Source organism: Sarcophilus harrisii, chromosome 4 (assembly GCF_902635505.1).
Source record: "Sarcophilus harrisii chromosome 4, mSarHar1.11, whole genome shotgun sequence".
Classification (NCBI taxonomy): Eukaryota; Metazoa; Chordata; class Mammalia; order Dasyuromorphia; family Dasyuridae; genus Sarcophilus; species Sarcophilus harrisii.
Window position 1 is genome coordinate 327,918,818 of NC_045429.1, and position 144,179 is coordinate 328,062,996.

The following is a 144,179-nucleotide window of genomic DNA, read 5'->3' on the forward strand; positions in this document are numbered from 1 at the left end:
TTCTTAACATAATTGGAGCTTTATAAACATCAACTTGATGGCTGTCTGGAGGTTGGATTAGAAAGGAGAGGCTCAGTTGCTTTTATTAGGAAGCTATTGAAATAATCTAGGGCCAAGATGATGACGGTATGAGCATAGCGAATGAGAAATACTGTACACCACTTATCAAATGATGTCATGTGAGATGGAAAGGATGATAAGAATGAATCCTTAATTGGGAACTTGGGAAATGGAATGATTTTATTCTCAAAGGTAAATGTAAGGAGGGTTTGCTGATAGAACAAGAACCCCACCTGAATTTCAGGGATGTAACTTACTAGGGAAGAATACAGTCCTGTAGTCATCAAAGGAGCCTATGGCCTGAGAGATTCAATATGGCCATTGAAGCTGGAAGCCCAACTATGGGGCAAAAGCCTTTAGAGCTGGGGCTCTTACCTCACGAGTCCATAAGCTTGTTTTTCTAAATATTTTGAGAAATGTGTTTCAATATTATCAATCTCCTTTAGAATGCTATATACTTTGATGCACTTAAGACATTATTATGAGAAGGGGGTCCATAAGTATCAGACTGTCCAGGGCAACAAAAAATGTTCAGAAGCCTTGCTTTAGAGGCAGTATATGGATGTCTCCAAAAAATGTCATCATCAAGAAATTGAGCACTGAGGGTCAAGGTCTTTTATGTTTTAAGGAAAAACAGAGGAAAAGGTCTAGCTTCTTAGATTTAAGTCCTACTACCTGGCTCCATGACCTTAAAATAAGGCCCTTTCAAATTTACAACTCAGCTCACAGGGGATGAATCATGGCATCTGTTGTCACACACATATCGCACTCTGCCAAGGAAAGTACAAGTGCTTGCACCTTCCTTCTCTCATTTGGAGTTCACTATTCCAAAGGGGAGGAAAAAGTTATTTGACTTGCATCAGCAGTCACAGAGCTAGACTAGTTGCTAAGCTCCACTTCTCTTGACTCGGTTTCCCCCACTGTACCACACTGCCTAACTTCCCTGGAAAGGCCAATGGAGAGACTCTGCCTCCACAGGAGGTGGTGAACTTGGCCACAGTGAGTGATGTGCAAATTAAGGGGCTACAAGAGGAAAGCAGTAACAATTGTGCTGTTCCTTTAACCCTGCTGATCAAGCATCTTACAGTGTCTGGGCATCCCTGAGGCTTGGGTTTACCAAGGGCAACTCTATCTGGACAGCCAGGCACTACTCCTCCTGCAAAAAACAAACCCCAGCCTCTTCCAGATTCTAGGACCTGTTAAAACCAAACTGTGAAAGCTGATCATGTGCCTACTCCCCAGCCTGGCCAGGTTTAGGCTTCAGTTCCTTCCAGAGGAGAGAGCCCCTTTAGGTAGTCAAGGAAGTAGGAGATCAGGCAAGGGAACTCATTCTTGCTGGCAGACATTCCCAGGAGTGAGCTTATTCTGGGGCCTCTTTGTTCTTCTTCTCACACTGAATGACCCTCGGAGACAGCAGCGGCTCCACCATGGCTGGAGAGCCAGGAAAGAATGAGGAAAAAGCCAAATCTGCTTTGAAGGGAAAAGGAGAAGCCAAAGCAAGTTTCCCAAACCGGCCTGTCCTTGTGGTCACGGGAGTAAAGCCGGAGCTCTGCTGGCCCTTCAGTGTCGCCATGGAGAAGTATCCTGCCTGCCCCCCATCAGTGGAGGGTACCCAGCCCTGCCCAACCTCACCTCCTGTTCCAATGCCACCTGATGTCGACAGGAATGCCAGTGAAGCAGAAGGGTTTCAGCTGCTTTATTAGAATTAAGGAAATTGCAATCACTCATGACCAGCCACACACAACTTCTTTTCTTTATCCCCTGCTCCTCTGAAATGGAAGCCACTTCATCAAACCTCCCCTTCCAAATGTCCCAGGAAGGCAGCCTCCCCCATTATCCAGGGCCCACCTGCTTAATCATCATCCAGTGTTCTCAGTGGCAACCTCACCTTCCCCCACCTTTGGGAGGAAAGGACACCCAAAGTCACATTTTTCAGCTCTGCCGAGTCATACAGTAGAAAGTTACAAACTCTTTTGTCTCCCTTAACACGGTTCTCAAAAGAGGACCAGACTCCCATCCATCTCCCACCCCAGCTGAGCTAAGCAAGGAGTTCTGGGAGGAGACAACTCTGTCTTCTCCCTATTCGGGGCATCACCTTTGTCAGCCCAAGTCTGGATAGCAACACCCCAGAAGGTTCATCATCCACTTGCTTTGGGACCATCATTATTTAGTCTACTGTGGGTAACCTGAAGCCTTCCTGACCCAGCTCCCCTCAAAGACCACTGAAGTTTACCATACATCTTAGTTTTTAAGGGTTTTTCTTTTGGGAGGTGTGGTCAGGATACTTCAACACCCATGAGGAAACTTCCATCTTAACTCCAGAGAGGCCTAAGCCAGGAAAAAATGGAAGGAAAAGGAAGCTGATGGTAGTTCAGAAAAAGCAAGACTTAATTTCCCTCTTACAGACTTGAAGGGCAACCAACAATGCTTCAGTGTGTCCCACTAAACTGAAGTGGATTGGATTGGCATTTTTTTTAATCTTGACCTTGGAGCAAAGCAACAGTTGCTTCTTCAGAATAGGATTTATGCAACAAAGGGTGACTGGGGGTGAAGGAGGAGCTCTTCTCACATGAGGCCTTCTCTCAGGCAAGAGAGGGCTTTAATTGCAAGAGGCAGTGGGAGCCTATCAAACTGTACCACAGATCAGCAGTTGCATGGTAAGAGCAATCTCAAAGAAGTCTTTGGAAAAGAATGTGTTTAAAGCCAACCTGGGTAGCAAGGTATGAGGCCAGTGGGACAGGGCATCACAAAAAAGGAGCAAAAATTCACAGGAAATCACAGGATGTTACCTGGGTCCATCAGACCGCTTTGGTTAGCACCCCTAGGGATGTAATGGCACCATTATCCCTCAGCCTCTCCAGTTACTCTAAGAGCTGGAAGGAGAACATCGAATCACAAAGTGGTTCTTCCTTCTTGGCTTATGTTCTTTGTCCACTACTGAGGATGTTTTCCTCCCTTTTAGAACAAAAACAGTGAAACTATACCCAATCCCAAGGGTGGGGTAGAGGATAGGATCAAATTCCAGGAGCTAAATGAAATGGCACAGCAAGCAGAAAAGGATCATGGAAATTCAAAGTCTTGGCATTTTGATCAAATGAATGATGATTCCATTAGGGAGCAGACCAAAGAACAGGATCCAGCACCTGGTCACATGGTACCAATTATATAAAGGCCTTACCCTCCACAATCCTGGAAAAAAAAGTCTTTCCTAAGGGAGTTAAAACATCCGAGTTTCAATTTCATGATCCAGGCTAATCAAGATGAGCAAACTCATCTTCTCCTCCCCTGAGAAAGCTTGAGACAACTAAAAGAACATCTTCAATCCCACAGATGCTCTCCCATCATAGCCTTGTCTGAGGTGGTTCAAAGTACGTCTAGGACAGGAAAGTATAGAACTTTCCTTTTTCATCCCACTGTCTAAGGCAGGAAAGAACTAGGTAATTGGGCCTGTTAATTTTTGGTGGACTTGAATTTCTATGATAAAGGTCAAGTCTGGGATCTTGGCTTCCCTCCCATTTAATTTTCTATGAGAATCCTAGTGTTCAATAGGCAGCTGCTTTGGTCTTGGTAGCCTTGCTTCAAGGGGCTTAAAGATCTACTATTATCCACTGGGTCCTAAAGCAATAAGTATTGTTTTAAAAATAAATCACATGGGGAAAAAATGGAGCGATAGAGCTTTGAAAAAAACAACTCCAGTGGTGTAGACACTCTGACCCATTCCTATCAGTCTACAGAGGGCAAGCAGGATTTCCATCAGTTCCAACAAGACCCAATTAGTCTAATCTCCAAACACACTGTGGCCAAATTCATACAAAAATACCCCCATCTTCAGAATCATCCCTCTGAAGATGTCAACCAAACCCATACCTTGGAACAAACCCTTGACTCCAACAAAGGTGGCTTCAGTCAATGGGACCACAGATGGCCTGGTTTGGCTCTCTAATTGAGGTTTTACTTTCACCTGAAAAAGCCCAAAAGGTAAAAGCAACAAGAAAACCCTTGTACATCATGTTCTTTGTCCACCACTGAGGTTGTTTTTCTCCCTTCTAGAACAAAAACAGTGAGACTATACTTAGATGAAAACAAAATTTGCCAAACAACACTCCCTGACCTACTCTATTCAGCACCTCTGAAAAACAATTATATTGCTCTCTCTTTTTTGGGGAGGGGGAGAAGTCAAGGGCAATTAAAAGCATAAAATACAACCCAGCATTGATATATGGGCCAAGACAAGAGCATGAAAACCCCCTTTCTTTCTTATAGCTGAGTTGCTTAATCTGTCCAAAACCAACAACATCCCTCTCCCTAGCCCCAGCTGTTCCCTGGGCCACCCCTTTGGGGAAGGAACACCGAGGATACCTAGAATGGGCAGAAGGGAATGGTTAATATGATGAGAACAGCTGGAAGGCACGGGCTCATGACTGGTGGCAGAAAGGCATTTGGGTGAGCAGCCCCATGGGCATCATCATATCCTGAAAGTTGTCACTCATGCACACACGTACCCTAGGCAGCAGCTATGTGCTTCTGCTAACAGGATTGGACCCCGCTAACAGCAATGGCACTGCTGTGCACTCAGTACTGTCCCAGAAGCTACAAGGAGGTCTGAGGTCCCCTTCAAGCTGATAGTCATACTAAGCAGATCTAACATCCCACAGGAAATTTCTCCCTACAAAGGATGACAACCACCATCCAGATAGCCCTTTAAAATAGAATCAACAAATTAGTTTCCTAAAGAGTAGAGACTGTAATGATGGTAATGGAAGGAACAAGGAATAAGTTAATTTTCTTAATGGAACTGCCCAGGAGAGCTGTGTCCATATAACTTTTTCTCTCACCCATTTCCAACAGACTCCATGCTGCTCTTTGGGCCCAGGTGGAAGCACTGGCAGCCTGAGCTTGGCTGTCACTCTACAGTCCTACACATGGGACTCAGTATGGGCCAGTAGGCCATCTGCCATGTTACCAACCCTGAGCATATCCACAGAATTCAGCAATGATCTGAAATTCTCTTACTTTACTTTGTTTCTACTTACATACTTCCCCCCCTTTCATTGGTTCTATTCCCAAAGCAGATGGGAACCAAGGGAGAGGTTGCTCACATTTGTTTCATCCTCGTCAACCCACCCCCCACAAATGTCAATGCCGATCTTCAAAGGGCAATGACTAGTGGCACTAATATGCTGACTTCTGGTTCTTATTTTAAGGATTTTTGTTGAACACAGCTTTTCATTAGGGACTGAACATCCTTGTAAATCTGGAACATGAAAGATATTTAAAATATTATATATATATAATATATATATTTTTATTATTCACCCGTTAACTCCATAATATGCCAATCATGAGCTAGTTTCAGCAGTTACATTCCCTTGATCATGGCTGCATGAGGATGTAATTAATTGGAAAACAGAGACCAGAGAAGCCACCAGAAGTGACAGCCTATGCCGTTGTGATACAATTGTCAAAGTCAGTGGCTGTTTGGTGTAGCTGGTTCGGTTCTGTTCCCTCAGCTGGGGATTCTCGCTTCCATGAAAATCAGACCAACAGCGGCGGGTTCCATGTCCTGCTCTGAATTCTCAGTGGCTTTGTCCAATTTTCATTGGCAGCTGATTACTGCAACACCAGTCCAACCTAGGACATCCATTAGGAAGAGGCAAGATTAAGATGGATGTTTCAAGACTTGAGCTGTTCCCACTGCTATCCTGAAGATCCAAAAGAAGTTCAATTGGCACAAAACTAGCCTGACTTTATGGGAGGGAAGAAACCTTCTGGGGGAACTCGCCTGAGTTCTTTTTTTGAGAGAAAGGACTAACACAGATGTTATGGAACTTTTGCATTAAATCTCTTTGACAAGAAGAGAATTTTTACTCCTTAAGAGATTTTTGTACTCTATTAAAATGTCAGAGAAAAGTGTTAATTCTGGGTCCTATAGCAACACTGGTCAGGAGATAAAATTCTGCAGCTGCTTTTTTAAAATGTTAACCAAATCACTCCCCCAGCAGCAGGGAGGGGCTCCTGAGGATGAGGCTTGGGGGACACCAATAACAAGGCAGAGAAAACACCCCTTCCCTCCCCACCAAAGCAGTACCCACACAAGACCATATGAGGAGGTCAGTGCTCCGGGCAAAGTCAGGAAACATGCCTGGGTGTAAGCAAAATAAATGGCTATTCAAGATTGATGTGTTAAGGGAGCTGCATACCAGGCAGATCTGTTCTCCTTAGCACACAGACAGTTGTGATAAGTCTAGGCATGGTAACATTGGAGCTGCCTGTGAAGGGTAAGCCTACAAAGGCTTTGCCAGAAAGAAAGAGCGAAAGCTCAGAGGAAGACGGGTGTTACTGCCAGGTGAGCCATTCCATCCTTCTTTTATTAGGGCCACCCCCTGCAGGCATACAGTACCTGGGTAGCCAATTACTCTGCTTACACTCCAGCCAGCTCTATAGGCATGGTTCTGCTCCCAAGGCAGCTCTGAAAAGCTCAGCTGGGCCAGCCATAAAGTCTTGGGTCCTCTAGGCTTCCTAAAATGGACCAGAAGGCCTACAGAAGGATGAGGTGGCTCACTTGATAGCAACACCTTCCTACTCTGAGCTTTCCCTCTTCTCCCAGAGGGATGGCCTTTATATAACATACAATCAGGGTCAGGCTGGCTTTGCTGGGCAGGACATCAGGACATCAGAAAGTCTTGATTTCCTTAGGCCTAGGAGGATATTTCATAACAAAGGCCCAAAGCTCAGAAAAACCTGTGTACCAGTTTACAGGGCTACCTACCACAAAGGAGTGAGAAGCTCAGACACTGCCAGAGATGCCTTGGCTATCTCAGGGCCTTTCCTAACCCCAGTCACTGGGAGGAGCTGGGCCTGTGGGCGCTTACCTTCTCTGCTCCCATGCTGGGGCATTTCCAATTGTAGAGATAATACTGCAGGTTGCCATCTCCGATCCCAAATTTCAGCTTCTCCAAGAATGTTTTATTTTCCATGAGATCCAGTGCGTTGAATACATCGAATCCTTTCTGTGCAGATGGCAGAGAGAGAAGGGAAGTGAAAACGAGGACAGCCAGCTAGGCCAGAATAATTATCCTACAATATTGATTTCATCATGCCACTCAGTTCATCATCCACTAGTAGTTTCCTATAGTATCACGACCCCACTTTTTAGTCTAAAATTCAAAGCCTTCAATCATCTGATGACTCCTTTTTTGTACTTTTCACTACTTCCCCAGCAGAGTTTCTCCCCTAAAACTAATCTCCTTAATGCCACAGGCACAAGGTTTGCTCATTCTGATACTTAACTTACACTGTATTCCCTTTACTGGAATGAAAATCTTTCTCCTATAAATCTACATCCAATTTCCTTTAGAAAAGGTCCCCCGTGACTCCATCTTGCCTTTACATCCTAAAAAATTTGATATTCAATTTATGATTTTGCACTTGGTGACATGTCACTTTATAATTGTTTTTAAGCCATTTTATAACATGTATTTGGTTTCCCAAATTACATGCCCCACAAGCTCAAAGACAGGGGCTGTGTTCTCTTTTTTTTCTGGCATGCACTTCCCAACAGTCCTTCACACTGGACTTGGCACACATAAATACAAATTGAACTGGGGTCTTTGTTGAGGGGACCTATTCTCAAAGAAGCCTGAGCTGCTCTGCACACACTCTCATCAGAAAAAAATGACTCACCAAAATAGAGATCAACCTGCCCTCTCCCACGATATGGAAGATGGTAGGGAGAAACTTTATTGTCAGAGTAGGCCTGGCTATTCAGGCTCCTTGGCAGCACCTCCCATGAGAACCAAACTCACTGAAATAAATCAGGAGGGATTCAGAAAGGCTTTCAGATGTCTGGAAAGTCCTTTTCTAGTTTTTGGAGGGCTGTTTAGAAAACAGCTTCGATCCTACCTAAGCAGGGCAAGAAGATCTTGGACTATCAAGTCTCCTCTTTCTTGCCAGCAGCTACCATCCCGGAGCTCTGAGTGTCTAGCCCTGACTTTTCACCCACCCTTGCTTCTGCCAGGCCAACCCCTCACCGATTTGGCGAGGACCAGGGCGTCACTCATGAGGTCTAGAAGTGGGGTCTGGGTGTGAACGTTGTAAAAGGAGTAAGCAGCTTTCAGGCTCTTGTGGGTTGGGTGGTTCATGATGGTAGAGGGCAGAGTGTAGAAGCTCAGGAAATCCGTCACCTCACCGTTTGCGTTCTGGAAGAAGAAAATGGTCACATGTAGCAAGAGTACAAGCCCTAAGCAAAATAGATTGGCTAGGGGAACTTTGGGCCAAAGTTGGGAAGAGGAGCCAGGCCTAACTTTCTGGACATGGTCTGTGGCTTTCCCTTAGCTCTCCTAAAAGAGAGCAGGTCCTGGTCCTGAGAAATAAAAGACTCAGATGATTTCAACCAGAGCCAGGAGACACACGGCTACATGTCTTATCTCTAATATCTCTCACAGATAATGGTCAAAGAGATTGAACGAAGTAAGAGGAAAATGCTGCTAAGTGTAGGAAGCAGGTCAGACCTAGACTCAGTCTTATGGATTTAAGGACAAATTGGGGCCCAGGCCTGAAAGAAAAAGAATGACCCAAATTCTCATTTAGAACAGAAGCAAAAAAAAATTTTTTTTAGTGCCAAGGACTCCTTAGACACTCTGATAAAACCTATGAGCAATTTCTCAGAAAAATGTTTTTTAAAAACAAAATACAAACGATTACAAAGGAATCAAATGTATTAAAAATTATCAAAATATTCTAATTCGATATATCAAAAGATTAAAAACTTTGAATTAGAATGAACCCAATCTCTTCAAAGCTGGATCTCTACTGATCCTAGAAGCAAGTTCTCTGCCTCACAGCTTTGTTGCATCAATTCAGACTTTTACCACTAGGTTCAAGCCAGGACCATACCAACCTTGGGCACAAAGTGAAGCTAGCATTCATCTGGCTTGCTGATTTCAACTGCTTTTCACCCAGGAGAGAAAAAAATTGGAATCGCGTGTCAGAATAGTAGAGCATACCCAGAATATGCTCAACACTAATAGGAAACACTCCCTTCCTTTAGGGAAGGCTGGACACAGGTGACCAGGAAAGGATGCTGTGCCAATGGCCCTGCTAACCTAACCTTCATTCACTAAAATTCTGACAAAGAACTAAGTGGGAAAGGGGATGAGGGGAAGATTTTCTCCTGCTCTAGAGATCTAGCTAAAGCTATCCCCTTTCTTCAAAGCACTGGTGTAGGCTGCAGAGTCTCTCACCTCCACCACAAAAGTATCAATGATGTTCTCCTGAGGGAAGAACCAGTGTTCCACTTCTTCCTGGCTCATGACGGGGGTCAGGTGGAACTGCTTCAAGTACTTGGTCAGGAGCTGGTGCACCACTGGAATGTCCTTCTTTTCCATGGGCCTTAACCCAGATGTTTTTGGAGTCTAAAGGGAGAAGACACAATCAAATGTACTCTCAGCTTCAAAGAGGACCTAACATTAGACTATCCACATCACCCAGAAATTAGATATTGTCACTTATATGTGGTGACCTCTCTTAGGGGTTTCTTGGTAAAGATACTAGAGCAGTTTCTCATTTCCTTCTCCAGCTTATCTCATATCTAGATGAGGAATGGAGGCAAACAAGGCCAACTGACTTGCCAAAGTCACACAGCTAGCAAATGCCTGAGGCCAGATTTGAACTCTTCCTGACTCTAAACCCTGGCACTCTATCTACTGTGCCACTAGCTGACCTACAAGTAGTATATAAGGCTGATGGGAAAGATGTCACATTCCCCTCAGATCTAAGTCTTTCCATAGTTGCTTTCCTTGAGGGGACAACTGGCAGAATGAAAAGGTAGAAGCAAATGTTGTACTTCAGTGTCTTGTGGGCCTTGGACTATAATCATGGTTAGGTCCATCCATATGAAAACAATTTGGTAGAGATAACTTAGTCATTCTCACCAAAGCCTGATACAACTTGTTTTCCCCAAGACAATAAATTACTTTAAAAAACATCCTAAAACACAAGGTTAGCAAAGATGAATGTCAAAAACTATCTTTGCATATATTTGGAAAAATGAAATTCTATCAAAAAACAAAACAAAACCTTATCCTCAGAGAAGAGGCAGCTGGCATTGTGGAGAAAAAGCTGACCTTGGAGTCAAAAAGACTGATCCCCAGTCTGCCCACCCCCTGGCTATATGGCCTTGGACAAGTCAAACTCTCTATACTCTGGGCAGCTCTCCAAAACTAGGCCTATTGGGAACTCCCTATTCAAATGAAACCACAGCTCCAGCCCAATTCTTTCCCCTAGGCTTGGAAATTCCCTGCTACCTTGGACCTAACTGACTTTGAAATGCCCAGATGTAAGCTGGTATTTGTACAAAGATACCTAAAATCCTGTGCAGGACAAGGATACAGGATAACAATAGTGGCATTTCAAAGAGACGAAAAAAAAGAGTGACTTTTCTGAGTAACATACTCTTCTTTATTGGCTCCCAGAACCCAGTGCCTGTTTGGCAGAATTATGGAAACCTTGCACTAAAACAGGGGGAAGGAAAAACACATCAAGAAGGCCACCAAAGTAAGTCTTCAGACAGAGGAAGTGTGCTGGGAACCTGTGTTGCAACTAGTCCTTAGGACAGGGTATCAAGAGACTTTCAAGGGGAGATGAGTCATTAGTATCTAAAGAGACTCCCCTAACTGGTACCTGATAATGTAAGCCTGTTGTTCTATGGTTCACAGTACAGTGAGCATTCAAAGATACTTATTGATTGACCACTGAGTAGAAATTTTCTGGAGCCAAGATGGGGTTCTGAAACATCACCTCTTTCTAGAATTCAATGGCACTGGTCTCATTTTGCAAAATCAAAACAAAAAAAAAAAAAAATTAAAGCAATTCTCAAACTCACATAGAAAACCTGGACTCTAGACCTGGTCTTTGCTACTAACTTAGGCAAGAAGCTTCTATAAAAATCACTATCTGTAAAATGAGAAGCCTGAATTAAATGTTTTCCAAGATGCCCTTCAGTTCTATAATTCAATAATCCTTGAAAACCGACTGGTCATCCCATCCTCCCACCCCCAGAAGAAAAAGCAGGAACAAAATCTAGGGATTTAGACATCTCTTGCAAATTCTGTTCATGAGCCTAAGAAAATGCATTTAATTCATAAGTAGTTTGCTCAATACATAGGGAGCAATGTTATATAGATAGCAAGTAATATAAAATGCAATTGGAAATGCACTACTGCACATATGAATTCTTTGACAATAGATTTACCTACCAGTTTCTCCATCTTATGTAAAAGAGAGGAGGTTGGGCTACTTGACCACAAAAGTTCTTTCTACTTCTAGCATTCTCAGGCCCTAGTTATTCTCTACTTAGGTTAATATAAAAAAAGAAGTAGTGTTCTCTAGGTACATGGCACCTGATAGCAGGGCTTCTCTGCCCCTCGGAGAAGTTGGCTTCTGATCGCAGCTAGCATGGCCACTCCCTTACTGACATGATGACTGAACGCCACCTACCTCTGGGAGGCGGTACAGCTTCATGGTGCGCTGCATGGTCATGTTCCTACTTAAATGTGAAAATTTCACTTCAATCAACTTCCGTGGATTAAGGGACCGGTGCCAGTACCTGTGGAGAAGCAGGATTAGTATCCTTAGGAGGTGCTGCCCAACTTAGAGCACAAAGGCATGTAAGTCTCTAGATGGCCAGAAGATGGCAGGACAGACCCACATTCAACTTTAATGGGGACACAAACATTTTCTAAGGACTGAAGAACAGAGCCAGGCTTCTGATCCTCAGATGGCTGTCCACAGGCTGTGAAACATACAACGCTTTCTTCTCTCCCCTCTTAAAAGAAGACTAAAGCTCAAAAGGCAATCCTCTTGTCTTTCCACAGCAAATATATGAGAAGAGAGCCAACATTCTTTCTCCTGGAACTTGGGGCCACATCAACAAGTAAAGGCAATAATTTGTTGCAATATTATTTGTACTTAATGCCACTGAATTTATCTAGAGATAATTTAGTAAGGGAATCAAACCCAAGGTTCTCTTTTCATTTTAAAGAATGGCTCCAAGTCAATCAGGAATTTAGTGACATGGAAGGCACTAGAATCTAGGTTTTATGAGTCCCAGTTTAGGGTCAGCACTGGTGGGGCTCAGGGAAAAAGAGAAAATCCTTGAGATCACAATTCAAATACTCATCAGAACTATATTCCCAGCACCAACACTGAGCAGGGTGAGATTTTACCTGCAAGTGCCGACAGGTTTGGGTAGTACGACCCCAGCAGTGTAAACAGCCTGGAAGATGCCCTCCAAGTGGACTCTTCGGGTTATCTCTCTAATCAGCACTGGTGCCACCCGCTTGGAACGCAATTTCTTGTGGACACACAGAAAGTTGATCTCTACCATTTTCTTCTCTCTGGAGTAGGAAGGAGAGATCAAGTTCTTGAGGGAAGTCAGAGGCCTTTTTGGCAGAAATATTTTCTCCCACTCTGCTTTTATTAATAGATATATTTAATATTGATTAAGAACTGCTACTATGTTTGGGTGGAGGTGAGGAGCCAGCTTGTTGGATCTGATTTTATTTCAGATTTACCTTCCTTCACTTCCAAGGATCACAAAATCCACTTCCCTGACTGGTTATACTGTTGTCTTCCACAGAGTTCCCTGGCCATGTTAATTCAAAACAATTTAGAGTGTGTGTTCTTTGAAGGGAAGGGGAATTGAAGATGAATTCTTTCCATGTGGAGAAAAAGAATAATGGGGAAGCTAAACTGTCTGATTTCCATGGTCAATAATAATGATAACAACTAGCATTTATATACCAAGTTGAGGTTTGCAAAACGCTTTATATGTCATCACCATATCTGTGACCTTGGAAGTCACCTGGGCTTGCATGGAGTCTAGTGTCCTCATCTATAAAATGAAGGTGTTAGATTAGATCACCTCTGAGAACCCTCCCAGTTCTAATGAATAACACTATGACCATCAACAGGTCACACCAGAGAGGTGAGAGAGTGCTGGGAATAAAGTCTAAGAGTTCAAACTTCAATTTTTTGATGATCCATACCTGGAATATGGTTTTGGGGTTCACTTTCTCTTTCTAAATTAGCACAAATGAGAATCTGTGGCTAGGTCAGGAACTTAAAGAAGTTGCCTATGCTCCTGGCTGGGTACCTTGCAGGATGCTTCTAGCTACAAATGACAATAACAGCAGCATCTCAGAGTATAGCAGGAGGTTCTTGTTATGGAAATATCCCTAAGTTTAGACATCACCTCTCTCTCTACCCTCAGTGTTTCTCTAAGGCAGCAGTAAAACTTACGTGTCATAGATATGGATGCTTGCAGGAATGGCACTGATGAAGCCTACCAATTTCTTGCTTGAGATGACTCGGACTCCACAGTGCCACTGGGGGAGCCATCCTGGGGGACGAAGAGCCCTAGAAGTAGAAGAGAAGACCTTATTGGTCTGTGTCATAACTCTTCCCACAATTCTATGGCTGCTTCTCTTTAAGACAAAATTCTCTCATTGCAACCAAACATGAGAGAGCCTCTTCTGCCAGGTTATCTTTCTTGGCTTTGAGATTCACCTAGAAGAAATTATCCAATTCTTTCTCACCTACTCTTCCAGTTATATCTTCTACTGACCACAACACAATAAATATTAAAATCAATAAAGAGTACCTTTGCAGAAAGGCTTCACATTTAAATGAGATGAAATAATTTAATCCTAAAAAATCCTTAAAAAGTAAATCATAGAAGCAACAGATCATTACAGCAAAATGCCAAAACTTGGGGATGCAGTCTACCATTTCAAAACAAATGAACAAAGGTTCCTTTCAGTGTTTTACTGACCAACAATTACATCTGACTAGTGGCTAGCCCTCAATTTTCTTGTTGTTTTAAATAAAAGATAATTTTTGAAAATTAAAAGTTAAATTTAAGCAAACATAAAAAGCAGAAGAAACATTTAGCAAATAAAACATTTTCAAGCAAACAAAGGCTGAAATATCAAGAGGCATCTTCCTTCATATCTTGAAACACTACAATGTTCTAGGGTCTGCTTCTTAGACCCCTTTTTAATGCTCTGATGCTTCCCTCTCACTTTCTTCAATGGTTAGTCTAGGCCCTGATCAACAAGACTCTGTTAATTAAGTAAATGCTATAAGGTCCCCATTTTCACATAAGTGAGGATGCTGCCTCAGGGGTTTAGAAATCAGGAGTAGGAGGGGAGAATTCCCTTCACTTTCTTCAAAATGGTTTTTCAACTTATTCCCTCTTTAACAGAACCAAGGGTACAGGTGAGGCACACACAGTTTACCTTCTCCTAAGATTCACTGTCCATTACGACAGCTTTAATGACTCTTACAATTTGTCAACAGTCCATTCAAGATTTAAGTTCTTCCTCTTTAACTCAGGCTTGGAGCAAGCAGGCATTAGGAATCAAAAATTATACCATATTTCTTTCTATTTAATTTGTTATTCTGAAGTGTACAGCACTTCCTGGTGTCTAAAATCTACCAACCTCCCACTCTACCTGCCATAAGAAAGCATTCAAGACTCACCACAAAAGGAATTCTGGTGAGTAATCAAATCGGAACATGTTGTCATCATCTTCCACATAATTCTCATTCAGGAGAGTGTACAGTTCTTTAAGCTGAAGAAAAACAAGAGGATCTATTAAAGAGCTATTTTTACTATAAAAGGGACAGGCTTGAGAACTGCTTGGCCTCCTTTTATTGGTCCAAGACTTAACACTCAAATACAAAGATGAAGCTCTGAACTCTTTCCCCAAGTTTGGCAGAAATTCTAGAAGTACATGCTATAATTACTAATGGAAAGCTGAGGGACAGAGGAATACAGCTGTGTTCTTAAAATATATTACTGATAGAGTAACAACACCATTAAACTCATGTTGAACCTACTATAACAAAAGAGATTTGTGAGTACTCCCATTTAATATGTGTAGATATTTTAGGGAAAACTAATTCTTGGAGAGTGATTTAAAAAAGAAATGTTCTGGATGCTGAATGAAGTTAGCAGAACCAGGAAAACACTGTACACAATAACAACGACATTATGCAATGATCAATTACGATAGATTTAGCTCTTCTCAGAAACGCAATGATCTAAGACAATTCCAAGGAACTCATGATGGAAAATATTATCCACATCCAAGAAAGAACTATAGTCTGAATGCAGATAGAAAGTTTCTTTCTCATGATTTTTCCCTTTTGTTCTGAATCTTCTTTCACAAAAATGTGGAAATAGGTTTAACATTATTGTTATTATTGTCCATGTATAACTATATCAGATTGCTTGCCATTTTGGGGAGAGGGAATAAAAAGGAGGGGGAGAGAGATTTGGAACTCAATCTTACAAAGATGAATGTTGCAAACTACCTTTACATATAATTGGAAGGTTTTTTTTTTTTTTTTTTTTAAGGTGGGTATTAAACAAATATAAAAAGAATGTTCTAAATAAAATCACAACTAATTCCCTTTATGTCCTGATTTCCAGTCTTTGGTCCACTGAAATTTTTTGGCCCAACCTGACATCTTATGAAGTCTTCACTTAGTTATCAAGAAATCTGAATTTGGCATTAAAATCCAGAAATACAAACAATCTCTACCATTATTTCCAAAGATCTAATGAGTGGTGATTCCTCAGTGGAACAGATATGCTTTGGGAAATCTAGGGTAAAATGAGAGCAGAGGGAAACCTTCATAAAATAATCAGTAAGACACAGACTAGGAGGACAAGGGGAAAAAAAGGCATTTGAATAAAGTAGCAGAGGAAGATGGCCTTCAATCTGTCAGAAAAATCAAGACAAATTCACAAGAAGTCTTAGAAAGTCTCTGTATAAAGTATAAAATCTACTTTGAATCTCAAGTTTATTTACTTCAGTTGTGAAAGGGGAGAAACCCCAAGTAAAAGCAGTTTCCAGATGGTTCTCTCAGGTGGAGTGAGATTTAGGTGTTAAATATTTGCTAAGTGACCAGCTAGAAGCCAGTTAGCTGGGTCTAGGGCTTACTTACCACACCTCGGTCCCCTAGGTCCAAGGCATCCCAGGTGAAGCCCTGGGGCAAGGTATAGGGCTCTTGACGAATGTTGTCTTTGTCAGGTTCCACGGGACCATGGGTATTCACCACTTCTCCTACAAGAAGAAAATGGAGATAAGTCTTTCTTCCTTTGTCCTAATCCATTTTGAGTCCCTTAGGCCTCCTGGGGTGGTAGAAAAAAGGTCTCAGCTCATAATAAGCTAAAGTAAATCACTTGTATTCCTGATCCAGGAGCACACAGTGTATCCCTGGAGCAGTAGTCAACTTCCACAGCTATTTCTCGTCTAGAAGTTGTCATGCCTTTACCTCAGGACAATTATTAGAAAGCAAGATGGGTGAATTTTTGAAATCCTTTAAAAATGTCCCTTTAGTAACCAAATAATAAATATTTGTCTCCAAAAACTTGGCATTTTCTCTCTTACCAATTGAGAGACTGCTCCTCTCCCTCTACCCCAGCCTACAACTCCAAGACAATTTAGAATGAATTCATTTCAATAAGGCTGTTTTTGTGTAAAGAGCCACAATGGCTTGTAGGGAGGGCACTTTCCTGGATCTAAATCATTTTTTTTAGGCGCCAGGCTCAAAGTTCTCGATGGCAGCTCTGGCTTTCAGAGATTTTAATTAGTCTGCCAATTTAGGACCCTTCATTGTTTGTAGGGTTCTCTCAAACGTGGCCTTCCTATTGAGACACTGTTACTTCTCAAAAGTGCCCTTGCTCTTCCAAGAAGTGATTTTCCTGGGCAGAGATACTACTGGCACTACATCTGAATCCTAATGCAAACATTTATTTTAAGCACAATTCAGGCATGAACTATGTTTAGGAAATACAAAAACCCAAAGCTTTAAGTTCTCTACCCAGACTTGCTCCTAGATGAACTCTAGTAAATCAATCAACTTACTATGTATTTTGGTAAACCAGATACTTTATCATCATCCTTGAAAATTGCGATTAAAAAAAAAGTTTTGACGTCTATATATTTTTTCCCAACAAAGAAGTTGCAAAAATGTTCTTCATGTCACTTCCCTGCCTAAGAACCCAGAGGAACACCTATGGTCAACTGTTTCCAAACTAAACTCCTCTTCCAGGCATTACAAAGTTGTACTCTATAAGAAGAACAACTCCTGAGTTTCCTCTCTCAGTATTTTATGGTATCTACTTTCCTCCCCCCACCCCATCTCCAACTCCTCATGTTGAACTATTATATTAGCTAATGATGATCCCTTTTTGCTTGTTTGTTCCTGAAACCTAAAAAGTTCTGCTGTTTCGTTTTACTGACTTTGGCATAAAACCTGACAATTTACAATAAGTTAGCCTTCTTGATCATGGGCTGCCCTAATCCTCAAAAACCCTACTAACCTTCTTTGTTTCCCTAGGCCTGACCCGTTGTTTAAGAACTTTTGAAGCAAGTCAGCCTCTCCAAGGGGTGTGTTGTATAGAATCTGTGGAGGAGAAAGATGAAGAGCAGAGGAGGAACTATGAATCTGTTGCTGTAGTACTTGGTAATGGAACCAACAAATTCTCCACAAATTCAAACTTAATCAAAGGACTTTACATTTTTTAAAAAGGGAGGAGTTTAGATAAGGAGATTGCATATATATATATATATATATATATATATATATATATATATATATATCTCACTTAAATTAGATAGGGAAGAGGATAAGGTAATAAGCATTTATATAGTTTTTACTATGTGCCAAGTACTGTACTAAGAGTTTTACAGATATTATTTCATTTGATATCTAAATACTATAGAGCCCAGCTTCTTAAATTATGTTTTTTTGACCCCATATGGGGCCTCATAATTGAATGTGAGAGTCATGAAATTTTTTTATTATCAGTAAAAAGTGGATTTGCATACCTATTTTATATAATCTATATGCCTAGAGTCTCACAAAAATTTCTCAAGTGAAAAGGGATCACAAATGGAAAAAGTTTTAACAGCCTTGCTATAGATTGTAGTCACAAAGGAAGAATATCAGCAGGAACACCTAAAAATTCCTAAGAGAAAAAAATCCAAGAACTCAGTAGTAAAAACCATAGCTTTCAATGTCTATATACAAATGCCCAAAGTTTAAGCAACAAACAAAAGGTACTAGAGGTCATAAGTGGTAGATATATGTGACTTGGGAAAAATTCATGACTGAACTATGTTTTTTTTTGCATGGGTATAACTTATTTAAAAACAAAAAACCCAAAATGTAGAATACAAAGAGAAGTGAATTCAATTATAAGTTAAACTGTATTCTTCACATACAGGAAGCAGTGGGGAGAAACAAGAAAATATTGTGGGGAAGGTCAAAGAAGAGAAAAATAAAACTAATTCTGTCACTGGAGCATATACTATAGATCCAACCTTCTTAAACTGAGGTTTTCAACCCCATTTGGGGTCTTGTAACTGAATGTGAGGGTTGTGATTTATTATCAGTAAATGTTTGATTTACATACCTAGGCCATGTAAAGCTTTCTCAGTTAAAAAGGGGTTTCGAGCAAAAAAAAAAAAAAAAAAAAAAATTTAAGAAGCCTTGCTATAAACTGACTACACAAAAAGAGAAAATACTTGAGTTTAGGAAATAGATCAAAATAATGGCACATAGGCATGATATAATAGTAATGAGGCAATTATCTAGACCTCTGTTGAAGCACTTGTGATCTCTCTAGCTTCCCCCACACCATAAAAAAGAAAAGGAGCTAATAACTTCTTGATCTGTCTTCATGATGATTTCATCCTTCAAAAGATATAGGAGCCAACAAGCATCCTAGATCTGATTCTGATTCTGAGGTGCAAGTTATGGAAACTCTAGAATTTATGACAGAGAAGAGCAAGTCTGGGTAAAATCTGATATGTAACTTAGATTTTAGGAAAGCAGATTTCAAATTATTCAGAAGAAAAATAGGTAACATTCCCTAGACAAAAATGTTCGATGGGAATTTATCCCAGGAGGGATCAGAGATGTTCAAGAATGAAGTTCTGAACACACAAAAGGAAAAATAGGATATGTCTGAAGAGACTGACATGGCTGCACAGAAACTTACCAAGCAATTTAGATTTGAATAATAGCAACTAAGAAATGACACAGTCTTATATATAGCCAGTATGGGAAATGAGGAATAACAAGGTTTTTGGTTTTGTTTTTTTTTAACACTATAATCGGTGAAAAAGGAAGATCATGGAGGGAAAAATGATCTTTGCTTGGGATAAATGAGACTAGAGAAGAAAAAGTTGTTCAATTCTTCGTTTTTTTTTTGTTTTTTTTTTAATTCCTGTACAGAAAAATGACCCTTACACATTGAAGGTGACAGAACAAAAATAATAGAGGGAGTTGGTAACTAAAATGAGAAAAGAGACAATAAGGAAGTACCTAGATACTCTTGATGAATTCAAATCAGTTGGCTCAGATGAATGACATCTTTGGGTTCAGAAATAACTTGCAGATGTAATTGCTATGCTACTATTGGTAATATATGAGAGATCACAAAAAATGAAAGGTACCACAAGATTGGAGAAAGGCAATGTCCAATTTTCAAAAAAGCCTACAAAATATAGTCAGTGAGCTTGACCTCAATTCCTAAGAAAATTAAAGAATGGATCATTACAGGGGAAGCAGTAGGAAAGAGCCTTTCTAGCGTCATCAAGAACTGGTCATAACATACTTGATCTTTGTATTGTCCCTGATCTCTGATGACTCTGGAGGAATCAAATTGAAGACTTTGTGCAGCTCTGCCTCACTCAAATCAAAATTCACGTGCATGTTAAAATATCATCCTCATGATATCATTGGTCCTCTTCCAGAGGAAAGATGAACAACAATAACAAAAACAATACACTATACTAACCTTAATACTTTTTATGTCAGGATTGCAAAACTAGCTGATGAGAATGCTGTGAAATACAACTTACCTAGATTTTTAGCCAGCCTCATTCTATTCTTATGAAGATGCAGAATTATGGATTAAATACAATGAGATGGATCCAAAAAACTGGTTGGATGCCCACTCTCAAATTATAATTGTCAGTGGTTCAATGTTAGCATTGCAAAATTCCCCAAAGAGTTGTGTTTGGCCCCATACCTTTGTGTGTGTGCTTATTTTATTTTAATTATCTTTTTTTTTTTTTTAAACTGAACTAAATACAAAATAAGAAAAATCAGAATAGAAAAAGACAGAAAAGGAAAATAGATAAAACACTGTCATGTGCTCAACAGAACATCAGGGATGATTCAAAATATATAACAATAAATTTCCACTTCAAGAAAGCATATATATAATAAAAGATTATATTCATCAGTGTCCATCTTCCTTTGCTTCCAGGTTATTCTTTTGTTCTCTGCTGTATACTTTTTACTTTATTCTCTTTTTCTCCCTTTATTTCTGCCTCTCTCCCCCCCCATTCGAAGCAGCTACAATTAAGCAGATATATTTATATATACACATATGTGCATATAGATATTTATATACATATTCATACCCATCCATGTACCCACATATATACATATATCTACATATGTACATATATACTCACATATACTCAGACATACACATATATTTACATATATATTTACCCATGTGTGAACATGCATCTAAAACAATATTAATAATGGACCCATGTTTTTTAATTTTTTTTTAAATAATAACTTGGATAAAGACAAAGGCTGTATACTCAGCAGATTTGTAGATAACATAAAGCTGAGAGAAGTAGTCAAAACAATGGATAACAGAGTCAAAAAAAATGACAGGACTGTGTCAAGGTAGAGCAGAGAACTGGAAAACCAGGGCAAACAAAAACGGGTTGTATTTAACCCTTTGATCATAGTTTGCCTACCTCTGAAATAGATTATTGTGTTAAATTTAATAAAATGAAATCCAAAGTTTTGTACTTGGAGAGAAAAAGTAATATCCCAAGTATAAGATAGAGAAGATGCAGTTTTTGGTAGCATTTGTTTTAAAAAAGATAGGAATTTTAGTGGATTATAAACTCAATATGGGGCAGCTAGATGGCAAAGTGGAGAGTGATGGGCCTAGAATCACAAAATCCAGCCTTAGACACTTACTGTTTGACTCTGGGTAAGTTGCTTAACTCTGTTTGCCTCAGTTTCCTCATCTGTAAATTAAGCTAGAGAAATAAATGACAAATCACTCCACTACCTTTGCCAACAAAACCCCAAACGGGCACAAAGAGTTGAACATGACTAAAACTTAATAACAGCAAAGTTTAGTGTGTCAAGCCACTTGATGTAGCAATCAAAAAAGAAAATATGAATACAGTAACACACTACATTAAGATGGAATATACAGACCTCTCGAGGATAGTAGATGAAGTTCTGTGATCATACTTAGAAGATGCAGTTTGTCAAAGATCTCTTGAAAAAACTAATCAAGAAGGATCTTGTTAAGTTGGCCACCATTGCAATTATTTACTTGAAATACTCTACTTTAAAGAAGAGATGGACAGCAACAATGACCACCCAACCTTTCTTCCTTGTACTTCTCAGTGGAGCTATTTCCACAGGAGTCATTGACAAGAACCCAGAATATTTCTCTGGAGAGGAATAAAGAGAGTTTAGTGCTCCGAGGCTTTCTGAGGCTATGTGCAATAGAGCCACTATGTATATAGGGCAGCAAGAGCCTGAGCTATTGTAGTTCATGCTTTTAGATCTACGAGGGAAATCCATCTGGTGGCCAAGTAATAAAGTGTCCAAGTGGGCAATGAAGATACCCAGGACAAGAGAGAGGAAAGTTCTATCTGTTTGAGATAGAAGTTTAAACAGTTCTATTGGGTTTGGATGAATGCCCTGGACCTTGACCTTAATACCAAGGAGAAAACTGCTGAGGAAGCTAACTAGACCTTTGAATATAACATGAAGATTTTTCAACAAAGTACAAGAATTCCAGGATGAAGAGCATGTAGTACATGATGGGAAAGATATGACCAAGTGCCCCTACTATGCTGCTAAACAAGGTGCCTATGAAGTTAATGTTTGCCCTTTCAAAACTATTAGCCATATTGTAGCAACCTAACCTTCAACTCATTCTTGATGCTGCCATGGTTCTGGCTATTGGACTTCATGTGAACCAGTTTCTAACCTTGACAGCCTCCAAGGATGACTTCAGTCAATACCCCCTAATTCTCTTCTTACCCTCCTGTGCCCTATGTAAACTATGGCTACAGATCTTTTTTTTCCTTTTTTTAATTTAAAGCTTAGTTTGAAAAAAGCAATCAATAAAAACCAGATGTGAAAATCAATACCAAACAAACTGCTCTCTGCACTATGAGTTTGTAATTCATACTAAGAGTAGGGTCATGAATTGTCCCAGCAACAGACAATCCCAGAGCTTAAACTCAGAAACTAGGAACTCTCAGAAGCAGAGCTTAGATATAAAAATGTCAGAACTAATTGAGGAGATGCTTCACTCAAAATGGGGGGTGGGGAGGAAGAAATAGAGGATGGAGGGGAGGGAAGAAAGAAATAGAGATAGAGAAAAAGGGAATCCCCCTCTCTTTCAAGGTCCTAGGGAAGGGGAAATTCTGCCCTGTGAGTCTGGGTACACTAAATAAGCTAATGGTATAGGTCAGGTTTTTGTATTAAGTGAGACAAGTTATCTAGGTCTGTATACCAAAGAGATTATAAAAAAGTGAAAAAGACCTATATGTATAAAAATATTTATAGCAGCCTCTTTTTGTGATGGCAAAGCTGCTATAACATGTTCACCATTTAAACACCAAAAGCAGAGCTATGAGTTCTGGTAGGATCACAGCTTTTGGTGCTGGGCCTGGGATGCTGAGGAATGGAATTTTAGTTTGGCTACTTCCTTTGGCAACCGGAGCTTTATTGTCCCTCCTAGGTAGGAACACTTCATATGAATATTCAAGTATCCATTTAAGTTTGTACTTTTTTTTTTTGGTTTGTTTTTTTTTTTTTTTTGAAGCAATTGGGGTTAAGTAATATGCCCAGGATCACATAGCTAGGACGTGTTAAGTGTCTGAGATCACATTTGAATTCAGGTCCTTCTAATTTCAGGGTTGGTGCTCTAACCACTGAGCCACCTAGCCATCCCGAAGCTTTTATTTTTAAAAAGCCCTAAGATGTCTTTCTTGATTTTTCCCTCTCAGCACCCACGTGCTTGTCAGACTGCTTCATACTTTCTTGAGTGATTTTATATGGATATGATACGTTTGGTCTCCTCTGCTCTGATGTCATGTCCTCAATAGGAATGAGCTGGTTTCTGTTTGTTCTATGTTCCTTCTCTCCCTACTGCCTATTTGGCACTGAACCAGCCCTCTAAGCAATGGCTCTCAGAAGTCTCGCACTACACCAAGATAACTTTTATAAAGTCCAATTGATTTGGAATCAGTGGATTCTTTGACTAAACTACGGGGCCCCATATGTCCTTCACAAGGCTATCAAGAAATTACCATAAGCTTTCTCTGATTTTCTATCACTCTTCTGACAAAGGAGAAATATCAAAGGCATGAAAAATGCAGGGCTCACTTTAGTCTGTGGCTTGAAAAATATAAAGTTAGCTGCAAGGTGCAAAGCAAGCTATCAAGAACTTTTAATGAGTTTAACCAAGTAGGAGCAATGGTAGCTTAACAGTCAGTAAGAGGGATTGGAATTCTGGGGAAGTACCTGGTTTTCTAACAATAAGACAGTCAAAAGTTTCTCTATATAAACTATTCAGCCCCTGTAGAAGGAGGTGGCAGTCTTTTAGGAGAAACCTCTGAAAGGCCAGAGGTTTGATATTTCCTCCCTCTTTCAAGGGTCCTAGGGTATGGGAAATTCTGCCCTGTGAGTCTGGGAACACTAAATAGCTAATGGTATAGGCTAGGTTTGTGTATTAAGTTAGACAAGATATCTAAGTCTGTATACCAAAGAGATTATAAAAAAGTGAAAAAGACATATATATATAAATATTTACAGCAGCTTCTTTTTGTGATGGCAAAGAATTGGAAATTGAGGAAATGTCCATTAATTGGGAATGGCTGAACAAGTAGTAGTATATGAATGTAATGGAATACTATTGTGCTACAAAAAATTGATTAGCAGGTAGATTTCAGAAAAACCTAAAAGACTTACACGAACTGATGCTGAGTGAAGTGAACAGAAATCAGGAGAACAATGTATACACAGTAATAGCAATACTGTGTGATGATCAACTATGACTGACTTAGCTCTTCTCAGTAACAATGATCCTAGATAACTCCAAAAAACTCATGATAGAAAATGCTATACACATCCAGAGAAAGAACTAAGGAGTCCAAATGCAGATGGAAGAATATTGTTTTCATTATTTGGGGGTGGGGGGAAGGTGGCTTTTCCCTTTTGTTGTTTCTTTTTTTATAACATAACTCATGTGGAAATATATTTAATACAACTGCATGTGTACAACCTATATCAGATTGCCTGCCATCTAGGGGAGGAAGGAAGGGAGAAAATTTTGGAGCTAAAAATCTTATAAATATAAATGTTGAAAACTATCTTTACATGTAATTGGAAAAAATAAAATACAATTTCCAAGAACAAAATTTAGACAAGTTTGTATACGAGAATGTAAATTGCTCCTTAGCTATCTTACTGCATATGACCCTAGAACAAAAAAAGGACTGGTGACTGATTAAAAAAAAAAATTACTACCTGTGGTATGGCTCTAATGTTTTAGGTACTACTAACTCTCACTATTTGACATGGGAAGATCTACTATGAAATGAATTTGATATCATCTCCACCATATGAACTGTACTTCTTCAAAGGACTGTTGGATTTTTTGTTGAATTTGCTTCTCCTTTAGGTTCTTCCTTTTTCCCTAGTGTTCTACCAGATAGTCCTGGGAACAGGGTTGTCCAGTAATAGCCCTAAGGTCATTTAAGTAGTAGAAGATTCCCTAGGAGACCATTAAGATAGGAGCAACATAAGGACTGAAAAAGTTCTTATGAGGTAGGTAAGACTAGTTTTTCCCTAAAAGGCAATGAACCCATCCTTAAGACTGATCCAGCATAGGGGACTAAGGTTCAACCCTCTAACACAGCTCTCCAGTTTTCTAAGGGCACAGAGAGCTGGTAGTCCTTAGACTTGACCATGCAAGCTAACACAACTCTCCTGACTAGGCATGTCTCTGTGGAGAGTTGAGGGCAGTTATGTCCAAATGAATCAACACTATTTCTGCTGAATTAATCTTTCCTTGTAATGTCAAATAAACTTCCTTCTGTAAGTTATATGTTATATGGTCTGTTGTCTGGTTTCCATATGTCTTATTTCATTCCAATTCTAAGCCTGAATCACCAGACTAGATTGAAACAGTGACTATATGCAACTCACAAACCTGTGAAGATCTCAATGTCCTTATTTTGAAAATGTGGATAATAATATTTGCCCTCACTCATCTCCTAGGGTTTCTTTTTTTTTTTTAATATTAGAAAATTTTTTATTCATCATCCAAGAGAACATATATTAAAATTTTATCCCAAACTACAATATAACAAATGTTTTTAGTAGAAATAAACATCAATTTCATAAATTCAGCAGAATAGCCCCAGACTTTATGACAAAATGAAATAATTTTTTTGGAAGAAAGAGTTTACAAACCAAAAGCCCTATATATATGTGAATCACATTTATCACCTAAAACCACTGGAGACCTGATGGCTCTGAATTAGGGGACTTTACCTGATCTTTGTGGAGATTATTTCACTCTTCACAGTAAGTGCTTCCTAAGTTCTATATTAAACAGTTAAAAGAGAACTTGCTATTCCCTAACCTTATAGAAAATTCAGGGAAGGGTAAGAATTTTAGGAAATACTAATGATGATGAGAATTTTTAACTCATTTAAAGATTCCACAAGAAAATTCCTATCTTTTCATTTTTCTCTCTCTCTCCATTTTTCTCCCCAGCCCTATCTACTTCCCTAGTCTTTAAAGTAGGAAAATGAAGCTTATAAGCTATAAAATTATGACAGTGGACCAAAGACAGTGGACAGAAATAACACTTGAAAAGACATCTAACCAATCTATAATAAAATAGAACTGTATTCATAAAGGACTATTACTGATAAAGATAACAAAAGAAGAAAAAAATAAAGACTAAGGAAAAGATAGGCACATTGATGCATTGCTGGTGTGATGAAAATTACTCCAACCATACTAGTAAACAGCGTTAGTAAATTGTGTCCACTCTTTGATTGTGTGATAAACACCACTAGACATTTCTGAGGCCAGGCAGGAGAGGTCTCACATATGCAAAAACTTTTATAATAACACTTTTTGAAGTAGCAAAGAATGGGAAAGAAAGTGGAAGCCCATCAATTATGGGATAGTTAGACAAATGGACACACAGGAATGTAATGGAATATAATTATGCTAGAAATGATTAACATTATTAGAAGAACCTGCAGGAAATCCTGTAGGGCCAAGGAAGGAGAAACAGGAGAATGATGACAATAACATATAGGAAAAGAGCACCTGCTCAGAGTTTGAGCAATGCAGTATACTAAAGGACTAAAGAATAGAATGTGTCTCCTGGCACAGATATGACAGGTTCTGGGTTTAGAACGGGTTGCATTTTACCAATCATGCCCAACGTAATAACTTATTTTGCTTGGCTATAGTTGTTTACAAGGGAAGGAAGGTAATTTAATGGGAAATGCCAATGGAGTTTTTAAAAAATCAATTAAATATTTAAAAAGAAAAAGAGGGAGAGATTCGAAAAAAAATATTTCTGAATAAGAGAAATCAAATGAAAGAAAACTTTCTAAACTTTATTCCCTTTCTTCTAGTCTGCTATTCTTCATAGTCTAGAAATGACCAAATTATAAGAAAAAATCTGAAGCAACATCAAGCAACCACCTCTTATCTTTTGAAAACAGAAAAAGGGAGACATGAAAATTTAAAGAAATAAGATATCCTCTACATAGCCACAAAAACCAATTCACATCTTTTAGGTAGGCCTCTGAGAAAAGTGGAAAAAAAACAAAAAACGAAAAACAACCAAGTTTTGACTTTTTGGTAGTAAAAACAATTACTACAGATATCCAGGAAATTTGCTGTTTTTGAATCTTCTAATGTAAATTGGAAGTACTTTAAACTTCTAAATAATTCTAACTTTGGTGAATAGGGACTAGAAAGGACAGAAGATATTACCCATGAAAAACAAAACAGAGGGGAAATCTATATGACTTTAATGCATTAGTAGTATCTGTATTAATAAATATTCAAGTACTTATTTTATATTAATGACAGAAACAATAAACTGGAAAAGAACCTGTCTAGGGAGGCAAAGGTGGGATAATTCCTCAGTTCAACAAAGTGTTTTAACCTTCTATGAAGTATATGTACAGGTTAGCTCATTTAAAAAGTGTTCCTTAATTGATGCTGAAAGATTCTTGATTACAGTTTTGATAGGCAGCTATTCTGACCACTCTTCTATAAAATTCAACATCATGTTTTGTTCACACTTCTGTTAATATTTGATCATCACAGCCACGTCCAACTCTTTACAATCCCATGTTGGGGTTTTCTTGGCAAAGATACTGGAGTGGTTTTCTACTTCCTTCTCCAGCTCATTTGACAGATGAGGAAATTGAGGCAAACAGGGTTAACTTTCCCAGAGTCACACATCTACTAAGTGACTGAGGCTAGATTTGAATTCATGAAGATGAGTCTACCTGATACTAAGCCACTAGGCCACTTCTACTCACACAGGATATCAAAAATATTTTTTTGATTATAACAGAACAGTTTTAGTAAACCTGTCTAAATGTTCAGGAGAAATACAAAATACATTATCTCAATTTATCTTTTCCTGGAGATTTCAGGGCCTTTAGATGTTATTAAATAGGTTTTCATGATAACCCTTAAAAAGAAAGCCAGTGGCTCTGCTTCCATTCAATTCTGAGAAATCACAACATACAGAAAAAAAAAAAAATTGATCTAAAACTACCTAAAGAGTCAATGGTTGAAGAGATAGGAATAAAATTCAGTTCCAGGTCAGTACTCTCTCTCCTAAACCTTACTATACCTCTCCATGTCAAAGTGAGTCAACTGACCCATTTAAAAATTCCTAAATGAACTATGAAAACAGTTTGGCTAAATTACATACATAAATTACATCATACCTCTTTCATGTATTTCAGTGAATGGAGGTACTTCTGGGATATTTTAATCTCTTATATTTTTAGGAAGTAGTTTCCTCCAAACTCATTCCATTCCCATCCTCGATGTTTTGCCCCAAGTAAAGACATCTTTGGTCATCTAAAGCCTTGCAGGAGGACAAATAGATATGGATAAGGAAGTGTGGGCAAGGAAATCTGAAAAGCAGGCTGTAACTAGCTCCGCGCTGGTGATGCCTGGCAGCACACCTTCAATTTCAGTTTTACATGGTCTCCTCAGTCAACCCATTCACAACAAAGGAATCTCCTTTGGCTCAATAGCTTTACTCTTCAGCATTGTGAGAAAGTTGCACTGACAAAGCCTAGCAATGAAGTGGCTGGTAAATTTTTTTCTTCTGGCTCCAAAATTCTTCCTGAACAGGGGGAATCTCTTCCTGGCACATAAGTTGACAAACACTGACCTGATGTGGCTTTCCAAGGGACAATTACACAAATCCATACTTAAAGCTATGTAGGTAGCTCAGACTGTACCTCCCAAAACAGAATAATAGAGGGAGGGTCAGAGGCTTAAACTTTACCTACCTGCCCCAAGTGGATTTAACATGCTGGACTACAGCTTTCCCAATTCAGTTAACCAGAGAAAAGTTCAACAAGAGGCAGGTGGGGAAAGCTGCACATACATAAATACAATCACATCTCAGTTGCTGGTATTTATTAAAAGAAGCAGATATCCAAATAGTATGCTATTTTATATTTGGTGTTGCAATATAGTATATGATTTTTCCTAACAGGAAGCAAGCTCATTTGAGAAATATATTTTTGGTCAGCACCATCTCTTGGAATGATGAGCTCCCTAAGCTGGTGTGAAGCAATAATTTCTTGTCAACTGTTCTAAATGTTCCTGATTCAAACTCTATAGGATCTCTGCTGTCTCCCTTTTGTATTTTAGGTCCTGAGGACCAAATATGAGTTAGAATGTTATTTTTTTCCATTCCCTATCAGATCCGATCTTCAAAGACTGAAACCTCAACATTTTTCACAAAGCAGTATGCCCAACTGTCCAATCATCTTAGTGATCGATCCTACGGACTAACTGCTGTCTCAATGAAATCATTCTTGAAATGTGTTAAGCAGAAGTGTACACAATAATACAGGTAGGTATGGGCCTATCACTCTTACTCGGGTTAGACTGATTTTAGAATGACCTTGTAGTCAGCTAACACACTAAGAGGAAAAAAGAATTGGTTGTTTACTTTGCTAAGTGGTATTAAGAAAGCCAGTTTAGAATTAAAATTTGCCATAGGTAATCAAATGTTAATACCCTATATCTTTGTATACAGAAATACACATATTTTTTCTATTCTGTACCAACATTTAACTGTCCTTTGCAGCTTTGTCGCCAGCCAAGAATATAGTACTTGGCAAATGAAGTTCTCAATAACCTAGACACCATTCTACTTACCTAATCTTATTTTGAATTATTCTTCAATATTCTATCAGTAAAAGATATTTTTATTTTTAAAAATAACACTATTAACAACATTAAAAACAATAATAGCAGCTAACATTTTTATAGTGTTAGGCATTATGCTAAGCACTTTACAATTATTATCTATTTGATATTCACAACAATCCTGTGAGGTAGACATTTTATAACCACCCACCACCCACCCCCACCCCCTATTTAACAGCTGAAGAAAGTGAATCATTAACAATGGTTAATCGAGTTGTCCAGGATTCCACAGCTAGTAAATATCTGAGGCTGAATTTGAACTCAGGTCTTGCTGACTCCAGGCCCAGCGCTCTATCCACTGAGCCACCCAAGGTCACCAGACTCATAGGGTTATAAGGAAATATGACCATGAAGAAAAACCACCTTTTCAGTAATGTTCCAAGTCCTCTCTGGTGCAGTTAAGACAAATTCTGTGTCTAAGACAAAGGAAAGAAACACATACCAAGCTTAGGTACAGGCTGGGTGTCCCAAAACTGGTAACTACGCTTGCTGGCTTCTTCCATCGTTTTGGCAGGTCCTTGACCTACTGAAAACAGCTCAATGGCTTTCTGTATTTCTTGGATTCTCTCCACTGGTAAAGAGTTCACCTGAGAAAGAAAAAGCTGGGCTATGAGAAAAATATACTATTGTCATATTAACTCTATTAAGAACAAGAGCTTAAAAATTATCGCAAAAGAGTTCCTAGTGGCAGATGTGGGATGATGAACTAAAGCACTGGTGGTAAGTCAGGGACTGTAGGATTTGCAGTCAGTTCCTTTATATTTAAAAAATCCTTTAAAATATCTGATTTCAAATCTTATAGTGTGTGGTATAAAGTTTCTATTTTGATCCCAGGAAGGCTTCAATTTAAATCCTAGCATTTTCCCTTGGGGGACTTGGAAAAAGAAATTGAAAGTAAGGCAGTAGCTCTCTCTAGAAAAGAAACAATGAACAATATGGCTTCATCACATTTTATAGGGGCTCTTGAGATGGATGTTATGTCATGTAGCCTAAACAGTATTTCTAGAATACTGGAGTGTTATGAATCCATTATTAAATGATATGAATATTTATCATTAATTTATAATAAATGAATCAATTAACATGCATTTATTAAGTGCCCACTGTGTGTCAAGGATACTGGACCTGAGGTGTACAAAGACAAACCAGTCAGTGTCTGTCTGCCTGTCTGTCATTCTCTGTTTCTCTTTCTGCTATATAAATACATATATACAAGGTAATTTATCAGGAGAAGCATTATGCAGAAGATGGTGCTTGAGTTGAATCTGGAACAAAATCAGGGATTCTAAAGGATAAGGAAAAAAAGTCTAGGTCTAGGGGGAAGAGATGCAATGTCATAGTTAAAAAGCAAGGCCAATTTGGCTAGACTGTGGTGTTTTTGGTCATAGAGGTAATAAAGGGGCATTGGAGTTTATTGAGTATGAGGGGCACATCATTATGACAACTATATGGAGGATATATAAGAGATGGTACAGATTTGAAGCAAGGAGAACAATTAGGGGATTATTGCAGCAGCATAAACAATAAACAATGAGGTTTGAACTTAAGAGTGCTGACAATTTGAGCAGAGATAAGGGGCAAGATCTAAGAAACACTGTGGTGTAGAAGCCACAAGAGATGGCAGAGGACCCGGGTTAAAATTTTCTTTCTGTCATTACCTGTGTGACCATGAATGTCACTTAACCACTCTGTGCCTTTGTTTCCTCATTCATAAAATGGGGAGAGGAGAACTGGATAGCCTTGAAAGTTCCTTCTTGCTCTAAATCTATAATACTATGACTAAGGTAGTGAACGTAGGATGTACCACTCTTGACAGAGTCAAAGGGAGATAGTGAGTCCAGGAGGTATGGATGGATTAGAAATGACTTTGGGATATCTAGTTTGAAATGGGGGAGCCAAGGTACATGATTAGAGCCCAGGAGAGAGGCTGGGGCTGGATGAGTCATCTTCAGTTCAGTTGTTTTTCAATGGTGTCTGACTCTTCATGATTCCTTGTGAATTTTTATGGCAAAGAAACTGGAAACCTGACATTTCCTTCTCCAGCTCATTTTACAGATGAGGAAACTGAGGCAGAAAAGGGTTAACTAACTTGTTCAGGGTCATATAGCTACTAAGTATTTTAAGCCAAATTTAAATTCAAGAAAAGGAATCTTCTTGACTCCAAACTCAGGGCTCTATTCACTGTGCCACTTGAGAATCATCTACATATAGTATATGAATCTAATGGGATTAGCTCAATGGAAGAACTGGTATAGAGCAAAAACAGGAACCATGGCACAAACCCACAATTAAGCAGTAGGTTATGGATGAAGACTCAGCAAAGGTGCAGACGTAGAAACCAAGACACATCAAGAGAAGTTGAAAAGGATGAGGATTGAAATAAGGTCAATCAGATTTGGCAATTAAGAGAACAATGACAACTTTGGAGAGAGAAATTTCAATTAAAGGATGAGTTTTTAAACTCTTTTTTTCTGGATTGTTGTCAGGGACTAAAGCATATCGCTTTGATTACCTCCAATAATGACAAAGTGTTATCCTTTGCAAGCAAAGTTAATATTAGAAATAATTTTTTAAAAATCATTCAAGGGCCAGGTTTTATAAATAAACTAGGCAATTACTGTTTGGAGTCCAAAATAAGGTATACTCTAGTAGTAGGTAGTCAGAAGATTTCCTCAATGGCTCAAAAACTGGCTCTGCTACGGATTTCAACAGAACACTAATCAAATGTCCTTAGTGTTAGTAGAACCCCTCGGATAAGCACATAGCCACCTAAGATGACTCATTTAGATGAATAATTTCTGGCCTATCCATTTACAAACATGAATCTCCCAACTTTACTGTCATAGCCAATGCTTCCATCTATCTTGCTCTGGGAAGCAAGGACCACAACTATATAGAAACTTATCAACAGCATCTAGGATAGCATGATAAGCAATCATACAATGAGTGCTTTTTTTTTTTTTCAGTGACAGTGAGTAGACCCTGGAGCCTCAGGTTTGGGGACTTACCACTGTTTAAAAACAGAAAAGTCAGTTTTCACCCAGACACCAGGTCAGACACCTCAGCACCAGGGACTCCTCCACAAGGGCTACTTCAGAGAACTCACAAGTCCTTTCACAAGATGGGTCTGGGAAATCATAGACATATAACTTTTCTATCTTGAAGAGATGTGTGGTTGAATAAAGCCCTAGACTTGGCATAAAAAAATATAAGTTCAAATCTTGTCTAGATTACCTGCTAGCTGTATGATCAGTGGGAAGTTATTTAACTGCTACCTGTATTATGTATAAAATGAGGATGATATTTGTACTACCTATGTCAAAGGGTAATTGGGAAGGAAGTACTTTTCTAACCTTAGAAATAGGATTTTTTTTTTTTTTTTAAAAGCAAGTGAGAACCAATATTTCCCTTACAGCACTCTTAGCTGAGAAAGGCTCTGGGCCTTGGGAAATAGGTCCTTTACCTTCACAGGCTGGTCCTGGGCAGAATCCAAAGTTTCATTGTTTTTCTCTTTCTTCTTTTTCTGTTTCTTTTTCTTCTTTTTGGCTCCACTGTCATTGGCTGGGCTCAAACCACTGTAAGACAAGGCAAATAGTAATATAGATTAAGAAAAAAAAAAAATAACCAGTTTGGGACCACGATGACTCATACAGAAAGCTCTGTTCTGTCAGACCTCTAGGTGCAAACTATCAAAAACTCTCTGAAGCCACTGAAAAAAACTGGGCCCACAGGGTGCATTTAGATGAGGACAATGGGGAACACATTTCTTGTTACTCCAAAGGGGGAAGTCAAATGAAGAACACCCTATTTATCTGGAGGGGGCTTTTCTATTCCTACTCCTACTTCAGATAGTGTGTTCATTTTCTTCTTTAGGTTCCTATACTAGTAAGACTAAGTTTAAAAAACAACTAATGATATGCCAAAAATTTCTGCCTCACCTGTCACTAACACCCCTTTAGATCACTCAATAAGACAGGATGACAGTCAAGTCACAGCACTCTCTTTAACCAGTAATGCTCTTCTCTGTTTATTCTGGCCTTCCCTTTCTCTTCCCCCACTGATCCATTAGGTTACGAGTTTCCCCAGCTGGACCTAATGCACAAAACAGCAATGGAAAGTAAGGGATGGGGAAGGAAGATTGAGAGAATAGCAATTCAACATTGTTGAGACTTGTAGAAAGCACAAGTCTACAGTCAGGACACAGTGAAATCATACACTCATGATGAAAATTGGGCATGCAGATAGACACTATGTGCAAAATCCTAGATGTGTCAGGGAGGAGGTGTCATGAAAAAACCTATGGATATGAGAAATTTACAGTCCAGCCGAAGAGATGAGACACTTTAAATACAAAAGAACTTAAGAGGATACAAGGGCATACTTGACACTGGTCAGAGGAACTAATAGCAGCCAAGTAGGTATAGTTAGCAAACAGTTTACCTCCTTTGTTTAACAGTCATCTTTATGGGAGAAACCTCAGGGGAGAAAGCTATCAGGCATAATAATGAGTGTCACTGACAATGCTTGTCATTTGCTATTAGTTCTACCATTATTCTGGACACTATGACTTTTCATGAGGCCCAAGATTGTATGAACTTTCTTGACTTCCCCACATATATTGGCTCATGAAGTTATAAAACTCCCACCCAAATCCCAGATCCTTGTGAAAGGAGTAGCTGACTAATCTCTGTTTTACCCAAGTATAAAACTCTACTCTATTTATCTCTATTAAACATCATCTTATTCACTTTAGCCAAATGTTCTAACCTGTCAAGACTCTTATGGATCTTACATCCATCATGCAGTGTTAAATCCACCTGTCATCACTGGTATCTTTTTCACAAGAACAGAATGAAAGAATTACTAAATCTTTGCAAAATTCCAGGTAAACAAATACTAGAGGATTCTCTTGATTTCTTAGGTAAGAAGGTGAGATCATCATGACCTTTTCTTGAAGAAACCATGATACTGGATCACCACTTCTTTTTCTAGATGCTCACTTACCATGTCTTTAGCAATTTACTCTAGAATTTTTACTAGGAATTGAACTGTGCTTATGAGCCTCTATTCCTCCCCACCATATTGCGTGGTGATTCTCAAAGTGCAGAAGGCTCTCATATGGCATCTAGGCCATTCTGTACCAATTCAGAATTCCTCAACCAAGCATATATAGTCTAGTCCCCCTTCCAGTCCTTCAAATAATAAAGGGATGCCACTGTTTGATCCTGCTCTCCACGATCTTTCAAACATTAGTGACAGTGGCTCAAGAATTACACATGCCAATTCTTCCAGGATTCTTGATGGAGATTCAATTGTCAAGGGGATTTTATATCATTTCTCATCCAACGGTAATTCTCCTTGGCAGTGAAAATAGAAGCAAAATAAAACTGATCAGCTTTACCTCCTCTTGGTGATCCCATTGCCCCACATTCCATCACCTTGGAACAGTGGTTCTATCCTTTCTTGGATGCCGTTTCCCTCCCAGAATAGCTTTGAAAACTTACTCTGATCTCCACTCTTCTTGGCAGCCTCAATTTATTCAATTTTCATTCTCTGACACTGCCTTTATTGCAACCTGGCCTTGTTCCATCTTCTATAAATGTTACTTACGTTAATAAATTCTCCTGTGTCTGCATCAATCTCTTTAAAAATTCCCTCCCTTTTTTATCCACTAGAAATATTTATCTTGATATTTTTGTAATTTCATTTTTGAGACCTTTCCGATTCAATTAAACAAACATTGCTTAATATGGGTTAGAACTTGAAGACACAAAAAAGCGAAAATGAAATCAATCAAGGAATTTCCATTCTACTGGGGAGGGGGAGTGAGGAGACAACATGTACACAGTCAATATAAAATCAATACAAAGTAACACTCAAGGAAACACTAGCAAACAGGGAAATCAAGAAAGGCCTTTTACAGGAGGCAACACTTGAGCTCATCTTTAAAGGAAGTTGAGGGTTTTCAGAATATAGGTGAGAAGAGAGAGAATTCCATGGAACAGAGAGATGAAATACCACATATAGGGAATAGCAAGTAGGCCAGTTTGGCTGGAACATAAAGAACATGGGAGGCACAGTGTAGTCAGACTGAAAACCAGATGAAAAGGGGCTTTAAATATTACACTGGAGAATTTTTGTAATATTCTGGAGCCAACAGGAAACCAATGAAATTTAATTAATCAATTTGGAAATACTTTCTGGACTAATTTTCCATGAAGAAACTTAGTCAGATTCCTATCTAGATATTCTCTAAATCCTCTGAAATCTACTTTCTCAAATCTAAGCTATCTGCTTCACAGTTGGACTAGTCACTTCCACTCAAAGTTCCAAAGTTCTTCTTCCTTGCTGGATGACATTATTATTAAGGTGATAAGAAATTAGTAGCTAATATTGAAAATGCTATCAAAACAAAAAGAACTATCTGTTTAAAATGTTCAGATTAGTACTATTTGGAAGTGCAAAAAAAAAGTGATAGCAATCTGAATGTCAAACAAATTAACTGTGTTTAGAGAAATACAATGGGATATTACAATGCAATTAAAACTCATAAGCATTAGGAAAAACCTTTAAGAAATAAGGCAAAGCAAACAAAACAAAAACAAAAACAAAAAATCCCAAAATACAAAGTATACACTAGCTACAACCATATAACAGCAAAAGTAAATAAGACTGAACAAAGAATCCTAATGTGAGCTGGGTGAGAATAATTGGTGTTGATCACTAATATATCACACAATAAATAAACTCTAAAAATTAGCTGCTCTGATCCTGGCATAAAAAATCCCCTAGCAAATGTTCTCTGATGTCTCAGCATGTGAGATTTCTTTCCTGAACTTCTACCCACTTCCTCTTTCTGTCTAGGTGGTCTGTAGTACACTGCAATGATAATCCACATACTCGATCATGCTTACCCATTCTAATTCATAACTTTCCTCATATAATAAAATCTTAACAAGCAATGCTACATCCTATCTTTTTCTTTTGAATGAAGTATAATCAGAGAGAACTATATTTTAGTCATGGTTTTCATCTCACTAAATCTTTGTCACCATTCAGAAGGTTAAATTTGTTTTCTTGCTTTAGGAACTCTGGTTCATTTTGCTTCTTACTCATACATTATGTTCGTATATAGGAATCTGAAGACTGCAGTTTTTATTACTTTCTTATGTTTTGTCTCTCATGAGCTTATAGACCTTTATTTACTGATGATTCAGAAACAACTTTCTATTATTTTATACATAGATAGAATGTGTACTAAATCCTATCATTTTCTTTCTTGCCGACAGTCGTCAACACTTTATATCAGTGTGACAGCTTATCTTCTTGGCTACTTCTTGAATATCTAATTCAACCTCAATATCTTTTTAGGAATCTTCCCAAAATATTGCTTTTTTAAACCGTATGTAATAGACACACACAGTTTCAAGTATAATTCTCCCTTCTCTGCTCTATTATGAATATGGAAATGCTCATGTTATTTGATGTTTAAATTTAGAATTAACATTCTTTTAAAAAACTACTGTTTTACATGATAAATGTGGAAATATGTATACAAGAATCGCACATATTTAACACATATTGGTTTTCTTGTTGTCTACAGGGGGGGAAGAGAGGGAGAAAAATTTGGAACACAAGGTTCTGCAAAAGTGAATGTTGAAAACTACCTTTGAATATTTTGAAAATAAAAAGCCATTATTAAAAAAAATTGCTTTACCTAGAAAGACTTATATGAACTGATGCTGAGTGAGGTTAAGATGAACTAAGGAACATTGTACAGAGTAACAACAAGATTATGTGATGATCAATTATGATGGACTTGGCTCTTCTCAACAATGTGGTGATTATTTAAAGCAGTTCCAACGGACTTGGGATGGAAAATACCATCTTCATCCAGAGAGATTGGAAGGAGACTGAATGTAGATCAAAGCATAGTATTTTCACATTTTTGTTTATTTGTACCTTTCTCATCATTATTTCCCTTTTGGTATGATTGTTCTTGCATAACATGACAAATGTGAAAATATGTTTAAGAGGACTGTACATATTTAACCTACATCAGATTGCTTACTTATTATCGTGGGGAAGGGGGAAATAAGGGAGGAAGAAAAATTTAGAATATGAAGTTTTACAAAAATGTTGGAAACTTTTTTACATGTATTTGGAATAATAAAATACTATTTAAAAATAATATTGTTTTTAATCACTTAAAATGACTTCTTATTTCTCATCAAATCCAAAGTCTTCTCACTTTCAAGACCTTAGAAACTTGGTCTTATCCAACCTTATTTTGAATCATTCCCTAATATCTAATGATTTAATATTGCTAGGCACACAATTAGCTATTAGTGCTTATTTAAACTCTACTAAAGACACATTGGTCCTCGTAATCTCTAAAAAGGCCTCTTATGCTTTTGGGCATATTATTTGTCCTACACTTTAAATACACACCAACTCTTCCTCTACTTATCCAAATCCTTCCCATCCTTCAAGGTGTTCCATAATTTTCACCTCTATAAAATTTTATTGAATTTCCCTTCCCACAAAGACTTCTAGGGGCTTGATTTTTTAATCTTATGTTTTCTTTATTTTTATGAAAAAACAAACTTTATGCTTGCCATCTGGGGGAGGGGGTGGAGGGAGGGAGAGGAAAATCACAACAGAAGTGAGTGCAAGGGATAATGCTGTAAAAAATTACCCTGTCATGGGTTCTGTCAATAAAAAGTTATTTAAAAAAAAGAAAAAACAAACTTTAATCACACCATGAGATTTTCCAGAATGGAGGATAAATAAAATACTTCTATATAATCCATAATATATTGTAAAATATATTGCTAGGCACACAGTTAACTATGTGCTTATCAAAATAGAACTGGGATGAATCTCTATTATTCTACAATTTAATTTGGGAATTGTTTCATTGATTGATATCAACTTGTCAACTAGCAGTGAAAGAAGAACCAGGACCCTAAGAGGAAACTGGGCAGGTTGGGGGGGGGAGGGAATGGCAACAGGAATGGGAGTAAAAGATTTCTTTCTTCCCATCTTTACTACTAGCGCCATGCTCCATTTTGAGCTACTTGACCTGAGAAATATCACATCTAACAAGAAGCTTTGTAAGGATTCTACTAGGAGAGTAAAAGCATCAAAGCCTGAATTTCTGTAGTTATGTGTTGCCCTAGCCACATATATTTTCACTATCACTGTTCTCCTGACCTGAAGAATTAGGAAGTGGTACCTAGTGGTAGCTCATGGGCCCTACTTTTATGGGGACACAATCCATGAGTGCCACTTTGGGGAATAGACCAGAGGAGGCACTATATTCTGCTCTAGAGAACAGAATAGATAAAGAAAGTAAAGTACTGAGTTTTTACTTTTTAGATTCTAGAGCAACAATTTTAAGTATCTCTTAAAATAAGATGAAATACAACAAAACTAACACAAGAAGTAGAATACGGTAAAAAAAAAATATTGCTGGATTTGATGTGAGAAGATTTGTATTGACTCTAACCCTGAAGATTTCTTTCCTTCTCATTAAGTGCACTTCCTGGACCACAGTCTCTCTCTAAACCTTAACCTTATCCTAGGGTATGTACTGATGTTCCCTTAAATATTCAACTTCTTAGTTCCTCCATCTGCTTAACTCCCCAACTTACTCTGCTTTACCTACACATAGTAATTGTTATACTCTTAACCTTGTTACCATGTAAAATTATTCCAATCAGTTTCCTATTGTTCTCCTTATTGAATTTCTTCTAAACCCATTTGTCCTATATGCCTTCTTCCCTTTAAAGCCATTCTTTGTTCTGATGGTGACCTAAAATCCAGCTATTTCTCAGTACTTTCCTAGGCAACCAGGTCTATCTGGCTATACTATCCTTTCTTTAGAATTTCAAGCACTTAGTAAACTGGTTCAAAGAATCAAAGAGTTGGAGAACTGGAAGGGACCTCCAATGGCCAACTTAATTCTTTATTATATTTATATATAATTCTTTATATAGCTTCTCCTCCAGTGAAATATGAGTTCCTTATGGTGAGAAACTGTGTTTTAGTCTTTGTACCTCTAGTAGTTCAGTGTCTTACAGAATGTATATTGAATGAATGATCCTTTCTATAACATAACTAAGAAGTCTTTCAGTCTCTGCTCAAAAATCTCTAAGGAAGAGGCACTCAGTACCTTTTCAGGGATTCCATCATATTTTTGAGACTTTAATTGCTAGAAAGTTTTTCCTCATACCAAGCTTCAATTTGTGTACACACACACACACACACACACACACACACAGAGTTCCTCAAATGCTGGAGGACAGCTACCATGTCTACCACAAGTCTTTTCTTCTCCAGGCTAAACATTCCCAAATTTCTTTAACTGATCTACAAACCTGTCATGGCCTTAAGACTTTTTACCATTCTGATTGCCCTTCTCTGGACAATCCAGTTTGTCAGTGCTCTTTATCTGTGGTTTCCAGAACTGAGCACAATCATGTAGATAAGAGCAGAGTGAGATTATCACCTCTCGATTCCTGAAAGACATGCCCTTCTTGATGCAAAGATTACATTTGCTTTTTTGGCTGCTACATTACATTAATAATTCACATTGAGTTTGCAATCCATTAAAAATTCCCAATCCTTCTCAGAAAAGTGTTAATCATACCTTCTGCATTTTATACTTGTGACAGTGACTCTTTTGTCATTAAATGCAACGCTTCAGAATTTTTCTTTTGAATTTTATCTTAATAAATTCAGCAATGCTTTATGAGCAAATTATGTACAGATCTGGTCTGCCCTCATTTTGGTTTAACCTGGTTTGCCCACTGGCAATGATCTGTTCTTGATAAAGCCAAGAATACTATTTTAGAGTTGCTGCTTCCTGATATATATGTGGCAGCCATCTTCTAAATGATCCAATCTAGAATTTTCCCAGAAATCACTGGTCTATAGTTTGTAGTCTCTGTTCTCTTACCCTTTTAAAAATTAGAGGGCAGCTAAGTGGTACAGTGGATAGAGCACAGCCCTGTAGTTAGAAGGACCTGAGTTCAAATTTGGGCTTAGACATTTATACTTCCTAGCTGTATGAACCTGGGCAAATCACTTAACCCCAATTGTCTCAGAAAAAATAAAATAAAATAAAAATTAGGACAATATTTGTCCTTCTTAATCTTGTGGTACCTCCCCAATTCTTATAATCTTTCAGCTCTCAGGGACAATGGTTCAGCAAACATATACTTCAATTCTCTTGGGACCTGAGAACATATATATATATATATATATATATATATATATATATATATATATAAAATCAATCTGGGTCAGGCATCTGAATTCATCAAGGTCAGCTAAGTGCTCTCTTATCTCCTTACTTACCTTATATCCAATTAGTTCACTGTTAGAAATAATTGTCCTGCCATTTCCAGTTCAATCACATACTACTCTATAGTTCTAATCTCTTGTTCCCTTGTTATTAAGGTATGTATGGTGACAGGACATCAACTATGGAGTACTCCCACCACTCATCTCCATTCCTATATACTGCAGAATGAAGTACCCAACTGGATCATTATTTAATTTCAAAGGGGGTTTCACTTTAAGGTAATCCTTCTTTTAATTTTAATTTAATTAATTAATTTAATCTTAATCTCTTAACTGGAGCAGTTTCAAACATCTCCACAAGCCTCTCTCACCTTCCCTCCCTGAATGCTCTCAACTGAGGTCCTTGACTCATAATATAATTAGAAAACAGAGCCATTTATGGTGTGCTGCCCTTGCCCTTTCTCTTCATCTCACTAACCTTTGATATCATTTCCCCCCCTCCCCCACTCTCTAGGTCAACTCCTCTACATGTCTTTGATATCATCCCCTCTCAATTCTTCCAGTGATTCACTCTCATATCTTACTAATCTTCAATTTCTATCTATTGGTTCTGTCCTTGCTGCTTACATGGCTTTAGAGATGATTTCTATATTCACCCCCATTCTCTCTCATAAGTTCCCATTTAACATCAGCACACGCTTTTTAGACATTTTCATCTGGAAGTTCGATAGGTATCTCAAATACAACATTTCTAAACAAGACTCACCATCTTTTCTTGCAAACTCATCTCTTTCCCAAATTTCCTTAGTTCTGTTAAGAGTGTCACTATCTTTTTAGTTATCCAAGTTTTCACTTTTTCTATTGTACTTTGCTCCTCACTCCCCATATTCAATCAGTTTTCAAATCTTACTATTTCTACATCATTTCTTCTACCTTACCCCTTAGCACTAATCATACAACTACTTCTATCTAGGTTTAGGCCCTCACCTGGATAACTGCAATGACTTCATAATTGGATTCTTTGTCTCAAGTCTAAGTCCTCTATGAAGCTGGAAAGACTTAGAGTATGGGACTGATGAATCAAAGACTAAGGACCAACTTGGCTATATTCAGAAAAACTCAGCACCCAAGAACTTTTTTTCCCCACAGCAACTCATGTCATCTATCAAGGGGTAAAAAACTATAATATACATTTAAGAATGAAATATTAACCCTGATTAAATAAATGATCTTCTGAAGTAATAAATATATAATTCAATTTTGTGAACACAAAGGTATATCTGCTTAGTCAGTCCACTCCTATACAATTAAGTTTTCTTAGTCAGGGGATATTAATCCTTTTTCAGCAGTCCCAAGATTCCTAGAGAAGTTACTAAGCTTAAATTCTGCAGTTATTAGGTGATGAAATAACTCCCCACCCTTAATTCCTCATTCATATTGATTTTTGGAATGTAAGACTAAGCACTATTAAATTATTTAAATGAAATCACGTTCATAAGAGATTCATAAAAATATAATGGCTATAAAGGATCAAGATTAAGATATTAAAATATTGTTATACTAGGTAAAGTGATGTAGCACAGAGTATGAATTAATGAGGAACGATAATCAAATTCAAAAATGCAAAGGGTATGTGATGACTACTTTTAATTTGGGAAGTATGAATAGTCAAAAGATAAGCTTATCTACTCCACAAATTTTCAAAATTGAGTATATAGTCATCAAAGACACAGCAAAATTCTGTCCATAATTATTTCCAATCTGCTTTGGATATCCAACAGAAATATTTTTGTGCCACTATAAATATTAGAGATCCAGTAACTATGAAAGAAGAAACAGTAATGGGACTCTTGCTCTATTTTATGTATCATCAATATGAATGCCAGATTAACTCCTAGGCCCACAAAGGCACAAAAAAACTAAGAAGCTAGTTTAATTTTCCTTGTACAGACTTGAATCAATCAACTGTGTAATTGAAGGAGAAAAATCCTGTCTCAACTTGCTTGTTAAATATACACAGTTTGAGATGAGAGAAGATAGAAACTTGGTCTTTTTACAGAACTCCAGGTTATTAAGACACTTTTTATAAGAGTACATTGTGAATGCTCAACTTTCTCTACATTTAACCACATTAAAAGGATTGCCTAAGGAGAGACTTCCAAGTAGTCCAACTTGATGAACAACAGTAGCCCTAAATTTGCTCTTAAGATAATTATAAATTTTCTATTACAAAGAAGTTAAGTCAACTGCTTGAACAGTGCAGGAAACCATAGGGACCTAGTAAAGCAACTAACTAGGCTTAGGGTGCTAAGTCCCCGGACATCTCTAAACCAAAGGAGCCAAGAAAAATCAGAATGGCCTACAATAGACTGGTTCCATTACCGAAGAAACCAGAATCCAGGTTCATCAGGGATATCATCAAAGAATACTTCTGCTCCCTAAAAACTAAGATTCAAACCATAAAAAGAATCCTACAGTTAATCTCCATGATGTCCTTCACAATGGAGTCTGGCCATAACTTTTGCACATAGTACAATCTACTTCATTCAGCAATTAATTTAATGATGGAATCAGTCTTCAAATCAGTTAGAGAAGTTTTCTGAATAGTAGCTGATATTAATAGGGAGAACCTGAAACAAATAACTTCACTGAACCTTATTTTTTTTTAAAATAAAAGTTTTTTTTTAATTTTCAAAACATGCATAGATAATTTTCAACTTTCACTCTTGCAAAACCTTGTGTTCCAAATTTTTTTCTCCCTGTCTTCACCCCCACCCTCTCCCCTAGATGGCAAGTAATCCAATACATATTAAACATGAACAATTCTTCTATACATATTTCCACAATTCCCAAATTGAACAAGAAAAATTAGATCAAAAGGGGAAAAAATGAGAAAGAAAACAAAATGTAAGCAAACAACTACAAAAGAAGTGAAATTATTATGTTGTGATCCATACTTGGTCCCACAGTTCTCTCTTTAGGTACAGATGAGCCTTACTTTCCTCATTCGTAAAATAAGAAAGTTGGACTCCATTACCTCTAGCTTCCTTTCCATTTCAAATGTAGGATCAAAGGTAAAACCACCATAGTTTTTCAGAACACTGTTGTTTCTTCCTGGAAACAAAATTCATTAGAAGAATGAACAAATGGATAAGATTTAGCAGAAGGAGACACAGAAAGATTTCTGTCTTTGAAAAAATCCCTGTTAAAAAAGATATAAGATAGTGGGTAAATGGTATAACATGGCACCTGAAAAAGCTAATGCTATCTTAGACTGCATCAAAATAGGAAAAGGTACTGACCAAGAGAGGTAATGGTTTTGCTAACTTCGGCTCTGTTCAGGTTTTGGTAAGCACACTGTGATTAGGTATAATTTTCATATTTTTTTTTAAAACCCATAAATAAGTGAGAATGTGTCTTGAACAGATTGAATGAGACAGTAAAGGGAGACACTACAAGGAAGCAAATGGAGATATTTAGATTAGAGGAGAGACAATGAAGAAAAGACAAGATAGCTGTCTTCAAGCATAGAAAAGGTACATTACATGAAAAAGGGATTAAACTTGTTTTGCATGATCACAGAAGGCAGAATTGGCAACAAGAGAAAAAGTTTCAAAAAGGCAGATTTAGGCTTAATATCTGAAAACAAAAATACAACTTTTTAGCAAGTGGAGCTATCCAAGTGTAAGATGGGATGAAATGACTTGGGAAGCAGTAGATTCCCCTTCATTCAGAGGTCTCCAAAGGAAAGCTAGATGATCACTTGTTTGGATGTGGTTGAAGATATTCGGGGACAGAAATGGGACAAGCTAGATAATTCCTGAGATTCCTTCCAATTCTTAGATCCTATAATTTTCAATTTCCTTTATCTTTACCCCTAAGCAAAGGCAGGTTTTCTATCCCTTGGCCTTTTCTAAGAGTGGATAGGTGTTGACAACTGAGGTTAAGCAGAGATAAGTGATAAGTGGGAGCTATGAAAGTTTATCTCTTTTCTTAGAAAATCCTGCTTACCTCTTAGGAGGCCCAAGGAATAAATCTCAGAAAGGGGCTTTCCTATATGGAGTTAAAGCCTCTTTCCTCTGAGCAGAAAACGAGAAGGTGTTTATCCTTCTTTTTTCTCAAATAGGCTATGAATTATTGACAGAATGTGAATTAAAAGAATGGGAAGAAAAACAATGATAAAAGGAATATATGCAATCAAGAAATGGTATTTTCAAAAGATAACTAAGTTTCAAGTCAAAATATCTAAAGACAGTGTACAGTCATATGTGCTCCTATGAAACAGAATAAAGGAAGAAACTGGGGGGAAGGTAAGGGAAGAACCACATGTTGCTAAATCAACTTAAATGCTTTTTATTAGAAATGGGTTGAAATGCATATTTGACCATTTCCAGAAGATCAAACTGACTTTCAACATACTGAAGGACTTTACAGATAACATGAATTCTATTTCATAACTCTGCTCCTTTTCCATATACAATGGAATAATAAAATCCATTTGAGAGAGGAATAGAAAATTTATCATAGTGAGGTGATGAGGACCCATCTAAACTCTAATTCAACTCAATATACTTCTTGGGTTGCCATGACCAAAGAATTCATTACGAAGTATAATCTATTAGTCAGTACTACATACTTAATCAATGTTAGCACTTGAAAGGCAGACAAAATCTATAACCAGAAGCAGTATTGAAGCATTTTCAACACAGCAGAAACTACCATAAGTAGCACTATTCTGGGAATAGGCTTTTAATAACATTGAAATTACCTGCATACTACAGTGAGGTATCAGAGTGGTACAGAGTGGCAAGGATGGGCTGTAATCTATAGTTTGGAAAAAGTACTCCTATCATGGAGATCATAGAACTAACAAAATATATACTAAGGCATTGTGTTACATGTCAAAAATAAAAAAATGAAAAATAATCCACTCCCTACTGGCAAGGGCCTCAAGGAACTAAGAATCTAATAGATGAGCTACTATACAAGCATGCATGAAACAAAGAATGTTTTGGAACAAATGAGTAATCTAATAAAGAACACTAAGAAAACATGAAGTAATTAAGAGAACTTTCAACTAGAGCGAATCAGTGAAGGTGCCATGGAGATTATACCTGAAATAAGTCAAGAATGAAGTCCAAGCACAGTTTATACAAATAATACTTGTGGAGTATGCTACAGGGGGATTCTTTTGTGTATGGGGTGGGCCACTAGGATCTCCTCCAACTTTTAAGTTCTGTGATTCTGTGAAAGGCATGAAGGCAGGAGAATGAAGAACAGTTAATAGACTACTTAGGTTTACACAAATGAACATAAAAAGGAAGTAAGATGAAAAATGGCTAGAAGACATTATGTCTTAGTAACAGCCTAAGGAGTCTGTATTTTATTTGACAATGAGTTAAGGATCCAGAAGAGTTTCATGGTCAAAATGTGTTTTAGGAAGATTATTATAGCAGCTGTGGGAAAGATTATCTAGAGTAGGGGTCAGCAAACTACTACTACTTAAGAGCTGAATCAGGCCTGTTTTTAAATCTCCAGAAAGCTTTTTAACTTTTAATTTAATTTAAATTTTAAAATAGGCTTAATGGCCTTAGTTTGTTTACTCTTGGTCTCTATAGGTGTGAAATACTGGAAGCAAGGAGACCAGTTATGGGGCTATAAAGTCCAGCAGAAAGTTGGATGGCCTAGTGAGAGTCTTGGTAGAAAGGAAGGAATGATCGCAAGAGATATTGTAAAAGCAGAATAGACAGGATTTAGAACCTAATTGGACATGAGTTTAAAGGCCTGGGAAGAATCAAAGACGACTGACATTTCAAACTTGGATGACTGGAAAGATAATGGTCCCATTAAAAGAAATAGAGAAATTGGCAGGTGAGATAGGTTTAGTGAAGAAAGATGACGAGTTAAAATGTAGCTTCACTGAGCATGAAGTGTCAGGTAAGTGTCAATATAACATCCAAGTGGAGACATCTAGAAGACAGAAATAGACCAAAGTTCTGATTATACAGATTGGAGAATCATCAACATAAAGGGGATAACTGAAGTCATGGAAGTGAACGAGATCACTAAATCAGAATGTATAGAAAGGTGAGGATAGTTTGGAAACAAAACCTTGTAACATAGGCAAAAAAAAAAGGCAATGACATAACAAGAGACTGAAAAATACTGTCTGACAAGTAAGAGAAGAAACAATAGAGAGCAGTCAGTGTCTTAAGTATCAAGGGGAGGAAAATGGGATGATCAACAGAAATAGAACTTTAGAATTGGAAAGGATTTTGGTGTAGTTCAGTCATGTCTAACCCTGCATGACTTCTTTTAGGGTTTTTTGGCAAAGAAATAGAGTGGGTTGCCATTTCCTTCTCCACAGATGGAAAAAGCAAACTGACACAAAAAGGGCTAAGTGATTTGCTCAGGGTCTCATAGTTAGGAAAAATGTTTGAGGCCAAATCTGAACTCATCAGGATTATCTTCCTGATTCTAAGCCTAATGTTCTCTCTATCCACTATGCCACCCAGCTGTCCATCTTAGAAGTCTCTAATCCAACCCTAGATTTTGCAAATTACTGGTGTAGTTTCAGTGAGGATAAAGCCAAATTTCAAGGAATTGAGTAAGTGGAGGTAGCAAGTAGAGAATACCATCAGGAAAGATTGATCAATGGAGCAAGGTCCTCAAGGCACTGAGAAGGAAATCAAGACTGTTAAATGGAAGTATAAACTTTGGCAAGGAGCTACAATCTTTTGAGTCTGAAAAAGAGGAGAAGAAAACCAGTAACAGGAAAGTAACGATTTTGAAGTACAGAAGGAGAAAAATAAATGGCCTGAATCTTCTCAGTAAAATAAGAGGCAAGATCAGCTACTAGAAACAGATTTATAGATGGAATTAGGCACTGGAGAACTGGTTTGTAAAAGCTGCTACAAGGACTGGAATAGGAAAATACCAACAAAAACAAAGATTACCATGCAAGTATTACCCAGTTCAGACTGTGAATTTGTAATTAGCAAAATCTCACAACTTCCTAGGTGCTGGGTGGCTTAGAAATGCAACAGGGAAGACAAATATAAAGCTGCTTCATGGTTAGATACTTGGAAGGATTGGAACATCAGTAAGACAAGACAAGATCTTTGAGAATAGAAGGTAAGATCTGGAGGCATGACTGGCTGGAAGGTGAAGGGAAAGAAAAGGAAGCTAGACTAAGATGACAGGAAAAGATAATGATAAATGTTGGGAAGGGATGTGGGAAAACTGGGATACTAATACATTGTTGGTGGAGTTGTGAACTGATTCAACCATTCTAGAGAACAATTTGGAACTATGTCCAAAGGGCTATCAAACTCTGCATACCCTTTGATCCAGCAGTGTCTCTACTGGGTCTGTATTTCAAAGAGATCATAAAAAAAGGGAAAAGGACCCACATGTGCAAAAATGTTGGTAGCAGCTCTTTTTGTAGTGGCAAGAAACTGATGGATGCCCATCAATTGGAGAATGGCTGAATAAATTATAGTATATGAATGCTATGGAATATTATTGTTCTGTAAGAAATGACCAGCAGGATGATTTCAGAGAGGCTTGGAGAGACCTACATGAACTGATGCTAAGTAAAGTGAGTAGAACTAAGAGAACACTGTACATGGCAACAGCAAGATTATATGACGATCAACTCTGATGGACTTGGCTCTTTTCATCAATGAAGTGATTCAGAGCAATTCCGATAGCCTTTTTCTTCTTCTTCTTTTTTTTTTTTTTGGCTGAGGCAATTGGGGTTAAATGACTTGCCCAGGGTCACACAGCTAGGAAATGTTGAGTATCTGAGGCTAGATTTGAACTTAGATCCTCCTGACTTCAGGACTGGTGCTTTATCCACTGCACCATCTAGCTGCTCACCAACAGACTTATAATGTAGAGTCAGCTACATCCAGAAAAAGGATTGTGAAGACTAAATGTGGATCACAACATAATATTTTCGTCATTTTATTGTTGTTTGCTTGCTTTTTTCTTTCATTTTCCCCCTTTTTGATGTGATTTTTCTTGTGTAGTATGATAAATGTGGAAACAGGTATAGAAGTAGTGCACATGTTTAACATATAATGGATTACTTGCTGGCTGGGGGGGGGAGGGAGAAAAACTTGGAAGACAAGGTTTTGCAAGAGTGAATGTTGAAAACCATCTTTGCATGTATTTTGAAAATAAAAAGCTATTATTAAAAAAAAGTTTTAATTAAACAAAAGAAAAGGAAGCCAGAAGAGAAGAGAGACAATACAATCCAGTGAAAAAAGTGCTGATTCTGGAACCAGCTTCTGGTTCTGGTTCTGAGGTTTATGATCTATGTGAACTCAGACAAGTCTCAACTTTTTGGGGCCTCAGTTTCATCTGTAAAATGTAGGGACTGGGTTTGCTTGAGAGCTTAACCAAATGACCTCTGGGGTTCCTCCCAGTGAGGTGGTTCTTAGTGCACCCACCACTGGACTTGGACATTTACTAGCTGTATGATCCTGATCAAGTCATTTAATTCCAACTGCTGTCCATCTCAGATTCTTCATCTGTAAAATGGGGATCATAAAAGCAATTGCCTTCCAGAGTTGTTGTTAAGATCAAATGAGATATCTATAAAGCACTTAGCACAGAGCCTGGTGTGCAGTAGGTTTTTGCTTGATAAATGCTTGTTTCTTTCCTTCCAGGGAGTTTCATATTCTACCACCATATAGACATCACAATCTGGAACTGAGAGAACAGGGGAGAGAGGGACTAGAGAATATGATAAAAAATAAAGAACTAGAAGGAAAAGCAGGACAGGGGACTGTGATCAGAAAGAAATTTCAGAGTTGTAGATTTTGGAAATGGACATATGGCAAATAATTGTAATGTCTAAAGTATGTAAATTAATAATAATCTAAGATAGTTAAGGTACTGTCTAAGGTTAAGTATGATCAGTCCAATGAATGGATGTTAAAAAGAAGGTGGAGATGGATATCACTGGAGTAGAAGAAATAGAAAAACTGGTCAGAGTACCAGGAGAGTATTCAATTCTTAATCATCAACTTCTGTCTTACCGAATAAGAAGAGACTGTTCATTTTCAGAAGAGACTGCATTTTCACAATATTGACATTTCAGAAGACACACAAAATCCCTGACTTTTCTACTAAGGGCAGCACAATTAAAAAGCACTGTGCTAAGAGAGACCTAGGTTCAAACCCTGCCTCTGCCTTTTGTGGTACCATGGATTAGTAATTTAACCTGAGTTTCAATTTCTTCATTTGAAAAATAGGGACTTTTCAGATAGATGTTTGTGTATCAAAGGAGATAATGTATACAAAGGGCTTTGTAAATCTTAATTCCCACTGCAGTATTCCCTATTCTCCTCATATTTTCAATATGAAAGTTTGCTTTATTATAATACTTAAATTGACTTGGCTTGCATAGCCACTTGCCCCATACCAATTTTCCTATTTCTGTTAATAACAATTTTCAAAATACTGGACTCATTTCTCCTTAATCTGTTCTATTGAGTCAGTCACCAAAACTCTTGATTTTTCCTCTCCATTCTCTTCACCTCATGTCTAAGTGACTACACCAACTTTTCCATTGGTCCTCCTGACTTCAATCCTTCCTCCCACTAATCCATTTAGCACACATCTGTCAGCATTTCTTTTCTTCCTTATATATCACTTTCATTATGACACTGTCTTTTTTTTTCCTCTTTTTTTTTTAATTTTTATTTAATAGCCTTTTATTTACAGGTTATATGCATGGGTAACTTTACAACATTAACAATTGCCAAACCTCTTGTTCCAATTTTTCACCTCTTACCCTCCATCCCCTCCCCCAGATGGCAGGATAACCAGTAGATGTTAAATATATTAAAATATAAATTAGATACACAATAAGTATACATGACCAAACCGTTATTTTGCTGTACAAAAAGAATCAGACTCTGAAATATTGTACAATTAGCTTGTGAAGGAAATCAAAAATGCAGGTGAGCATAAATATAGGGATTGGGAATTCAATGTAATGGTTTTTAGTATGACACTGTCTTAAAGGACATTAAAACTTATAATGGATCCCTGTTTCTTAGTGCACCCAGTCTAGACTCCTCTAATAGTTATAAAATCTAACTAATCAATTTGAAGTCTTACTCTTCTCTTGGTGCAGGCAGCTAGTAACTTCACTGTTGCATGAATGTACTCTGTTCAGTCCTCATTCAGTGCTTGACTCCTGTTGCGTCTCCTTCACCTAAAATGTCTTTCTTTCTTCTGACTAGCAAAGTCATACCTTTAAGACCTGACCAAGTTCCCACTGTCTCCATAAATCACATCACATACTCTGAAAGATTATCTTGCTCATTATCCTCCCCATTTTACATATGAGGTAACTATAATGCTCAGAAAGATAAAATTAGATTGCCCAAGTACAACCCCTCACCCCTTTTCTGATACTGATTTTGTGATACCACACAATTTCCCCCTCAAACTTTTCTGGCACACCAATTTCATCTGAAGCCTACATTTAGTATGGATGTGACATGGGCCCTTAGAGACCAAATGAAGCATGAACTGTGATAGGACCTACAGAAAGCTGAAAAAGCTTCTGGCAGGATCCCAGAGCATTGGGCAGTAAAATTGCTCATGGATCAAGCTAGTTCCCATCTGAAAGACTCAACATCAACAAGGTCAGCTTCTGGTGATGGATTTTTGGTCGGTCCTAATGACTACTAAGCCATGTAGGGGTTTTCATTTGTTTTATGTAGAAACAGTACTCACAAGGAGGTCCACTGTTATCTCATGTCACTTCATTATAAATTTAAAATTTTTTGAGAGTAAAGACTATAAAACATAGTATTCAATAACTACTTATTGACTGCTTGGTTAAATCCATAAAAGAGAAAGAAAATGTAAAAGCTCAAATACATTAATAATACTTTCCATGGAAAAGGACTTTGATGATTTTTTTGTTTTATACAAAACACCTTTTGTAAGCAAAGTAAATATCCTGTTTCAAGCTCTGGGCTGAAGTTTTTAATGCATATTTCCTATTTTCTTGACGGTCTTCCCAAGTGTCAACATGATCACCACTGTAATAAGTAGCATTGTATTTTTTTAAAAAATGGCATCAATATCTAAAATATACATCAGTTTTAGATCATAGCCTAAGACCAAGGAACAAAAATAAGCAAGTTATGCCTCTGTTTCTCTCCTAAGAAACATTAATTTATCTGTTTGACTACAAATCAGACTTTTAGGACAATTTAGTGAAAATAAACCCTAATCTTTAATATACTTTTGATTCTATTTTTAGGCATAGGGAAATCTTTCTGGCAAACCAATTTACTCAGGAGGTATGATACTTACATTTGTAATCCTATTAGAAATACAGTCCCAAGAATGGCAAATGAAATGGTATTTATAAGGGGCTGTCCAGATGGCAAATCACATGGCATATAATGGAGTATTCCAGAATCTCAGTCCACATACTGTTGAGTATGCAGGACCATTAATACAATACAGCAGGCTCCACGTGTTTGCACAAGTCAACAATATGTATAAAACGATCTCCTTTACTCTTTTGCAAAATGCAAAGATTTTTAGGATTTGCCACAGAGGTTTAATGAAAAACAAAAGCCCACTACTTTGTGGCAAAGAATTTTAAAAATTTTGCCTATGTCCTATCTGATTCTTCTAGCTTATTAGGTAAGTCTTCAGTTATCAAGAGCTTATTGAGGAAAAAATTTTTGAAGGGTGATGAAGGTGTAGTATTGCCAGAAAGGAAACAAAAACCATAAATGCTGTTCACCTATCAACATCAAAGTAAAAATGGCTGTTGCTTATAGGTCATTCTACCATGGTTAAGAACCTTATCTAAGCACTGACTGAAAATTGTCAACAAATTTGTATGATATAATGGTCTATGGGGAAGAAACTAGTGAACAGCTAAGTGGAGCAGATAGGTAGTGAAGAGAGCAAAGGGCCTAGAATTGGGAGGATCCAAGTTCAACTCTGACCTTACACAAAAATTTATTAGCTTTGTGAACCTAGGTAAATCACTTAACCTGCTTGCCTCATTTTCTTCATGTATAAAATGGAAATAATAGCACCTATCTCCCAGGATTGTTGTAAGGATCAAATGAGATAATAATTGTATGTAAATCACTTAGTGCTTAACACAGTAGGTACTATAACTGTTAGCTATTATTATTATTAAAGTCAAATTAAAAGTTATAAGCTCTATATTAACAAACTCAGGAAATAACCAAAGGTTGAAGTGGTTCAAAGGCAAGTGCTTTCTCCTCTTATTTCTTCATACTCTCTACTAGAAGAAAGCTTAACACACAGGAAAAAGCATCAAGGAAGTTCAGAATGGAACTTTTCAGACATCTCAGAAAAATCAAATAGTAGATGAGAGAAAGAGTGAGCCTCACTACAAAGATTGAGTAATGAACCATCTACATCTAGTTCAAAATGTAAACAACAGACATTTCTGATAACAATCTCTAAAATTAAAAGATTTGTTACAAATTATAGGGGCCAGGGTATGAAGGCCTTCAAAAGACAAAGAAATTTTTATTGGGCAAGAGGACAAAGATATGATCAGACCTATGTTATAGAATATCAATTTATTAGTTCTGTGTCAGAAGGATTGGAATGAGGAAAGATTTGAGGCAAGGAGATCAATGAGGAGATCACTGCAATGTCCAGGAAAGGTGATAAGGGCCTAAACCTAGATGATGGCTGTGTGAATAGTGATAAAAGGAACAGATGAAAGAGATGATATTGAGGTAAATATGTCAAGACCTGAAATATGATTTGACTATAGGGTATAAGGAGCAGAGGACAATAAAAAAGGTATGAACTTGGATATAAACACAGAAGTTTGGAAGAGAGAGACAAGTTCACAGAGAAAGATGAGTCCTGGTTCAGAGATTTTAAGTTTGAGATGTCTATATTCAGATGGAAAGGTCCAAAAGATAGCTGCTGATGCATGACTAGGATTCAAGAGAAAGAGACTGAGGCTAGATATAAATATCATCTTTAAACCCATGGAAGCTGAGGTTACCAAGTGAGAAAGTAAAGAGGGAAGAAAAATTTGCCAAAGACTGAGCCTTGAGGTACACAGAGCAGGCATGATGTAAAATTCTACAAAAAGCTGAACCAAGACACATCAATTAAAAGAAAAACCCTGACCTAGGGAAAAGAGTATTTAGAAAGAGAGGAATGGTCAACTGTATCAAATGATACAGAGAGTTCAAGAAGAATGAAGTTTAAGAAAAATCCATTAAATGTGTCAATTAAGAGAGCACTGATAATTCTGGAAAGCTCAGTTCCAGTTAGAGGAGATTTAAAGTCAAATTGCAGAGAGCAATTTGAGGGAACATAGAGAATATGGAGGCAACAAGTATAGATAGCTTTTTAAAAGGGTGTAGCTGAGAAATAAAGGGAAGTATAGTACAACAGTTAATGGGAATGGTGAATTCTAGTGAATTTTAAGCATGTCTAAAAATAACTGGGAAGAAACAAGTAGAAAAGGAGAGGTTAAAGATGGGAGGATAATTGATAATAATGGGGCAATCTGCTAGAAGACTTGGGAGGGAATGGGATGAAAAACAATAAGTAGAGATGTTGACCTTAGTGAGAAAGGTCACCTCTTCATCTGATAGTGATGAAAGGAGATGTAAGATGAAGAAAAAGGAAGATGGGGCTCAGACTGAATGGCTCAATTTTCTCCCTACATTATAAAATGAGGCCTTCTGCTAAAGGCTGAGGGAGAAGGGAAGAGTGGGACACTTGAGGAGAAAAGATGTTTACAACAGTCTCTGCAAGGGGGATAATCAATTAGGTAAGGATAAAAAGACTGACTTAAGGGTCCAATTGAGGTTAGATAACATAAATGTGAGGTGAAGCCAGTTGGCTAATCACGTGACTACTTCCATTATGGAGCATGAGAGGATGAAAGGAGATGGATAGCAGCAGTTATCCAGGGTTAAAGTGTAACAAGACAATTGGGCAAAATACAAGGTGATGAGGGATTTGAGTAGAGAGCAATGTAGAACTGAACTTGCTAACTATAGACTTGAGATTGGGAAGGGAGGAAAGTAAAGTCAGAACCCAGGTAATAGACTGAGAAAATACTAAGGGGTAGAGAAACTAGAGGTTATGAAGACAAAGAAGGAGAAGGAAGTCATAGGGAGAAATAAGTTTTGAACAGGTAGACTGAGGAACGCCAGTTTTTGATCTCTGAAACAGAACACTTAAGAAAAGTATCAAAATTGAGAGAATAGCCACCCTTTTACGTATAGATGAGAAGAAATGCAAGACTTCATGAGATCTAAGGAGACTGAGAAACTAGGTTAGGATTAGTTTGTAATTTAAAGTAACAAAATAAATCACTAACAAAGGTTGGATCTTTTAACTACATCTTAAAAATAAAAATAGAGTTGCACTAAATAAATCAGACTTCCTTACCAAAGTCAGCACTTAAACATTAAAGAGTATGCTATGTATCTGCTTGAAAAGAATGTTATGCATCTATCTGCTTGAATCTTTTAAGCCCAAGATAGCAACAGTATCTAATTTCGAAGAAATCGGCAAAATTGTAGCAAAGCAGGGAGAGCAATATAGAACAAATCATTGGATTTAAGACCAGAGACCTGAGTTCAAGCCTAGCTCTGATGATACAAGCTGTACAACTATGAGGAAGTCATTTTACCTTTCCTCCTCATCTGTAAACAGGTAAAATAATATATACTACCTATATCTTAGAACTGTTGTAAGCAAAGTGCTTGGTAAACCATTGAGTGTTTATTATCAAACAAAATTACCACTTTAATGCTAAAGGATTTATGAAAAATGTAAAACATTGTTACTAAGTCCTAAACACATGGTACATTTTGGTCCTTTAAACAATGTCTCTCAGTGAAGACATTAATTGTTAACTTAGTAAAACTAGGAAATAAAACTAGCAAGCAGGTTAGTAAAGCAATGTGAAGAATCAGCAAAACTGGTTTGCCATGAGCAGCAACCTCCCTGAAATAGATTCTCATTTACTCCTCATTTCTTCTCGGTTTAAGTTTCTCTTCTCTTTGAAGCAGTCCTTGATTAGTTTCTTTTTAAGTCTCCTCTTAATTGGGAAATAAAATTAGAAAGCTTATTTGATATCAGTAATGAGGTTTTTCTGTTTCTGCTTTGATCTGGTTTTGAAAACTGAATGCTGGGGGGGGGAAAGGAAAAACAGACTCAAAAAAAAAACTTTCCTGCTTTTCATGAGCCTGAGGCATACATAAGCCATCAGATGGTTATAGAAAGTACCACACGTGGGGCAACTAAAGAATAAAAACAAAACTGCTTAACTAAAAGCAAATTTATATGACAAACTTCTAAAAAGACATTTTTATCTTGTGCTTCTCCATAAGGATAAACCCTTCTGACTGAGAGGTAGAGAAAAATTAAAATGATCTCTCTGGTAGAATAAGTTCAAGGGCTGAGTAGCTCTTATTTTGTAATAACTTGTCATCCTGTAAGCATGTCTGAATTTTGAGTTTGTAGTGCTAAAAAAATTGGAAATTAAGAAGATGTCCATCACTTTTGGATTGGCTGAATATGGTATATGCATGTGATAAAATATTACTGTGCTCAAAGAAATGAAATGAAAACCTGTATAAATTTATGCAAAGTGAGCACAAGCAGGAGAACAATTAACTGCTCCATTGTAAAGAAAATCAACTGAAAGACTTGTTAACTCAGGTCAAAACAATGACCAAACACAATTCCCAGGTACTCTTGCAATGCATCTCCAGAAAGAGAGCTAACAGACTGAGACTGCAGATTAAAACATATTCTCTCTTCTCTCTTTCCTCTATTTTTGGACATGACTAATATGTGCATTTATTTTCATAATTATAGGTTTTACTTATAATAATGGATTTTATTTTAATTTTTACCATCTCATTGGAGGAAGAGCAAAATAATTCAGAACTGAAAATAAAATCGAATTTTTAAAAATTTTAATGAACATGCTATTGTAAAACATATATATATTAAGAGAAAATGTTCCCATTTTATGTCAGAGAAAATGTCAAAGAATACATGTCAATGGATTTTTAACCTAACAGCTTATCAACACTTCAATGGGAGTGGTAACAAATGAAATCACAAATAATTTTGTTTTGACATTGAACAGCACAGAGGTACTCTCTAGAAAGCCTAAAGTATATGTTCATTATATCAATCACTATGGAATTCAGGAAATAAATTGGATCCATCCTTCTCATATTCCAAGACATCAATTATTATTTTTTTCCTCTATTATGGTATAAAATGTTTTGTACCACTACTTTGGAAGTTCTACATTAAAAAACAAACAACAGCCCATAAAAACAATTATCACCCTAACCATAGCGTATACAGATAACCTTATCATTAATTTTAGTAAGAGATCTTGGAAATTATCTACTCTAATACCCTCATCTGTCCAGAAGTCCTTTTAAGACAATAAGAATATGAATTTTATTTATTCAAATATTTAATACCTTTCTTAAGAAATAAAACACTAGAAAACTAGAAGAAAAAAAATTTCAAAGAGGTTCATTTTTATACTTCATTTACTTAGAATATTTATGCTTTATTAAGAAAGAATGCAAAATTACTGTAAGATCAATCCTTAAATCATTATCTCACAATTTACTGGGAAAATCATGTGAGAACATCTACAAAAATACTTGATCATGCAATTTTTTTAAAATGATAATTTCAAAGACATAGTTTCCCTAAATGAATTTCAAAGTTTGTTACCATTCACTCAGTGAACAATTTATAACCCATATGTGCTATGATTAACATCAATAAAAAGACCTAAGAGAATTTCAGGAATATCTTTTCCTACTATTAATTTTCACTGAGCACTCTATAGAAGGTTTCTACTCCAAATAATTTGAAGATTATGAAATTGTCTTGGCACTTCAATAATGCAGAAAATTTGTTATCATAAGTCTCTGGAGAAAGAAAAAAAGAAAGTGGTGGAAATGAAATGTGATGCTTTTCTCACTTTGTGCAAAGGGACTGAAAAGAGTTACAACTGTTGGATAAGGGTAGAATCGAACATTTCTCTGGTTCTCTCTCAGAGAACTCTCAGATAAGAGTTGCAAGCACATTTTTAAAATCTAAGAACCAGAACTAGTGCTTCCCTTCTAAGATGCCACCTTCATTTTCGATTTATTCACATTCCTATACAAGAGTGATATTAGCTCATTTGTACCAACAGAACAAAACCAACTACTGAATTTCACTTTTTAAAAGAGCAGCCACTTTGTAAGTAACAAAAAATTTTGAGAAAAGATTTTACAAAAGGATTTTAGGAATAGAAAAAAAGATTATAGAAAACAAAACTAAAGTTATATAGACCAAAACTTCTTAAACTGTGGGTCATAACCCCATATGGGGTCTCATAACTGAATGTGGGGGTCATGAAATTATGATTTATTAATCAGTAAATGTTTGATTTGCATATCAATTTTATATATTTCTATACTGAGGTCACATAAAAATTTCTCAGGAGACAAGGGATCATAAATGGAAAAAATTTAAGAAACCTTGTGGTACAGACAGATGACAGAAAGGAATGTAAGGAAAGTTATACTATCTAAGGAGAAAAGAAAAAGATTAGTTCTGTCACTCCAGATATGACTCTCACTTTCAACAATTCTCATATCTAACCCTAATCTCTCCCTGGGACAACTGCAGTTTCCTTCCTGTTCTGCTTCTTCCTTTTAAGCATTTCCATTCATTTGCCAAAATGTAAGCTTTTATAACAATAAGAAATACAGAAACATGACTTTGAATTATAAAACCAAAATTCTGATATCTTTTTCTTACATTCTGGAGGATTCTCATTGCTGGGCCAAGTGCATTACAAGAAATTATCAGCATGGTTATTATGATCAAAACTCAGAGAGTTTTAGACGTCTTTATTATCACAGTATCACATACCAAACATTTTGCTTTTTGGCAAAGAACTTAAACTCTGAAATAGTTTGAAAATGAATGGTATGGTATAGCTTGAAAGCAACGGATTGGATGCTCTTAAGGCAAAAATCTGACTCAAGAAAGCTCAAAATCTTTCACACTCTAAATGTCCACCTCAATTTCCTTCTTTTTGAGAATAGTTACTGTATAATATAATCTTAAGGCTAAAGAAGGAAGTCTAATGATTACTATTCTCCTCAAAATGTTGAACAAAGGGTGCATTATTACACTTAGAGCCAATTTGGTTTATTAAAGCCCAACTCTATTCCATTCCCTTAGAATCTGGTGGAAAAGAGTATTTAGGACAGTTTTGTTTTTGTCTGTGATTTTATAAATTCAACTCAACAAACATTTATTAAGAGTAGATTGTGTCGGGTACATTAAACCCAAAGACAAAAACCATACTGTGCCAGCCCTCGAGATCTTCGTGGGAACTCCCAACACAGACATTCCCGAAGCAGAAACAAATCAGGAAATCAGCGGTTACTAATAAATCTTAGAGAGCTGCTAGAGCACTAAATGACTTGCTAATCCTCACAAGGCTAGTAGATTTCTGAGGTACGACTAGGGCCCAGGTTAATACCAATCTGGGAGGCCGGCCGCTCCATTCCCGTCTGGCTGCCTCTAACTTTGACAGATAACGGTACACATATGTTAGTATGCCTAATTATATGATACTCATGAATATTACGGACTCTTTGAAACAAGGGGCCTCATGTTGTAACTATCACCTAGGGTTTATAAGGCCCTTCAGGACCATAGGATCGCTTGGTGGTGAAGAGTAGCAACATAAGGATACAAAATGTTATTTTACAATGTAATTATGGTTTGTAAGGCCTTGGGCTTCTCCGCTGGTAAAGGCACCACACTAAAGAGAACTATTTGTTGCTAGTTTATTGGGAATAGGTTATTCTCTCCTCTTCCCCCCCCCCCCCCCCCCCCGGCTCCCCGGAATCTCTCTCTGTGGATTTCCGATTCTTGAAGGATGCCGTGATTGAGGTCCAAAATGTTTCTCCATAAAAAATATAAACAAAAAACACCCCTTTCTCAGTTGGGCCTGTAGCACACAGAGATACGATATCAGAGAACTTTTATATAATAGGAGTATTGAATGTCTCAGGCCCTGATTGCATAGTCCCCACCCCTGGTAATTGACAAAGAAAGTAGCCAATCACCAGTGAGAATCCCATTGCTTTAGCAAATGAGAATACGAAGGTGGGGTTAGGCAAGGCTCCGGGCTGTTCCCCCCCCGCCCCCACCCCACCACCACCACCACCTCCCGAGACCCAGGTTGTGAGGAGATGGATTAGGAAGTGGGCTCGGAGGAACTCATTACCCCCGGTTGTAGCTGTTCTCCTCCTCGTTCTCACAGTCGCTGCAGTGCTCATGGCCATTCCCGTTCCCTTCCATCAGCTGCGGCGCCGGAGGTGGCGGCGGCGGCGGCGGAGACTTCACTGCTGTCTCACTCTCATCCGCCATCTTGAGTTGGGAGAGCCGGGCTCCGCGCCCCGCTACATGAGGAACTGCTATTGGACGAGGAGGAACCGGCGATGTTTTCTGGGCTTTGTAGTCTTTAAGGGAGGGAACGAACGGGTAAAAGGGGAGGGCTCATTTTCTGAGAAGGGATCAGAACGTACTACGCTACCCAGAAATCACGAGGTCAAGGGGCGGATCGTAGCTAAGAGGAAAGTCTTCTTGGAGAAGGGCAGTCTCTGGAGGTCTTCGAGATTCGGGTGCCTTTTGAGGAAACAAGGGCCTCAAAGATGGGGGAGGGTAGGCCCCTCCTTAAGAGTACGGGCTGCCCCGTGGGATAATGGGAGTTGTAGTTTAGTGCTTACCTAGGAAACCTCATATGGACTTTTCCAAGACCCGAGGTTTGACCTCAATCTATCCTTGGCCAACTCAAGACCTTAAGCAAGCAGTTTATTTAATGCCGTTAATAACCGTTACCGTTCTGGGATAAGTGAGAGAGGCCCGAGGGTGCGGGCAGGAGGGGAATTCTCCAAGGCTGGAGTGTTTCTTGGGAGAAGAGGACTAACTTGGGGGGATAGAGAGGAATGGGGAGAGATTCTCTCTGCCCATAGATAAAGGCTCAGATGGACCTCCAAGCAGAAGGTGAGCGCTCATCTTCCCCTTCCCTTTCCACTGCACTTGGTCCCTGGGCATGATGGAGCAATTTAGAGCCCAATGCCGACTAAAACCCATCAGTGAATAATTCTGGAAGCACCAGCTGTATTTATGGAGGTTATACTGGTTTCCCGTTATTAATTGGAGAGATTATTAGATGTCATCGGTTTGGCTTCTTTGCCTCTGGAGGCTTGGGAGTTGGTTTCAGAAGTTTAGCCTGTGACTTGGTCACTGAGTCAAGTAGCATTTACTAAGAGCTCACAGTACATGCCAAGTGGGAGGATGCAGAGAAAGGTAAAAGACAGATCCTGCCCTGATGAGCTCACAGCTAATGGACAAACTGCAAACTCCTATGTACAAACAAGCTCTATACAGAATGAATATCATATAATCAACCCAGGGAAGGAGTGGAAGACTCCTTTCTGACCTAGCCTGACCGATGCCAGGATGAATGTGGAGTAGTCAGCATTTTATCAGAATTGTATCCTTTTTAATCTTAAGAAAAGTTTTTATTGCATTTGAAATCTTTTTTTTTTTTTATTGTTTACTTCAGCATAATTATGTGGAGCAGTGGATAAGAGCCCTGAGCCTGAAGTCATCATTACTGTTTTCAAATTCAGTCTCAAACACTTAATATCTGATCTATGTGACTCTAACAAGTCACTTATCCTCTGTCTACTTCAGTTTCAGCTTGGTAAAATGGGGATGACTATAGCACTTACCTCCCAAAGTTGAGATAAAGTGAGATATTTGTAAAGCACTTAGTACAATGCCAGATGCAAAGTAGGTGTTTAACAATGTTTGCCCCCTTCTCCCCTTCCTTTAAACCACCACCCTACAAATGCATAATTCCACATACAGAGTAGAACAGAAAAAGACAAGTCTATATGAAACTAGTAAATACAACTTATTTGAAAATATATATGTATAAAATTAATTTAACGCATTACTTCCCTGTTTAGTAAGAGACAACTTTATTAGGCAAAGATTAATACTAGAATCTCTCAATGATAAGAGACAATTAAATTTGTGCCAGAAAAAATCAAAGGCATTTCATTTTCACTTCTATATTATTAGGGACAAGCTTCTTATCAAAAACTACAGACTTACTGCAGAAGCCAAGATTTTTATTCAAGATCTTGCTAGACTGGTTGTCTGGAAGCAGACATATCTTAAAATCACCAAAACATGCACTTTTATTTCCTGCCCTCAAATGCAAGTCCCTTCCCATATTCCCCATTGACTGGGTACTACAGAAATTACAGACGATCGGGAGTCCCTAAATCCCCCACATGGGTATGAACTCCCATCCTGATTATACCTAATAGCAGGTTTCATATTATAATTTATGGTTTCCCTCTATAAGTTTTGTTTCCTTTGCTCTACATCAGCCTAACCTTTAGGTTTCATTTCTTTGCATTTCTCTAAGTTTTGTAACTTTGTAGAAACTAAATCCATTTCTCAAAATATCAGTAAATTAGGCATGGCAGTTATAAAAGTGGGATTCCCTTTAGTTTGACTCACATATACTAACATTCCTAATCTTCAAAATCTGAAATTGAAATCTTAGCAATTAATCAGTGAGCAAGTCATGTACTTAGGTATATTTATCTTTAAAATTCTTAAATATAAAATAAACCTCACATTTTCACTGACAGGATGCCACAGTGAGACTTCCCCAAAGTCTACTGATTTCCCCAAGTCCACTTCCCCAAAGTGTCAATGATTTGACAATGTGAGAACTGGATGAGGGTTTATGAAACTTAAATTAGAAAAATAAAACTTAATCAGAGAAATGAAACTGAAACCCAAAGATAGCAAAACTTAGAGAGGAGCATAAATTAGAATAAGAAACATACTATGAAATGAAACCAGGAGTGGGAATTTACACTCACTGGCATTCAGGATAACCTGTACCCAACTAATGGGGAATCAGAGGAGGATATGGAACGGCATGTCTTATTGATTTTAAATCTGCTTACTAGCTAGCCTCTTGCGAGAATGTAAAATAAAATTCTGTCTTGGCTTCATTGGCTAGTTTTGTAGAATTCTTGGTTGAATACTTGTCTCTCACAACCCAGAAGGTTAAAGAGAAAAAACATCTGATGAGAAATAAACATTATTGTCCTAGAAAGAGTGAGAGGTGGTAGTGGTGGTTGGAGTGCTGGACCTGAAGTTAGGAAGACTTGAGTTCAAATATGACTTCAGATACTGTATAACCCTAGCAAGTTACTTAACTCTGCCTCAAGTTCCTTGAAGAAATCTAGATTTAGGGTGGTTAGGGAACCAAATGATGAAATTAGATTTAGGGAACCAAATGATGAGATTAGAGTTCCTGGTGGTCAGGGAGTTAAATGATGAGGTTAGTGGCAGGTTTGGGGTTCAAAGAACCAAATGAAGAGGTGTGGCTCTCTTAATTCCCCTTGGGATTCTGCACATGTTGTAGGGAGTTTTGGGAACCATCTTTTCTGGCGGTGCAGAGATCCTTCGTAAAGGAATTTACAAACCCAAAAAACTAGACTGATAGAAGTTTATTATAAGCATTGGGAAGTCATCCTTTGGTATACATGAATAGACTGAATTCCTTAGTGGCAAAGTCCCAACAGAGAGATAATATAAAGTCTTGCTAGGGAAGTAGGTGAGGATAAAGAAAGGGTAACATTGAAAGAGAATATCATCCCAGCGAGCAGAGGCTTGCTATGTCAGGAAGAGAGATTCCTTAGCATGGTCCTCTGCAAGGAGAGGGTTTAAGATTGGCACTTTTATAATAGAAGCTTTTGGCTACTAGCTGAGGGCAGTTCTTGATAGGGCTGGGTACAGTTTGAGCTGAATTTGAATAGAATTGAATGAGTCTCTTTAATTCAATAGGAAGTTTAATCAGTAGGGAGTATTATTAATGGGGGTGGTGCCCCATCTCTCAGGATCTTTTACAGAGATTCAAGGAGAATCTGCCCTTCAAGGAGTTTTGGGGCTCCCTTCATCCTCATCTGTAAAATGAGCTGAAAGGAAGTGGCCAACCACCCCAATATCTCAGCCCAGGAAAACCTTTTGGGATCATGAATGTGTGTCAGGCTTTACTACCAAAACAAAAAATCCACAATGAAAACCACAAATAAGATAAAAGATTTGAATCTCTTAATAACTTAATTACAGGCACCTCCAGGGCATAGGCTACATTCAAGCCTTTGTCCCAAGCCTCTCTACTGAAGTTCTTTGAGGAGTTTGAGAGGGAAAAAGTCCTAAGGATATGTGCTGGTGCCCTAGCCCTGCCAGAGGTGCTGGGTAAAAGGTCTGCCACTCTCTAACAAGGGATGGGAGCGATGTAGAGGGTGAAGAGGAGTCTGGGTATAGGGCCCTGGAACCAAATGCATAGATACTACAGTTTTAGAAGAGCACAATAGCTGAAGAGCCTATCCCATTGGAAAATGTGATAGCCTAGCTGAATGAACAGCAGAGTTCATAATAACGTGTGACTCTGGGTAAGTCACTTAACCTCTGTCTCACTGCCAAATGGGTATAATAATAGCACCTACCTCCCAGGGTTGTCCTGAGGATCAAATGAGTGTTTAGCAAATATTGTCAGGCATCTAATAAGTTGGTTGGTTGGTTGTTGGTCATCGTTCTGGAAGAGGACCAAAATAATATCACTGTGTTTAGAATCTAGTTAACAGTGCATCCAACTGTGGCTATTCAGAGCAACATGAGCTTGGAAAGCTCTGTTGCAGGTCGGACACAAATAGTCCCTATGAACATTTGAGTTCTCTAATTTTGTACATCTTGAGTTTTGGGGGAGTTAATTCAGTTCTGCTTTGCTTAAAGAGCACAGCACCTTCCCTAATGAGGGCATGACAGGCTGGGTAGTTCTGTATCAGTATCTTCCATGTCACACAATCGATTCTAAAGTTCTTAAGAGACATCTTGAGAGTGTTCTTGTATCGCTTTTTTTGATCACCTTGTGAGTTCTTGTCCTGTGTGAGTTCTTCATAAAGTATTTTTTTTTTTTTTTGGCAAGTGAATATTTGGCATTGGAACAGTGTGGCCAACCCAAAAGAGTTGTGCTCTCTGCAGTAGAGCTGGAATGCTTGGCAGTTTAGTTCAAGAAAGGACCTCAGAGTCTAGTATTTTATCCTTTCAGATGATCTTCAGAATCTTCTTAAAACAATCATCATTAAATTTTAATAGATGCCTACTATGGATCAGGCATTGTGCTAAGCTGGGAAGGAGTAGTGTGTTATTTAAAAAAAATAAAGACAGCCCCTATCCTCAAAGAGCTTACAATTTATTTGGGGGAAACAATACCCAAAAAGAAGTTTGAAGGGGTTGGTGGTATTTTATAACTCTACTCTTCCAAATAGTGGGATCTAGGCTGGTAATGAGGTGGAGTACCAAACTAATGGGATTTTACAGGATAATGAAGTTTTCCCAATAATGGACTACTTGGAACATGTGTGGAAGTCAGAAAATTGTGAGATTTGGATGGGGACTTAGTTTCCACAGAGTTGTGAAAATTAAATTAGAAAATTGAAACTTAAGAAATGGGAGGCTGGGATCCACAAAGACATCAAAGAATGTAATCAGGGATAGAGGTTTTAGATTTGAACAGGAACCCTCTAGACTTTGCCCCTTCAGGTTATCTTCCCCCATAAGTATGTAAGCTTATTCTGGACAAGAACTGGCTATGTCATGAAGGATGGAGCTTCTCATTCTATAACTTCTGATATAACCAGTTTACAGGGAATCAGGAGAGGGACTTGTGCTTCAGGATAGGAAATAAAATATTGCCTTTGAAGTTTCAAAAGTGAGACTCATTCTGACAAGAATGTAAAATAAAGTCTTTCCTGCATTCTTCAGTTCTTGTTGTTTCTTATAGTCCCAAAAGTAGTACAGCCAGGTGAAAAATGAGGGGATATTCTGAAGTGATTTAATTTCTTGAGACCCTCTGGAGAGAGAAAAGATAGTACATCTTTGTGTTATTGTTATGAATTGCCTTGGCCACATGTGTACCCTACACATGTCCTCAAAAGTCTAACTTCATTCTTCTTCCTTGAATGTGTTCATGATAATTGGGAGAAATGCTTTTGTAACTACTAATATTGCTATGTCATTTGAATTCTTTGCTAAAAAATCGAATCTACTAACAGAGTAAAGGGAATCTTATCCGTATGAGAGTGTATTCTAGTATTTAAAAGAATAGTTACCCAAAGAGTTATCCATAATGATGGGAGTGAACTCTGAAATTAGATTCAGGGTTTCAGACTCCCAAAAGTCTGGGAAAAAGCATACTTTCCCAGACAAGCCTTTACCAAGGTAAGCAGTGTCATTCAATTGAAGATCTTGGTTAAATCACCTTCCATTGATCATTTGGGGGTGGTCTGGGTCCTCTTCAGGAAATTCCAGGTTCTGGGAAAAAGCTTTCAAAATGATTTATTCAGTTAGAAATTTGGGTCTGATATTCCTCTTGAGTGGCTTGAAACTCCAAGATAAGTACTCTCTTTTCAATTGGAAATCTAGGCCTGGGAACATTGGCAACATTGAAAGAATCTCATTCAATAGAAGCCCAAGCCCCAGACAACCAATAAAAGACAATTTTGACCAAATCTCTGCAGAAGTCCAAAATCCAAAGTAGGTTTATGCTTTGCCAAGGGACCTCTCTTCTTGGCACAGCTGCCTGCCAGGATTTTTGCCTATTGTGAAGATAACCCCTTCTCACTGATAACCTTTATTTCCCTAACAAGACCTTTTGCCACTAAGAAGTCTGTCTTTCTAGTAAAGATGGCTTCTCAGTGCCAATAAAAATCCCTTTTGCCATTCAGACTTTTCCTGTGCGCGAACTGTTTCATGTTGGACCTGTGCACTGACCAGAGGGGATTCTCACACTTCAGTTCTCTACCACTAGAACCACGTCATTAAATTCTAGGGATAGTAACAACTACTCTTCTAGGGACCCAACCTGATGGTGGTGGTATGAGTTGAGCAGTTGAGCCATGACTGGAATGTTATGCTATTAACACATATTCTGAACTCTGGAAAGTCACAAGTATGTCCTGAATGTTGAGTCTTGGGTAATGAGGAGGGGCAGCAGAGAAGGCCTGAAGTATGGATAGAATTATAATACTCCCTGAGACAAGCAGGATGAGTACTAAAGGGATCATCCCAGCCTTAAATTAGCCTCTTGTTTTCAAGTAGGTCTTTTGTTCAAATGGACTTTTAATGAGGGGTGAGGATAATCTAACAGCCCCACACCAGACTAGTGTGTAGCAGTCTCAGTCTGCTGGTGAGGTTTTTGACAAAAATGGACTTATTTCACTGAGAAACTCTTTCCCTCAGTAGGCTGCTTCTTGATTAGGAAGATAGTTTGGAGTACAGAGTCTTGTTTTTTATTTAGATTTCTATGGTTTGGGGCTAATTTCCAAATCAATAAGGATGGTGATTGTTTCCCAGACCAAAGTGATTCCCAGATCAACTGGAAGTGGGAGTTTCCTGTGGGAACCATGTAGTTTTTCCAGAGCTGGGAGATTCAGGTGGGTGGGGATCATTTTTAGGAATTTCCCCAGGCCATGGCCCACCCTTAACCACCTTACTGTATCCAATCAGAAAATCAAGTTATGATGTCAATCTCTCCTCCTCTCATATTTCCCTTATAAAACATCTTCCCATTGTATAAATCTTTGCTAAATCCCTTGTAGGATTAGTCTGCAAATCAGTGGCTTACTCCCACCTCATGATGATGTGGTGTGGGGATTGTCACCAAATGATGACAGGCACCAAAAGTTGGAGTTCAGTTATGTGAAGAATTCACAATGGCCATTCTCTTTGGCAAAAAATAGATTTACTTAGGGGAAAAGTAGACAAAATGAAGGGATACAATAGATACCAGGAATGGTAAATATGAAATAGAGTGGAAGAACATATTGTAATGCTGGAAACTGAGGCAAGATAGAGATTAGAGAGTTTTTAATAATTTATTTGAAAGGAAGAGATTGTGTTAGGGGCATGTTGCCCTCAGGACTGATGTCCAAAGCATCCAGAAGCTAATGAATGCTTCCCATGAAGTATATATTCATAATGGCTCAGCTACAGGGGTAGACTGAGGCAGGGATGGAGTCAGAGCACTGAGAGCAGGAACAGACTATCAATCCAGTTCTGACAGGGTAGGGGGAGGTATTGGGCATTCTGATAAGTTGGGATGCCAGAATAGGGAGAGGCACTGGACATTCTGATGATGTCTAAGATAGAAGGTCTTTTTCCTTATCTGGATCATCATGATTAGGCAGGAGGGGTAGTGCAGGATTGAGCAGAACAATTAGGAACTGAGACAGAACAATTCAGGGAAACTGAGTTAGGACAATAAAAGGGGACTGTGGCACAACAATATGAAAGACAAATTCCTCAATGGAACTCGTTACCCAATGGAAAGGAAGTCCTCATGAGGTTGAGGCAGGCTAAATCCTGAAAGAGACTTAGCACTCTAAAAGAGTTAGTTAGCTGTAAGGAGGAGAAGTAGGGTTGGGAAATATAATGGAGTTAGGAGAGATAGCACATGGTATGGGGTGGGGTAAAGAGAAAAACCATAATGCAGAGTTTGGAGTGGGCGCGAATTTACTTAATGTGATGTAATGATGTAATGATGTAATCACTCTAGTTGGCATATGATATGGTGATGTAATGTTCTACAGTTGGCACGTGCTCAGTTGCTGTAGTGATGTAATTAATAGGATATTTAAGTGCTAACAGAACTAGCGACAGGGTCAGTCAGAGTGAACAGACTGTGAAGGAAACACTCGAGACTCAAGAATAAAGACTTTACAGTAAACTCTATTCCTGACCATCTTCATAGTGACTATCCTGCTGAGACCAAACCTCATCTGGAGGACCTCCAGAAAGCTAGCCTGTACGCCTTGCCACTACAGAAAAAGCTGCTACAAACAGTTTTGCACACATAGGTCCTTTTCCCTCTTTTATGATCTCTTTGAGAAATAGACCCAATAGTGAGACTGCTGTATCAAAGGGTATGCACAGTTTTATTGCCTTTTAAGCAGAGAACAGCCATTTCAAGGATCATAAAGGAGATTAAAGCAGGTGCTGTCTAAGGCTCAGAGCTTGTTCCTATATTGAAGATACCAAGGTCATCTACTGCATCCTGAGTTATCACCAGTTGTCTTAATGTTTGTTCTGCCACTGGACTTGTTGACTAGGAAGAGAGTGTGAAGCTGACAACTTTGTACAACTCTGCCTCATTTAAATCCAATTCACAAACCTATCAGGACATCTCTCCATGATGTTATTGGTCATCTTTGAAAAGAAGGGATGAGCAACAACATGATTTTCCTTGATTATAAGCCCTTTGAGGTATGTTATCTTTGTTTCCCTTACTGTCCTTGTGGATAAAGCAAGTAAGAAAAAAACTTAATAATTTTTGGGTTCCAAAATGTAGTATGAAGAAAAACAGATAAATATTCTTATGGAGCTCAGAATGTGACTCTGATGTTTGTTCTAAAAAAGAAGTTTCCAAAATGTCATAAATGTTAAAATTCATGAAAATACAAACAATAATATCCTTATTCTGTTGTACCTGGGAAAGTTAATTGAAGGCTATCTCTGGCAGCAGCCTTTTTTTAGTGTCTTATATACTTGGTGGTTCTTTAAAATGATTGGCTGGTAGTGGCTGAAATTGTGAAATAGAGAAATTTTTATTTCAGTGTACTAATTGCCAGGCTCCTAACTCTTTTCAGGTGTCGGTTTTTGTTTTTATTTTTAATTTCAGCAATACGTTGCTCTCAAATAACTGTTCCAATCCCCATTAAAATGAATTCAATTTATATTCAGTAAATATTGTGAACTATGTACAAGGCACAGCATTAGACTTTGTGGAGCCTACAATGAAGTATTAAAATTCAATCTATCTTGTAGAAACACATGTGAAAAATTAAATAGCAATCCAATAGACTGGATAAGTGTCAAATGTATAGTACAGATGGACTAAGGAGTCCAATGAAGAGAGGGGTCTTTCAGGGAAGGTTTTATAGAGGAGATTGGATTTCATCTTGTCTCCAAAACTAATGGGGATATATAGTAGGATAATAGTGTTTATATAGTTCCAGGAACTATATAAATAGTTATTTGCCCTGCAAATAGTTATTTGCTGTACAAATAAATATAAATATATTTGCACATCAAGGTACACATTTTATTTAATAACATTTAAGAGACTGAGAAAGAGGAATAGCAACCCTGGCAAAGGTGAGGGAGTATTTAGAACTGGAAGGGACCTTAAGAGACCAAAATGTATCTTCATTTTGACGGATGAGGTTTGGTCTTATCACTCGAGAGGCTTGCCCAACAAAACACAGATACTAAGTTGCAGCTCCTGAATCCCAATTCTCTGGTTCTAGACGAACTTTTCCCAAGCAACAGAGTTGCTAAAATTACTCCCAAGGAGAAGGTGGAGAGCCTTCCCTTCTGGATTAGAAATTTGCCCTACATTCTAGTTTACGATTATTTCATAAGTAGTAGCCCTGCACCGACCGGTAAATGGGCATGCATCGCTCTTATTTTACCTTTATCTAAAAGGTAAACTACTGGAGAGGTTGAGACTCGGGCCTATACTGGCCTCAAGGAAAGCATTCAAGGAAAACTGGTCAGACGTAGTCTTGCATCCACTTTTTTCAATCTATCCTCTACTTTAACCCCAGCTCACATTCCAGGAGAACCAAGCAAGCAAGGTCCTGATTGGACCAACGGCGGGCTCGTCCCAGGCGGGCCAATGGTATTGCTGTCTGTTGCCGGGTGGGTGAAGCCGCAGAGGCGGTTGTTTGAAGGGAAAAGAGAGATCAGGAAAGAGTGGGGCTGGGCCCGCAGGTGGAGGTGAGTTTTAGAAGCTCCTCAGGCCGGCGCTCCCCTCCCGCTGCTGCTTTTGTCCCTTTTCAGGCGTCTGCAGTAGAGCGGGTAGCGACCGCGCGGTCACCCTTGATCATACTCGTGATCCCGAGAGGTCGCCGGTGGTGAGGGGCGTGGGTGGCGGGTGACGGTGACGTGGCACGTGACCTCGCGGTCCAGAGCCGGATCCCTCCTCCTGCCCGGTTAGACCCGAGCGGCCGCACTTCGTCCTTTCTCCGTGGGCCCCCTAGGCCAGGTAGGCGGGCATGTGGCCAGCCGTCCCCGTCCCTGGGCTTTAGGAAGGGACGGAGCCCCAAAGCGGAGCCCTCAGCCCCGCTCCACCAAGGAGGGGCGCCTCTGAGAGCTGGCTCTTGGCTGGGCCCTTTCGAGCGGGGCGCTGTAATTTTACCGGAAAAGAAAATGGTTTTCTGGGCAACGAGGGGCTGTTTTGCAGCTCGTAGATGGCGAAGGACTCCGGCCCTTTGGGAGTTGTTCCTAGTGGTGGAGGGGACGGGAATTAGGTTAAATTACACCTCAAAACAAATCACCCTTCCCCAGCAAAGGACACAGAATAGATGAGCTTGGAAACTTATATTTTCAGGAAAACCTCCAAATAAGGTGGTTGAGTATATTGAAGTACTATTCCCTCATAGGCTGTAAGTTCCTTGAGGGCAGGAAGTGTTTTATTTCTATTAATGTCCCCAGTAATTGGCAGCTAACTAGTGCTTACCCTTGTCGACTGATTGGTCAGTGTTTGAGTGGAGTCTGTCCATCTGCCTTTTTTTTCCCCCCAGTGTGGGAAAGAGGGTAAAAATACTCCAGTCCTCAAGGGAGTAGGTGTGATATAAAAAGTTGGTGCCTTAGTTGACTCAGCTGTGAACTTGGGATGATGCCACCTTGGAGACATACAGCAAAGTAAAAGAATGATGCAGAAGATTTTTAGCTATACCAAGTAGTCGATATGCAAATAGATGTCTTTTTTTTTTTTAACTGGTCTTACACTTTTTAAAAAAACAACTTTAAATTAGTCTTCCTGATAATTCCTCTCAGAGAAAGTGCCAACCAGTTTCATTAACTCTCTTCTGATTTTCCCTAATGCCACTAGTAAAATTACTTAAAACATAAACTGCCCTTGGATACTTTTACTACTGTAGACCATTTTCCTTTTTAGCTGGGAAAAATTCCATCTTGAACTGATTGGAAGTAAAAGGTAATTATTAACTCCTGCTCATATAGTGTCCCTAACTACTTAGTTTGCAAGATTTCAACTGACTGTAGTAACTCTACTCTACTCCAAAGGATCTCCCTCCCCCTCTCTCTACTAGGCAGACAATTCATTTGAAAATCTATTCAAGATCCCGTGCTACTCCTTAAGTGGACTATCAAGATTACTAAAATACAGGTCCTGCTCTCAAGGAACTTTTAGAATAGTACAAGATCTATGCAATGGCCATATAACAATGTGTCAAAAATAAGATTTGGTCCCTTTTCTTTTTAATTCCAAGTTCAGCTCTCTATCTAATGTACCATACTGATTCTCAGGATACAAAGTAGATAGTGATGAATGACACTTTTTCTTATTTATTTATTTATTTTATTATAGTAGCTTTTTATTGACAGAATCCATGCCAGGGTAATTTTTTTTTTTTTTTTACACCATTATCCCTTGCACTCACTTCTGTTCCGATTTTTCCCTCCCACCCTCCACCCCCTCCCCTAGATGGCAAGCAGTCCTATATATGTTGAATATGCCCTAGTATATCCTAGATACAATGTATGTGTGCAGATCCAAACAGTTTTCTTGTTGCACAGGGAGAATTGGATTCAGAAGGTAGAAATAACCCAGGAAGAAAAACAAAAATGCAAACAGTTTACATTCATTTCCCAGTGTTTTTTTCTTTGGGTGTAGCTGCTTCTATCCATCATTGATCAATTGAAACTGAATTAGGTCTCTTTGTCAAAGAAATCCACTTCCATCAGATTACATCTTCATACAGTATCGTTGTTGACGTATATGATGATCTCTTGGTTCTGCTCATTTCATTTATCATCAGTTCATGTAATTCTCTCCAAGCTTCTCTGTATTCATCTTGCTGGTCATTTCTTACAGAACAATAATATTCCATAACATTCATATACCACAATTTACCCAACCATTCTCCAATTGATGGGCATCCGCTCAGTTTCCAGCTTCTAGCCACTACAAACAGGGCTGCCACAAACATTTTGGCACATACTGGTCCCTTTCCCTTCTTTAGTATCTCCTTGGGGTATAAGCCCAATAGAAACACTCCTGGATCAAAGAGTATGCACAGTTTGATAACTTTTGGGGCATAATTCCAGATTGCTCTCCAGAATGGTTGGATTCGTTCACAGCTCCACCAACAATGTATCAGTGTCCCAGTTTTCCCACATCCTCTCCAACAATCATCATTATTTTTTCCTGTCATCTTAGCCAATCTGACAGGTGTGTAGTGGTATCTCAGAGTTTGTCTTAATTTGCATTTCTCTGATTAATAATGATTTGGAACACTCTTTCATATGAGTGGTAATGATTTCAATTTCATCATCTGAAAATTGTCTGTTCATATCCTTTGACCATTTATCAATTGGAGAATGGCTTGGTTTCTTATAAATTAGAGTCAGTTCTCTATATATTTTGGAAATGAGGCCTTTATCAGAACCTTTAACTGTGAAGATGTTTTCCCAGTTTGTTGCTTCCCTTCTAATCTTGTTTACATTAGTTTTGTTTGTACAGAAGCTTTTTAATTTGATGTAATCAAAATTTTCTATTCTATTTTGTGATCAATAATGGTCTCTAGTTCGTCTTTAGTCACAAATTTCTTCCTCCTCCACAAATCTGAGAGATAAACTATCCTATGTTCCTCCAATTTGTTTATAATCTCGTTCTTTATGTCTAAATCATGGATCCATTTTGATCTTATCTTGGTATACAGTGTTAAGTGTGGGTCCATGCCTAATTTCTGCCATACTAATTTCCAGTTATCCCAGCAGTTTTTGTCAAATAATGAATTCTTATCCCAAAAGTTAGGATCTTTGGGTTTGTCAAACACTATATTGCTATAGTTGACTATTCTGGAATGACACTTTTTCATTAGCTGTGTGACCCCCCCGGGCAAGTCATGTAACCCCAATTGTCTCAGCAAAAAACCAAAAACAATAATTGAGTCTTTAATTATAGTTTGTGGTCCTATGCATTTTTATTTTATTTTATTCATTTAAAAATATTCTGAAGGCAGCAAGTAGAGCACTGCTCCTGGAGTCAGAAGGACTTGAGTTCAAATGCTGCCTCAGACACTTAACACCTCTTAGCTGTGTGATCCAAGGATAATCTCAACCCCATTTGCCTCTCAAAAAAAGCAAAAAAACAAAAACAAAAACATTGTGGGAAGAGTACATAGGCTCTACAATGATACAGAAAAGTTTCAGAAACCCAGACTTAAGAGGGAGTTGCCCCAGGGATCTGTCCTTGGCCCTTTGCTATTTATTCATCATTTTTATCTGACTAGGACAAAGGCAGAGAAGACATATTTGTCAAATTTACAACATGACACTTGGAGATAGTTACTTGTATAACAGTCTAGAACCAAAAAGAATTCATCAGGCTAGAATGATTTGTGACACTAAATGAGATTTCAACAGGGTTTCAGCAGGTTAACTTCATAAGTACAGATTGGGAAAGACATGTCTAGAAAACAATTGCCATGGGAAAAATTCTGAGTATTAATTGGATGGCAAACTTTTCAGGAGTCAGGTTGACATAGAAGTCAAACAATGTAATGCTAAGTTACTTTTTTTTTTTCTTTTTAAAGAAAGGCACATTGCCACCAAAAGGAAGGTAATATAAATAATATACTCTGATCTGATCAGATCACCTTTGAGTTTAGTTCTGGGTGCCATGTTTTAGAAAACACATAGACAAGCTAATATAAAGAGGAAGATAAGAATAGGGATTATAGGGGATAGTAGAATGTGGCATGGGAAGATTTATTAAATGAAAAAACGAAAAGCTTATATTAAGTAATTATATGTAAAGCAATTGAAATATTAATACAAAATGGAAAGAATCTTTACCTTCAATTGAATTGAATTCCTTCCAATGGGAAAATAACACATCTATAGGAGTGGCGTTTTGACTTGGAAAACCACAGGAATCATAAATGGAACAAAAGAGAAGTTGATCAATATGACTGCATTGGCAATATTGTTTTGATTACAATTGCCAGAGCCCGTAGTAGGTTCTTTACTGCAGGGCACTGGATGGATAGTTGGAAGGAAATATTATCTGATGGTTGTTGGCTGGCAAAAGAGAGGTGCTCATGAGTTTGTGCTCATTAACTCATTAAGACAGCTCAATCTGACTAGGGGATAATTTCCATCCAGGGTACAGTCTTTGGAGGTTTAGTAGTAAAAATGTATAGCCAGCCATATATGGCAAAAGGATGGTGTCTTCCTTGTTGTATAATATGAATTTAAAACTATCAGCTAGTCATCATATACTTACATTTTGAATTTTGTGTTTGCATTTATTGTGTTTATATAGGCTATCACTAAGTATTGATTTAGGTGCCAACTCCAACGCAGGGTACTGTTCTAAGCATGAGGAAATAAAAACAAAAATGAAAGCCCCTCTCAAGGAGTATACATCTTATTGAGGAGGATAGCACGCAAAATCTATGTATATATATACAAAATACAAAGTCATTCTGAAGTTGAGAGGCAGTACCCCCTAGTGGAATCAGGAAAAGGTCTCATGGGGTCAAAGAAGAAAAAATACACAGAGAACAGAATGAAGTTCAAAAAGATATACAAAAGATCAAGGTGATTTTGTTATTTGTATTGAGTATGTGCTTTTAGAACTATGTAACTAGTTTGCAGTTTCATATATAATTCTTTTCTGTTATTTTCAGATGGCTGTTGCTCTGTAAGATTGCAATAGAAAACAAAATATTTTAAAAAATACTTCATGTAGGAAGTATAAGCTGAACTTTGAAGGAAACTGGCAGAGATGAGGAAGTAGTTTATTTCATGATGGTCAGCCTATGCAAAGAAAAGGAATTATGAGACAATGTCTTATGTGAATGAAGAACAACAAAAAGCTTATTTTTGTTGTACTAAATGGTGTGTGTGGGGTGTTGCATAATGTGGAAAATAGGTTTTTATATAATGCACAATGTGGAAAAATGCAGCCAGTTTGGAAAGAGTTTTAAATTCCTAAGACAGTTCCTAGAGCTACAGGATTATGACCTGACAGACATCTCTTGGATAACAGTAGGCTTCTTCACTGACCCTAAATCAGATTCTTAGGAAATAGAAAAGAGTTCCTCAGCTAAAGGGATTTACCTAAGAGCTACGACTGAGCTAGAAACATAATTCAGCTTTCTAGACTGTCTATCACTTATCCCAGTTATTGTGATCCAGGTGTGTCTCTCAGTATAGGGTTTAATTAAATTATCTTTCTTATCCTCTCTTGAAAATTCCTGACACTTAAAGGGTAGGGTAAGCAGAGATAAAAGAAAGCATGAATGTGAGTTTGCACAGAACCCAACATATTTCAGGAGGCTTCTTTTTTATTGGTTCATAAGTAGGTACCCAGTGGCATTTGGGGTGGTCTCATGAGAATATGGGACTTGGTGTTAGAACTCCTGGGTTCTTTTTCTCTATTGCCCAGTGAATGAAAATATATCTTCCTTAAAATTAACTTTTGTTTTCAACTTCCTGTCCAGGGACTAGGATTAGTTTTCCCAGTCCTCTTATTTCCCAGTAGTGAAGGTGGCAATGTCCAGAGGGTGCTTTGAATGAAAAGACTCAGCTTTATGCCTATTTCTTTACTCCCAATAGCACTGCTAGCCTTCAGATAAAACTAAGATATGGCAACCTTATGTGCTACTTAGAAGGGAGTGGCAGCACCCACTGACTTATCAACATCTCTTTACTCTGGAGGCCAGTAATTGGCAGATTGGAGAGGAGTGAATGGTGCAGGCTGCTTAATAGGCTGAGCGAGGATTGAGAGCACTCACTGGTTTAAATAGCTGCATCTCCCCCATAATGAAAGATTAGGCATGAGAAAGCTGTATATAAAAATAGTACTTAACAGTTAACTGGAAAACAATATATTTTTGCAACTGTTGGTTCCATGAGAAAATAATTGGGTCCCAAGGCAGGGAATGACTCGTTTTCCTGAATGATTATATTGATCACTGGAGCAAAATGTATACATTTCCTTTGGTAAGCAGTGGGAGGGGAAAGCTTCTGGCTGGTGTGTGTGCACCACATGAAATCCAGAGAGCCAGCTGAAAGAAGGGGGAATGGGCTACTACATTCATTAGAGATGCAGGTTAATGAAAAAGAGTGCCCCTGGCAGTGTGGGAAGAGTCTTTAGGTTTTAGACAGGATAAAATGAGAAACCAGAAGCTTATTTCTTCCGTGAGTTCTGAGCTTTTCTGGAGGGAATGAGGGATGGAACGGGGTTTCTTCTTTCAACATTTCAGTTCCATAATCTCAACAGATTCATTTATAAGATGTTTTTAAAAATTTCAGTGTGAGAGACTTGCCAGTGACATAGTATGTGGAGAGAGAACCAGGCTGGGAGGTACATAGATAGATGCCCTTGGTTCTAACCCAAGGTTTGCTCCAATTTGCTATGTAATTTTGCTTTTTAATCTTTATCTCTCTCTCCTCCCCTCCCTCCCCATCAGAAAATTACACCTACATAGAAGGAGTTAGAATCTACCATTGGATTAATTCTCTGTATGGTTAAACACTTTGACCTGTGAGTAGCTCACAGTTTGCAAAGGAATGAAGTAGCTCCATGTGCTACTTTCACCCTCATCCCTCCTCCCTCTATCACCACAAAAGGCACACTATCTTGGACTGTGATTCTCATATTTTTTTGGTTCCTTTATCACTTGGCTTTACCTGTGTGATTCTGGCTAATCACTTAATCTCTGTCTGCCTCAATTTCCTCATCTGTAAAAGAGAATAATAGCACTAACTTCCTAGGATTGTTGAAAGAATCAAATGAAATGTCATTTGTACGGTTTTTTGGCAAATCTTAAAGTCTATATAAAAAGACATAAATAAAGCAGTCCCTGTCTTCTAGGAGTTTAAATACATTTTTCTTCCAAAAGAATAGGAAAATGTCCAAAAAAAATAGAGAAATATCCTAAATATCTACTTTTTATTTTTTGCAAATATTGTAAAATCAACATTTAATATTCTGTAAATCTCCCAGTAGCCAATTCATATAAGAAACAGAGAAGAAAAGTTTATTTAGTACATAAACTTTTTTTTTAAACAATTTATTTACTATTGTAAGTTGTTAAGAGTTCTTCAGAATATTCAAATGAATTGGTTCTGTTTCCTGTCAACTGGCAATTTGAATCTTGGTGTGATTTTTGCAAAAAAGTTTCCAAATATGTTTACCTTCTAATTTCTTACTTTTGATTTGATTGGGGATTGAGCATTATAATTCAAAGAGGTAAGTTGTTTTAAGTAAAAACCTTTTGTGAGCACCATTAGAATATATACTTCTCTAAGAATACACTAAAAAAATTTTAGCACTGAATTGGTTAGAAATAAATTTTGAGATTCTGATTATATTATCATAATTATCAATTCATTCACCTTTCACTGGACCATTGTTGCTAATTTTTTTCATATTTCCAAAAATATTTCATATCCAAATGCTATTTATTTGATTTTGATCAGCAGAAATATTTTCAGCCTTCAGATTTTCAGCTCTTTCAGATGTGCTATTATGCCCACTCCTTTTTCTACCCTGCCTTGACCACTTCACCTTTGTTTTTTCTTCAATCCACAAGTTTTTTTGCTAACAATATTATTGCAGTAGTACAATATAGTATATTTCACCAATTGAATAAAGAAACTTACCAAATATAGTCTATCTCTTTGACATGTTTCTCCTACACACACTTCAAGTTGAGAGCCCTTGATCTAATGAAATATAGATAATATGATTGTATATTTAGAGACTTTCATGGGATCATAAGGTTGGAAAGGACCTTCAAAGACCATCTAGTGCAAACCCCTCACTTCAGAGGTGAGGAAGATGATTCTCTTTCTCCCCAAAATCATTACCTCTTCACAACTTTACTGTTATTGTTGAGGGCACTTGACCCAGGAAGGCAACCCACTTCAGCATTCAATTCCTCACCTGCACTCACCCCACATATCCAACTATTGTTATGTCTTGTCATTTCTGTTTTCACAACATTTCTCACATTTTGATTGGCTCCTTGCCTCAAGTCTTTCAGTTCTTAGCATATCTAATACTTCAGCTACCAAAGTGATTTTCCTGAAATAAAGGTCTCACCATGCCACTTCTATCCTCAGTAAACTCCAGTGACTCCCTGTTACTTCCAAAGCAAATAGAAAATTCAGTGGTCTTTACAGCTAGTTCTTTCCTACCTTTCAAGGCCTATACTTGATTCCCCTGGTCATCCACTATTTATTATTCTGCTATACTGGGCTACTTGCTGTTCTGTGTCCAGAAAAATGTCTTTTCGTTGGTTGTGCTTCAGATCTGGAGTGTGTTCTATTCCACTGCTAGGACCTTGCCTCTGAAATTACTTATTCTCTACCTTGTATATTTTGTACATGTATAGGTTATAACATGTTGTGCTATTAGAATATGTGCTCCTTGAAATATCTCCAGCTGCCAACCTGAAAGAACCCTACCATGAATACTATGTCTTTAATCAGAGTCATAGATTGGATCCTATGTAAATTGTACATCTTCTCCTCTGCCTGCCTTAAAGAGGTCTCCTAGTGAAGTCTGGAGTGCTGGGTCCTGTGAGCTGGCCTTAATTGTCCACAGCCATAGGAAGCATCCAATTGACACTCAAGGGCCACTCTGGGACAAGCTTTCTACCATTTTACACACTAAAAACAAAAGTGAAATGCTATATGATAAAGTAAATGATATTTTCCAAGCTTCCTGGTCCACTCAACATCTTGTTAAGTATTCTAAAACTTCATTATTAGACCTTCCCACCTGCCATAACCTCAGGAAATTTCCTTTATTTAATGGGGGGGGGGGGGGAGTAGGGGAGGAAAGAATGTATCTCCTTGAGGACAAGGATAGTTTTTGCCTTTCTTAGACCTTTGAGAATGCCTGGCATATATTAAGAGCTTAATAAATGCTTGATGAATGACTAACTTGACTGGCATGTATCTAGAAAAGTGGCAGAGGTGGTATAACCATCTCTAACTCTAGCACTCTATCCACTGTGACATGCTATCTCTTTAAGGCCACTGGTGATCTTTTTTTTCCTCAGCTACTAGAGAAAGTTTATAATCCTTTCTCCCTTTTCCCCCATGCTCGATGCTTGTCCTGAGTTCCAACTTGGATTCCTCTACTGGAAATTTGTGGTTTTCTTTATCATGGATAGAATTTGCTTATCTTCTGTGCAAATAGTCTACCTATCATTCATCAAGTATTTGTTAAGCACCTACTTTATGTATGCGGTGCTGGGAATATAAAAATAAAAAAAAAGATAAAAAGACCCTGTCCTCAGGGTCTTCTGTTGAAGGAAACACCTCACACTTATATAATTATATACCAAAAAAAAAAAATCCAAGATGATTTTTTTTTTTTGGGAGAGGAAGGCATTAACAGATAGAAGGAATTAAGAAAGGTTTCATATAGAAGTGTCTTTTCTCCTAAATTTGTAATCTAAAAACTGAAAAGAAAATTACTCCAGGAAAGAAGGTGGTGTGGGAAATAACTCTAGAAAGAGGCTGTTTTATTTGTAGGATGACCCTATAACTGTGGTTTGAAAGAAACATATTTTGAAAGAGCTTAGACTGAGAATTCCAAAAAAGAAAGAATTAAATGTAATTAGGATTGTAAACTGATTTCCCAGTGCCTTTTCTATCTTGGCTAGTGATTTTAATCATCTGGGACTAATTGCCAATTCATTTTTCAATTTGCCTATCTAATAGGATCTAAGTAATTTTGTATAGTAGGAAGAACCCTCTACTGAGATTAGCATCTGCATTGTAATCCTGGTTTCTCTACCCTATAACATTCAGGGTGTACTGGTAAATATTTAAAAATCAGTTTTCGTGTGTGTGTGTGTGTGTGTGTGTGTGTGTGTGTGTGTGTGTGAGAAATATAATCATAATGCTCTTTTAAAGTTTAATGTGCATTATTAATATTTTCTTCATAGTTTTCTCAAGTCCAGACCATCAACAAAACAAGTCCTGATTTCGTAGCTTTTGCAGATTTCAGAGATGTTGATGTTTAACAACTTACTCTCCTGAGTCAATTCAAGCTAACTCCTCTGCATATCCTTGAATTGTGACTTTGGGCAAGGAGTTCTAGCCTTTGTGCTTCTTCCATTAAGTGGAAGGACTGGACAAATGAACTTTTAAGATTCTCTTCCAGCTCAAATTCTTTGGTTCTGTGATTACTGCCCTTGGAGTTTGGCTAACTGGATGCAGTTATTTGTCCTGGGAAAAGAAACTCCTAAAAATTCACCATTCATTCAGTAAGCATTTTTTGAGTACCTACTTTGTGGGGATAGAGGAAAAGAAATATAGACTTGATTCTTGTCCATAAGGAGTATTTATGGTTTTCCAAAATACCCTACATATAATACTTAATAGCAATAAGTAAAAGATCTAGAAGACTAGAATTGGACACATGACTTAGAGGTTATCCCTTAAATTCTAGCAGTGAAAGGATTGTAAGCACTTCTCTACTAGTCCATTTTATTAGAACCTATATTTTAGGAGTAAGAGACTCCTCAGTGCCTAGTTGTGAAATTTATACTTTTCGTTTTCCTTCTTTCTTTTTTCTTAAATAATAGCTTTTTATTTTCAAAATACATGTAAAATAGTTTTTAACATTTACCCTTGTAAAATCTTGTGTTTCAAAAATTTTTCCCTTCCCTCAACCCCCCTCCCCTACACAGCAAATAACACAATCTGGGTTAAATATCTGCAATTCTTCTAAACATATTTCCACATTTATCATACTGCAGAAGAAAAAACAGATTAAAAAAGAAAAAATGAGAAAGACAAGAAAAAGTAAGCAAAAAAACAACAAAAAAGGTGAAAATCCTATGTTGTGATCCACATTCACTCCTCATAATTCTTTTTCTGGATGTAGATGGCTCTCTCTATCACAAATCTATTGGAATTAGCCTAAATCACCTTATTGTTGAAAAGAGCCAAGTCCATTAGAGTTGATCATCATAATCTTGTTGTTGCTGTGTACAATATTCTCTTGGTTCTAATCACTTCACTTAGCATCAGTTCATGTAAGTCTCTCCAGGCCTTTCTGAAATCATCCTACTGATCATTTCTTATAGAACAATACTATTTTATTACGTTTATATACCATAATTTATTCAGCTATCCCCCTCCTGATGGACTTCCACTTACTTTCCAGGAAACCAAGTTTTCTTATGTCTTCATACACAAAAGGGTTCTATGTTCTGTATACAATTAATTACATTGTACTCCTTGACTTTTAACTCAAGAAATCCAAAGCCATTCCATGCTTGTATTTTAATGCTCCTGGCCTTCTAGAGAGGGAACAGCTGTGCTTTGTTTTCAAAGACACAAGCAGATGAAATGATTTGCCAGGGATAAACCTTAGGCTAAAACTTGGGTTTCCTAGTATTGTATCCTGGCTGCATTGCTCTTTGTTATTCTGTACCGAGTTAACTCTCTCCTTCCTCTCCATAAAGAAGGGAGTAGTGGTACTGGTATGGTATTTAAAAGATCAGTAATCTTTTTGCCTTTGTAGTGTATTATTGTTTCCCTCTTGAGCAGATTTATCTTCCTAACTATGGTTTCAATTAAACTAAAGTTAAAATGAATTTATGGTCTCTAGATGTCCTGAGAAGAGCACAGAATAGACATAGCCTGTTAAACTGGGTGATTTGGGGTACATTCCCTAATTGTTCTATACTTCTATTTTACTTGTCAAATTAAAGGTTTGGAATTAACTGTCTCTAAGGTCTCTTCAAGCTGATTCTGTATCCCTGAGGTTAATGATGCCATGTGAGTACCAGGGCTCTAGCCAAACTCCCTAAGTTAATGTCACCACTAAAAAAAAAAAAAAAAAATACTACTTTATTTTGTTTTATTTTAAGAGAGGATAAGCATGGAGTGCTTAGAATAATGTTTATTGCTAGATTATCGACTAGCTATATGATGCAAAGGATAGTGTGCTAGACTTGCATCAGGAAGATTGGAGTTCAAATCCCATTTCTGACACAACTGACTATGACTCTAAACAAGTCATTTAGCTTTTCTCAGTCTCAGTTTCCTTATCTGTAAAATGAGGATACTGGCACTAAACTTCAGAGAATTATCATAAGGACCAAATAAGATAATATATGTGAAGTCCTATATAAATGCTTATTGTTTTTATTATTGTGTTTTGGATGCTTCAACCAGTGTTCTTAGGCTCATTTGAATGAAATTCTCATATCTCTTCTATTTGTAGTATGGAGGTTGCCTCAAGTGACCCCATTGGACAAAAAATGATTACAGTTGTATAATACAGAATTGATGAGTCCATTGATTCTGGTTTACCATATTAGATGATAAATTCTTTGAGGAAGGGTAATTCTTCATAGTAGCCAATCGGTTATCAGTTATCTGTGTGAATTTTCCATGACAAACTTTAAAATTCTAAATTGGCTTCCCTTAGCACATATTTGGTTTGTCTCTTCCTCCATTATTCAATGTGTCCTTAGGGGAAGAAAATTAATTTCAGTACCAGCTAACGTAATCATAATTAGTATGGTAAATTTGCTGCTGCTGCTGCAAAAAAAGTAGTCATATGACAAATTTGAAGGTCCAGAAGAAATGGTTTTGGATTAACAACTGGGCATTATTTGGCCTAGTGTTTCCTTCAATCCACAGATAATTAAGTCCTGATTCTGAATGACAAGGATAAGAAATACCTAACTTGCAGCTTAATTTGGTCTAGCTTGCCCTGAAATGGTATCACCAGTTGTTTCATTAGCTGCAAAAATGCAACATTGTTTTATCAAATCATAAAAGGACACTAGTAGATAAGTCTAGAAGAAAAAAAATAGATTTTTCTTGTTTGTTTTTCCTTCTTGAAGAGAAAGTGAGTTGGATTCAAGTGTGTTTGGATTGTTTGAAGTCATCAGCCTCACTTTCTCTTCCAGAGAGAGCATCATGATCCAATGGCAGAATATAAATCAGGATGACCAGAGATGCCCCTCAATTTGTTGTTGTTGTTTATTTTTCTAAAATGGAATATGTCATCCCTTTTCCTAGAAGTATATAGGTGATGTTCTAGGTCTAAAGTGAGGAAGAACTGAGTTCAAATGAGGCAAAAGATGCTTACTAATTGTGTGACCCTGGGTAGATCATGTAACCGTTGTCTGATTCAGTTTCCTTAACACTAAAATGCATAATATTAGTGCCTATCTCCCAGGATTGTTGTGAAGATCAAATAAAATATTTGAAAAGTACTTAGTACAGTGTCTCAAACATATTAGATGCTAAATATGCTTGTTTCCTTCTTTCCTTTCCCACCTCTCCATCCCTGATACACTTTTTAGAGTATGAATCTTAGTTAGGATTTTTCTCTGAGAATGAAATGAGAAGGTTTTATGAATAGCCATGTTTTAAAATTTTTGATGGGGTATAGTGAATTACCTTTTTTTAAGTGGCTTTGATTAAAAGAAACAAAATCTTCATCCTTGCTATATAGATTATATATTAGTTTCATTTATAGGCACAAACATTTGTCTTTAGTACCCCTTCTGCATCACAGAGCCTTCTCCTGGATTTAGGGGAAGACCTAGAACTTTTCTTCCTCTTCTTCTCCCCTCTTTCTCTCCCTCCATCTTTAAGCTGGCCTCAGACTAACATTGTGACCTCAAGCAAGTCACTTAATCCTGTTTGCCTTAGTCACCTCACCAGTAAAATGAGCTGTAGAAGGAAATTGCAAACTACTTTAAAATCTTTGCTAAGGAAAATCCCTAAAATGGCATTACAAAGAGTCAGAACCAATTGGGCTTCAGTTACTCATATGTAAAATGGACTTAATAAACACCAAGGTATTTTGATCCTGTCATTCTTCAGGAAACCTTCAGTATGTGGAAAGACAAAGGACACATCTGTGAAAACAAAAAAGCATAAAGAACACATGCAAAGAAAATGTGCAACCAAATACAAGTGAATTACATTGTAAGTCACCATTCCTCTTTGGTGAATTCCTCCTGGAAACTTCATTTTGATGAAAGGCCTCCTCATCCTTCCAATCTTCTGACTTGCTTCTGACTCTAGGCTTTACCATTTTGCTACCAAGAAAGAACTCACTTCACTTCCTTTTTATTTCATCTTTCACCATTAGAATATAAACTCCTTAAGGGCAGGAACTGCCTTTTGTGCTTGTTCTCTAGCATTTAATCCAGTGTTGGGCACATGGCAAGTCTTTAATAAAAGTTTGTTAGACTGATTGATAGTAAATGCTATCACTCAGCTTCCCCTATCCCCCAGTCCCTAGTTACTCACATTGATGCTTTGAGTTAGTTAGAACCTCCCATGAAGGCCCTTTTGCTTCTTCTCCAGCCTCTCCGCCTTAGAATTTCTTCTTGGCAAAAACTCTTGCTCCAGCAGGCTTAGTGGCAGCTGAACATAAGCTGCTGTTTGTGTCTGAGTTCCCCATCTGGACAACTCCTAGACAAGAAAGGAAGGATTATTTTGCTCAGACAGACTAAACTCACTCAGCCTTGAGAGCCAATATAGTTTGGAATGCTTCACCATTTTCCTAGGAGGAAGCCTGAGAGAATATCTGGTAATAGGGCTGGGCTGAATACCTGGGCACCTAGACTGAATTTTTAAGGTCTCTAGTGATTTTATTGTGTGCCTATAGGCATGATTTTTCCTTTCAGTAACTCTCAGTTTCCCAGTCTGGAAAATGTTAAGTGAATATCAGGTGACCTATTTTTTCCTTTTTAGATAGAGGGAGCTTACTTTTTTAACCACATCTGTAATTTTATCTGGGAGCTTCTGATATAGAGCTCACTCTAGGAATACAAATAAATCATCATTGTTTTCTGTAACTGAATCCTAGCAAGTTGGCTCTGGCGACTTAGGTTAATGACCTTTCAAGTTCAGTGATTTGCCCACAGACACATAGCCAGTCTGTGTCAGAAGTGAGACTTGAGCCCTGGTCTTCCTGACTCTAGGGTGAGCTCCTGAACCACTAAACCACTCTGCCTCTTAAAAGGTGGTTTACAAGAATAAAAGATTGCATCCTATTTGTGCTGTGAGTTTTCTACATGCAGCTTTCAATCTGTATTCCTTATTCAAAAGCTGACTCAATAAAACTTGCATCTATTACAAGGGAAGTATTTCTTAATTAACTCTACTTGACCTTGTTCAGACTCTCTCAGCACTTACACATTTATATAATACTATTCAGGTGTGTAAATTCTAGGAGGACAGGAATCATGTCTAAATTATCTGTGTCTCTCCTAGTGTTGGTATACTGTAGACATCAAAGTGGTTGTTTGAATGAGGTTGATAAATCAGTAAGTATTTAATAAACACTTACTACTGGAGCTAAGCACAAGGAATACAAAGGCAAAAACAACCCCTCTTCTCAAGAAGCTTACATTCTTGTGAATAACTTGGCTTAATAGAGCTTACAGCAAAACAGGATCTTCTGTTGTTGCTGTACAATGGTCGAAGTCATGTTCTGATTCTCCTTGACCCTGTTTTTTCTTGGCAAAGATACTGGAGTTGTTTGTCATTCCCCCCCCCTTTTTTTTTTTCCTGAGGCAATTGGGGTTAAGTGAGTTGCCCAGGGTCACACAGCTTAAGTGTTTAAGGTGGGATTTGAATTCAGGTCCTCTTGACTTAAGGGCTGGTGCTCTATCCATTTTGCCACCTAGCTGCCCCTTGTCACTCCCTTTTACAGTTCATTGGACAGAAGAGGAAACAGGTGCAAACAGGATTAAGTGATTTGCTCAGAGTCACACAGCTGTTAAGTGTCAGAAGTCAGATTTGAACTTAGGAAGATGAATCTTCCTGACCCCAAGCCTGGTACTCATCTACTGCACCACCTAGTTACCCTAGCAGATAGGATAGGATGTTTTAAATATGCAATGACTACATAAATCATCATAATACAGAATAGAATTTGATGGCATGAAATGATGGCATTTGTGTTTATTGATAGGTTTCTTAATAAGGGTGTTCTTCATTGCTTTTATATAGATATGTTTTCTCCTCCCTTCTCGAAGACAAGAACTTTCTCAGACTATAAATTCTTCCAACACAGAGACTATAGGTTTCATTTCACACTGTATCCCTTTTCCATGACAGGCACATGCTTTGTTGCAATAGTTACACTCTTTCCTAAATTCCAGTCTTAATCATCTTTGTTTTGTTTTGTTACCTAGGGATTCCTTGGCCCCTCTCCTGTTGGGCTGGCTGAAGTGATCCAGTCTTGCTGAGGCAGGATGTTCCTCGTGGGCCTGTCAGGGGGCATTGCCTCAGGAAAGAGCTCAGTAGTTCAAGTGTTCAGGGATCTGGGCTGTGCTGTGATCGATGCAGATATCATTGCTCACCAGGGTGAGTTGGAGGATGGGAAAGGAGGTGATTCAATTCAGCAAACATTAAGCTCTTCCTGTGTTCAAAGATAGGTGTGGTATAAATCCTACATTAAGGGAGCTTATAGTCTCATAGGCAGAAAACAATAGACAGCTCTTTTCTTTTCTATGTCCCCAACACCTTTTATAACCTTCTTCCTTCTCTCCTTTAGTTGCCCAAAAGGAATTAAGGGTATTCTGAGCAGTCTTTCAGGCTCTATGGGTGGCAGAGTTAGTACTTAACTTAATCTAATTTCCTTTTCTTCTTTTCTACTTCTATTACTGTCTGTCCTCTTTTTTAAAGCTCCTTTTTCTTTTGGAATCTCTTCCTTGACATTTGTTTCTAAGGTAAGGAATTATTTATTCTCCTTAGTCCTCTAATTCTGCATCTTTATTTTTATGAGTAAAAAGATAAACTATCTGTTCCTTTAGGATAGTTAAGCCATACATCAAAATATACTTTTTTTTTTTTAAATCAGATTATACCACCAGTCTTGCTTGAAGACTTTTTAACAGCAATAGGACTAAATCCTTCAAAGTTCAGTCCTGTGCTTGTCTCTTTTCCCTCTCTCTTGCCAGTGGTAAAGCCAGGCTACCCTGCCTACTATCGTATTGTGCAAGCTTTTGGACGTGAGATCCTGCTAGAGAATGGTGAGATCAACCGCCAGGCCTTGGGAAGCATCATCTTCCACCAGTCAGAGAAGCGGAAACTGCTGAATGCCATTACCCATCCAGAGATTCGTAAGGAGATGCTGAAGCAGATCCTGAAGTACTTGGTTCAGGGTGAGATTGGAAAAGGGGAGGTAATGGAGGAGCCTGAGTTGTAATACTTTCCTGATGAATTCAAGGGCATCCCTGATAAATGCTGGGACAGCATTAATTTTGTTAACCTTTATAACAAGTCAATTATGGTGACATGGATAGGGTGATGGTGGAGAACTGGACATGGCTAGTCAATTAAAACATTTATTTTTACTTACTAGGTACAGAATTCTATTCTAGGCCCCACAAGAAGGAAGGATACATGTAGATTAGAAAACATGTTATTCTCACCATTGAGGAACTTAACATTTGATGATGCTTTTGACTCAATCTAGAGGAGATGGATTTGTAGCTGATCTTTCTCCCTGGTGATGAGAATGTATCGTATTGAATTATGTATTGTTTTTTTCCATTCTTCCTCCTAATATGTACCATCTATTTGCAAGATGGCTAATCTATGGCTTAAGAGTGATACCTGTGAAGTAGGAATTTTTCCTCATTGGGAAATAGATATCCTTTTTTTAAATTATATTTTTATTTATTTATTATTATAGCTTTTTATTTACAAGTTATATGCATGGGTAATTTTACAGCATTGACAATTGCCAAACCTTTTGTTCCAATTTTTCCCCTCCTTCCCCCATCCCCTCCCCCAGATGGTAGGTTGACCAATACATGTTAAATATGTTAAAGTATAAATTAAATACAATAAAGTATACGTGTCCAAACAGTTACTTTGCTGTACAAAAAGAATCAGACTTTGAAATAGTGTACTATTAGCCTGTGAAGGAAATAAAAAATGCAGGCAAACAAAAATAGAGGGATTGGGAATTCTATGTAGTGGTTCTTAGTCATCTCCCAGAATTCTTTCCCTGGGTGTAGCTGGTTCAGTTCATTACTGCTTTATTGGAACTGATTTGGTTCATCTCATTGCTGGAGATGGCCACATCCATCAGAATTGATCATCATATAGTATTGTTGTTGAAGTATATAATGATCTCCTGGTCCTGCTCATTTCACTCAGCATCAGTTCATGTAAGTCTCTCCAGGCCTTTCTGAAATTATCCTGCTGGTCATTTCTTACAGAATAATAATATTCCATAATATTCATATACCACAATTTATTCAGTTATTCTCCAATTGATGGGCATCCACTCAGTTTCCAGTTTCTGGCCATTACAAAGAGACCTGCCACAAACATTCTTGCACATACAGGTCCTTTTCCCTTCTTTAAGATTTCTTGGGATATAAGCCCAGTAGAAACACTGCTGGATCAAAGGGTATGCACAGTTTGATAACTTTTTGAGCATAGTTCCAAATTGCTCTCCAGAATGGCTGGATGTATTCACAGTTCCACCAACAATGTAATAGTGTCCCAGTTTACCCACATCCCCTCCAACATTTCACATTATCTTTCCCTGTCCTTCTAGCCAATCTGACGGGTGTGTAGTGGTATCTCAGAGTTGTCTTAATTTGCGGGAAATAGATATCCTTGACCTTGATAGCACTGTGCTATAAGGATCTGAAGGGACTGGCCCTCCAGACAAGTAGAAACAATGCAATCAGTCATTAAAAATCTAGAAGAGTACTTATGTGTATTCTTCTATATAATATAGATTACATATATTATAATTAAGGGGAGTAAGGTACTCTGGTGTTCAAAGAAATAAGTAATCAAGTGGGACAATGAGAAGCAAGGATGGTTAGAACTAGGGGCAGTTAGAGGGAACATTTTCAATGAAGGTTTTCTGGAGATGAATCTTTAGCTGGAGCTAAAAAAAAATAGTGGGGGGAAGGGATAAAATAGCTCTTAAAAGGTGGTCCAACTAGGGACAACTCAGACAATCCTGAGGAGAGGTAAGAATGAGCCAGACATACTGAGGGGCATATAATAAGATGATTTGCTATTTAAAATCACTGACATTTTAAGAGGAATTTAAGGTTTATAAAAATGCATCTTTTCATCCCCAAAAGACCCTTCTAAGATTGATATTGATATAAGATTGAGTATTTTATCTGTTGTAGATATAAGAAAACAGATTCAAAGAGGTTACAACTTACAGCCACACAATAAGTACATTTTACAGGCAAGTTTTAAACCCAGGCATTTCTTGATTTCAGGTCCACTCTTTTGGGCTGCCTCTCTTTTAAGGTTGGAAATAATGGAAGAAGAAAGTAGTTTGAAAAGGTTAGAGAGTAGGAGACAATGGCTAATGCTTAGATTAGCAATCTTTCAAAAAATACACCAAAGTCCCCACGTCTTAGAGGGATAAAGTATGGCAATAGCAACAGGGAAAAAGTAGCTTCATTCTCTGATACATATACCATAGCTGTCCCTTTCAGAAGTGTAATGCATTTTAATTTCCTTTCATCCCCTCCCTTTTTCTTTCCTTCAAACTCCTGAAAGGTAATGTTTAAAAATTCTCTTGTGGAAGTAGCTACAACTACTATTACAATATATTAGTTATATATTTAGAACATTAAATTAGGAAACAGGACTTCTCCAACCTGTTGCTGGCCTCCACATAATGTTTGAAACCAAAATTTTTTCCTTGCCTTTTGCCTGTTTCTACTTTACAAAGTCAGGAGATATTCCTTCTTCTTCTCTGTCTCTTTGTGTCTTTCTCTGTCTCTCTGCCTCTGTTTCTGTCTGTGTTTCTTTCTCTTTCTGTGTCCCTCTGTCTTTGTCTCTTTGTCTTTGTCTTTCTCTTTCTTGGTCTTTGCTAACACTGTAAAAGCATGCAGTGACTGACTCAGATTCATACTGGGCTCATGAACTTGGTTTCCTTCCTACTAGCCTGGCTTGTGTTTATCCTCTTTCTTACCCTAGGTCAGCCCTCCTTTCCTCTGCCCTCTTTCTGTTCTAGAGATTTGTGTCTTTGTGCTCCTTCCACCCCCTGGCTCCAGGAATGGAACCCTCCTGCCTTTCATTTGTGCCCTTTGCATTCCCTCCCAGGCCAGTTACAAGTACATCTGTAGGGCTCGAAGGCGGCAGTGTAGCTTCCCTTTTGAGATTACGCATTGGATAATGTCACCCGCTCTGAAACATTCTCTATGCTTCCCCCACCCCACCCTGCCTCACTTAAATAAAAGCCAGAAAGCTCTTTTCAGCTCGATAAGGTGAAAAATGGGGATGACAGCTGTGGCTTCCACAGTCCCAGTTTTCCCCTGATGAGTATAACAAATACAACTGTCAAAGTTGGTATAATCAAACGTCAGATAAGATCACCAGCTGTTGGGGGAGGTCTCTGTGTAGGCAGAAGAATGTCTTAATAGAGTCAGGATAGTTTGTAGAGCTTATCAAGCAGGAGGGATGTGACAGCTGAATGGACCTTTACTGGTGAACCAAAGCACTGGTCACAGGCTCCCATGAGGAGCCTGAAGGAAAGGACAGATCGAGGGGAGAAGAGAAAGGGGAGTAGAGAGGTAAAGGGAGATAAGAGGTTTTAAAAGGAGCTTGTCTTGGCTCAGACCCTATGGTGGGTAAGCAGTGCTACCAGCCTCAGTTCTCTGTTCTCTTCATGCAGTCTGATCTTTGTTGAGTTGGGGAGCCTCATGTATTTCTCTTGGGCTTCTCGGTCAGAACAGCTAGGCAACTGGGAACCAAGTGCTCTGGGTTTTCTCCCTGGCTCACTGATCTTGAATGTCAGTCCTGCTGCTAATATTTGTAGCATGTTTTATAGATTTCTGAGTATTTTCTAGGGGGCAGTTGGATGGTGCAGTGAATGGTGTGCCAGGCCTCAAGTTAGGAAGACCTGAGTTCAGATATGGCCTCAGACATTTAACTAGCTGTGTGACCTTGGACAAGTCCCTTAAACCTGTTTGCCTCAGTTTTCTCATCTGTAAAATGAGCTGCAGGAGATGGGAAACCATTGCAGATTCTTTGCCCAGAAAACCTCAAAAGGGATTACAAAGAGTTGGACACATCTGAAAACAACTAGACACACAAGCATTTTCACTTAACATTTTCTCACTTGACCTTCACAAGATCCATTTGAGTCAGTCTGGGCAGATGGCATTATCCACATTTTGCAAAAGAGAAAACAGGCTGAGAGATTAAAAGCCTGGTGCTAATGTGGCCATTGGTTTTGTCCTCATCTAGTCCAGTTGCATACAAAGAAAATTTCCATTCCTTTCTGAGAGTTTCATCCCTTGAAGCCAGTCAGTCATTTCACAGATTCCTTTTGATCATGAAGGGATTAAGTAACTGCACCTCTATTCCAGTGATATGTCCCACTGATGTTTAAGGAGTGTCATGTTCAAATTTGGAGGATTCCATGGTCCAAACCCTTTAGAGAGAACATTCAGTTTGGACCTTGGTAGCACTGATTTCAGAGGGTCCCATACGCTTTGTCTCATTGGAGGTACTGTGACCTGACAGCTGACAGCTAGGTCCCCTTGGGCCTTTCCCTTCAAACACCAAGCTCTGTAGCCATAAGTCTCCCTGTTCCATTTTTGAGTATAATATCTCCTTCCTTCCAGTGCCTTTGTACCTGCCATTTGCTATATCATTGCTCTGTTTTCTTTTACCTCTGCCATTCCATCCCACCCCCATCTAAAAAACCCTCAAGTAGTTTCCTGCTGAATAAAGTCTAATCTCTATAGCCTGACATTCAGTGCCCTCTGCTTCTGGTTCCATACAGCTGTCTCTGTTTCCTTTCATTGATCTTGTATTCCAACCAAACCAGCCATTCCCCAGTACAAAGCCCCACGACCTTGCCATTTTCCTAGGTCAAAATCCAACTTATCAGCCAAGTTACAGTGCTTTTGTTGTCATTTGGCTGAACGAAGAGAATAGGGTATCTAGAGCAGGAAAGGATGATAACCGGCTTTTCTTATTCTTTGGGGTGTTTTCCCTCCTCTCCAGGGTATCGGTACGTGATCTTGGACATTCCCTTGCTGTTTGAAACTAAAACAATGTTACGATTCATGAAGCATACAGTGGTGGTGTATTGGTGAGTTGGGGTTCGGAAATGAAGAGATGTCCTTTGATCTTGGGTAAGAGAGTTTCCCTCAGGGACATTTGCTGGGCAACAGTCTATACTGTTCTCACTTTGTCGAGATAAGAGATTAAGTCCTCAATGAACTGAGCTCTGAATAGTGACCAGTCTGATGTTACCTGGTTGAGCCCAATGCAAGGCGGGCCCTTTCTTCCTGATTTTTGTCATTGATTCTCAGGGCATCATGGTATGCGGGGAGGGCTCCCCCTGCTGGTTGTTACAGGTACCCAGGCAATTAAACCTAGATGGTTGATGCTGTAATTTTGCTGTGGATGATAATGTCGCAAACAGATTGCTTCCAACATAAGTAGATAAGGGATAATTATATCCATACTGCCAATGAGGAAGGTGAATCTTGTTCATATAGATGTTTAATAACTCGCCCAGCATCCCACAGTGGTTGAGCTGCTCTACATCGAGCAGCTGTGAGAGGACCAGGGAGCAAGGGAAGCTGCTTTAGTCTGCATTGTTCCCTGGGGCTAGTGGGACAAGACAAATATAAATCCAAGCTTGGTCAATGGAGGAGAATCAAACTATCAAGGAAAAATGAGTCATGGTCCCTAATGACTGAGTGAGCAAGAGCAGATGAGATTCCAAGGCTGTTTTCTGCTCACATGCTTCCTGAATGCCTCTTACAGTCTTTGGGAAGGCCCTTGGTTCCTCAGGCATTTTGGATTCAGGGGGGTCCCCCAGAGAGGATATATAGGAGGCACATAATAGGAAGTAGAGCCCGGCATTTTACCTTAGTACCCAAAATATCCAAGATTACCTGCTTTGTGGTTCTTTGTTCTATATTTAAGAGTGATGTATTTTTATCACAGGAAGTGATTATACTTGGGGTACACTTAATTCATCCAAACTGTTGCATAGCTGAATGAGATCTTAGCTTGAGATTATTAGTTCCCTGACACTATAAGAATGAGCCAGGTTTCAAGTTTCTAAGTCTCCCATTGACTTGCTTACTTATCTGTGAAATGGGTATAATAATATTCACCATACTTATGTCACAGTATTGTTGTCAGCAAAATTCTTTGTAAATTGTAAATGTGAGTTGTTGTTATTAATGCAGAGCCAAGGCACCTCAGTAGGAAATGACCCCATGACTTTAACCTTATTAGCTATGTTCTGCAGTAAAATACCAGTAAGATGATATAATTGGGGAGTTCACTGTGTGGGTGAGAAGAGTTTGTTGTATATGTCTAACACACTTTTTCCTTCCCTGGTTATCTTGCCAAATTTCCTGAAAGAGATAGGACAAAAATCTTCCCATTTTTCAAATTGAAAAATTGAGACTTGCTGGAAAAATCCTAGAAACGTGAAGCTAATTTATAGCAAAGATGGCAAGAATCAGCTTTGATGTCCAATTTTCTTTAAAAGCCGCTGTTTTGTTAATGTAAAAAAAAAAAAAAAATAAGCCAAGGTTGCCCTCTGATACCTATTAGGTATTATTCAATATTTCTGGTGTTCTATGCAATCAGCCAGCCTGTTTTGCATTTGGTGGAAACAGAAGACCCAAAAAGGGAAGGCACTTAAGGAGTAGAGGGCTTAAAATTGGATTACATTTCTTCTTTAGGCTGATTTAGCTTCCTTACAACTTCACAGCTCTCCTCAAGAGAGGAAGGGACACCTTAGGCATAATAGGGAACCTACCACGTAAGGAATCATGGGAGCTTGATAGTAAATTCTAGATATGGGAAGCATCTTTTGAATGTCTAGCAGAAAGACCTTTGGAGCATGTAGCTTTCTGTTCTAGTAAATAGCTGACCCCAAGAACTGAGGACATTTAAAATTCCTTCCAGAAGTGTATTGGATAAGGAAGGCTTTAGATAAATGGTAGTTTAATGTTGATTGAGTGGAAAGCCCTTACTTTTATCTAAACTTCCCCATTCCCCAAATACACATATCCCTTTTCTTAGCCTAAGGAATAGCCCACATCTTCAGCATGGCTTGGTTGCTCTGCATAGTATTCTGTAAGGGGGAATCAGTTGTGGGAGGACTTGGGACTGATCTGCAAAGGAAGGGAAGTTTGGAGATGATCTTAGGAAGCTATTCAGAATTCAGCCAGCAGCCTTGAGGTCTCTGGGGAGCTAGCTGAAAGGGCTTAGCTGGTTGAGACTGCTCTTTAAGTAAAGGTCACACTGACTTGGCCAGAAACCCTAAGGGGAGAGGAGGAGAGAGCTAATGTCACCAACATGGATTGCTGCTCATGAAGGGTTAAGTTGAAATTCTGGGCTGCGGGGCCAAACTAATACTTTCTACACTTGGAGTTCATTTTAAGACATGCTCTTTTTCAAAGGCACATTAAAGAATTGGGAAAGGGAAGAAGAGATATAAGTGGAAATTGTTTTTAGATTCATATTCACTACTAATCTTGTCTGGAAGCAGGAATCTACCCTTCCTTACACTGGGGATTGGACTCTAGTGGAACTTGAAACCAGGGCATCTGTGCGAGAGGGACCTAAGAGATGCTGAAAAGTATTTTTCTGTGTCTGTCTTCTGAGATAAAATGACCCTGATGGATGGAAGTGAGATGAGATTCTCTCGTTTAAGTACTGTTCCCTTTTCCTTTCTCTTCTTCTCACCAGTGACCCCCAGACCCAGCTGTCACGCCTGATGCAGCGGAATGGGCTGAGTCGAGAAGAGGCTGAGGAAAGGATTGCAGCCCAACTGTCCCTGGAAGAGAAACGCCAGCTGGCTCGGCATATCCTGGACAACTCTGGGGAGTGGGAGGTCACTCGCCGACAGACCCTTCACTTGCATTCCCAGCTAGAGGATTCCCTGGACTTTTTACCATTGAGGCTTGGCCTGTTTGCTGGGTTTCTTGGCATCATATACCTATTTTCTCGGCACCTCCTGCTTTAATAAGCCCCCATCCCCTTAAACACCCACCTCCAGGACCTGTTGTTGGTCCAGCCTACTGAGGCTGAGGCCAACAGGTGGGTCTAGAACACTGTCCAGGAGAAGACAAAGTGGTCTTCCATAATGTTCTATTCCATAACTCCCTCCCACAGACTCTGAGCTCTTTCCTTCCTCTTCTATTAGGCAAACTTGCGGGGCTGAGAATTGGGGAAAGGTTGGCACTATTGTCACAAAAGAGACAACCCACTCCTGAGTCAGGAGATTGACTTAGTGCATGTTTTTAAAGAAAGCTTCCTTTTTTCCCTCCTCTCCCCCCCACCCCCCCATCTGCATTCGAAGTGGCTCCTATGGAGCTTTGAGTAATTATAGCTCCCTAGTATAACATATTGTTCCTTGCTAGGAACTCAATAAATGTCCATGGATAAACACCCTTCTTTTCTCAGTGTCTGTTTGACCTATGCCCTCCTCTCAGAGGCCTTAAGGGAAAGGATATGGATGGTATCCTCTCTGTAGGCCATTGGTTTGGGGTCCATGAGCCCATTTTTGAACTCTCCTGAGTGTCTTTAGTCCTGATGGTAATCCTACAGTGGAAGGATGAGCCATCCCTTCCCCCCCCCCCCCCCCCCCCCCCCCCCCCCCCCCCCCACCCCAGCCCCAGCCATGAGGTTAGCACAGCTTTCCCAGGAGAGTCTCACTCTAGCTTGGCATTCCTTCCCAACTTGCATCCTCCCTCCCTGGCACCTCCCTCCAAGGCACCCATTTTCTCTGTCATCACTGCACCCAGCTGCTTGGGCTGCCCTAGTTAAGCCACTGCCTCAGAGTGACAGCAACATTTGAACCAGATGACAAGCACAGGGTTTCTGGATTTGGTTCATCACTACCAAATGGGGACGCAGTCTTGTCCAGCTCTGGAACTGGAGGCTGAAAGGGATCGGATTCCCTCCAATCTCCCATTTATTCTTTCTGACTCCATTGTAGCCCCAACAACTTGGCTAGAGTGCAGTCCCCCAGGGCCCTTAGCGGGGCAGAGACTCTGGCTCCACCTCTGCATCCCCTCCATTCTCTGTGTTCTTTGCCTCACCTCCAATCCTGCTACCCCTAGATATATATTGCAATAAAAAAAGTCTTTTCCTTCAGAACATTGAAGACCTGCTGCTGATGCGTTCATTCTGGGGCAGGAGCATCCTATTAAGCCCAGAAATAATTGTGATAAATGCTAATAGTGCAGTGGCCACATTTTGTGCCCCTTTCTTTATAGCTCCGTGTGCTTCAGAGACATCAGCTCATTAACGCTTAGCAAACCCTCAAGGGGAAATAGGTTCTTCTGGTTCAGTGGCTGAGGGGAGCTAGGGAAAAAGGAATTATTGTCCTGTGGCCAATGACGGTGTCATTCCCATGAGTAGTTAGGGCTTCCCAGGTCACCAAAGCAAGCTTTTAAATGTTTCATCCTCCACCACTACCTTAGAAAAAGAAGAGACAAAAACTTGTGGAGTTTCTCCTAAAAGCTAGAGCTCCCCTCATGACCACAGTCCTTAAGAGATGGGGGTGGGGGAGAGGGGAAGAGATGAACCGGGGTAGCCCTAGCAAACCCCCCCCCCCCCAAGTGCTGATGAGCTGCTCCCGATGCTTCCTCAGAACCATGTTTATACCTGGTTCCTCCAGCCTGCTGGAGTTATGTGGGATCCCCAAACTTGGCAACTAAATGGGCTGGCAATTGTTTGGTTCAAGTGTTGGGCTAGAGCTGGCTGAAGGAGAGGACTAAGGAAATGCTCTGAAATGGACGCAGAAAACATTTCAGAAGCCCCGGAGCTAGACACGGAGGTAATGTTCCTGTCTCACCAGCAGGTGGCAGCAACATACTGACTTCAGCTCTAGTCTCCAGCGGAGAGCTGGGAATGATGCTAACTTTGACATATTCTCCCCGTTACCGCTGCTGACGGTGCCTGACATTTCCTCCTGTCATTTCTCCCTTTCCTGGCTTTGAGAGTGGGCATCGTGACCCTCTCCTCCCTCTTCTTCCCTTTGCCATTCTGGTGAAGTTGGACCTCTTCTTGGGATAATATTTTGAAATGCATAAAATAAGTAGGGAAATATGGTTAAATGTAATAAATAGGGGGAAAGCATAAAATAAGCATAAGCGAATCCAATTATATTGAAATACAGTTATGGGACATCTAGGTGGTACAACAGATAGAACACTGCCCTTGGGCCCTGGGGTGAGGAGGACCTGAGTTCAAATCCGATCCAGACAATTGACACTGGGCAAAATCATGTAACCCCAATTGCCTCACAAGGGGAAAAATGCAGTTATCAAAATGTTTTTAAAATACAAGTTCACGAACCCCAAATTAATCCTTGCTATAGAAAACAAATCCGAGAAGAATTTTTTTTTTTTAAAAGGACAAAAAGATAACTAGCTTTGAGTATCCCTAATGTTTGGGGTTTTCTTTGAAATTGCCAGGCTTCTGGGATCTTGATTCTTTCAGACAGAAGTGAAGGTCTCAAACTTGGAGTTTGCTTGCCCGTTAGATTATCCAGCAAGTACAGAAGGTTTATTCATGTAATGTGAAATATGGTAGAACTGCACCCCAACTCTGGCTGTTTAGCACTTAACCTCTCTCCTATCCTTTTGTTAATCTGTCTGCCTTGGAAGGTAAAAGGAGAAACTCTGGGAGAGGTTGTAATCCCAGAATGGGTCCAATCTATTCAACAAACATTCAATTTAACAGATATTAAGATCTTATTATATGCAAGTTCTTGTAATAAGAGGAGTATAAAAATGAAGAATGATATAATCCTTTCCATCAGGGTGCTTACTGTATAAAAAAACCACATATCTTTGCAAAGGTAAGATGTGAGAAAGGCAGATGAGATCTAGATACAGTACTTAAAATTTGAGGAGGGATGAATCCATCCAGCCTAGTTTCCTGTTTTGTTAATAGCATAACGGAAAGAGAGTTTGGGAAAAATCCAAGTACCAATCTTCCATAAAGTCAACCTCAGATTAGGACGTGTACTCCAAGATATTCCTAATGTCCCTGTATTTACACATCAGGCTTCTATAGATGATATGAGTCATAAATATATTTTTGAGCCCCCCTATAAGCTCTGAGGAATGAATTTCATTTATTGCTTACTATGTATAAAAGCATTTCTTTTGATTCCTCCTAAACCTATTTTCTTCAGGATCTGAAATGTTTAAATACAGAAAGCATTTAAATTTTTGTACGATGAATAATGCTAGTGGGCTTCTAGTCCCTTAATAGGAGATAGGAAAACAAAATTCAGGGAGAGTCTGCTGCATGACAGGGACAGTAACAGAGCATGCTCTTTCACCATGATGTGAGGTGACGATAGGATTGGAGCCAGTGTGAGAGAAGGGTCACTCAAAGCCTGGAGCAAACAACCATAGGAAAAGATAGAGGTGGAACTCAGGGCTTGTGACAGGTGGGGAGGCAAGCTACTCTATTGCTTCCTTTAGTGGCATTAAACAACTATCCCCACCCCCAGCACAACTTTCTGGACACTAGAAGATTCTCCTGCTTCGACTCAGTCACAGTTAGTATAGGAAAATCTTTCTTTTACCTTCTATCGAATCGCCCCCCCAATTCTAACCCCCACTGCCTTCACTCACATTCCAATACAATTTTCAGCTAACCAGCACGTCAATAGAACAAGCCAGTCGACCAGATTGCTGGCCAATTACAGGAAATCATTCTGCTCCACAGCTCCTTTGAGAGCTCTGAAAGGGATGGGGAGGAGTTGGGAGCCTACACTCAGATTCCCCACACTCCCCCGAAACCTAGCACATGGTGTGTGTGTGTGTGTGTGTGTGTGTGTTGGGGGGGGGGGGGACACGGACTCATTTGGGACAGGGGATTACTACACTTCACCTGAGTCTCCAGGAACAAGTTGGGAATAGAGGAGCAGAAAGGAAAAGCTTCTGTCCAATAGAACTTAAGTCCTTCTTCATATTTGTTCTCCAACAAATATGGAATCTATTCATTGTGGAGGAAAGGGGACCAGAAGCTTCAAAATGAAGATGGATTTGATCTAAGAGCGACAAGGATAGGGGTTAATTTTGGGTGATGGAGAAAAGAAACAAAGTCTAAAAAGAGAGAATTTAAATTTATAGGGATTGGGATGTGGGGGAGCACTGCCTTGTATACAGAAATATGGCAGGCCTTGAGATAAATGGAGATGGGAAGTCTAGAATTCAAGGAAAGGGAAACTATACCAGGGTTGGGGTTTATTGAGGCCAAAATGCTGTCAAGTCTGGAAAACAGCATGTGTAAGCATAGTGAATAGAGACTTCAATTCGGAGTTCAGATCCTGAATTTACCTAAGTTTGAGAAATGCTTAACTGACTGCTCCCTATCAATATTACAGCAAGTCACTTTGTTTCTCTCTGGGCCTCAGTTTATTCATCTGTAGAATGGTCACGGTAGTGGTGTGGACTAGATAATTGGACAGAATGCAGAATACATTTAGGAAGAGTACCATTTATATGATGGTAACGTAAAGGATAACAACAACTAAAAGTATCAGACCTCTGCTTAATAAAATGGCCAATCCTGACTCCAGAAGACAAAACATATCAGTGGTGAGTGACGGATCCATGATCCACCCATAAGAATCTCTCTCTCCCTTTCTCTGTCTCTGTTTCAGTCTGTCTGTCTCTTTCACATATTTCTATCTTATCTAAGTCCATCCTCTTTCTCCTTGTCTCCTCCTGACACTCTTTGTCTTTTTGTCCCCATATTTCTTTCTAACACCAGCTCTCTGTTTCGGTATTTGCGTGTCTCCTAACATTATCTCTCCTAACATTATCTTCTTAAAGTTCATTGTTTTCATTTCTTATCTATCATTCATCATAGATGGATATATATGTATATGTACACATTGTATATGCATGTATAAATGTAGAGACTTCCGTAGCTGCTTCTCCTGCCCTCTCAGATGGACCAGCCATGGTTGCTGCAGGTTCACCTGTGGTCATTGACTCTCCAGCCAAACGGAACTCAAGATGGGTCGGTGCCCACCCTCTGAAAGCTGAGACTGTCGACTGGGCTCTGGGACAACTGACTTTATGTCCCGGTTTTGCCTCCTCAAGGAGGCCAGTCTTTTCTTCCATTTAGGCAGAGTTGGAGGAGAGGTGCCTCGGTGCTGACCCTGCCGGTGTCCCCTGGGCCAAGGGTCCTGTCTCCAGCCCAGTGCGGGTCGCGTCCTTCCCTGCCACCGACACCTCCTCCAGGGCTCCGAAGCGAGCTCTGAGATTCGGGGGAAGGAAGGCGGCAAGAAAAAAAAGGCATCCCGTGGCCCTGGTCCTCCTCCTGCCTAGCGCGGCTGCGGCGATGAGGGCCGAGGCAGAATGCAGGGAGGAGCTGTCCGTCCCCATCGATCGGGCCCAAGGGGAGCCAGCCCCGCAGCCCGCTCCGCCGCTCCCTTCCCCTCCACTACATCACTCGCTTTTAATTGAAGTTTGTTTGAGCAGCTCGCTGAGCAGGCAGAGGCAGAAACCAAATATTTAGCTGCTGCAAATTGGCAACTCCAGATCAATTACCCACCTAGTGTCAGGGCCCCGAGCCCGCCCTCCTCCCACCTTCTCAGGGCTGGAGAGGAGCAGAATGCCAAGCAGAGGCCCCCTCCTCCGCCGATGTCTCCCCCCCCAACCCCGGTCCTGGCCCGGCCGCCCCTCCCTCCGCCCCCAGCCTGCTGCTTCTGTCGCCTCCATTCCCGGACACGTTTCTCATCAGACCCAGTCATACATCATCCGGGCCCAGGAGGGGAATAGATTTTCAATGGGAAAAGTTCTCCATGAGGGTCCTAGTTGTGGATTCGCGCCGCGCCCAGCTCTGTCTGGCTGCGACAGTCTTAGTCCCTGTCCCCCGCCCCCACCGCAGGCTGCAGGACTGGGGAGAAAAAGCAGAGGTTTTGTTTGACCTCTGGGAAGGGCCTTCTCGGGGCGGTGAGACCGCAGGGGTGGACTATTTGTCCAGTGACTGGAAGTCTGTTGATAGCGGACAGGCTTCTGGGAGGAAGAAGATGGAATTGATTGGGGGAGGGGGAGAAGAGCAGGGCCGACCCAGAGACACGCTGGGGGATAGCTGGAAGAAGCCAGTCCATCTCTGTCACTTCCCTTTCGGATCACCGGCAAATGTGATATATCTGATGAGAAAACGTCAACTATGAGTATGTATGTGTGTATGTGTCTTTATGTATGTATGTGTCAGCCAGCTAGCATTAATTAGGCACCTACTGCGTGCAAGCTGTGATAAGCTCCAAGGTTACAAAGAAAGGCAAAAATAAAAACGATCCAGACACAGTCTAATGGGGACACAACATGTAAATCACTATGTACAGACAAGATATATATATATACAAGATAAATTGAGGGTAATCTCAGAGAGAAGGCACTAATACTAAAGAGAACAGGAAAAATCTTCTTGCAAAAAGTGAGACTTTAGCAGAGACTTGGAAAAAAGGTAAGGGAGCCAGAAGGAGGGAGAGCATTCCAGGCTTGGAGGACAGTCAGTGAAAATGCCCTATTCAGAACATGAGTATCTTTTTCAAAGAACAGCAAGGAGACCAATATTACTGGATCCTTTCCAGAGTAGTTGAAGGGGAATAAAGTTTAAGAATGTTTGCAGAGTAAAAAGGACTAGGTTATAGAAGATTTTAAAAGCTAAATAAAAGGTTTTCTATTTTGATAATGTGTTTATTTGGACACAGGTGATAGTGGTGTGGGGGACCATCTGTTTGTTTCCATGTCCAAAGGTTAACCTCTTTTTCCTCATCTTTAAAATTGAATAATAATTAACATGCCTGTGTAAATACATCTCCACCCTCCTCCCCCATATAAACTCCTTGAGGGCAATCAGTCCTTTGGTCTTTGTATCACTCTTACCTCTCCTTCACCCCAATAATTTCATGACTATAGCAGTTGCTTATTGAATTGAATAGATTTATTGTTAAGAAAATATTTATAGACCTTCAAGAGCTATAGAAATATATGTTGCTGCTGAGTGCTATTATCCCAATCCCAGTAGTTTTTAGCTCTGCCCTCCCTCAACACACACACACACACACACACACTTTACACAAAAGACACATATACCTTTTACACAAAAGAATACACTACTCAATCTGTTAAATTTGAAGTAATTTTTGAATGCTTACTTTGTGCATGTTCAGTATTTGAAGAAGCAGAAAACAAAGCAGAAAAGAAATGAAGTAAAAGTAAATGAAAAGAAAGATTTGGTTAATTAAGTAGTTTCCAACTAGTTTCAACTAGTATTGAAGAAACACCTAAGAAGAGTTCTTGCTTCCATGCCAACATCTCAAATTATTTTCTTCACTATGTAGTACAGACTCTAAGTTACCTAAGAGCTCAGAGCAGAAGAAGGTTAAGAAAGTCTGGGACTCAGGCCATAGCTGACCCATTATTCATTATTCACACTTCCAGAATTACACATGTGGATTTGCACTGGAGCCAGAGGAACTGACATTGAATCATAGTTGTTCTATTCCTGTGCTGCTATTGTCTGATAAAAGAGAGGAATGGGGGCTCAGAGATGCACTTCCTTGAGAAGAGATGAGTTTGGGAGTCCTAGATTTAGATGTAGAGAACTGAAAAAGCTGTGGAAGTATAAAGGCACTTAGTATTATCAGAGAATAAGAAAATAGACAGCTTGAGACAATTCAAGTTGAGCTAGTTAAGATTTGCACAGCTTGGGGGTACAAAGAAAGAACAGAAGAGAAGCTTGGAGAAGGAATTTCAGTAGCCAGAGTTTTAGGGATGCTATTTTTGACCTTAGACTGCAGAAGGGACCCAGAATCAAGAAAACAAGAGTTCTGTCTATGGTAACTAATGGAGCTAAGACAGAGGAAAGAGAATGGGTAATCTGGAGGTGAACTAACAAGAAAAGGACTGTGACCTCAAAGATCTGAACCAGAAATGGAGTCTCTTCCTATTGGAAGAGGAGGGGACTAGGAAATGTCTGGAAGGGATTAATTAATATTTTATACTTGGGCTAAGTTAATCAAGTAACTTGAAATTCTGTGCTTTGAATTTACTAATTCTGTATATTTTGTGTACCTGTGCTTTTTTAGAGCTATTGTAAAATATCTGTGCACTTTCTGACTGGATGGCCCTCAAAGAGAAGTGAAAAGAACAAATTCTGAATCTCAACAGTATGTTTTTCCAAGAAAAAATTCCCTTGCCTCAACTTCTGGCTTCTAAATGGACATTTACTTGCAGAAACAACTACAGACCCTAGCTAGGGAAGATACTTTGGGGGTGGGGGGGAGGTCAGTTAAGGATTTTCCAGTGACTACTCTTCCTTTATTCCTCCAGAACTAATCAGTGGATCCAGGAAATTTTAAGAGTCAGGAAATAGCATGGAAGAGGACAACTTAATTAGGGGAACTCACTACCTTTATGACATTGGGCAAGTCACATCATCTCTGAATATTAACTTCGTCATTTGTAGAATGAGGTTAGACTAAATGATCTCTGAATTTCACTGTAGCTCTCTCATTCTATAATCTTAGATCTCTTCCTCTTACATTCCTTCCATCGTTTGGTGCTCATTAAAACCTAGCATGCTCTCTAAGATGCCATATTTCTTGGCACTCTCTCGTGGTCTAACTGCTCCTTCTTTCATGGCACTGACACATAGAGCCAAGAGGAGTTGGCATAGTTCTTGGTCTCCCCTGTCATTTTCTCCCTCCTTTTTTGTCATTCACTTTTATTTTATTTTCAGTTCCAATTTCTCTCCCTTATCCTTTCCCTTCCCTCACCCATTGAGAAGGCAAGAAATATAAAACCCATTACAAAGATGAAATCATGCAAAATAAATTTCTATAGTAGCCAAAGGAGGGGGAAAATGAGAAATAGAAAGAAAAAAATATGCTTCAATCTACACTCTGGGTTCATTAGCTCTCTATCTAGAAATGGACTGAATTTTTAATTATGACTATGATAGTTCACTATGGTGATCAGTTACTAAATCCTTCACAGTTAATTATCTTTATAATATTGCTGTTACTGTGTAGATTTTTCTCCTGATTTTGCTTATTTCATTTTGCATCAGTTCATACAAGTAAGTCTTCAGGTTTTTCTGAAATTGTCCCCTTTATCATTTCTTACAACATAATAATATTCCATCACAAAACTTGTTTAATCTCAATGATGGGCATTCCCTCACTTTACAATTCTTTTCAACCACAAATAAAGGTCCTCTAAATATTTTTGTACATACGGGTTTTTTCCTTTTCCTTTGATCTCTTTGGGGTATAGACCTAGCAGCAGTATTACTCCATCAAAGGATATGTATACACAGTTTAATAGCTTTTTGGGCACAATTCCAATTTGCTTTCCAGAATGGTTGGACTAGTTCATAGTTCCATCAATAGTGCATTAGTGTACCTATTTTCCCACATCCCCTCCAGCATTTATCATTTTCTTTTTCTATTTTCTTACCAATCTGATGGGTGTGAATCCACTGTCACTTTCAGAGCCTCCCTCTACCATCTTAACTCAACTATCATTGCTAGTATTCCTTTCGAATTCATATTGATGAGGAAACAGACTTAGCAAAATGATTTGCCCAAAGTCACACAGGTAATGAGTGACACAGCTCAGATTCTAACTTGAGTGCTTTGATTCAAACTTCAGTAAATTTTCCACTGTACTACAGCAGAGGAAAATTCCAGAGAGACTGCAAAATTGAAGGAGAAGAAAGGCATAGTGATTGAGAGAAGGCTAAGGCCTGAGTTTTAATGAGAGGGTCAAGGCAATAATTACAGCCTGCTGGTATGTCCCGATCTCTGTGGCTATCAGGTTATTCTCCCCACCTCCCATCCTCCAAGAAGGTCAGCAGTACCTTGCTTACAATCTTTTTCATAAAACAAACACATTATCCTCACAGGTTCTCAACCTCCTCAAATCCCAGAACCTCTGATTTCTATTTACCTCAACCATGTACAGGAGTGGTCATACCTTGGAAACCTCACTTTCTCCCCATCCCCATACCAACCAGCTCAGCTGAATTTGTGCCAGGAACCAAAATTCCTAGTTACAGTTACACTGATGAGAACCAGATCCATTCAGGAGATGCCTTATTCCCCTTTGAATCCTTGAATGACTAAGGTTGTCCCAGATGAGCCAAGCTCAGCATCATCACCTCCAGGAGTCTTACCCCATCTGATTCTCTCTGACACTGCCCATAGATAGATTGGTGCAGAAGGTCCATTCAGAGCCCATTGGACGCTTGAGATGTTTCAGGAAGGAGTATAAAGGAAGAGGGAGTGAGATAAGAATGAAGAAAAGGAGAAAAGAAAGAAGGGAGGGGAAAAAGAGATGAAATTAGAGCTATTTCCTTCCCCCTCCTTTATATAGGAGGGTAGCTTAGGCCCAAAGTCCTATTAGACTGATCTTGGAAACACAGATTGACCTGGAACCCAGGAATCCTGGTCTCTAGCTTGCAAATGCCCTATCTAGTGATTGTGATTCATCTTCCTGGGTGAGCCACAAATTCTCTCCTCCTCTCAGTTTTTCTGTTATTGGACCATAGGTCCTTAGTTGCTCATTCAGAAAATTAATTGGGGGTCCTTGAGATTATAAATGCCCTCCAAAGGTCATGGAGCCTTTCCTCTTTCCTTCAACAGTCCAAAACAATCTGGACATGGAGTTGTCTTTTCTGTGAAGGGGCTGCCCCAACCTCTTTGGGGGTAATTCTGTCCAGTGGCCCACAACTTGTTAAATCAGGAAGTCCTTCCTAAGCTCTAACTTGCTCTTCAGGGTGGTGGTAAGGGGATAGAATTAAGAAACAAACAAAGGAAGATAAATGCCTAAGTATGGGAGACACTGCACTATTTAAATAATAATAAAACACAGCCCCAAAGAAAGGGGGAGGGGGAAATTACCTTCGGACACAATGCTCTTTAGACTAAACATCGTGGTGATAAATATAGCTATGTAATTTTTTTTTTTCTCTCTGGCACAGAGAAAGGCTGAGGCTGGGCAAGAAGGCAGAGGGACCCGAAAATATAAATCAATATGTGACTTTAATATATGTGCTCTCGGTGTCTGTGTGTGCTGGGGGATTATTAGTAACCTTGATTCTAGCTCTGTGTCCATGCAAGACAGGGAGATGTGGGGCCCCCGGGGGAGGAGAAGAGAAATTAGGAAGCCAAATTCTTCTCCTGATTGACACCTGAGTAAACATTATCCCGACAGAAGGAGAAGAAAGATGATCAATGCTGGGTATTTTTAATCACATTCTAGGCGTGAGGGAAAAATTAAAGAAACAGGCCATTGCTTGATTTCATAGCTCTATTTGGAAAGAGGCAGGGGAAGGGGTCCTGGCAGCAGCCTCCTCCCCCTCCCACACACTAACAGAGTTTAAGTATTGGTGGGTAGGAAAATTGGCTGGTTCGCCAAATCCCTGGGGAATGATGCTTTCCGCAGGGACCAGATCACTGGGGTTACTGGGGACGGGAGAATAACAATGGCTTTCACAGGAAATTGGGGGCAGCAGCTTTGACAGTTCTTCCTCCAATGGGCAAAGGTCACTGACTTTAATGGGAATTTGAAGGGCACCGGTTTTAATGGGAGTGGGGTTCAGGAGGCATTGTCTAACAGAAGGTCAATTACACTATCTCCAATAGAGGGTTAGAAGCAATGGCTTTAATAGGGGGGTTGGAATCCTTGTCCGTTGACTCTGGTCCCTTTGTGGAGGGCAGTCTAGAATTGTATGGAGTCCTCCCTTCCATGTCTAGTCAGGGGCTCTGGAATTAAGAAAGAGATCTGCTCCTGAATGCAACAAGCACATACCACGCCTCCTATTGACACTGCAAAGCTATGACTAAGAAAGAGACACAGCAAAGTGGATAAGGGAGTTGTAAATCTCCCAAGAGTGGAATTCTTTGCAGGGGGATAGCCTGGTTGGAGAGTGGTCTCTCTCTCTCTTCATTCAGCTTCATTTGGGCAGATCCTTTATTTATTTTATTATTATCATCACTACATCATTTATTTATCTATTCGTTCATTTATTTATTTGGTTGGTTGTTCATTTATTTATTTACTTATTTGCTAAGTTTTTCTCCTTGACTCTGGCATTCAGAACAGATCCAAAGCTTAACTGGTACCCTCAAGAATTCCCCCATCACCACCAAAAATGACTCCCAAAATCATAGATTCCCTGCTTAGAAGGGAACTTAGGGAATATCTAGTTCAAGGGTTCTTAGCTTTTTGGGGACTCATAGACCCCACCAGCAAGCTAATGAAGACTAGGAGCCCATTTTCAGAATATTCAATGCATAAAATAAAATGTATAGGATTATAAAGAATACCAATTATATTGAAATTCAGTTACCAAATACTTAAAATCAAATTCTCAGGCCTCAGGCTAAGGACACTTGATCTAACCTAATGCACATGTTTAATAAATGGGGAAAGAAACTGAGGCTGATAGGGGCTTGTCCAAAGACCTACCTGTAGTAAGGAGCTGAATTAGGATTTGAATTCAGGCCCTCTGATTCTAAAATCCAGTATGATTTCCACCATATGACAATGCCAACTGAGAAGAAAGATCCTGGTGGTAATTAGCTCTGAGAGGTTATGTGACTCGCCAGAAGTGACTCAGCCAGTCTGAAATACACTGAGATTTGACATGATGCTTTGGAAGACAGATATCTAGATAGCCTCTTTCACTGTCCCTTTCAGCACTGGGGAGTAAGGAGGAAGAAAGGAAGGCACAGGATCTTTTCCAACAGAGGGGAGCACTTTGGTGACTGGGAGGCAGAATCTTTCTACTCTGGATTTTTAGTTGCTAAAAACTGGAGCAGAAGGAGGGGAGATTATTTAGAATCTGTAATCGACTATTCCTAGAGACTGATGAGCATTAATGGCATCAACAATCTCATTGTGTTTTCTCATCTTCCTGCAGAGTCTGTCTCTGTGATGGAGAGATAGAGTCCCTGGGAGTCCCTTGGGGTCAGGAGTACATGTAATCATATTAATCCAATCCAATGGAACAAGCACCTCAAGGTTTCTGAAGCACTTTCCCCACAGCTTTATCATCAAAATCAATCAAGCCATAAAATCAGGAGATGTAACTTGCCAACAGTGTTGGCCACCATAGCAGAAAATGGAGAGGGATTTCCTATAGATCATCAGGTCCCCTAAATGCTTCTGTCTATAGGTGATATTGCACTGATTACATCAAGTTCCGAGTGTTGCAGAACCTCTTAAATGAGATTCACGATCACTCAGAAGTGTTCAGTGCAACTATCCACACAAGAAAAATCAAGCAGTTTTTCTGCTTATTGCACCAACTGTGATATGGAGTTGTACAAATGAATCACCTCATGCCTGTATATAGATCATGGATACACTGGATCGGGGATAACAAACTGGGCCTGAAACAGAACAGGAAGAGAGTGGGCTAGATTGCCTTTGGGACATCAGATATCATGACCCCTGGTTTCTCTGGAAACCAAGCCCTTCCTTTTAAACATCAGTCTTCTTTCAGTGGTAACTGGTGTTTGGAAGTCATGGAGGGCAGCTAGTTGGTGCAATGGTTAAAACACCAAACTTGGTGTCAGGAAGACTTATTTCCATGAGTTCAAATGTGACCTCAGACTATAACTTGCTTTGTGACCCTGGACAACTTATTTAATCCTGTTTGCCCCAGTTTCCCCATCTGTAAAATGAACTGAAGAGGGAAATGGTAAACCAGTCCAGTATTTTTGCCAAGAAAACCTGAAATAGACTCACTAAGAATTGGACATGACTGAATAACAATGGGGTTGTGTAGTGGATACGGTGCTGTCCCTGGAGACATTTATTAGCTATGTGACCCAGGCAAGTCTCAGTTTTTACTCATCTATAAAATGAAGGTAAAAATAGCAACTTTCCAGGGTTGTTGTGAAGATAAAATGATATGATATTTATGTTTTGTCTGAGATCACATAACCAATATGTTTTGGAAATGGGCTTCAACCCATGGTCTCCTATTTCCAAATTCAGCACCGTTTCTTCTCCATCCAAGAGTCTCATGGACACATAATAGCATGCACTATGATGCAAATTCCACTTGTCAAATTGGAAGTTAGAGAATCAGAGTTCGAATTCTGACTCTGCAATTTAGAGTCTATGTGACTTTGAGCACCAAGTCAACCACACTGGGCTCCAGTTTCCCTCTCTATAAAATGTGGAGTTGGACTAGATGACCTCTAACATTCCTTGAAATTCTAAATTTATAATGCAATGATCTATATGATGATCTCTTCTAGCTCTAACCTTATGCTTTTCTGTCCATAGATACATTATATAATCAATTGACCTATCTGTACTACTGTTTCATTTGTAAAATGAGAATAATTCAGAATTGTTGTAAAGATTAAAGGAGATAATATATGTGAAGCACTTTAAAAAATTCAAAGAACTATGTAAATGCTGTTATCATTATCATCATCATCATCATCACCATCACTACTCTTTTTCAGACTTATCTTTTTTGCCTTATACTTTTTTGTTGTTCAGTTGTTTCAGTCATGGTCAACTCTCCATGACCCCACTTGGGTTTTTTTTGGCAGAGATACTGGCATAATTGCCATTTCCTTCCTCAGCTCATTTTACAGTTGAGGAAACTGAGGCATACAGAATCAAGTGACACCCAGGAATACACAGCTAGTGAGACTGAATATGAACTCATTCCTTCCTGACTCCCAGACCCAGTACACTAGCCACTACTATTTATTCCATCCAAACTGGTCTGGGAAACAATTTACTAGCATTTTCCAAATATGCCTTGTGCTTTGCTCATTTTATATCTTTCCATAATTAGAAAATCCTCCCTCTCCACCCTAAACCTGTCTATTCAAATTCTCCCTAATCTTTAGACTCAGAGCAAAAATCACCTCTTTTCTTAAGCCTTCCTCTTTCACCACACTTAGACATTCTCTTTCTTCTCTGACTTACCATGGTGTTATTTGCATCATTCACATGGGCACTTATCACAAACTGATCATTTGTGCCTGTGTCTTCTCTTCCTTACTAAACTGTAAGCTCTTTGAAGGCAGAGATTATATTTCATGGGTCAGGACCTCTTCACAAGGTAAATATCCAATGTTAGGGAAATATGAATGAATGCTTCCTGGAAAACAATTTGTAACTATGCCAGAAGTCACTAAATTGTTCACACCTTTTGACCCCAGAAATTCCATTGCTGGGAGTTTATCCCAAGGAGGTCTGAGACAGAAAGACCTCATATATACCAAAATGTTCATTGGAGCACTTTTTGTGATAGGAAAAAATTGAACATTGAGAAAATATCCATTGACTAGATATTAGCCAAACAAACTGTGGCTTATGGAATGACATGCATGCTAAGAAATGATGACAATGAAGAATTCAGAGAAACATTGGAAGACTTATATGAACTGGTACAGAGTGAAGTGAGCAAAGACAGGGAAATAATATATAGAATTACTACAATAATATAAGAGAAAAGAACATTAAAAGGATACAGATTTCAGAGTAATTGTAAAGATGAATATTAGTCCCAAAGAACAGAAAATAAAATATATCTTCTTCTCTTCAGCAGAAAGACAACATGAATAGAACATTAGCTCAGGTCAGAGGACCTGAGTTCAAATCATGACTTTGACACTACTTTTTTTTTTTATTTAATTTTTTTTATTCTGACATTGCTTGCCTGAGCTTGGGCATGCCACTTAACTTGCCTCAATTTTTTCATCTGTAAAATGAGATGATTATACTAGGTGACCTATGAACCTATCAGATCAAAGATGGGCATGGTGTCAGGTAAGGCCATGGCATTAACTGGTTTTGCTTAAATGCTTTCTTTTTTTTTTTTTATAAAAAAAGATGCAGGTTGTATGTGTGTGTTTTGGGAAGAAGGATGCAGTTGAGATAGTATATCAATATATCCATATATATGTATGTTTATACATATATATGTCATAAAAACAAAAGACCTCAATGGCATTTATTTTAAAAATAAAAATAAATGTGTGAATGAATGTATATATTATATTTCTCTCACACATACATATGTATGTGCACTAGATACAAGTACGCTTTTCAAGCAAAGAGATTTGGTGGAAAGATTATAGGTTGATGTACCTCAGGAGTACGCTGTTAAATGTGTAATAGCCAGCTTTCCAGAAAAGAAAAATACACATGGCACTTTTTAAAAAAATAGTTACTTAAAAAATCATTCAGTTCCAAATTCTTTCCCTCCCTCCAGGCTTCCTCCAACCCTGAACTGAGAAGTTAAGCAATATAGTAGCCATTATATATGTGACACATTGTTTAAGTTTAATCTGAATTGTTAACATTTTCTCCATCACTTTTAAAAGGTTAAACAATCAACAAAACAGAAAATCCAATCCTGATTTGTGTTTGCCAAATCTTACAGAACATTTAACAATCAGCTCCCAAGGTAGTTCAAGCTGGCTCCAACACACTCTGATTATAATAATAATAATAGCTAATATTCATATAGCACTTACTTTGTGGCAGTCATTATGGTAAGTGTATGGCAATTATTATCTCATTTGATACTTAGAGCAACACCTGATAGGTGCTATTATTATCCCCATTTAACAGATAAGGAAACTGAGGAAAACAGGATTAAGTGACTTGCTCAAGGTCATACAACTAGTAAATGTCTGAAATGTCTAAAAGGTTGAATTTTAATTCATCCCCCTGACTTCAGGCCCAGCATTCTAACCCACTTTATCACCTAACTGCCATAGAAAGTCCCTGTCTTAGAAAAAGATAATGATAAATGTTGGAGGGATGTGGGAAAACTGTGACACTTATGCATTGTTGGTAGAGTTGTGAAATGATCCAACCATTCTGGAGAACCCTTTGGAACTATGCCTAAAGGGCTATAGAACTGTGCACATGCTTTGATCCAGCAGTATCATTATTGGGTCTGTATCCCAAAGAGATTATTAAAAAGGGGAAAAGGACCCACATGTGCAAAAATGTTTGTAGCAGCTCTTTTTGTAGTGGGAAGAAACTGGAAATTGAGTGGATGTTTACAATTGGGGAATGGATGGAGAAATTATGGTATATGAATGTAATAAAATATTATGTTCTATAAGAAATGATGAGCAGGCTGATTTCAGGAAATCCTGGAAAGACTTAACATGAGCTGATGCTGAGTGAAGTGAGCAGAACCAGGGAGAACATTGTACACAGTAACAACAAGGTTGTATAATAATCAACTTGGCTCTTCTCAATAGTGGAGTGATATAAGGTAATAGACTTGGGACAGAAAATGTCATCTGCATCTAGAGAGAGAACCATGGAGACTGAAAGTGGATCAAAGCATAGTATTTTCACCTTTTTTGTTTATTTGCTTTTTCTTTTTCGTGTTTTTTTCCCCCTTTTTGGTCAGATTTTTCTTCCAACATGACAAACACTGAAATATATTTAAAAGCATTGTAATACATATATTGTACATATATAACCTATATCAGATTGTCTTTGGGAGATGGGAGGTAAAGAAAGAAGGGAGAAAAAAATTGAAATACAATATCTTTTTTATTTCCTGAGGCAATTAGGGTTAAGTGACTTGCCTAAGGTAACACAGCTGGGAAGTATTAAGTGTCTGAGACTTGCTTTGAACTCAGGTCCTTCTGACTTCAGGGCTGGTGCTCTATCACTGAATCACTTAGCTGCCTCGAAATACAATATCTTACAAAAATGAATGTTGAAAACTATATTTACATGTATTTGGAAAAATAAAATACTATTGAGGAAAAAATCCAAGTGTTAGTTCCATATCCGTCTTTATTAAATGGTCTTAACTCATTTCTTCATGTTGGATTTGTGTCCCCAGTATCCCTACAGGTACTGTAGAGGACAAAGGAAAGACATAAATTAATCCTCCTTCCCGTGATGCCCACCCCAGTAGCACCAAAAGCTACCTCTGTTCTTACTTAGAGAAGTAACTGTCAAGCTCTGACACATAGTCAGTCTGCTTTCTGTTGTCTTCTAGCCTATATAAAATGATCCCATCCTCTCAACTCTCCTAGACTCAGGCAATCTTCCCTATTCCTTCTCTGCTCTTCCCTTGGTATTTTTCCAGCTCCTGGCCTCAGGTATCATTTTTATCTCCAGGCTAGGTCATTTCATTTCTGCTCTTGCTCCTCAGTCTTCTCTTTCCAGAGAACCTCTTAAATAAAGAGAATTAGCAACATGTATGTGACTAACTTCGGTGTGGCCTTGTTTAACTGATTTATGTACGTTTTAGGAAGCTTTCTGCTCTACAGTGTGTAGGCATATCGTTCATACTTGATTAACTGTGTTATTCTGGTAATTCCTATAAAAGGGTGGACATCGGGCCCTTGGTCTGGAATATAAACCCTTATTATAACATTTCTTTAGGGAAAATGTAATTCAACCTACATCATTTTGACTTGCAGTACCTTTTCTGGAACAAAAACCAGCCATAAGCTGGAGGACTCCCTGTAGAGGTGAAAATACTTTGTAAATAAAAATACAGGCTCTTATCTGTCGCCTCCCAAAAATCTTCCCTGACTCATCTCCAGTCTTGGCTCTGTTCCTTCCATTCCACCCCCTCTCTCCATTCTCCTTGTACTGACTGAGACTGTCAGATTCACAGAATTCTAGAGTCAGAAAAAAACTTAAGAGATCACTTAATTCATCTCCCTCATTATAAAAAGAAGGAAACTCAGATTTAGAGTGGAAAAGGGACTTGACCAAGATCATCTCTAGTGCTGTCAGACTAAAGAGTCTGTCCTTAATTCTCTTTGGGTCTGTATCCTGAAAATATATTCTGTCTTAGCCAGCAGACTGAGTTTTTTTTTTTTTTAAAGGTTTCTCAGTTTTCCTTCAGACTATTTTTTTTCCTCTAGAGAACCCATCTTCTCCTTCTTTATATAAGACTTGACCCAAGACTTCATCCTCCTTTCCAGGGACTGTAGGGCTGATCTGAGGGCAAAGGAGTTAGGAAAGGTAAATCCCAGGCATTCAGTTTCATCTGGGACCCTGTCTATGTCCTGAATCCTAATTCTTCCCCAACCCCCCACCCCCCACCCCACATCGCCAATCGGCAACCTCAGCACATTCCACCTGTCTGATTAACTCTATTCATTAATTAAGTTCTAGCTAGAGTGGTGACTCACCCTGGCAGCTGCTGACTGGGAGGCCAACTGTGCCAAAGAAGGTAATGGGAATTCCAGGTGTGGCAGCCAAGAGTACTAGAGTAGCATAGGAGGGTGTAGGAGCCAGGATGACTCCTAAGTAAAGGCTGCCTGGGAATGCGATGGTTAGCATCCAGTTCACCAAATTTCAAGTCAATCAGTTTGTCAACAAACATTTATTAAGTGCGTTACACTTATGGTTACAACTCTCCCCCATAGCCTTATTATATATTTGAGAGAAAGAGAAATAAGTGGCAAAAATAAGGGAGTCAGTTTTGGTGAGCCATGGTGCTGCATTAGGAGCATACCTCCTTATAGCTTAGTAAGATGGAAAGGACTAAATTGAGTTGGGAGGGTGGGAGTTAATGAAGGAATACTTATTGGGTGAGACATTTGGGAGGCTTAAGAGAGTCTAGAAGCCCATTAAAAAGCAAATGCTTTGGTTTCTGGAAGAAGGAGTTCGAACACCAGCTGGATATACCCAGCCAACAGCAAAGCCCAGACTCTAGCAACATCTGGACTCGGAATCTAGCCATGAAGATGGCCAACTCAGCACCTCTTCTCACCAAAATAAAACACCCTATAATCTGGCCAGAACATGCTAGGAAAGGGACACACAGTCAGAAACAGCATTGCTGCCAGAACATATTGAAACTATTCTATATTGAAAAGAAAAGATCAGTGTTCTAATACCAACTCTGTTTCCACTAGTTATGTGACCTTGAACAAATCTGGTCGTACTTTGGATACCAGTTTGTTCATCTGAAAAATGAAAGGATGATCACTTCCAGCTTCCACTATTTCAGGGCATCCCCAACTACTATTCTTCACTTCTCCCTCCTTTTGAGCACTCTTTGCCAAGGCAAGATTGAGGCAGGATATTTACTTTTTCCCCATAGCTTCTTAAGGTCTGAAACTGAACTATAGTTCAATTAACTCTCCTCCTATTCCTGGATGAGAAACATATATCTCCTATAGGGCCCCACTTGATAGTTCTATAACTTTCTGGACCCAAAGTACCCTTCTCTGACCACATTTTTTCCTCTGGCTGTTGTTTCTCCCATTAGAATGTAAGCATCTTGAAGGCAAGAATTATCTTTGCTTTGGAATTTGTATTCCCAGTGCTTAGCATATGGATGAACTGAATAAATGCTTTTCCATTCATTTTTCCCTCATTCATTTATTTTATTCAACTGTGTCCTCAGCAGTGCATGAAAATTCTATCTCCTATCAAGTAGCTGAAAGTACTTTATGTACCTCTTACCTCAACCTAGGCTTAACTATTATATTATCTTCTTGTATCCTATTTCCCCCTTTCTTTCAACACCATTTACCTGAACTTTTGAGTGAGGGTGTGTGTAGACTACTAGTTTTTCTTTAAGGCTCCCAGAATTCCAGTCCAGCTGAGCAAACTGGCAAACCTTTCAGCACCTATAAAATCTGCTAGAGGCAGAGCAGAGCAGAGCCAAAGGCCCAGCATTAAGGAGTTTTTCTGCCACCTGGAGCAATCGGGGGCTGGGAAAAGGAGAGGGTGAGAGATTCTGAAGCTGATTCTTTAGAGGCTTTCAGGAATGAGGCTGGATTAGATGGAGTTCAACTGGAATATCAGACAACTTTGGGATACCATCTCTAGTGTGTGCTAACCTTTACCTTCATTCTGTAATAGTGGTTTAAGCCAGTTACTTTCAGTCAGGCTGTTGTTGTTTATCCCTTATTCTCTAAGAGAGGACCATGATATCAGGGAGGTGATGCCTTGTCATGCAAGTGAATTTGATTTAAGTGAAGGAGGACTGTGCAAGGTCACCTGCCTCGATTTCCCCTCCAGTGGCCAGATACAAATCAGGACAACTGGAGATAGCCCTGGATGTAGTGGGAGACCTTAGCCTTTTAAAGCTAGTCTTTAGAGTCATGCTGAGGGAAAGATAGCCTATGCTCTAGAGACTCGAGCACAGTTAAAAACCCTTTCCCCACTTTCTTAAAACCCTGGGGAAAAAAGAGGAGAGTGGAAAGGTGGCAGATGGGAAGAAGGCATGGTGGTAATTACCAGTTTCAGTCCTAGAATGAATGATGTGAGATGGAGGAGCCAAGGTTCCATAGAAAAATTCTGTCTGAGAAACATCCCAACCCAGTATGCCCTGTAAATTTTGGTGCCTTGGGGAAAGTCCTCTTCACCCCAACCTAGTTATGTATGGTTCTGATCATAGCAATCACAAAAATCTCAACATTCAAACCAGCTTCAGAGATTATATCGTCTGGGAGTTCATCATTATAGAATTCTCTTTTAGAGCATCTTTGACAGGTGGCTATTCAGCCTCTGATTCTAACATTTGTCATCCCTGACATTGAGATTCTCCTCGTTCTTGGCATTAAGACCTTAGTTTTCAATATTGAATCCCTCCCATCTCTGGCATTGCATTGGAAATCAAGGAGCCTGACTGGCCAAATCATTTCTTTTCTCTAAGCAGTGATTTCCTTAAGTGTAAAATGAGAGGGTTGAAATAGATATCTCGGGTCTCTTCCAACTCTGCTATTTTATAACTACCTCCAGTTCTACTGAAATAAACATCTGAAAAACTTCTCTCATTTTCAACTTAAACCTAAATAAAGTCACACATTAAAGATTTAGAGGTCAGAATGTGGAGGTCTGTTTTCTTTTGTTATGAATGCTACTCCTAAAATTCAGGAGGGGAGGCATTTGTCTTGTTACATTCTGAATCAGAACGGTTTGCATGGGGCAGGGGACTCTCTGGTGTTCTTGTATGTTATGTCAAACTTACAAAAGGGTGCAAAAGAGTGACCGAGACCTACAAATACAGAGAAATAATAATAATAGTTAACATTTATATAGCCCCAGAAAATTTGCATAATTTACAAATATTATCTCATTTGATCATCACAACCCTAAGATATAATTGCTATTATTATCATCTCTATCTTGCACATGAGGAAACTGAGGCAGACAAATTGAGTAATGTGTCCAGAGTCATATATCTAGTATTTGAGGCCAGTTTTGAACATGGCCCTTCCTGATTCCAAGTCAATATTTAAACCATTGTGCTACTCAGCCATCTCCTAGGCAGAGGAAGTAAGCTCCTTAAAGGCAGGAATGATCTCATTTTTGTATCTGTATAATCTAAATAAAGTCATGACAGACTATTCTAATTTCTTTCTTCTTCTTTTTTTTTATAGGGTGACTGAATAGGTAGATCAGAATACCATGGATCAAGTTTATCTGTACTTATATCTAAGACAGCATAGTGTAGTGAAGCTAAAGCACTACACTTGGAGTCAGGAAGTTCTAGATTCAAATGTCATCTCTATATTAATATCAGTAATCACTTAACAGACCACTTAACTCTTCTCAGTCTCAATTTCTTCTACTGTAAAATGCGGTTAGTATTACCTGTAGTTTCCAGGTTGCTGTAACATTCAAATCAGATAATAAACGTAAAAGGATTTGTGAACTTTGTTATTATATAAATGTTAGTTAATATTATTATCTAGGTTGTAGAACATCAGATAGAATGCCAGTCCTGGAGTCAGAAGGACTTGAGTTCAAATCTGGCCTCAAATACTTACTAGTTGTGTGACTCTGGACAAGTCACTTAATCCCATTTGCCTCAGTTTCCTTATGTGTAAAATGAGCTGCAGAAGGAAATGGCAAAGTACTTTAGTAACTTTGCCAACAAAACCTGGTCACAAAGAGTTGGACAGGACTGAAAAACAACTAAACAACAAAGATTTTAATATATCATTTGAGAAAGTCTCTCATAACCTTTTGTGGAAATAATAAAGATAAAGTAATAATGTGGGCTTTTTTTTTTTACAATTGAGAAAATTGAGGTGGAAAGAAGTTAGTTGGCTTGCCAGGGTCACAGAGCTAGGGAAGTGGTTGAAGATTGGTTTGACCTTCAAATTTGGCCTCAGATACTTATTAGCTGTGAGACCCTGGGCAAGTCACCTAACAGTGATGAAAAAGGAAGAAGAAGGAGGAGAAGGAGAGAGAGAAGGAGGAGGAGAAAGAGAGAAGGAGGAAAAGAAGAAGGAGGAGGAGGAGGAGGAGGAGGAGGAGAAGAACTACCAGTTCTTCTAGTACTAGCTAGTACTAGCTCTCCTTCCTAAAACAACTACAGAAACCATCAGAGGAGGAGCAAGTTGATCTCATCGTAGGATGAGCAGTAGCTGCCATCCGTCCGGATTTCACTGTCCTCCTGGCCAAGGGAAAATTGTGAAAAGTATCTAGGGTTAGGGGAATGACCCCTTGCACGGGATTGGAGACAAGCGAACTTTAAATGGGGGCGGGGCGGTAAGCGGAACAATCAATAGTAAAGAAGTTACTGAGATTAGCTGATATCAGAACCCTTGCTATTAGTTCCCTAATCAGAAGTGGGATGAAGAGATCTAACTGAAGCATAAGACAGTGAAATTCTCTCTCCCTGCTGCAGGTTGGATAGGGGAAAACAAGGCACAAGGAGCTGGAGCAATGATTGCAGAAAATTCGGTGGTTTGGACGGGGATGATCTGGATCTAGTCCCCATCCTCCAGCTCTGATCATTAGCGCGGCTTTCCTTCTGAGAACAGAGAGATCCAGAAGTCGATCAGCTGGAGACTATGGCCACATTGCGCTCGCTGGGGGGAGGGGAGTTCGTCCAAGATGCAGGTCAGGGCTCTGCTCAGTGATTGTAAACCTACCAGTCTACTCCTCTGAGTCTTTCCCCAGTCGCCAGCCCCCTCAGATTCAATTACCAGCCCAGCTTTCAAATCAGACTCCAGCCGGTAACTTTACCCGAGAAAATGATTATTTGATTATTTCAACCTTGCTCCAAACGCTATTTTAATTGGATTGAGGAGAAGGCGATTTCAACATGACGGGGGACACAGGGGAAGGCAGATGTGTGGGAATGTAAGGGAAGGGAACACAGCTGAAAAGCCCCTGAGCTTCTGTTAGGATACAACGAGTCCTGATTGTCTGGCATTGACCTCCTCTGCCCCACAGTGAGCCCTTGTCCCTAAATCTGAATCCTACAACCCTATATATAATATACACTAAATCCCAGCACTACAGTCCTTTCTGTCTCTGATATGACTCTTAATCTCTGATACTGAGCTCTCCGTTTTCTTTTCTTTTCTTTTTAAAATGTAAATAGCATTTTCTTTTTTTTCCCAATTACATGTAAAGTTAGTTTCCAACATTCATTTTTTATAAGATTTTGAGTTCCAATTTTTTCTCCCTTCCTCTCTTACCCCTCCCTAAGATGGCTGGCAATCTGATATAGGTTATACACATATAATCATGCTAAACATATTTTCGCATTGGTCATATTGTGAATGAAGAAACAGAACAAGAAGAAAAAACACACCAAAACGAGCCAAAGAAAGTGAAAATAATATGCTTCGATGGACATGCAGACTCCTTAGTTCTTTCTCTGGATGTGGATAATATTTTCCATCATAAGTCTTTTGGAATCGTCTTGGATTGTTGTATTGCTAAGAAGAGCTAAGTCTATCACTGTTGACCATTGTACAATGTTCTCCTGATTCTGCTCATTTCACTCAGCATCAGTTCATGTGAGTCTTTCCAGATTTTTTTGAAATCCATCTTGAGTCATCCATTATTGACAGCAGTGCCTTTATCCTCAGTAATGAGTTCCTAATTTCTAAAACTTCTCCCATTCTCAATACTGAGCTCTCATCCCTGTCACTGAAATCCCATCCTGATATTGAGCACCCATCCCTAACACAGACCTCTTTTATCCCAGACTCAGCCCTCACCCCTGAATCTGAATGCCATCCCAACTTAACACAAAGGTCTTTTATTTCTGACCTGAGCCTTTATTGCTCAGTGATGACTGTCTCCCACAATCCCTGACAATGAAAGGCCTTCCATCCTCACCATTTCATATTTAACCTTGACTTAGCCACTTTTTAAATATCAAGACTGTCATCGATGCACCTTCATGCATGACACTAAGCTTCCATTTCCAGTAATGGACTTTTCTCATTTCAGGCACTAAAACGCCGTACTTCAACCCAAACCATCATTCCTAACACTGAGCCTCCAGTAATAATATTGAACTCCCATCTATGATTTGAGTCCTCAATCCTTATAAGACCCGCCCCCATAATACTCTCTGTTTCTAAGACTGAATCCTTTCCCCATTTTCAAAACCATCATTCCTCTCAGTGCCCTAAATGTAGTGACTTTTAAATAAATCATTTAAGGAGTGACCACTTTGTGACTTATTCTAACCAGATGAAAAATGCTGTATTGGCTCATAGTATCATACATTTAGAGTTGGAAGGGACCTTAAAGGTTATGTTTCCAATCCCCTCATTTCTTTTTTTTTTTTTAACTTAATAGTATCTTATTTTTTCCAATTACATGTAAAAATATTTTTTCAGCATTCATTTCTATGAGATTTTGAGTTCCAAATTTTTCTCTTTCTTTTCTCCTCCCCATAACATAACATCAAGCAATTGGATACAGGTTACTTCGTGTATAATCATGTTAAACATATTTCCACATTAGTCATCCAATCCATTCATTTAACAGAAGCGGAAATAGAGAATGAGAGAAATTACTGACTTGTTCAATTTTACTTGGCTAGTAAGTGTCAGAGGCAAACTCAGGTCTTCTTAGCTCCTAGTTCAGCCCTCTATCCACTAGACAAAACTATCCTTCCTCCCATAATCTTTATGGGTCCCTCAGGTACTCTGTGGTTACCTGCAAAGAATGATAAAAGGCATGTACATGTTTGTGTTCATAGACATTTTCAGACACATATGCATACTTGCATGCATACACATGTATCTGTATATATGTAGGCTCATGCATGTGTGTATATGCATGTATGCATACTGAGACAAGCAGAGATTAACTGTTTTGTCAATGGTCACACAGCTAGTGTCTGAGGCAGGCTTCAAACCAAGATTAAGTCCTAACTAAATCTGAGAAAAACTGCACTCTGAGGGAGGGCAGAGCAACCCCATTAGACTAATAGCAGCTTGAGGATAGAGATTCCATCACTACCATTCAATTCAACAAGTACCTGCTTTACTCAAGGCATTATTCAGGAGATATAAAGACAAAAAAGTAAAGTGGGTATTAGGATCAAAGAGTTTACATTCTTCCAGGAGGAAACATCAAGAGTATCTCTGACAGGTTGAGGAGGAAGGATGGGAAGACTTCTTGAGGGCCAGGTTGTGTCTATCCCATTGATGTGATGCAATCATTGTCAAGAATGATGTGAACTCTGAGTTCATCCTGTTCCCATTGGCAACCTTATCACACACACAAAGGGAGGCCACCAAATTCTTGGGACTGTTATCTTTGTCAGCATAACCAAGGCTTGCTCAATCCAAAGAATCCTACAGATAAGGGACTCTTCTTTCACTGAGCAGATGCACTAGACACATTCTTGCCCTACAAATAACTTTCTGACCAAAGCACCTTCATTACTCTAAATTACCATTCCCTATTTCTGGGCATCCCATTATGAAGTTGCTGATGTAGACATAATGGGCATGTGAGTTTGTTCTCCTCTAGGACTCTCCCTAAACTCCTCCCTAACTCTCTAGACTCCCCTTTATTCTTCTTCTTTGAATTCAAACGGTCCTCTTCACTTACAGCCTGAAGCTTAATTTTAATTCTCCATTGTGCCTTTTTATGATAATAAAGGGCTTTTTGTGATTATGATAGCACCTTTTTGTGAGTTTTTCACATTCTGAACTGCTCTTCCAGAATCTGGTGTTTCATCACTCCTAGGAAGACACAAAAGAAAGGGTTTAACACTTTGCCTCTCAGAGACCAAGAAAATTAACTCAATGTTGACTATCTATCCTGCTTTCCTAGGATTTGTCTGGAAACAAGAACTGCCCTGGATACTCAGTCATCTTTTTCCTCTCTGCCCTCCATGTCTGACATTGGGAAGCAAAGAAATCCAGAAGATGGGTAGATATTATAATCAATATATCTCAAGAATTCTAAAAGATCTCAATAGTCAAATAAACATTTATTAAGTGTCTACTATTTGCTAGTCACTATTCTAGGCACTAAGGATATAAAAGGTGGCAAAAGACAATCTCTGACTTTTTGAAGCTCATAATCTTTTTTTTTTTTTTTTTTTAGTTTTTGAGAAATTTTATTTTTTATTTTTTTTTATTTTTTTTTTTTTTTTTATTTTTATTTAATAGCCTTTAATTTACAGGATATATATACATGGGTAACTTTACAGCATTAACAATTGCCAAACCTCTTGTTCCAATTTTTCACCTCTTACCCCACCCCCCCCACCCCCTCCCCTAAATGGCAGGATGACCAGTAGATGTTAAATATATTAAAATATAACTTAGATACACAATAAGTATACATGACCACAACATTATTTTGCTGTACAAAAAGAATCAGACTCTGAATTATTGTACAATTAGCTTGTGAAGGAAATCAAAGATGCAGGTGTGCATAAATATAGGGACTGGGAATTCAATGTAGTGGTTTTTAGTCATCTCCCAGAGTTCTTTTTCTGGGTATAGCTAGTTCAGTTCATTACTGCTCCATTAGAAATGATTTGGTTGATCTCGTTGCTGAGGATGGCCTGATCCATCAGGACTGGTCATCATCTAGTATTGTTGTTGAAGTATATAATGATCTCCTGGTCCTGCTCATTTCACTTAGCATCAGTTCAGTGTAAGTCTCTCCATGCCTTTCTGAAATCATCCTGTTGGTCATTTCTTACAGAACAGTAATATTCCATAATTTTCATATACCACAATTTATTCAGCCATTCTCCAACTGATGGACATCCATTCAGTTTCCAGTTTCTAGCCACTACAAAAGGGCTGCCACAAACATTCGTGCACATACAGGTCCTTTCCTTCTTTATAATCTCTTTGGGATATAATCCCAGTAGTAACACTGCTGGATCAAAGGGTATGCACAGTTTGATAACTTTTTGAGCATAGTTCCAAACTACTCTCCAAAATGGTTGGATTCGTTCACAACTCCACCAACAATGAATCAATGTCCCAGTTTTCCACATCCCTCAACAATCATCATTATTTTTCCTGTCATCTTAGCCAATCTGACAGGTGTGTAGTGTATCTTAGAGTTGTCTTAATTTGCATTTCTCTGATTAATAATGACTTGGAGCATCTTTTCATATGACTAGAAATAGTTTCAATTTCTTCATCTGAGAATTGTCTGTTCATATCCTTTGACCATTTTTCAATTGGAGAATGGCTTGATTTTTTATAAATTAGAGTTAATTCTCTATATATTTTGGAAATGAGGCCTTTATCAGAACCTTTGACTGTAAAAATATTTTCCCAGTTTATTGCTTCCCTTCAATCTTGTCTGCATTAGTTTTGTTTGTACAAAAGCTTTTCAGTTTGGTATAATCAGAAATTTTCTATTTTGTGATCAGTAATGATCTCTAGTTCTGCTTTGGTCATAAAAACCTTCCCCTTCCACAGGTCTGAGAGGTAAACTATCCTATGTTCCTCTAATTTATTAATAATTTCATTCTTTATGCCTAGGTCATGAACCCATTTTGACCTTATCTTGGTGTACGGCGTTAAGTATGGATCAATGCCTAGTTTCTGCCATATTAGTTTCCAATTTTCCCAGCAATTTTTATCAAACAGTAAGTTCTTATCCCAAAAGCTGGGATCTTTGGGTGAAGCTCATAATCTAATGGGAGAGACAGCCAGCAAGCAACTATGTACAGGGAAGCTATATACAGGTCAAATAAGAAATAAATGAAAGAGAAAAGGTATTGGAGTCAAGAGGGCTTGGAAAAGGCTTCTTATAAGAGATGGGATTTTAGTTAGGACTTAATCTTAGTTTGAATCCTGCCTCAGACACTAGCTGTGTGTCTGACAAAACATTTAATCTCTGCTTGTCTCAGTTTCCCCATCTATAAATTTGAATAAGAGAGCACACTCAGATAGTTGTTATAAAATCAGATTAGATAATCTAAATAAAACTCTTTGCAAATCTTAAAGTATGCTATGAATGTTAGCTATTATTACACAGTACTCCAGAGCTCCCTACCCCTCTATCATGTATTTGGTCTACAATTCTGTCCCTCTGTTCATGTGTGCCTATGGAATCCAGGAGCTGATGGCATATACTAGAGATTCCTCAGCAATTAGAATTCACCCCCAAGATGACATAGCTAGTTAATGACTGTTAATGAATATAGATATAAAGCACATACCTTATTTTTTCCACAGCCTTGGAGAATTCTAAAGTATAATTTATTAGAAATTATCATAAATACACATACGCAAACAAACAGACACACATAATAATGACTTTAAAAATCTTTACTATCACTATCCCCTTTAGAAGTTAATATTTTATTTGTCTATTTTAATCAATCAATCAGTGGTTATTGTTCTTCAGTCTTGAAGAGGACCAAAATGACATCATTATTTGGAATCAAGGTACAGTATGTTCAACTGTGATTGATCAGACCGATATGAGCTTGGAAGACTCTACCACAGGTCGGATACAAATATATATGAACATTTGGAGTGGAGATAGCTCTAAATTTGCACATCTCATATTTCTTCTGAGTTACTACAATTTTGATCTGTTCATAGAACACAGAAGGTATTCCATGCCATGTGGTCTTTTGCCAGTGTCTCTCATATCATATAGCTAGGTTGCAGGGTGGATAGAGCACTGCATCTAGAACATTTTCTTGAATTCAAATGTGGCTTCTGACACTTACTAGTCATGTGACTCTGGGCAAGTCACCTAACTCTGCTTCAGTTTCTTCATTTGCAAAAAGAAAGTGGCAAACCAATCCAGCATCTTTGCAAAGAAAACCCAAAATGGGTTCATGAAGAATCGGACACAAGACTGGGAAAAAAAACCAATTCAACAACAACTTGACCAATCTATAACTATGGATTTATGCAATATATTACTTTCCTCTCAGGTTGAGAGTAAACAATCCAGGCAAATAGGGCTTTCTAGAAATATTAATTTCAAAAGAATTTCTAGGTCCAAGGAGATATGTGTAAAAGGTCCAGATAGTACACATTTGACCTGAATTTTCAATCAATCAATAAATGTTTATTAAGTACTTACTGTGTGCCAGGCATTGTGCTAAGCATTGGTCATTGTGCTAATTTGATGATGGATCTCAGCATAGGATGATAAGGAAGTAATCAGAAGAGAGTGTAACCAATCTTAAAAGCCTTCCTAGAGGAGTATGATATTAAGACAAGTTTGGAAATCATGGTGATTGATTCCTAGACTACTTGTAGTGATAGGAACTGGGCAATGTATTTCTAGATTAGGAGAGCCAAAGGTGGGTGGGGAGGAGCAGAACTGGAATCTTAAGAGTTATGAGTTGATTGACCAGGCTGAATCAGAGGGCCTGGGTCAAAAACTAATGATCTTTATTCCCTGAAATCCTTAGGTTGGAATCAACCTGGCAATAGGATCTCAGACAATCAAGAATGCCAAGCCTTTCAGCCAAGCACTCCACTGAAAATGAGTGTTTCAAAGAAGCATATCACATAGGGAGGAAAATTATATTGTCAGTAGAGAAAACTGGAGCCTTCTTCATTCCTTCACTCATTAATTTCTGGGGAAGTATTAGCTGTCAGCAACCAGCGGCTCTCAAAGTCAAATTACAAAATTTGAATTCTTAATTTCTCATAATCCATCATTGAACTGCCTTCCCAGGCTAATATTAGCAGCACCACTCCGCTCAAAGTAGTCATTCACATCTCCCTCCCTTTGCAAAAAACCCCAATTCATAGAATCAGGGCTGAGGTTGAAGGGCAAAAGGTTATATGAAGGAGAAAGCTGGGTTTTAAGAATGGAGGAGAGAGACACCTCAAGAAGAAGACAGAGATGGAGAGGGAGAAGACAGAGAAGGGGTTAATAAGGGATGTCAGTCAATTAACAACCATGTATGAAGTGCCTACTATCATCCAGAATGTGCTAAATTAACAGGGAGAATACAGAGAAAGGCAAAAGCAATCCTTGTCCTCAGAGAACTTGTATTCTAATGGGGGGTAGGGGAGAATTACATGTAAACAATTAGGTGATATATAAACAACTAGATATATACAAGACATATGTGGAAGAACTGAAAGGGAAAGGCACTGGGATGTGAGCTGAGATTTGAAGAAAACCAGGGAAAGTAAGAAACACAAGAATCACAGCATTCCACACTCAATGCAAAGACATGGAAAGGAGAGGTAGAATAGTGTGTTAAGGAACTTCAAATAGACCAATGTATTTGAATCATAATGTTCAGGAGGGAGGTAGAGACATACAGAGAAAGATAGAGGCAGAGAAGTGGAGACATTGGAATATAGAAATGGAGAAATGGGGAGAGAAAAAGAGATGGAGGTAAACATGAAGATTATCATGAAAAAACACTAGGACACAGAGAGATGAAGATGTGATGAAAGCAAGAGGAGAGCAAAGTCAAAGACAAATATAAGGCAAATATAAGGATTTTGTTTTTCTTTTCTTTTTTTAATGGAACGGAAGAAGAAAAGTTTAGAGATAGAGTCTCTCCTCCTTCCTACCCCAAATGATATGAAAAGGGGAATTAGCATCTATATAATACCTACTATGTGCCAGACATTGTTTTAAGTGCTTTTTACAAATATCTCATTTGAGAGAATAGAAGGAAAGCCATTAGGAATCACAGCTAAGCAGGACAACCTTGCTTTTGTTGTTGTTATTTATTCAAAAAGAAATTTTGTTGTTTGATCATTTAGTCATATCTAAGCTTTGTGATTCGGTTTGGGGTTTTCTTGGCAAAAGAACTAAAATGGTTTATCTTTCCTTCTCTTCTCTCATTTTACAGATGAGGAAATCGAGACAAGCAGATCTAAGTGACATGTCCAGAATCACATAGCTAGTAAGGTGTCTGAGCTAGATTTGAACTCAGATCTTCCTGATTTTAGACTTGGTACTCTCTCCACTTCACCACCTAGTTGGCGAAAAAAAAATTTTTTTAAGGAAAGCAAGTACAAATAGCAGATATTTAAAATTTCATGCACAACCCCTCCTGTTCTACAATATTTATGGAAATACTCATTTATTTAGTATTTAAGTTCAAAATAAAAAAAATAAAATGAAATTAGAAAGAAGAAATGGAGGCACTTATGACAACACAAGACAGAGGGAAGTAGAGACAGAGATAGAGATACCAGCCAAGTGGGGAAAAAAAAGAAATTTGATGACAGGAAGATGGAGAGAAGGAATAATGGGGATAGAATGGAGAAATAATTTCCACTTAAAAAATTTAATCACCCCAGTCATTAGACAGTGTAGACAAAATAAGTGCTTACATGACTATTTTTTGCAAATGATTGTTCTGGGGCTGTGTAGACACAGCCATTGTTCCCTCATATTGTGTTCTTCCTTTTCTTTCAATCACAACTCTAAGGTCTTTTCACTGAAAAATCATCTTTCCAGCCTTCTGCCACAGTCCTTGTCCTAGCTCTGCCTTCCCAGTACATTTTTATAATTGAGTGATGAGATTTGTGATTTGAGACTATTAGAGTCAGGATATGGTATAATATAGGCCTCTCATCTTTAGTCTTGCCCAAATTGAGGGAGAGGATTAGCTCCTAAAGAAATCAAAAAGTCTTTTCAACGTGGGAGGGGAAGGAGGGAGAGAACATGGAACCAAAAATAAAACTAAAATTTTATATTAAAAAAAGAAAAGGGATCAGGAAGTTCTTGTTATTCTGTGATCTCTTCAGAACGTTATTCTAAAGCAAAGAACAACAGCCTGGGATAACATCTTAGCAAAGTCTCTGGTATACCAATAACCTCCTGTCCATGATGAATATTAGATTATTTACTTTGGTCTTAGCTACTTCTTGTCGATTCTATTTCATTCTAGTACACCATGACAGCCAGAGGGAAGAAGAAAGAAATACAAAAGCTGAAATGCAAGAAGAGACAAAGGAAGAAGGCCCCGTCACCACAGAGGCCACAAGAGCAGAGCTATGGCATGGCCATGACCAAAATAATCAAGGTATACCATCCTAGGAGGACAATAGCAGCTCTCCTACTTTTATTTCTACTATCTGCTAACATAAGAGTCTTAGCAACTTGAAATCTCTCTGATAAAAGACATTATATCTTTTAACGTAAAACCTATCTGCTCCAAATTAATCCACTTAATTGTGTTCCATGGATCCTCTTGGACAAAGTGATCTTTTCTTTTGGCTGAGTATGACATTTGTATAATGAATTATATTTAGTTTTTTGGTTGAAAAACAATTAGATTGTTTACAATTTAATTTGTCAAATTAAGGTATTACCAGAATTATAATGAGGAATTTTGGCACCTGGAGCAAATAGTATGAAATATGCTCTCAAAGACAAATTTAGTTTGGAAGGAGATTCCAAGATGTCATCCTGTGATAAGGACAGATGGAAACTTTGGAATATCTTGAGGATGCTGTAAGGTTGTTATGGTTAGAGTGAGGAAAGAGCTGAGTGGTACAGGGCCTAGGAGGAGCTCACTTGGGGGTATGGTAGAAGAAGATACTATCATCTAATAAATTCTTATTTTTACCATTTTTCTTGCTATAGCTAGGCCTTGAGCTAAAATTTGAACCTAGGCTTTCTATTCCAAAGTTGGTGTTTTTTCTGCTAGGCTTGTAAGGATATTTAAGTACTATATAAATGTGAATTACTACAATTAGACCACTAATAAGAAATGGAAATTAAGTCTAAACACAAACAGCCTGATACTCAAGGTTCTCCATTTTGGCTCCAATTTGTCTTCCCTTTCTTATTTAATCATTTAGTTAATATTTTCTCCCAGTTACATTCAAAACAAATTTTTTTACATTTGTTTTTAAGATTTTTGAGTTTTAGATTCTCTCCTTTATCCCCACCCACATTAAGTTATTGCTTTCCCTTTCTTTGTTGTTCAGTTGTTTCCAGTTGTGTGGGACTTTTAGTGACCTCCTTTTGAGCCAGTTTTCTTGGCAAAGATACTGGAGTGGTTTGCCATTTTCTTCTCCTTATCTGTTTACAGATGAGGAAACTGAGGTAAACAGGAATAAGTGATTTGTCCTGGGTTACATAGCTATTAGGCCTCTGAGGTCACATCTGAACTCAGATTTTCCTGACTCCAGGTCCAGAACTCTATATACTATGTCACTTAGCTGCTCCTTCCCTTTTTAATCTCCTAATATTTTATTTTATTTTCTCTTTCCCCCCCTTTTTTGTAATTGCTTTTTATTTGTCCAAATACATGCAATCATAGTTTTCAGCATTCATCTTGACAAACTTTATTTCCAAATTTCCCCCTCTCTTTTTTCCCCTTTTCCCTCCCTTAGACAGCATTGGATAATAATATCGAAGATTTTAATCCAAACAAACTGATTTAATTGTTCCTGGGCATATGGTGACACAGTGGATAGAGCGCCTCTTCCCGACACAAGAAAACCTGAATTGAAATCAAGCCTCAGACACTTACTAGCTCTGTGACCCTGGGTAAATCACTTAACTGTAGTCTGCCTCAGTTTCCCCAATTGTAAATAGAGATAATTATAACATTTACTCCCTAAGTTATCAAATGAGGTAATATTTGGGTTTATTTTAAAAAGACATTAAAAAAAGAAGAGAGAAAAAAAAAAGGACGTGTTTTCAGGTGGTTAATAAATTATTATTTTCATTCTTCTGCTGAGCCTCTCTTTCCTGTTCTTAAAACCCAAGTTACTCAACTGTTTCTCCCCTCTATTTTTTTTAATCCAAATCATCCCTTCCAGCTCTCAATCAGTCCAGTTCCTGGCTCTCTCACTAAAACCTGTGTGATCCTGTTTTTTTTATTTGTAAATAAATCCAGTTCTTTATTTTTATTTCTTTATTTTTCTGTCAAGGCAATTGAGGTTAAGTACTTTGCCCAGGGTCACACAGCTACGAAGTGTTAAGTGTCTGAGGCCGTATTTGAGCTCAGATCCAGCACTATCGAGCTGCCTCCAGTTTCTTTATTTGTAAAGGGAAAGGACTGGAATAGAAGGCCTCTGAGGGATGCTTCCAACTCGGTCTATGAGCTGATGAGTTTCATGCCTGTTTCCCCCCCTCATTTGTCACTTAGCATATGCCGCCTCACTATGGGTTTTTTAATGTGTGAAGATCTTGTTCCTAAAACCAGCCGGTAAAATGCTATCAGGGACAATGGCTAACACTCCTGTGTGTGCCCGAAATATCCCGGCCCTGTGACTTGCGCAGTGAAGGCGCTCAGTAAATATTTGTTGAGCTATTGATTGATGGAGGCAGAGACAGAACAAGAGACAAATGGAAACTGAGAATTCAGCAACATCCTTTTCATCCTCCAGAAGTAACTTCACCGGGAGAAATGTCAGAGAGACAGAGAAGCCACCTCAAAAGCTCGGGGAGCGTGGCCCCTTCTTGTCCACTTCAATGGGCCCCGTAGAACTTTGGGCAGGTCACAGAATCTCTTTCCATGACTCTCTTCATGTATAAAATGAGGGGGGTGATGAAAAGATCTCTAAATTCTTCGGTCCCGTGATTTCCGCATAGCTCGACTGTGATCCAGCCCAGGACCAAGACCCACTGCCAGATGTGCCCAGCCAGATGTGTGTATCCTGCCGAATCCGATTTCTGGTTTTATTTCCAGCATCCTTTTTCTGATTCAATGACTTATTCCCAACCTCCCTAGTAAGCTCAAAAATAGGCGATTAAAGGGGCAGGGAGCAGGAAAGGGTTGTTTCTTCTACTTAGGGTATACTTCGCAGCTGAGATTTATTCCAGTTGGGGAGTGGGGCTGGCAGGATTTAAAGATGAGGTTATGTCCTGTCTTGTTGTTTCTTGGGATGGGGGTGGGAGGATTTCTGCTCCAGCACCCTTTGGCTATTTCCTGGGCTAAATTATCTATCTGCCTTTGCTGATGTCGCGGATGGAGCAGCCGATTCACTCACTACAGTGAGAAACTGAAGCCCCACCCCACCCCCCAGTTCCCCACTCCCAAGCCCCCACCCTCTGGGCCTTCTATCTTTGAGGATTGGCTTCAATGGGACTATTTTGGGCTTCGTTGCTAAATTATACACGAGCTGTCCGGCAGCTCCAAATCCATCTCCTCACCTCGGTGGGGTGAGGTGATGGGGGCAGGGTCCCACCGCAATCACTATTTTCCCCTGTAGAAAGCACGCAGGTAGCAGGTGAGGAGAGGGGAGAGGGGGCCAGTTTGCGAATTCCTTGGGAATAAGAACATTTCTGAACACTCATTTTCAAGGTGTGTTTAAATTTGTGACTCTCATGACTGAGAGTTTAGGGAATCTGGGTTCTCATTTCTTCTCTGACACACTCACTACCTCTGTGACCTTAGATAAATCTGTCCCCCATTCTGGGTCTGTTTCCTCCCACAGAACATGGAAGGGCTATACTGGACGACCTCATAAGACAGGGCCAGCTCTGATATTCTGAGGTGCCATGAGACTCAACGATGGCTATATTTAGGGATTCTCAAACGTCCAGAAAATCCAAAGGCTGTAATTTTTTTTTAATGAAAAGATAGAAACAAAAGAAGCCCCTCTCCTAATAAGATATAATTCATATTTTTGTTTAATCAATTAACAAATATTTTAAAGCACTTATTATGTGCCAGGAATTGTGCTAAGTATTGGAGATTCAAGTAAGGAACAATACAACAATGCTGACTTGCAGCAAACTTGTTCTAATGGGGGAGATGAGTACATGTAAAGAAAAAGTAAGTGTGTATGATACATATATGCATATATATGTATAGGTATATATGTATGTATACCATCAGTATAAAGTTAATAAATACAAATATATACAAAGAAATTAAATAAAAAGGAGTTTGGGAGAGAGGGCACTAGTTATTAGGGAAATCAGGTTTTAGTCAATGTGTTCCCCACAAACCTTGGAGGGGAAAACAGAGCTTTCATTCTCTGTCACAGTTGATATTGGCTAGTAAACTCATTTCAATGCTTCTTGTCCTTTTGTTGAACAAAACAATTTTTTTTTTTTTTTGGTTTATGGGGCAGTTAGGTGGTATAGTGAATAGAGTGCTGGGCCTGAAGTCAGGAAATCCTGAATTCAAAACCAGCCTCAGACACTGTACTAGGTATGTGACCTTGGATAAGTCACTTAATCCTGCTTGCCTCAGTTTCCTCATCTGAAAAATGAGCTAGAAAAGGAAATGGCAAAGTACTCTAGTATCTCCGACAAGAAAACTGCAAATGGAGTCATGAAGAGTCAGACACGACTGAACAACAACAAAGCCAATTTTTACCTTCCAAATTTGAGACCTCTTTTGAACCTGAGGATCATATCAAGTGGTTTTTCTATCCTAACCCATTCCAAATGGCCCTTTATAAGAGTGAGTTTGTTTCCTGCTAACAATGCACAATCAGATCCAGAGGGGTGTGGCTAAATGTTTAACAATCAGCTCTCTGGAAAAAAAAAAAACACATATATGTGACACACTGTTAAAGTTAATCTGCATTAGTAGCATTTTCTTCTTTGTTTTCTTAAGTTTAGAAAGCAACAAAACAATAAATTGATAACATTTTTTTATTCTGATGAATAAATATTCCCCGAAAATTTAATAATCAGTTGTCTAGAAGCAATTGGAGATGGCTCCAGTATACATAAGTGACCATGTCACTCCTCTGCTCAAAAACTTTTATGGTTTCCTCTTGTTTGCTAAGTAATGTCCAAACTTCCTCTGCCAGGCAGAAATTCCAACCTTAGTTCATTCTTCTTCCTACTATACAGCTACTATCAAACTGGACTATTCTTTGTCCTTTGAACAGATCTTGTGTTCTGATTCCCTGTCTCTTTTCATTGTTGACTTTCTCTTCATTCTTTAAAGCCCAAACCCAATGCCAGCTTTTTTCTGAAACCCACCCTGATTCTTCTGGTTGATAAGGACCTTCCTTCTGAGACTCCCCATATCACTTTGTTTCATACTTTTAAATGCACTGACAGATAATATCATTCATGTTATTGAGTCTGTATCTCCTCTTCTATTTCCTTGCTTTCTTCATCCTCCTCTCTCTGTCCTGCTCCTTCTTTCTCTTCCTTCTTCTGTTTTGTCTTTATGATCCCACTTGAAGCTTTTTTGACAAAGACAGTGGAGTTATTTGCCAATTCCTCCTCCAGCTCATTTTACAGATGAGGAAACTGAGACAAACAGTGTTAAGTGACTTACTTAGGGTCACATAACTAGTATCAAAGACCATATTTGAACTCAAGGAGATGAGTATTCCTGATTCTAGGCCTAGTACTTCATACACTGTACCACCTAGCTGCCCAGGATCTTATTCTACTAGATTGGAATCTAAATTATAGGTCCTGAATTTCATCTAAATGTCATGCCTAACAGGGCTTTTCATACAGTAGTCACTTAATAATAAAAGATTATTAAATGAATTGAATAACTATCTATTGATTCTTTAAAATAAATTTTTCTTCACATTTCTGGTTTTTACATTGTCATCATTATTGCAACTATTCTCTTCTTCCTTACCTCCTTCCAGAAAGCCATCCTATAGGACAATTTTTTAAAAAATGAAAATAAATCAGTATAATTGATCAATATATCAAATATAATTTATTAAAAACATATACAAGGCACTGTTCTAAGAGTGAAGATACAAAGACCAAATGCCTTCCAGTTCCTGATTTCATGGAGCTTACATGAATATATAGGACTGTGAGGAAAACTATGTAGATATATGTTTTCTATGGGAATGTATCAGAGTCAGGTGTGATGGGTGGAGAATAAATGTGTATCAGGTTATACTGAGTGAATGAGTGAATATGTATGTAGCAGTGATTCCTCTTCTATGGGTGTGAGATGCTGTTATTCTCTATTCCCAATATCCCATGGCATGAACAGGAGTGTCTGTGGGACAGTGGGAACATGGTATAACTTTGGAATGAATAATGGTTCCTTCACAAAAGCACTATTAAAAAACATTTTTAAGAAAAGGGGTATTGTCTAGCTCTTCCTTTGCAAAGGGCTACACAATACCCCTTTTCTTAAAAATGTTTTCTCTCCACCTGACCCAGATACCTCTACCTACCTACCTACCCACTTATCTGTCTTGTAGAAATGGAAACTGAAGCTCATTGAGACATAGCTTGCTCAAGGTTGCATGACTTAGCAGCTGTGCAGGGAGCAAGTTAGTTACTCTTTTCTATATCACATATTACCTTTCTTCTGGTCTTCCTTGAGCACTATGTCATCATCATCATCATCATCATCATCACGATTATTATCATTATCATTATCATTATCACCACCATCATAGCATTTATACATATATATTTTTTAATTGAAGCTTTTTATTTTCAAAACATATGCAAGGATAATTGAAAAATCTTGTGTTCCAATTTTCCCTCTCCTTCCCCCCCATCTCTTCCCTTAGGAGTATTCTATAATCCAATATATGTTAAACATGATAAAAATATATGTTAAATCCAATATAGGTATACATATTTATACAATTATCTTGCTGCACAAGAAAAATCAGATCAAAAAGTAAAAAAAAAAAAATGAGAAAGAAAATAAAATTCAAGCAAACCACAACAAAAAGAGTGAAAATGCTGTTGTAATTAGCATTACAAATGTAAGGCATTTTGCAAATATTTCATTTGATTCTCACAATAACCCTGCAAGTTGAATACATATTACAGTTGAGAAAACTGAGGTGAACAGAAATTAAGAGATTTTCCCAGTACCATACAGCTAATAATGATAATAGCTAACATCTATATAGCACTTACTATATAGGCAGGCACTGTGATAAGCCCTTTACAACTATTATCTCATTTGGTTCTCACAACAACCCTAGGAACTAAGTGCGATTATTATCACCCCCCCGTTTTATAGATGAAAAAACTGACTTGCCCAGGGTCGGTCCTTGATTGACACAACCAGGAAGTATCTGACACTGGATTTGAATTCGGATCTTCCTAACTCTGGGCCCATCCTATTCATCTGTTCCACCTTCACCAAGAGGAATGGATTTAGCTTGGAGCAGGTTGCTATTTACTGCTGGAGGCATTTTGCTTTTCCGCTTCCCAAGGACAAGGATGAGTTCACTAATTTGTTTCCGGCTCCCCGCATAGCGCAGGGAGAGGGATCCACACCCTGCAACCACTCAGTCAGTACTTGTTTGATTGATAGGTTGATGGACTGCTGAGGGAGGCCTGGGAGCTGGACTTGGTGTGGGGCTAGAGAGGCTCGGGGTCACAGGGGGCCACGGGACAAAAAAATGGATTCTACAAATAGCAGCAAATTGCTCATTGATTTCTGTCCGGTTGGGGGGAGCTTTGGGACCACAGGAGAATGGGATTGAGTTTTAAATAGAGAGGCTGGAGAAATGACTCATCTTGGAGGTAGGCGGTGCTGGATCAGAGACAGGACACCTAAGTCCCTCCTGTCTCCCCATGCAGAAGGGGCCCTCACACCTGCGGACTTGGTGGGAATGCCACATCTCATAACTCCGAGAACCCAAGACTCACTGGCAGCTGGAGCTGGGTCATTCTGCTGAACCTAATTGGATTGTACTGGGGGGCGGGGGGGCAGAGCTGAATAGAAGGAAGCTTTCAAAATAAGTCTGGAAAATCAAAATAAGACCTGAAAGATCCAGGTCCCTGTATGACCTTAAACAAACCACATACGCTCCTTGGGACTCAGTTTCCCCACCTCAAAAAAAGAGTGGCGTTGGACAGAATGATCTCTAAGGAATTCTCCAGTTCTATGATCTTAGTAGACTTAGCCTGAGCCTGATTAGCATGAGCAGTCTGACTCTGGACTAGATGCTCACCCTCTCTGAACCCTATTCAAATAAAGCAAAGCCTGCTGGTTCCTTTTTTTTTTTTTTTTTTTTTTTTTTTTTTCATTCTTCACTTCCTCAACCTCCTACAATATAGAAGATAATATTCAGGTAACTTTCTCGGTTCCTTCTCTTTGCCTCTGAATTTATTTTCAATTTATTTCAATTATTTTCAACTTATTTATTTTTATTCTGTATGTGTTTTAGATGTCTATGTTTACTTGTATGCAGTTTTCCCCATCAGAATGTGAGTTCCTGAAAGTTAAGGTTCACATTTGCTTTTTTTGGTATCCCCTGCCCCTGACTCATAGTAGGCATTTAATAAAGTCTTGTTGACTGACTATCATCACCTTTATTTCTCCTGTTTGAGAAATAGACAGCACCTACTGCCCTGACTTTTATGTCTGAAGGCCTTTATCTCAGTTCAGCCAGAAAGCCCAGGCAAAAAGGGATGAAAAGAAATTGAGGACAAGAAGACTTTAATGAAGATCTAAGTAAAATATTAACCCCACTCCCTACCCGGAAAAGTCCCAAGTTCAGGGCAGAGATCTTCCAGCAGGGAGGCATCCTGTACCCTTGCTGACACTGTGCAACTATCTCTGTTTATTTCCTCATCCTTCTAAATCCCACAAGAATGAAATAATAGGAGAGAGAATGTTCTCTGGGCTCAGCTGAAGCCAGACAGTACATATCAGGCACCCATATCCTCTCAGCTCAAACATTTTCTGTGATGGTGAACTCATTACTTTCCAGGGCAGCCCAAAAGAGGTTTCCAAAGATCTCTTCCTTCCAGGCAGTTCTAATTTTAAGATGCTTTCCCTTATGTTGTGTCCAAATCTGCCTCCTTAATAATGTCCATTCAGAGCTTCTTGTTCTTGTGATTTGGAATGTGGGGCTGAGGGTTATCTGGCTGGGGAAGGAAACGCGGCAGTCTTGCTCCTCAGTCCTAAACTCTGGTCTTACAATCTAGAACAGGGATAAAGGATTGTGGTGTCCTCCAATAGATTATAATGGTAGGGGAAATATAATGGCGGGGTCCCTGAAAAGAGATCAGCATATTCCTACCTCGGAGGCCAGGCCCCCAGTTGACGCTCTCAGGAACAGAGTGATTTCCTGTCACTGGCCAGCCTGCCAGCCCAGGGTAGCTGCTACCTCCATCTAATTAATGGCTCCTGTTTCAGAGTCTTTGATTAAGGGATAATGAGCAGTTATTCTGACTGAACAACCAAGGAGCTATTCATTACTAGTCAGAAATTATTAGAGATAGAACAGGATGAGGGTAAGGGTGGAGGCAAGGAAGATCCCCCATTCCCATCACATTTTCCCCATAGCCACTGTCCCAGATGTCCCTCTAGCTCCTGCCACTTCCATCATCTCCTATGCTGTTCTTCTGTCTTCTGCCTTCACATGATCCATCAATTTATTCTCTTATTCTTTGTCTATCTCTGGGTCTTTCCCCTAATTCAAATCCTTCCTTTCTTATTCCCTTCTTGCCAAAGCTCAGATTTCCAACTTGCATTTCCCCTTTTATGCCTTTTTCTTTGACTATTAGCTGTCAGCTCTTACCGTTTAGATCAAACTGGTAAATTTGTTGTTTTCTCTGACCCCTGCCACCGTTATTCCGACCCCTTCACCCTTCTTCATCCTTCCACTCAGGATCTATAACATACTGGGTCATCTCATCTCAGGCCACCCCCACCCCCTCAAATAAGCACACTTAATTTATAGATGTGGAAACAGAAGAGATTTAGCCAGAGGATTCTTCCATTTATAAACAGTGTGATCTTGAGTAAATCCTTAGCCTTTCTGGGATCCAATTTCCTATTCTGGAAAATGAAGTATTTGGATTAAGTAACCTCTAAGATCCAGGAGGCAGTGGATTTGTGAATGGTAGCCCATGTAGCAAATAGCCTGTCTGGTCCAGAAGATTCAGGCATCTCTGTTCCTCTGACTCTTGGGGACACCTGAGAGATGAAAAAATCCATATTTCCCCTACCCTTCCTTTTGGATGAGAGGAGCTGCTGACCTAGAATACCAAGGGGAAGGTTTGGGTTCGTGTGACAGGTTTTGGGTTTGGGTGGGAAGATGCACTGACCCTTCCTCACTGAGCAGCTTTAGGCCCCTGATTCTGGAATTTGAACTGAACCCTGACCCAAGACTGTTCCACCCATCCCTGACCAACCTGACTCCCTGTAAGAGTCGGAGAGGACTACAAACAAAGGCAGAGACAAAAGGCAGGGGCTCCTGCCTCCCTAGTTCCTAGTCATTAAGAAAGAAACCTTTCAGACAGTAGCTTGCATCAACAGCAGCAATCTTAAGGATCTCCCCCATCAGGTCTGGCTCTTTGCAATGGAGATAAGTCCCCCACCCAGAGTAATAAACCACTCAATAGACAGTTTCTCTTGACAACTAAGTCCCTGGCTCAGTGAGAAGGGAAAAAGAGACAAACAGGCCTGATTCTTTGGGAAGAACTTGGGGGAGGGGAAAGGGAATGAGGAGAAAACATCTGCTCAGACTAAGTCAGAAGAAGATGTTCAATGTCGACTGGTCAGTCTTGGTTAATTGGCTATCATGATTTCCTAGATATACAGCCACAAAGGAGACCATTTAGTCTAACTTTCCATTTTACAGATGAGGAAACTGAGGCAGATAGGTTGAGTGACTTGCCCATAGTCACAGAGCTAGTAAGTGTTTCAAGCCAGATTTGAACTCTCTCACTCTGGGAACTGTGTTCTATACACTATACCCCCTAATTGCCCCGTGTTATCTTATATGATCCTCACATCATCTCTGTTAGGTAAGTGTTCTTCCCATTATACAGCTAACAAAACTGAGCCAGAAAGAATGATTTGCCTAGAGTCACATAACTAGTAAGTGTTGAAAGCAGGATTTGAACTCAGGTTCAAAGACTTCATCTATTATTATACCATCTTAGAATGATAGGAGAGCTTATAAAATGTGAGGAAGGGTGGGAGGAAGGAATCAGATACCAGAATGCCTGACGCTGATCATTAAGGTAAGGTCCACACTGGATTAGGAGCCCAACTTCCTACTAATACCCAGATCTTGGCCATGCTCCAGACTGTACTGCATTTCCTTTGGTGTGATGAATAGACAGCTCCTTTTGTCCATGGATGAACAGGAGGAGCCTTTCATCCTCCTGGGGTTCTCCAGGGCTAGATGGGCAGAGATGCTGGATCCTTCTGGACCTCCCAGCACAAAATAGAGGAGAAAAGTGGAATTAAGGGACTTGTATTGATGCTTCTCCAGGGGCTGGGGGAGTGGGAGGGAAAAGCAATCATTGATGAATCGATTCTCATTATTGGACTGCTTGGAGAGACTTCGAAACATAGAGCTAAGGGAGAGGGTGGGATCCTCCTGGAAAAAGACAACTCAGCTCTGCCATGTAGAATACAAATGAGCTAGTCATACTAAGCAGCTCTTGCCAGCCTTCTGTAGTACAGATCTGTGGCATGGGAGCAAAGCCCCAGTGTTAATCAGTCCATCAATCAATAAGAATTTATCTATTTATTTATTGAATTGGAATATAGACTTTAAGTTTTTTTTTAATAATAGCCTTTAATTTTCTTTTTTTCTTTTTCTTTTTTTATTATAGCTTTTTGTTTACAAGATATATGCATGGATAATTTTTCAGCATCGACAACTGCAAAACTGTTTTGTTCCAACTTTTCCCCTCCTGCTCACTTCCTCCCCCAGATGGCAGCTTGACCAATATATGTTAAATATGTTAAAGTATAAATTAAATACAATATAAGTATACATGTCCAAACAGTTATTTTGCTGTACAAAAAGAATTGGACTTTGAAATAGTGTACAATTAGCCTGTGAAGGAAATAAAAAAATGCAGGCAGACAGAAATAGAGGGATTGAGAATTCTATGTAGTGGTTCATAGTCATCTCCCAGAGTTCTTTCGCTGGGTGTTGCTGGTTCAATTCATTACTCTAGCCTTTAATTTCCAAAGTACATGCAAAGATAGTTTTCAACATTCACTCTTATAAAACCCTGTGTCCCAGGTTTTCCTCTCTCCCTTCCCTTCACCCCTGCTCCTACACAGCAAGCAATCCAATATGTGTTAAACGTGCAATTCTTCTATGCATTCAGCAAGCATTTATTAAGTGACAACTGTGTGTCAAATACTGTGCTAAGCATTGAGGAAAGAGAGAGAAGCAGAGATTGACCTTATTCCCAGGGGACTCCTGGTCTAAAGGGAGAGAATATGAAAACAATTAAGTATAAGCAAGATACAGATGCATAAATTGGAAATGATTGACAGAAACAAGGAACTAATAGTAAGAGGTATCAGGGAAGGCTTCTTACAAAAGATTGGATTTTAGCAATGACTGGAAGGATGCTGGGAGTTGGAGAAAAAGTAGAAAGACATTCCAGTCTGGAGAAGAGCCAGTGAAAATTCTTGCAAGTGGGAGATAATGTGGCTTGCTTAAGAAACAGATAGGGAAGCGGTGTCACTGGAACACAGAATAATAGGGTGTGAGGAAGAAGAGTAAGGTGTAACAAAGCTAGAAAGGTAAGAAGGGACAAGGTTGTGAAAGGCATTGAATATCAACAAGGTTTTACATTTGATCCTGGAGGTAATAGGGAACCCCAGAAGTTTATGGAATAGTGGGAGTGACATGGTAAGACCAGAACTTTAGGAAGAGCAAGTTCACACCTGAGTGGAAGCTGTATTTGAATGAACAGGACACTGAGGCAGAGAGAGCAACTAACAAGCTGTTGCAAAAGACCAGAGAAAAGGGGAATGAAAAGCCTATACCAAGATTATGGCAACGTTAAAGGAAAAAAGGCACATGTACATAAGATGGTCCAAATGTAGAACTGACAGGGCTTGGCAACAAATTGAATGTGGCAGGAAGGGTAAGAGAGAGAGTGAGGAATTGAGGATAATTCTAGATTTAGAGCCTCTATAACAAAGGATAGTAGAAACCCGGCGCTGGGGTTGTATAGAGTGTGCATAGCGGGGTGGATTCCACATGGTGAACCCCAATGAGCTGTACCTGTGCATTGCAATGTGGATTCCAAGTCGTGCACCCTAGCGAGCTGTATCTGTGCATTGTGGTGTGGATTCCACATCGTGGACCTCAGTGAGCTTCAGTTGTGCATTGTGTGGTGATTCCACATGGCTGGATCCCAGTGAGCTTCAGATGTACATAGTGGGGTTCATTCCACGTGGCTAGACACCAGTGAGCTGTAGCTGTGCATTGTGAGGGGATTCCACATGTGCATTAGAGGCTGGATTACACAAGGCTGGAACCCAGTGAGCTGTGGATGTGCATTGTGGGGTGGATTCCACGTGGCTTGACCCCAGTGAGCTGTAGCTGTACATTGTAGGGTGGATTCCACATCACTGAACCTCAGTGAGTTGTGACTGTGCATTGCAGGGTGGATTCCACGTGGCTGGACCTCAGTGAGCTGTAGCTGTGCATTGTAGTGTGGATTCCATGTGGCATCCTGGACCCCAGTGAGCTGTGGCTGTACCTTTTAGGGTAGATTCCACATGTACATTTTGGGGTGGATTCCACGTGGCTGGACCGCATTTAGCTGTGGATGTGCATTATGGGGAGGATTCCACGTGGCTGGACCCCAGTGAGCTGTGGATATGCATTTTGGAGTGGATTCCACAAGGCTGGACCCCATGAGCTGCGGATGTGCATGGTGGGGTGGATTCCATGTGGCTGGACCCCAGTGAGCTGTAGATGTGCATTGCGGGGTGCATTCCACGTGGCTGGACTCCAGGGAGCTAGAGCTGTGCATTACGCGGTGGATTCTACGTGGTGGACCCCAGTGAGGTGTGGATGTGCATTGTGGGGTGGATTCCACATGGCTGGACCTCAGTGAGCTGTAGCTGTGAATTGTGGAGGGAATTCCACGTGGCTGCACCCCAGTGAATTGCAGCTGTGCATTGTGGGGTGGATTCCATGTGGCTGGTCCCCAGTGAGCTGTGGCTGTATGTTTTCGGATGGATTCCACGTGTGCATTGTGTGGTGGACTCCACATGGCTGGGCCATATTGACCTGTGGCTGTACATTGTGGGGTAGATTCAACATGTGCATTGTGGGGTGGATTCCACGTGACTGGACCACAGTGAGCTGTGGCTGTATATTGTGGACTGGATTCCACGTGGCTGGTCCCCAGTGAGCTGTGGCTGTACATTTTAGAGTCGATTCCACATGAGCATTGTGTGGTGGACTCCACATGGCTGGACCACATTGACCTGTGGCTGTACATTGTGGGGCAGATTCCACATGTGCATTGCGGGGTAGATTCCACGTGACTGGACCAGGGGGAGGCGTGGATGTGCATTGCGGGGTAGATTCCATGTGGCTGGACCCCAGTGAGCTGTGGCTGTACATTGTGCAGTCGATTCCATGTGGCTGGACCATAGTGAGGCATGGATGTGCATTGCGAGGTGGGTTCCATGTGACTGGACCCCAGTGAGCTGTAGCTGCACATTGCAGTATAGATTCCATGTGGCTGAACCCCACTGAGCTTTAGCTGTGCATTGCGGTGTGGAGTTCACATGACTGGACCCCACTGAGCTGTGCTTTTACATTTTAGGGTGGATTCCACATGTGTATTGTGGGGTGGATTCCACATAGATGGAGTACATTGAGCTGTAGCTGGGCATTGTGGGCTGGATTCCATATAACTGGACTCCACTGAGCTGTGGATGTGCATTGCGGGGTGGATTCCATGTGTGCATTGTGGGGTGGATTCCATGTGGCTGGATTCCAGTGAGCTGTGGATGTGCATTGTGGGGTGTATTCCGCATGGATGTACCCCAGTGAGCTG

At 39.0% G+C, this 144,179-nt stretch overlaps 2 protein-coding genes across 6 annotated transcripts; one reads left to right on the top strand and one right to left on the bottom strand.

The window, feature by feature from the left end:
* Positions 1-5,349: 5,349 nt before the first annotated feature.
* Positions 5,350-60,564, bottom strand: NMT1 (N-myristoyltransferase 1). The gene is made up of 12 exons (XM_031965991.1): positions 60,371-60,564; positions 33,179-33,290; positions 30,158-30,302; positions 16,075-16,193; positions 14,602-14,693; positions 13,360-13,476; positions 12,285-12,455; positions 11,557-11,665; positions 9,303-9,473; positions 8,091-8,258; positions 6,933-7,070; positions 5,350-5,691 (listed from the first exon to the last, which is right to left on the bottom strand). Exons 1-12 carry the CDS (start codon positions 60,511-60,513, stop codon positions 5,671-5,673), a joined length of 1,506 nt encoding a protein of 501 aa, XP_031821851.1. The 5' UTR covers positions 60,514-60,564; the 3' UTR covers positions 5,350-5,670.
* A 502-nt stretch (positions 60,565-61,066) lies between these two features.
* On the top strand, positions 61,067-96,726 carry DCAKD (dephospho-CoA kinase domain containing). 5 transcript variants are annotated; one of them, XM_023502483.2, is made up of 5 exons: positions 61,067-61,149; positions 87,489-87,660; positions 88,257-88,460; positions 93,307-93,394; positions 96,025-96,372. In XM_023502483.2, the coding sequence occupies exons 2-5, from the start codon at positions 87,549-87,551 to the stop codon at positions 96,299-96,301; spliced, it is 681 nt and encodes a 226-aa protein (XP_023358251.1). In that variant the 5' UTR covers positions 61,067-61,149; positions 87,489-87,548; the 3' UTR covers positions 96,302-96,372. The 5 variants fall into 5 exon arrangements, with proteins under 5 accessions (XP_023358251.1, XP_012403897.1, XP_023358250.1 ...); XM_012548443.3 differs by lacking the exon at positions 61,067-61,149 and adding an exon at positions 69,152-69,510; XM_023502482.2 differs by lacking the exon at positions 61,067-61,149 and adding an exon at positions 70,935-71,025.
* Positions 96,727-144,179: the final 47,453 nt, after the last annotated feature.

What these genes read in the sequence shown, in the direction of transcription:
- NMT1 (XM_031965991.1), bottom strand. Translation starts at nt 60,513, where the DNA reads ATGGCGGATGAGAGTGAGACAGCAGTGAAGTCTCCGCCGCCGCCGCCG. An exon ending in GAGAACAGCTACAACCGGGG is followed by an intron (nt 33,291 to 60,370) that starts GTAATGAGTTCC and finishes CTTGTCTTACAG; the next exon opens with TGGTTTGAGCCCAGCCAATG. An exon ending in CCAGCATGGGAGCAGAGAAG is followed by an intron (nt 5,692 to 6,932) that starts GTAAGCGCCCAC and finishes TGGATGTCCTAG; the next exon opens with GTTGGACTGGTGTTGCAGTA.
- DCAKD (XM_023502483.2), top strand. Translation starts at nt 87,549, where the DNA reads ATGTTCCTCGTGGGCCTGTCAGGGGGCATTGCCTCAGGAAAGAGCTCA. An exon ending in AGATATCATTGCTCACCAGG is followed by an intron (nt 87,661 to 88,256) that starts GTGAGTTGGAGG and finishes CTCTCTTGCCAG; the next exon opens with TGGTAAAGCCAGGCTACCCT. An exon ending in CCTGAAGTACTTGGTTCAGG is followed by an intron (nt 88,461 to 93,306) that starts GTGAGATTGGAA and finishes CCTCCTCTCCAG; the next exon opens with GGTATCGGTACGTGATCTTG.